Source organism: Bubalus kerabau, chromosome 23 (genome assembly GCF_029407905.1).
Source record: "Bubalus kerabau isolate K-KA32 ecotype Philippines breed swamp buffalo chromosome 23, PCC_UOA_SB_1v2, whole genome shotgun sequence".
Lineage (NCBI taxonomy): Eukaryota > Metazoa > Chordata > Mammalia > Artiodactyla > Bovidae > Bubalus > Bubalus kerabau.
Window position 1 is genome coordinate 41561749 of NC_073646.1, and position 118025 is coordinate 41679773.

At 54.5% G+C, this 118025-nt stretch overlaps 2 protein-coding genes and 1 long non-coding RNA gene across 5 annotated transcripts; 2 read left to right on the forward strand and 1 right to left on the reverse strand.

Annotated features, from left to right (window-relative positions):
• The first annotated feature begins 17911 nt into the window (after positions 1-17911).
• On the forward strand, positions 17912-89905 carry GNA12 (G protein subunit alpha 12). 2 transcript variants are annotated; one of them, XM_055562731.1, is made up of 4 exons: positions 17912-18325; positions 58276-58491; positions 86122-86172; positions 87168-89905. In XM_055562731.1, exons 1-4 carry the CDS (start codon positions 18014-18016, stop codon positions 87735-87737), a joined length of 1149 nt encoding a protein of 382 aa, XP_055418706.1. In that variant the 5' UTR covers positions 17912-18013; the 3' UTR covers positions 87738-89905. The 2 variants fall into 2 exon arrangements, with proteins under 2 accessions (XP_055418706.1, XP_055418707.1); XM_055562732.1 differs by lacking the exons at positions 17912-18325; positions 58276-58491 and adding an exon at positions 78279-79079.
• Positions 89906-99518: 9613 nt separating this feature from the next.
• On the reverse strand, positions 99519-107140 carry AMZ1 (archaelysin family metallopeptidase 1). Of its 2 annotated transcripts, XM_055561665.1 has the most exons (6): positions 106662-107140; positions 106308-106475; positions 103077-103205; positions 102652-102821; positions 102071-102247; positions 99519-100812 (listed from the first exon to the last, which is right to left on the reverse strand). In XM_055561665.1, the coding sequence occupies exons 1-6, from the start codon at positions 106993-106995 to the stop codon at positions 100267-100269; spliced, it is 1524 nt and encodes a 507-aa protein (XP_055417640.1). In that variant the 5' UTR covers positions 106996-107140; the 3' UTR covers positions 99519-100266. The 2 variants fall into 2 exon arrangements, with proteins under 2 accessions (XP_055417640.1, XP_055417641.1); XM_055561666.1 differs by lacking the exon at positions 102652-102821 and having other exon boundaries at positions 100694-100812.
• On the forward strand, positions 103518-104914 carry LOC129637494 (uncharacterized). Its single transcript, XR_008707504.1, has 3 exons — positions 103518-103654; positions 103757-103942; positions 104631-104914. It is a non-coding gene; the product is annotated as an uncharacterized LOC129637494 (long non-coding RNA).
• Positions 107141-118025: the final 10885 nt, after the last annotated feature.

Below are 118025 nucleotides of genomic sequence, written 5' to 3' on the forward strand. Positions count from 1 at the left end.
GTGTGTGGCTGTGTGTGTGTGGTTGAGTGTGGTGTGGGTGTGGTTGTGTGTGTGTGGTGTGTGTGGCTGCGTGTGTGTGGTTGAGTGTGGTGTGTGTATGTGTGTGTGTGGCTCTGTGTGTGTGGCTGTGTGTGTGTGGTTGAGTGTGGTGTGGGTGTGGTTGTGTGTGTGTGGTTGAGTGTGGTGTGGGTGTGGTTGAGTGTGTGTGGTGTGTGTGGCTGCGTGTGTGTGGTTGAGTGTGTGTGTGTGTGTGTGGCTGTGTGTGTGTGGCTCTGTGTGTGTGGTTGAGTGTGGTGTGTGTGTGGCTGTGTGTGTGTGGTTGAGTGTGTGTGGCTGTGTGTGTGCACACGTTTGTGTGCATATGGTGGGGTATACGTGTATGTGTGTCCGTGTACACACACGCGCATCTGCTCATGCTGGGTAGGGGGTCAGGTCGGTGGTGGCACACACGTGGGTGGAGACCCCGCCCCAGCTTTGCCCCATCACCCCGGCCCCGTCGGTGGCCCAGCACCCTCCAGGCTGGCTGCCACCTGGCCCCCAATGCCCCTCGCCGTCTTCAATGTCTCCCAAACAGGCAGCTGTCCGCTTGGCAAACCCAGTCCCGGGGACCGTCCCCCAGGCTCGCCGTCAGGGCGACACAAGTCTCCCTGGATCCGCAAGGAAGGGGCTTCACCTGGACAGCCCAGGCTGCAGACCTCCTGCGCGGCTCCTGGAGCGGGAACCAGGGGCCTCCCTCCTGGGCAGCAACGCGGAACAGAAAGGGCGAGCTCGTCCCCCTCCAGCCACCTGGGTCCCCTGCGGCCTCGCACCGCTCGGGAGGCCCGCAGACCCTAAAACCCATCCCGACACATCCCGCACCCGCATCACTGGCCCAGGGTGGCATGTGTGAGAAGGAAGTGCTCTCCAGACGCCCCAGGCTTACTGATGCCCCGGGAGCAGGGTGGCCCTCAGGACCACGGAACTCGAGAGCTGTCTCCGTATTCCCAGCTGTGCCCTGGGCACGGATCTGTGTGAAACACACCGCGTATCTCATACACGGTCACCAACATACACGGTAACAACGTACATTCATGCAACAGGGAGGTAAACGGTCAACGGGGAACGTGGCTCTTTCTTGGGAGGCGGACGGGAAAGGACCAGGGCAGGCATCACAGGGTTGGGGCCACACCCCCCAGGGTCCATCTCTTTCATAAGACCCCAGGGAAGGACCTGCACAGGGAGCAGAGGCCTCCACGGAGCTGGGCAGTGTACCCGGCTCAGGGGCACCAGTCTTGTGGCATCTCCCAGTGGCTTTCTGTGTACTGGAACTCTTCACGAGGAGACAGTACAATGAAGTGGGCTATTAAGACCCCTCCGAGAGCTGCTGGGGGGTGGACGAAGCCCCCAGCCCAGGGCCGGGGTCTCACTCGATGCCCAGCCCACACCATCCCCACTCCTTACGGCCGACACCTCCCCCCGGGCCAGCCCTGACCCGGGCCGCACTCTCCTCCCCAGCCCCAGCAGAGCCAGCGTGGTCAGCAAATCCTCGTGAGTGGGTTTGCTTGCTCTCGAGCTGTGAACGTTTTAGCGACACACAATGACCAGACCCTCGCCTGAAAGAGCTCAGCCACCCACTCAGACAACGGGGTGTTTTCAACACGCAACACATGTGATCTGAGAGGTATGGGGCTTTTTTAAATAATACAAAATATACTATAACATCATATATGTGGTGTATAGAAATAGCATCTATATACACTTGTGCATACATTATATATGTGAGCTACATGATAATACTACACGATGTGTTGGAGACACTTATTTTGTTGAGAAAACAGTGCTGGATTCCCATAAGTCAGGACAACGCAAGACTTCCTTTTCTCATCAATTTGTGTATATTGGGGGGAAAAAAAGATAATTTAAAGAAAGATGCAAGGACTTCCTTGGTGGTCCAGTGGTTAAGAATCTGCCTTGGAATGCAGGGGACACAGGTTCGATCCTGGTGGGAGAACTAAGATCCACATGCCTTGGGACAACTAAGCCTGCTCAGCACTAGTGAGCCTACATGCTCTGGAGCGAAAGACCTCACAAAACAAAATGAAGATCCCGCACGCAGCACTAAGAGCTGAGGCAGCCAAATAAATAAATAAATAAAGTTTTTGTTTTTTTTTTAAAGAAAGATGCAGCTGGGGTCAGGAGGGTGTGTCTGTGTTGATCAAGACCCTTTGCCCCCTGCCAGAGTCCACGTGGGGCTGACATTCCTGTGCCCACTTACCAGGCCACCCTGGCCGGGGTCACCCAGAGGATGGGCATCTTTTTCTGTCTCTGAAGGAACCGTCCAGGCACCAAAAATTGTGAGGGTGGAAGTTGATCTCTGGAAGAGAAAGGGACAGCGGACACGCAGCCTCCTTTCTGCCTGATGACTCAGGAACCACCTACCTTTTTCCCTCCCCTCCTGTCCATGGGGCCCACAGGCCTGAGGATGCCACACCCGGTCCATGCCCAGGTGGCCCGGGCTGGTGCCAACTCTCCTGCTCTCTTGCTGTGTGCTCTCAAGGATCCGCCCCGGGTGGGGATAAGCCCTGCTCCCAGGATGCCCACGGGCCTTCACTTCTGTGTGACGCCCCCCTTCTCACTGGGTCCAAAAAAGACCCTCTTATCATCTCGGCCACAGGGGTGGGTGCTGGGGTCACTCGCCCTCCAGCCCCAGCTCCCCACCCCAGTGAGACCTGAGCAGCGTCTAGGGAGGCTCCGTGAGGAAGCGGCCTCCACGGCGAGCCAGACACTTAGGAACACGACCTGTGGAGCCCCTGACGCCCCTGGGGGGAGGAGCTCTCATCGCCTCCGGCTGAGGACGGGGGCTGGCGGCCGGCCTGCGCTCAGCGGGCCGTGATGACCCAGGCTGGAAAGTGCAGGCTGGGGTGTTCAGGCACGCCAGCCTCACTGCATGCATGTGACCTGTGCACCCCGCAGAGAGGCCAAAGCCTCTCGGAACTCAGGTGCCCACGGGGCAGGCGCCCCATGCTCGGCAGGCCTTCCAAAATACTGCGTCAATGTGGCAACCAGCAGCAGCAGTTGGAAAGTGTCATCTTTGGACATGCAGGACAGGTGAGTTGGAGACCTCCAAAGAGCTCCCTGAATCTTGAACTCTCCTCTCCCCCCAAATCTCATCCCCACCTGGTCTGAGCACCTCATGTGGCTTCCAGCACCCATGAAGGGCAGGAAAGGACCCTCTATCACTGAGCCTGCTGGAGGTGGGCACCTGAGCTGGGCAGGTATGCCCAGATGGGAGGAAGCTCAGGGAGGTCCCACAACTTTCCAAAGCGCCCCAGGTGGCAGGTCAGATGCCACCACGGATGCCCATCATCCCCTCCTGGAGGATTTGGCTGCAGCCCACCACCCCTTGTAAAGGAGCCCCCCCACCCTGGGGCTGAGCCCACTTCTGCCAGGCACGCCCCCCCACCCCCATCAAGGGCTGGGATATAAATTAAAATTCAATTTCATTAAGCCAGTGAGTAATCAATCCCTGGCTCTGGCTAACAATGCCGGGCAGGGGGCCTCGCTTCCTCGGCGGCCGTAATTCACCCGGCCTCCCCCGCTCTTGTTCGCAAACTGCTAGAGCTGCACTTTCTGCCCAAATTTATGGCGCTGGCAGCGTCTGGGCCTGAGTTACAGCTGCAGGTTTGATCGGGGACTGCATTATTCTGCATCTAATCCTCACGCCCTGACAGCCAGGGAACGGCCTGCTGCTCCCCCAGCACTGGGCACTGTTCTCCGGCCGGCCCAGAGCCGAGGGCGGCCCGGATGCTGGGCCCAGGTCCGAGCCGCCCACGCCCAGGCAGAGACCTGAAATCAGAGAGCCCAACCCACGTGGGAGCAAACAGCTGCTGAACACTCACCCATGGCGTCCTGTGAAGGAGGGCGGGGAATCCCATTTGTCAGATCAGCAAACCGAGGCACAGAGTTAAGGCACCTGCCCAGGAGATCTGGGCTTCACTCCTCAGCCACCGAAATACCCACCGCAGTGCACACCGCAGTGCAGTGTCCATGGGTGCCCACTGCAGCCTTGCTTGTAAATGCCCCCCAAAAGAAGAATTCAGCAGGCCACAGAGCGCTAAGAGAACCCACGGAATGCCAGGCTTGTAAGTGAGCAAGGCAGTTCTGTGTGTCCAAGGTACACAGATGGCCAAGATGTACTGTCCCGTGGAAGACGCTGTGTGTGATATGTGGGCAAAGCATGCAGACATCCACGTGTGCAGGCTTGCGTGCGCACAGAACGCCCGGGGCTGGAGATGCCACTCGTCAGCAGGGCTCACCTCTGGGTTTAGGGACGGAGGAAGCAGGGCGGGGCTCACCTCCTGCCAGGCACAAATCTGAGTGCTGCCATGGGCACATAACACTTCTGCAAGGTAAACACCATAAAGCTTTCCTCAAGATCCACATTCTTAAAAAAAAAAAAAAATCCACATTCTTGCCCACAGAGCATCTGGCTGCATCTGGAAGTTTGCACACCCCCATCTGGGCGTCAGGTGGTCATGCGGATCCACGGGAGGAGGGCTCAGCAATTCATGCCTCCCACAACACCCCACTGGAACCCCTGGGCACCTCCCACAAGGACTGGGGCACCCAGCCGGCCTCCCTGTCCTCTGACCACCCTGGCTGGCTTTGTGAGGGGGGGAACACCAATTCGGGGACTGTAGAGTCTCAGGGGGACGTGGGATTGGCCAGAGGCAGAAGCCGCTTGTGGGGAGGAGGCAAGTGGGGCCCTGAGGGATCATCTCCTAACCTCTTTCAGAGATGCTGGGAGTCCTTCATCACCATTTCCGCTCCAGCTGCCTCGCCAGGCCTCTGCTTCCACCTACAGCCTCTGAGAAGTGGGCTGATGGCTCCCACCATGTCAGGGAGTTCTCAGAGCATTGCATGCCCAACTTTGGGGGTCCATAGCACGTAGTTCCTTTGCCATTTCCCGTTTTTCTGTTTGGAGGACCTGTATTTAACAAAAGCCTCTTTTGCATCCCTGAGCGCCACAATTTCCAGACAGGATCCCTGCCTCCGGGGACTCAGGGCTCAGAAAAGAAGCAGAACCAAGCAGGTGGAAGGTCATGCCAGGGTGAGCCCATGCCAGCCTGGGCAGAGGTCCAGGGCGAGCCTATGCCAGCCTGGGCAGAGGTCCAGCCATCAGTGTCCCGGGGCAGGAGTGCTCCGAGGAGGGTCTCGTGATGGGGGTGCCACGCCCCGTCCCTCTCTCTCCATTGTGGCCTCTGCCCGCCTGAGTCCAGGCCACCATCACTTCCGGCTGGACACAGCAGGGGTCTCCTGCCCACACCAGCTCCCTCCACCCCACTTTCCTCTCTGACGTCTCCGGGGTCCTGTGTGTCCTTTGGAAGGAGGGGCGAACCTCGTCCTCTCCCCGAGAGCGAAACCCCCGGTAGGGGTCGGGAATGCTCCTCGCTTGCTCACAGGGCTTCTTTGTGAGTTGAAATGTATTTTTCTCGTTCCTAATTAACTCCCTGCCACCCCGCTTGCAGGAAAGCCTGATTTATTCCAGCCTTTCTGTATGCAGGGGACGGGTCATTTAATCTCAGGCAGCGCGGACTCCGACACACCGTCTCCATGAAATGCAGATCCCTCATCCCGTTAGCATCCTGCCAGCTCGCTTCCATCTTCCCAGTGTCCACAAGCCCGGCCGTCCCAGGCCGCCGCTGCTGTAAATCACAGTCTCTCTTTTCTAGTCTCTCTTTTCTAATAGCACCCTCTGCCCTTCGGTGCACCTGTCAGCGGGACTCTGAAAGCAACAGCTGGGTCCTCACGCCCGTGGGGGCCCCGGTGGCTAATTCCCTGGGAAGCCAGGTGTTCTCCCCAGTCTGGCCCCACAGCCACGCCCAGATCACCAGAAGGCACATACCTTCCAGAGCCCTCCGCCTGGGAGCACCAGCCGCCCAACTCCAGGGCTGGCCAGAGGCCAGAGGTGGCTTGGACCCTCAAACAAGGAGCAGCATGAGCAGTGTGGTGAGTTGGGAAGAGAAGGAAAAATATAAGAATCCTGATTTGAAAGGTTCCCCAATTTCTGTAAGGTCACTACTCCTCTCCAAGCTTGGCCTTGGCCAAGCACCATGCTGCTGATGAGTGCAAAGTTGAGAAGAGACACCCACTGAGTCTCAAAGACTGGTCCAAGCTAGTTCCACTGAGTGGGAGGGGGTGGGGGTACAGTTTTGAGGAATGTTCCAAAAGGCTCACGAAGGTCCACCAAGACTGAACCCCAAAGCCCACAGCTGTGAGCCCCTCAGCTGTGAGTTGAATTGTGTCCCCCCAAAAGATAGGCTGACATCCTAATATTTGGAGCCCATGCTTGTGACCTTATTTGGAAATAAGGTGTTTGCAGATGGTAATTAGTTAAGATGAGGTCACTCAGGCATAGGGAGGGCTTGAATCCAATGACTAGCATCTTCATAGGAGGGAGACGGGGGCACACAGAGAGGAAAACACCATGTAAAGACACATTCAATGGCTCATCCAATCCAATGAGTGGCATCTTTACAAGAGAGAAACTGGGGCACACGGAGAAGGGCAAGCCATGTAAAGACACAGTCACTGGCCCAAGTGGGAAGAAGGGGACATTTGGGCTGGGTATGAAAGGGTAAATAGGGCCCTGACAGAAGAGGAGGGGATGGCAGGCTACGTTTCCAGGAGAACGGGGACAAGCCCGGGAGTGCCAGTAACTTCCACAGCAAGTGTTTAGCTTGTTTCAAAAATTGTATGCAGGGCAGGACGGTCTTGACCAACGCATGCCGTTACCATAGCACCCAGAGCAGCATCTGGTGTTGCATGAACACCCTCCCCTGACTGCAAACAGATGGATGGGTTTCTTTTCTGGAAGAATGAGCCTCTGAGCTCTATTTCGTGATGACAACCACCCAGGTGGTTTTTGACAAGTTATAAGTTGGGTCCCCCAGACAAATTTTTTTTTCCTAGACGTGTTGAACTACATTCTTCACAGCCCAAAGGCCCGATACGCTTTCTGGTGCCACTCAGCCACCCTCCAGAAGGTGAACCCAGACCAGGCCTGTGGACATGAGTCCCCACACCTGTGAAATGCAGATGCCGTGGGTCAGTGATGTTTCTCAGACTTGACTGGGCATAAGAATCGCCAGGAGAGCCCAAATAACGCCGATCCCTGGACTCTGTCTCCAGGATTCTGGTTCCACCATGGGACCTGAGATTGTGCATTTCTCCAAAGTGCCCAGGTGATGCTGGTTCTGCTGGGCCACAGATGGCGTTTGGAGTAGCTTAGGACTCCAGTGCTACCCCTGGTTCCTGCCTGGATGTTCTCCAAACCCCACCTGGAAGAGAAGGTTCTTAGACTTCATCAGCGGCTGTGCCACCACACACTCCTGCCAGCAGGGGAGCCCCGCAGCGCTGCCTCCTGGCATCACTCACACTGTTTCGCAGTTTCCACCCTAACAGGCGTGTGTCTCCTGGCATCTCCATCTGCCATTCACTAATGCTTAACGATGACGCGTGCCTTTTCAGGTCCTGACACGACATCCAAACGTCGGTTTTAGGAAAGTGTCTGTTCAAATCTTCCGCCCACTTTTTATGAGGTTGTTTGTTTTCTTTTTCATGAGTGTTGAGAGCTTTTTGTATATTCTGGATACAAGTTCTTTGTCCATTAAATGTTTGGCTGCAACCTCATTTCCTGAGGATGGTTTTTCTAGTAGTCATGTATGGATGTGAGAGTTGGACCATAAAGCAGGCTGAATGCCAAAGAATTGATGCTTTTGAACTGTGGTGCTAGAGAAGACTCCTGAGAGTCCACTGGACTGCAAAAAGATCAAACCAGTCAATCCTAAAGGAAATCAATCCTGAATACTCATTGGAAGGACTGATGCTAAAGCTGAAGCTCCAATACTTTGGCCAACTGATGCAAAGAGCCGACTCACTGGAAAAGACCTGATGCTGGGAAAGAGTGAGGGCAAAAGAAGAGAGTGACAGAGGATGAGACGGTTGGATGGCATCACCGACTCAATGGACGTGAATTTGAGCAAACTCCAGGAGATGGTGAAGCACAGGGAAGCCTGGTGTGCTGCAGTCCACGGGGTTGCAAAGAGTCAGACACAACTTAGTGACTGAACAACATTTTCAGACGAAGGCCCAGGACCCAAGGGTTTGTCTCTGGGTACCTCAAAGTCACAGTCATTTATTTTAAAACAAATCTGCACTGGCGACCACTCAGTGGTGTGGTCAGAGCACTGAGGCTGGGTCTGGGGAAACCGGAAGAGCCAGTAGGGCGGAATCTTGGGCATCTGAGAGGAGCCCATGAGCCCAGTTTAAGAAGAAAAAGAAACAGACGTGCCGGGAGGAGAGGACACGGCAGCCCGCTCTGTCCAGGGCAGCAGTCTCCAGCCCCAGGCGGCCAGTGAGCACACGGCCTGCAGCCTGTGAGGCAGGCGAACCACGCTCTTTATTTCACCCCATTTTAAACTTATACAGGATTCAATTACTGGGCACCTTTTAAGTGTATTTAGTCAACTTGTGCGTGCGAACCTACTTTTCCAACTGTTTTGTCAAGTCTAAACACAAGGCAGATACTGCTGGCTAAAAGTTCAGGTCGAGATGTGTTGCTCTTGTAAAACACACGCCATATTTCAGAGACTTCACAGGAAGAACTTAAGCTAAGTCACCCATAACTTTTAGACTGATTCCATGTTGAAATGATGACATTTTGCACCTACTGGGTTAAAAGAAATACATTTTTAAAATTACTTCCACCTGTTTTTTTAATGAGGCGAGGAGACAGCTTTAGGTTAGCTATGTGGTTCACAGGGCTTCCCTGGTGGCTCAGACGGTAAAGAATCTGCCCACAATGTGGGAGACCCAGGTTCAATCCCTGGGTCAGGAAGATCCCCTGGAGGAGGGCATGGCAACCTACCTCAGTATTCTTGTCTGGAGAATCCCATGGACAGAGGAGCCTGGCGGGCCGCAGTGCGTGGAGATGCAAAGAGTCAGACACGACTGAAGCATCTGGGCACGCACGCACATGGTTCACGCTAGGGTACTCTGAGTCTAAGGTCAGGTCTGCTCTACGAGCCGGAGCAGAAGCCCAGCGTGTGCTCACGGCCTGGCACACACCTGCCCCAGCCTGGGCGTCCAGAGGTTAGGAAGGCGGCCACGCCCAGTCACATGGAACAGGAGCCATTCAGGCAGACTGGGTGGAAAGACTGGGAGCATTAACATATGCGATGCGCATACACACACACACACACACACACATGCACACACCTCCTTCAGACCCTCCCTGTTGGGCAGGCAGCTGTCCCCTCAAGGCAGAGAATGCAAAATCTCGACCATTTTTTTTTAACGTGGTTCTAGAAAGATGTGGGAAGAAAATCAGGTCCTGAGAACACCCCGATTCTCCCCGCTCCCAAATGAGACGGAGCTCCTCCCACGGTGGGTGAGGCGAGGCCCAGCGGAGGATGTGCCCGGGGCTCTGAGAGGGGTCCTGCAGCCCACCCTCCTCGGGCAATAAGGGCACAAGAAGCCCCGAGAGGCTGGACACCTGAGGAGAGATGGAACCCAGGGAGCGGGTATGTGGAGGCTCACGGTGCTAACAGGGAGGAAGCTGGCAGGGGGGCAGAGGTTAGACCATGCCGTGAGCCGACCAACGCAAAGGAAACACTCCCCACGGAGGACGGGCACCTCGGGGACGGGCACCTGGAGGAGAGGGGTCAGGAGTGACAGTTCCCTGCAGGGACACCGGCGTGGGCGTGGGGCAATGAGCACCAGGTGCCTCCCTAGTGCGGTAAGTCTCCACCGTTGTTCAATCACTAAGCCGAGTCCGACTCTTTGCGACCCCGTGGACTGCAGCCCACCAAGCTCCTCTGTCCATGGGATTTCCCAGGCAAGAATACTGGAGTGGGTTGCATTTCCTTCTCCAGGGCATCTTCCTGACACAGGGATCAAACCCCCATCTCCTGCATTGGAAGGTAGGTTCTTCACCATTGAGCCACCAGGGAAGCCTGTAAGTCCCCATAAACCCCTAGAATGTAGCTGCCACTTCAGGTGGAAGGAAGGGCAAAGGGACATCCCCAAACTGTGTGAGTTCAAATGACTGTGTTTACCTGGAATTGGCCAAGATGACATTATCTGCCAGCAGTGAGAATAATGGCTCCGTGGACAGGGCTGAGTTACAGAAACATACAGGCCTGGTTTTCTTCACCTGAGTCTGAGCAGTAGGAAATGCATGCCCATGGCCCGGGTGACCACTTCCTCCCCACAAGGTCGGGAAGCTTCCAGATCTCAGCCGTGAGACTGAAGGCAGGAGTGGCTGGACCCCTGGGGCTTAGAACCCCAAGTTAAGTAAGACCTCACAAAGGGAACAGGGCCAGCTGCCTCGGAGGTGTGTAGGAAGGTTGATATCACTTCTCGGGGCCAGCTGAGTGTCCAGGGAGGGCGGCCTGGGTGGGGGGCATTGGGCGGCTGATGAGAGCCCTTGCACAAGCAGCCTTCCCTGAACGGCCAAGGCTGTGGGCAGGGGTAGTGGGCAGTGGCAGGGCTGCTGGATGAATGGTGCTGGATGAAGTGACGGTCACAGACCTCCCAGGTCTGGCTCCAGCACCCATTCCCCAAGGCCATCCTGCTTCCTCACCTACAGCTGCCCCTAGCTACAGAAGGAGGCCTCTCAGCGCAGCCCTCGACGCTGGGCACAGCTGTCTGGTCCTGGAGGAGGGACCCCGGGCTCTAATGAGGACGAATGGTCGCCTGGAGATCCCGTCTCTGGCTCACCGAGGACATTGCCCCCGCCCTGTGACTGCAGCTCCGGAGCCCCGCGCTGGGTTTCCTGGTGTGGTGTGAGCGACACCTGGTGGTTACAAGTGGGAACTGCCAGTCATGTTCTCTGGCGTACCAGGGACCAACCCCCCAGCGGGGACTCTACGGGCCACTATGAGACCACCCCTGAGCACCTGCCTGAGGACTTCGCACAGAGGCAGCAAGGGGACCACACCTCCCACTCAGGTGGTGTTCATTCACCACCCCCCCAAACCCATATTCAGTGTCCTCTGCATGCCGGGCATCTGGGGTAGAGGTGTGCCTGGCTTCACGGCGCTCACACCACCTTGGGGGAGGTAGAGAAGCATAAAGTCAGGGCTTTTTCACATGCTGTTCCCTCAGCTGCAGTGTCTTTCCCACCTCATCCCCCTGACAAATCCCAGGGACCCTTTACAGCCAAACTCAAGCGTCACCTCTTCCATGAAGCCTACCCGGATACTCCAGGGGCAGAATCGGCCCTCTTGCCCCTGCCCATGTTACCCATGCACTTTGTACGGACTCTTCCAGAAGGAAAGGCGTAGGGTGAGCATGAGCACTAGACCTGGAGCTTGGGAGGCCTCGTGTCCGGCCCCGACTGCCGCTTCCTGACTCTGCCACCTTGAGTGCCTTTCCTACCCTGTTTCCTCGCCACTGAAAGACGGGCCTGTAGTACCACGTGTCTCCTGGACGCGAACATTAATGCTTTCGTGTCAGGAAAGTGCTCAACACCCAAAAACCACGTAAGGTAAGTGTAAGCTGCAGTGGGTACTGATCTCGCTGTTGCTGTTGGTATTGGTATTGATACTGGTATTGCGTCCCGAGGCCAGACAAGCCTCTGCTTACTGTCTGGCTTCCCTGTGAGACTCTGAGAGTCTTACGTGCCTTGTCTCATGGAGAGGGGCCTTTACCTGTTTCCCCCACCAGTTGTGGCCTGAACCTCCAGGCTAGCGGCAGATACCCTCAGGCAGCAGCAAAGGGGGTGAGAAGTCTTCTCAGGGCTGAAGAGGTGGCCAGAATGCTGTCCTGGCCCCCTCCCCCCTCCATCTGCCCTCTCCCTCTACCCCCCCATCCCCCCACCCCTTACCCCTCACCCCCCCACCCCCTACCCCCCACCCCTCCCCCCTCCCCCACCCCTTCATCTACCCACTCCCTCCACCCCCTCCAACCCCCCACCCCTCCAACCCTCCCCCACCCTCTCCCCATCCCCCCTCCTCCCTCCCCCCATCCCTTCCCCCCACCCCCTCCTTGTTCCACAGAGAGGGAGGAGGAGAAGCCCCCCCCCCGCCCCCCCGCCGCCCCCTCCTCCACCGACAAGCACAGGGCAAGGTCTGGCTGCTCTGCAGGGTCAGGATGAGTGTGTGACTGGATTTGAGGCTGACGTTGTGGATTCAATCAAACGGCCCTTTCCATTGCTCAGAAGTACCAGGGAATGACGGAGTCTGCCCTAGGAACGGACAGGAAGGGAGGCTGGAAAGAGCGGGCTGGAGAGGGTGAATCACAGCGGGGAAAGACGGAACCATTTCCTGTGCCTTCCCGACAGGCGGCGAACGCTCGGAGCAAGCTGGTGCCCGACCGGTCTCAGCGGAGGCAGGCCATGCCCCGCCCCGCACCCCTCACCCCGGGCCTCCCCTGAGGCGCTTGGCCGTGGACGCTCCCCACCCCCACCCCCACCCCGCCCCGCCGCGAGCCCCTGCACAGAAGTGCTTGATCTGAACCTCGGCCGTCCCTTTCCCGAGACTCTGAGGCCTTTGCAAACTAGGGCCCCACATTGTCCTGTTGCACTGGACCCTGCAAACCATGCAGCCCTCCGGAGCCGGCTCCGCCTCCGAGGTCACAGCCGGGGAATGAACCCACCCCTCCCGCCCCAGGGCCCCCTGCCCGTCGCTCCCCACAGCACCTTGTGGGGGGTGGTCCCTGAGGCAGCCACAAGCAACCCCAGAATCTTTCTTATTGTGATGCAGTAACAAACAAATTGAACACGCTGGGCTAAGTTTATTTAGAAGGTCCCTGTCTATAAGTTTGGAGTTTTCAGAAGACGTATTTATGTTGCTGCTAAGCTGCTAAGTCGCTTCAGTCGTGTCCGACTCTGTGCGACCCCATAGATGGCAGCCCACCAGGCTCCGCCGTCCCTGGGATTCTCCAGGCAAGAACAGTGGAGTGGGTTGCCATTTCCTTCTCCAATGCAGGAAAGTGAAAAGTGAAAGTGAAGTTGCTCAGTGGTGTTCGACTCTCAGCGACCCCATGGACTGCAGCCCACCAGGCTCCTCTGTCCATGGGATTTTCCAGGCAAGAGTACTGGAGTGGGGGCGCCATTGCCTGCACTACAATCAGAGCATGTAATCTATATGACACCAAGCTTTTAAAACATGCTGAAACTTATTTTATGGCCTACTATGTGATCAGTTTTTTAAAATGTTTCTTGAATTTGAGCATAATATTCTCTAATTATTGGATAGATGGATAGATAGATATAGAAAGAAACTTATATATAGATCTATAGATATAGATGGGAGAAGGCAATGGCACCCCACTCCGGTACTCTTGCCTGGCAAATCCCATGGACGGAGGAGCCTGGTGGGCTGAAGTCCATGAGGTCGCTAGGAGTCGGACACGACTGAGCGACTTCACTTTCGCTTTCATGCATTGGAGAAGGAATGGCAACCCACTCCAGTGTTCTTGCCTGTGATCTCTCCAAGGGCTCTTTCTTCAGGGGCTCATACCAACCCAGGGATTGAATTCGAGTTTGCCTGGAGAATCCCAGGGACGGGGGAGCCTGCTAGGCTGCGGTCTATGGGGTTGCACAGAGTCAGACACGACTGAAACGACTTAGCAGCAGCAGCATAGATATAGATATGCATGCGTGCATGCTAAGTCACTTCAGTAGCGTCCAACTCTTTGCAACCTCACGGACTGTAGCCCACCAGGTTTCTCTGTCCATGGGATTTTCCAGGCAAGAATACTGGAGTGGGTTGCCTTGCCCTCCTCCAGGGGATCTTCTCTGCCAGGGATTGAACCTGCTTCTCTCATGTCTCCTGCATTGGCAGCTGGGTCTTTACCGCTAGTGCCACCTGGGAAGCCCATATGTAGATATCTGTACATATAATTTTTTTAGGTCAGACTTGTTCCTTGTTGCTTCAGTGATCTAATGTGTATAACAAGCCACTTCACAACTTAGAGGACTAACGCATTTTATTTGGTTGTGATTTTGCAGCCTTGTCCTTCCGTGGCTGGGTTGGGCTGTACACTACTGAGGACTTGGCTCGGCTGAGGTGGCAGGGGCTCTTTCCAAGCCACATGGCCTTTATCTTTTTCTGTGGCCTCTGCAGCCACCAGAAACGCAGCTGGGCTTCTAAACTGGCAGCCCAGGACTCCAAAAACACAAAGACAGAAGGCTTTCTTGAGGCTTAAACCTGGAACTGGCGGGATATCACCTCTACCAAACGAGATTCAAGCGGAAGAAGAACCAAGAGAAGTAGTTCATTTAGGGGCTATTAATGTGGTAGACTGGGCTTCCCTGGTGGCTCAGACAGCAAAGGACCTGCCTACAATGCAGGAAACTCGAATTCGATCCCTGAGTTGGGAAGATCCCCTGGAGAAAGGAATGGCAACCCACTCTAGTATTCTTGCCTGGAAAATCCCATGGACAGAGGAGCCTGGCGGGCTAGTCCGTGGGTCACAAAGAGCTGGATACGACTGAGTGACTAACACACACACACACACACACACACACACACTACAATAGATTACCACAACTGTATTCTTCAACTGCATCAACCATTAATTACTAAAAGAGGCCTATCTAACCCACACCTGAATCTCAGCAATCATGGTGGATTCCTCAGTTTCTCCTTGAGATTTGGTCGACTTCTTCCCTTACATATTTGAGGCTATGCATTTCTTTAAAATAATTTTATTTATGTATGCATTTCTTGGGGCTGTGCTGAGTCTTCGTTGCGACGAGCAGGGGCCACTCTCTAGCTGCAGCCCGCGGGCCTCTTGTTGCAGGCTTCTCTTGCTGGGGAGCTCTGGCCCGAGGGTGCTCGGGCTTCAGTAGCTGGGGCTCCGGGCTCTAGAGTGCAGGCTCAGCAGCTGTCTCATACGGGCTTAGCTGCCCTGAGGTGTGTAGGATCCTCCTGGACCAGGGATCGGCAGGTGGATTCTTTATGACTGAGCCACCAGGGAAGAAGCCCCACCGTTTCTTTTCGTATCCCAGTCCTTCTTTTGGGGGTTGTTTTTGCTTCTTCCTGAAGGACATCAGATCACCAGGGCTGCCATAATAAAGTGCCACAGATAAGGGGGCTTGACAACAGAAATGAATTTCCTCAAAATTCTGGCAGCCAGAAGTCTGAAATCAAGGTGTCGGCAGAGCTGGTTTCTTCCGCGGCCTGTCTCCCTGGCTTGTAAATGGCCATCTGCTTCCTGTGTCTTCCGGTGGTCTGCCTCTGTAAGTTTCCTTGTCTTACTATGACCTCAGCCATGTTGGATCAAGGCCCACCCTAAAGACGTCATTGTAACGTAATCACTCTTTAAGGCCCCATCTCCAAGCACAGCCAGCTTCTGAGGCCCTGGGGGTCAGAATCTCAACATGTGTATTTCAGGGAGGAGATACAGTTCAGCCCATAACATACATTTGTAGTATAAAATAATTTTCTATTTTTATTTGTTTGAAATGCCCCTATTGTCTCCACTTTCTCAAAAGGTATTTTTACTGGCTTTGCAATTCTAGGTTAATGGTTATTTTTTTCCCCTCAATGTTTTTAAGGTATTATTTCCCCTGGGACTTGCACTTTGGTCCTGAGGTATCAGCTCTTCATTTACGTTGTTTCTGTGAGGATTCCAAGAGCTAGTCCATGCAAAGTGCTTAGAACAGTGCCTGGCCTCTGGTAACTAGCATATAAATAGTAGCTATTGGAAATTCCCTGGCAGTCCAGTGGATGGGACTCCACACTTTCATTGCTGAGGGACCAGGTTCAATTCTTAGTCCGGGAACTAAGATCCTGCAAGTCACGTGGTGCAGTCCAAAAAAAAAAAGTGGCTGTTATAACTTTCTCTCTGGAAGCCTTCAAGATCTTCTCTTTGTCTCTGATGTCCTTGAATTGAACTCATGGTGGTGTATCTTGGTCTGGATTTCTTTTTATCAAGCTAAGCATTTCATAGCATGTGTCAATTTAAAATTCTCAGCCATTATCACTTTAAATATTGCCTCTTCCTCACTCTCTCTATCCCCTTCCAGGACTCTAGTAGGTACACGTTCAATATTCTTCCTCCATCTTTCCTGTTTCTCTCTTATCCTGTATGTCTTTGTCTGTGTTGGATTCAAGGTAATTTTTTCAGATTTATATTCCAGTTTATTCTTTTCATCTATTTCTTAATCTGCAACATATCTATTAAGTACCTATTTAAGTCATTATATTTTTAATTTTTAGATGTTTTATTTGGTTCTTTTTCACACCCACCCGAATACTTTTAATATTCTTTTATTGTTGCTGTTGTTGTTCAGCCACTAAGTTGTGTCCAGTTCTTTGTGACCCCTTAGACTGCAGCATACCAGGCTCACTTACCTGCCGTGTCTCCCAGAGTTTCGTGAGATTCATGTCCGTTGACTTGGTGATGCTATCGAACCATCTCATCTCGTCAAATCCCCAACTGAGTGTGTGCCTGCTGAGTTGCTTCAGTTGTGTTCGACTCTTTGGGACCCTATGGACTGTAGCCCACCAGGTTCCTCTGTCCGTGGGATTCTTCAGGTGAGAATATGGAGTGGGTTGCCATTTTCTCCTCCAGGGGATCTTCCCCACCCAGGGACCCAACCCACAGTCTCTTATGTCTCCTGCGTTGGAGGGCAGGTTCTGTAATGCTAGTGCTGCCTGGGAAAGTCCACCCCAGCTGGGTACCATAAGCTAAAGACAACCAACCACGAACAGCTAACTAGACTTTAAGCTGTAGCCAATCAAACAATTTCTTTGCTTCCCACTTTCTATGTTTCCCCTGGCTCCCTTCTGCAGAGTGCCCCCCACTGGGTTGACACGGCCCTATTAGAATCGGCTTTTGCTCAGATCCTCTCAATTTTTTAAAAAAATATGCCTTCATTTATCTTTTAATAGATCATGGCTCCCAAAGCCCACCAATCACCTGGAGATCAAGAGATACCTGAGCTCCTTCCTGGAGGTTTGACTCAAAATAGCTCTGGGACTGGTAAGAATTAGTAATAAGATCAGCTAACACTTAGCAAGAACTTGCTTGGGTCCAGGCACGGTGCTAAGTGCTTTACAAGTTCAAGTTCTCAGCTTACATCTTCACAATCACCCGAGATAGTTGCTATTTAAGGGCTCTATTTTATAGAGGAAGAAATTAAAGCTAAAAATGGAGGGAGGAGGCGGGGAAGCTGCCTAAAATGTTATGTAACTAGTAATGGGTCGACAGGAGATTCCATCTCAGACCCAGCAATTCCAGACCCCATCACTGTGCTACATGGCTTTTTTTTTGGGGGGGGGGGAGGGGCGGGGGGGTCCTGGTGATTTTGATTATCAGCTAAAAAGCCGCCCCGAGGCCCACGACACTCTTTAAAAGATGCCATCTGTTTGCAAAGTTTGGCCCATCCCCCAGTGTTTCTGGAAAGCACAGCTTTCTCTCTAAACCTAAGACGAGCAGCTGGACCTCTTATCTACATTCTCCAACGTTCATGCAACGCCGAGTGCGCTTCGCGAGCGTCTGGGTCTCACAGGTTGACCCAGTCTGGGAACCCAAGACACACTCCCTCTGTACACCTGGCACTTCTGGTCCCGCCCCGTTTCGCGACATCGCCAATCCTAAGCCCGTTCTTCGTGATTGACGTGGCCCCAGAGCAGTTCTAATTCGCCATGGCGGGCCGCCGCTCCGCCCCCTCGAAGACCCCGCCTCCCTTTCATTCTGAAAGAAAGAACCTCGGTCCCGGGAGCCCAATGAGAAGCGCCCCCACCCCAAAGGTCCCGCCTCTTTGGGCGCCGGCCCCGCCCCCAGGGCCGGGGAGATGCCCGCCTCTCAGAGCACCGCGGCCCAATCGGAAGGCGTCACCATCCGGACGGACGGCAGCCGGCCCAATCCCCGGGCCTCGGGCCGCGTCGTCCCGCCCCCCCCGCCGGGCCGAGCGGCGGGCGAGAGCGGGCCTCGGGGCGGCGGCGGCGGCGGACGCGGCCTGAGGGAGCGGCCGGCTGCCGCCTCGCCCGCCGCGGGGTCCATGGCCTGAGCGGCCATGTCCGGCGTGGTGCGGACCCTCAGCCGCTGCCTGCTGCCGGCCGAGGCCGGCGGGGCCCGCGAGCGCAGGGCGGGCGGCGGCGGGGCCCGCGATGCGGAGCGCGAGGCGCGGCGGCGCAGCCGGGACATCGACGCGGGGCTGGCCCGCGAGCGGCGCGCCGTGCGGCGCCTCGTCAAGATCCTGCTGTTGGGCGCGGGCGAGAGCGGCAAGTCCACCTTCCTCAAGCAGATGCGCATCATCCACGGCCGCGAGTTCGACCAGAAGGCGCTGCTCGAGTTCCGCGACACCATCTTCGACAACATCCTCAAGGTGCGCGCTCCCCGCCCGCACACCTGCGCCCAGGTGCGCGCCGGCGCGGCCCCCGGGCTTCGGCGCCCCGGCGGGGACCCCGGCCCCGGCCGCCCTCGGCCCCCGGCTTCTGGGGCGCCGGCCGAGGATGCGCGCCGCGTCTCCCCGACGGCCCGGGGGGCCTTCGCCTCTGCTCTCCTGGGGTGGAGGGTTCGGGGGCTCTTGAAGGGGAAAGCCGGACTCCTTGTGGGGCGTCGGAGGGGCGAGGGCTTCAGAAGCTGGGAGGGCCTTTCCTGGGCTTGGGGTGCCATCCTTGCCCCGCCTTCCCAGTGAAGTTCAGAAGAGCGCTGTAGACGGGGCAGGAAACCGGCCGCAAGTCTCTCCTTTTAGACTGTTTACTAGGAAAATTTCCAACATATACAGCATAGAGAAAAATAGTAGGGACAGTGGGTCCCCGGGCCCCCTCCTCAGAGCTTCAGCAATGTCGATGGAGTCAGTGCCCCTCCCGGTTTCACCTGTACCCCTCCCTGTTCCCCCACCCCAGTGATTTTGAAGCAAATCCCAGACATTGTATAGATTCATTAGAAAAGGTTTATTGACAGAGCTCAAAGACAAGCATCCGGTGGCTTGTTTGCTCACTCTTTTTTTTTTAATGGTGTTTTATCAAACTAAAAAGTAAAAACTCCTTAATATGGTCAGATAGCCAGCCTGTGTGCAGATATCCTACGTTACCACAGAACTGCTGTGTTTGTGTGATGATGTAAGTTAAATCCTTGCCTTACAGTTATTAAGGTATGTCTCAGGTGGAGTTCCGTCTCCAGGTGCTTCTGTCCCTTGCTGCATTTTTATGGATTGCTGTCTGTTTGGAGGGGGAGGGGGAGTGTACAGTTGACCGAGTTTCCCCTTTTTGTGTTCTGTGTGAGCTTGTGCTGAAGGGCCCCGAAGGAATTCTGGAGAAAACTGATGACAAGGGGAAAATAGTCTCCCCTGTACCTAGACTAAGGTCATTTCCGGTTTTTTTCCCCTCATAGTGTCTTACTCTACCCTCTTTTTGCCCCTTCACCTACCCGTTCCCTGGCCCATTTTGGGAGAACCAAATCACAGGTATGAGGAAAGTTGTCTCAAAACAGAGGTAGAGGGAGACTTGTCCCAGAATCCTCCCTGGAGACGCTGGGCTCTAAATTTAGCGAAGAACTGTAGAAACCCATTGGCACACATCTTTCACTTCACCCACGAGGACGCCCCGGGCCTTGAGGATGAGGGGCTCCAAGCCGAGCCCTGGAAGCCGGGGCTCCCCGCCTCCAGGCCCGCACCAGTGGTCTCACACCAATGTTCCCACGTGATGGATTTGTTAGTAAAACGTCTCTTGTGGATAGAAATAGCTCTTTTAGGGTCCTGCCGGGAAGAGAGTCATTTGAATGATAAAACATGCCTCTCCTTTTCACCTCTTTCAAAAGCCTCTCTGTGAGTCAGAGCTCTGGCCCAATACTTCATAAACTTTAAAGGCTAGGTGCCCAGTATGATTCAGGGGATTAACTGTGTTTAAAATTCTCCTCATCTTCTGGGGTAAAGTGCACTTGATTGTCTTTGTCACAGAGCTCGATTTTATTTCTGTGGCTTTTCGGACCTCTGAACCAAGTAGGTTATAAGATGTGGCTGATTGACTCCCAGTTTCTCGCGACTCGGGAGGCAGAGAAACTGCTTAGAAACATAGAATCTTACAATCTAAATCAGTGTATTAAGTGTCTTTTAGAAAACTCAGTTTTAGCTTTTCCCAGTACATATAAACACTAACTTTTACAAACTTCCTTATCAACAAGAAACAGAATTTATTAAGCAGCATCCTGTTTTCCTTGTCAGTTTTTTTTTCTTTTCTAATTGTAGTTCCATATTAAACTCACTTCGTCTGTTTTGACCATTTCAGTAAGTAGTTAGCAATTCATCTTTTACTCTAAAACCAGTAATTGCCACTACCATCCCCCCCTTTTTTATTTGGAAAGATCACTTTGCTAAGGGACTTTTTAAATAAATTGCTTTGTAAAGGCTCTAGTAGCAGATATTTGAATGATAACTCTTCAGAATAATATTTGTGTCTACAAATAGCGTTCATGTTAACAGGCTATTTTTAAAGCACTAGCTATGTGCTGTGGAGAAGGCAATGGCACCCCACTCCAGTACTCTTGCCTGGAGAATCCCATGGACGGAGGAGCCTGGTGGGCTGCAGTCCATGGGGTCGCTAAGAGTTGGACACGACTGAGCGACTTCACTTTCACTTTTCACTATCATGCATTGGAGAAGGAAATGGCAACCCACTCCAGTGTTCTTGCCTGGAGAATCCCAGGGACAGAGGAGCCTAGTGGGCTGCTGTCTATGGGGTCGCACAGAGTCGGACACAACTGAAGCAACTTAGCAGCAGCAGCTATGTGCTGGGTCTTCTCATATATGTCTTTTAATTTTCATATGCTGCAATGGCACTGTCCATTTAGCCCGTGAGGAGACTGAAAGCAGAGTTTGAAATCTACATGAGGTTAGGTACCTCATTAACAGGTGGCAGAGCCGGGAACTGAACCCTGTCTTTTTTAAATTCAACTTTTAATCCTGAGATGATTGCAGCATCCTGTCAAGAACAGCCCCTGCATAGCCGTTAACCCGCTCCCCCAAATGGTGAGATTTTGCAGAACCGGTACAATGATAGCACAGCCGAGAAACCGATGTTGAGAAAGTGAAGATGCAGAACATGCCCATCACAGCAAGTCTTCCTCCTGTTGTCTGTTCTAGTCACTGCCGCCCTTCACCCTCTCCCTGACCTGGCAACAACTGGTCTTTTCTCCAATTCTGTGATTTCATTATTTCAAGAATCTGATATAAATGGAATCTTGCAAGACGTGACCTTTTGGAATCATCTTGTATCACTCAGCGTAATTCCCTAGAGTTGATGTGTGTCCCTGCCCTTTGATTGCTGTGAGTAAAGAACCTGCCTGCCAGTGCAGGAGACACAGGAGATGCCGGTTCGATCCCTGGGTCAGAAAGATCCCCCAGAGAAGGAAATGGCAACCCACTCTAGTCTTCTTGCCTGGGAAATCCCATGGGCAGAGGGGCCTGGCGGGCTGCAGTCCACGGAGTCAGACACGACTGAGCACGCCCGCACCCATGGGGAGGGTTTGCCCCATTCACCGTTTGACCGTCTGCCTTTGGAGGGCATCTGGGTTGTTTTCCAGTTTCTGCCTATTGTGAATAAATCTTCTATGAACATCGTGTACGTGTTTTTTGTGAGCATAAATTTTCGTGTATCTGGGATAAATGCCCGAGAGTGCAGCTGCTCAGCCGTGTGGTAGGTGCGTGTTTAGTTTTATAAGAAACTGCCAGACTGTTTCTGAAACGGCGGGATTGCTTTGCACCCGGCTTTTCTGCATCCTGGCCAGCATTTGGTGGTGTTGCTCCTTGTTTCAGCCATTGCGATAGGTGTGTGAGTGCTGTATCACTGCCGTGTAATTTGCGTTTCTCTGATGCCTAATGATGTTGAGCATCTCTCCCGTGCTCATTTGGCCTCTGTATGTTCTCTCTGGTGAAACGTCTCTTCGTGCTTTTTGTTATTGTTGTTTAGTCGCTCGGTTGTGTCCAGCTCTTTTGTGACCAGATGGACTGTAGCCTGCCAGGTTCCTCTGTCCATGGGACTTCCCAGGCAGAAATACTGAAATGGGTTGCCATTTCCTCCTCCGGGGGTCTTTCCAACCCAGCAATCGAACCTGCATTTCTTGCGCTGGTAGGCAGATTCTTTACTGCTGAGCTTCTGTTTTGTAATTAGGTTCCTTGTTTCTTTATGGTTGAGATTTGAGAGTTCTTTATGTATTCTGGATACTACTCCTTTGTGAAATATGCGGTTTGTAAAAAGTTTCTCCCAGTCCGTAGCTTGTCTTTTCATCCTTTTTAACAAAGTCTTTCACAGAGTAAAAGGGATCCCCTGGTGGCTCAGACCGTAAAGAGTCTATCTGCAATGCAGGAGACTTGGGTTCAGTCCCTGGGTTGGGAAGATCCCCTGGAGGAGAAAATGGCAACCCACTCCAGTAGTCTTGTCTGGAGAGTTCCATGGACAGAGGAGCCTGGAGGGCTACAGTCCATGGGGTCTCCAAAAAGTCAGACATGACTGACTGACTAACACTTCCACTTCTCACAGAGTAGAAGCTTTTAATTTTGATGAGGTCCAGCTTATCAGTTTCTTCCCGTTTATGGATCATGCTTTTGGCGTCATCTAAGAACTCTTTGCCTAATAACCCTAGGTCCCAAAGATTTTCTCCTTTTTTAAGTCCCTGATCCATTTTGTGCTAATTTTTGTATAAGGTTGAGGTTTAGATTGAGGTTTTTTTGCTCTCTGTTCTTTTCTCTGTGGATGTCAGTTGTCCTGGGATTGTCTGTTGAGAAGACTGTCTGTCCCTCCTCCACTGAGCTGCTTTTGCTCCCCTGTGAGCAGTCAAGTGGGCATGTTGTGTGGGCCTGTTTCTGGGCTTTCCGTTGTGTTCCGCTGGCCTGTGTGGCGCCTTTCCTCCCAGGGTCGCTGCACGCTGATGGCAGCAGCTGTATAGAGGACGGAACAGCAAAGCGAGTTCTCCCACCCATGTTTCAAGATTGTTTGAGCTATTCTAGGATCTGTGCCTTTCCTATAATTTTAGAGGAAGCTTTCCTATGTCTATTTAAAAAAAAACTTGCTGTGATTTTGATCGCATTTGCATTAAACCATGTATCAGTTCGGGGAGAATTGACATGTCTCTTATACTGAGTTTTCCAATTAATGAACATGTTATGTCCTCATTTATTTACGTTGTCTTTGATTGTTTTCATCAGTGTTTTGCACTTATCGACAGACATGCCCTGTACATGTTTTGTTACCTTTATACTTAAGCATTTCATTTTCTTTAGAGCCGTTGTAAGTGATACTGTGCTTGTATTTTCAGTTTCCACATGCTCATTGTTAGTATATAGAGTAGGATTGATTCTGTGTCTCAATTGTGTGTTCCGTGGACCTTGCTAAATACACTTAGTGGTTCTAAGAGCTTTTCTATAGATTATTTGGGATTTTCCATGTACAGAAACGCTGGGCTGGAAGAAGCACAAGCTGGAATCAAGATTGCTGGGAGAAATATCAATAACCTCAGATATGCAGATGACACCACCCTTATGGCAGAAAGTGAAGAGGAACTAAAAAGCCTCTTGATGAAAGTGAAAGAGGAGAGTGAAAAGTTGGCTTAAAGCTCAACATTGAGAAAACGAAGATCATGGCATCTGGTCCCATCACTTCATGGGAAATAGATGGGGAAACAGTGTCAGACTTTATTTTTTGGGGCACCAAAATCTCTGCAGATGGTGATTGCAGCCATGAAATTAAAAGACGCTTACTCCTTGAAAGGAAAGTTATGACCAACCTAGATAGCATATTCAAAAGCAGAGACATTACTTTGCCAACAAAGGTCCGTGTAGTCAAGGCTATGGTTTTTCCTGTGGTCATGTATGGATGTGAGAGTTGGACTGTGAAGAAGGCTGAGCACTGAAGAATTGATGCTTTTGAAGTGTGGTGCTGGAGAAGACTCTTGAGAGTCCCTTGGACTGCAAGGAGATCCAACCAGTCCATCCTAAAGGAGATCAGTCCTGGGTGTTCCTTGGAAGGAATGATGCTAAAGCTGAAACTCCAGTACTTTGGCCACCTCACGTGAAGAGTTGACTCATTGGAAAAGACCCTGATGCTGGGAGGGATTGGGGGCAGGAGGAGAAGGGGACAACAGAGGATGAGATGGCTAGATGGCATCACTGACTCAATGGACTTGAGTTTGAGTGAACTCTAGGAGTTGATGATGGACAGGGAGGCCTGGCGTACTGCAATTCATGGGGTCGCAAAGAGTCGGACACGACTGAGCGACTGAACTGAACTGCAAGTTACCTGCAAATAGGGGTACTTACTTCTTCTTTCCCTATAGGTATGCCTTTATTTCTTTTTCTTGCCTTACTGCAGTGGCTAGAACTTCAAGAGAGCTGAGGGTAGTCGTAGCTTCCATTTCTTTCCTGATGTTGGCGATCTGTGTCTTCTCTTTGTTTTTGTCAGCCTTCTTTCTAGAGGCTTATCACTTTTACCAATTCGTTTTTCCCTCAAAGAACCAGCTTTTTGTCATTGATTTTCCTTCTGTTTCCAACTTCATTTATTTCTGCTTTTTAGTGTTTTTTCTTCTACTTCCTTTGATTTTATTTTGCTCTTTTTAAAAATTTTCTAGAGGTAGAGATTTATTTGAGACTGCTCCTCTCTGCTAATGTAAACATTTTAAGCGCTGTACATGTCTCCCTCAGCACTGCATTAGCTGTATCCACGTAGTCTGATACATGGTTTTTAATTTTTATTCCGTTTCATGTGTATTTTCACTCTCTTTGAGATAGGTTCTTTGGCCCACAGGTTGTTGAGAAGTGTGTCACAGTTTCTAAGAGTTTGGAGATTTTCCCGTCAGCTTTCTGTCCTTGATTTCTGTGACTCCATGATGGTCAGAGAATGTACCTTGGATGGTTTCAGCTCTTGTACATTTGTTGAGGTTTGTTTTATGACCCAGAATATGGGCTGTCTTGGTGTGTGTTCTGCGGGCTTGTGTCGGTGAATCACCCACGGGTACCTGGGAAAGCAGTGTGTGCTGCTGTTCGGAGTTTTCTGCGTGTGTTGGCTGCTCAGTCGGGTGATGGTGGTGTTGCGCTCTGTATCGTTGCTGATGTTTCTATTTAGTAGTTCTGTCCTTGCAGAGAGTGAGGCGTTCAAGTCACCAACTGGCATTGTCCATTTTTCCTTCCGTTCTGTTGGTTTTGCGTCCTGTGTTTTAAGAGTCTGTTGTGTGGCGGGTAGACACTCAGGGTGACTGTGTCCTCCTGATGGACTGCTCTTCTTATGTGTAAGGTCCCTTTTGGTCTCCAGTAATTTTCTTTGCTCTGCAGTCTGCTTCAGCAGCTGTTTTTACATAGCCACTCTCTTTAATGAATGCTTTCATGGTATGTGTTTGCCATCCTTTGGCTTGTGTTGCTAGATCATGACTGACTCTTTGTGGCCCTGTGGACTGTAGCCCACCAGGCTGCCCTGTCCATGGGATTCTCCAGGCAAGAATAGTGGAGTGGGTTGCCATTTCCTGCTCCAGGGCATCTTCCCCACCCAGGGATCGAACCCTCATCTCTTGCATCTCCTGCATTGGCAGGTGGATTCTTTACCACTAACACCACCTGGGAAGCCCTTCCGCCCTTTTAGTGAAAGTGAAAGTCGCTCAGTCATGTCTGACTCTTTGCAACCCCATGGACTATTGAATCTGTGGAATTCTCCAGGCCAGAATACTGGAGTGGCTAGCCTTTCTCTTCTCCAGGGGATCTTCCCAACCCAGGGATGGAACCCAGGTCTCCCGCATCGCAGGTGGATTCTTTACCAGCTGAGCCACAAGGGAAGCCCAAGAATACTGGAGTGGGTAGCCCGTCCCTTCTTCAGGGGATCATCCCAACCCAGGAATTGAACCAGGGTCTCCTGCACTGCAGATGGATTCTTTACCAGCTGAGCTATCAGGGGAGCCCCTACCCTTTTATATTTGGGGTTTTGTTTCTGCTGTTTCTTGCCTTCCTGTGAGTTATTTAAATATGTTTCAGGTTTCCATCTTGATTGGTTTTTGAGCGGGTCAGTTTTGTATTGGTATCACTTTCTTGGTGTTTGCTCTAAGCTTACAGTAGGTATACGTAGCTTACCCTAATCTACTGGACACTGTTCTACAGCTGTAAGTGAAGTGTGGGAACTTCATTCCTGTTTAGATCCCTCTGCCCTCCCACTTGTAGGATATCAGTGTTCTTAAGCGTTTCTTGTACTTTGGGCACCTCATCAGATGGTTTTACTTCAGTCATCAAGTATGATTTAAGAAACTCGCAAGAAGTAGAGTTTGTTATATTTACACTTGTTTTTACCTGTTCTGTGTTCTTTCCTTGCTGAAGTCTCCTAAGCCTTCTCCTGTTACCCCCTCCTTTCTGTTTGGAGAAATTTCCTTTAGCCATTCTGTAAGCGTGGATTTGCCTGCAACAAAGTCTCTCAGCTTTCTTTGTCCAAGAATGTCTTTATTTCACCTTTAATCTTGAAGAATGTTTTTGCTAGCAATTGGATTCACAGCTGACACTTATTTTCTCTTAGTACTTGAAAAATGTGCCACATTCTTCCGGCTTCCATGGTTTCAGACGAGAAGTCAAGCCTTTCGGGTTACTGTTCCCCTGTCAGTACACGCCTCACGACTCTCCAGACGATTTTAAGATTTTTTCTTTGTCTCTGGTTTCCAGAAGTTTAACTATGATTTGTCTGGACATAGGTTTCTTTCAGCTTATTGTATTTAGGGTATGCTCAGCTTCTTAGGGCTTCCCTGGTGGCTCAGTAGGTAAATAATCTGCCTGCAATGCAGGAGACCCGGGTTTGATCCCTGGGCCAGGAAGATCCTCTGAGGAAGGAAATGGCACCCCACTCCAGTATTCTTGCCTGGAGAATCCCATGAACACAGGAGCCTAGCGGGCTACAGTCCATGGGATGGCGAAGAGTTGGACACAACTGAGCGACTGACGCTTCCAGCTGCTTGAATCTGTATATTTACGTCTTTTGCCAAAATTGGGTTGTTTCTCATCATTATTTCTTCAAATACTTTTGCAGTCTTGCTGTTTTTTCCCTTTCCTCTGGGACTCTGGGGATAGGTGTGTTAGCCCTCATGCCTGACGACCAGGACCCTGAGGCCCTTCTGCCTTGTGGAGTGGGGTTCTGACCTCAGCTCTCCCTAGACCTGGCTGACACCAGGGAAGCGGGAGTCGGTAATGGCCATCGGCCCAGCTCCCCACGGGGCCTGGTTGGGGTGGAAGCTTAGCTCCCCGCCAGCACTGCCCTGCGCGGGCGGGTGTCAGAGCACCTCCTGGGTGTCTCGGCAGGGCCAGGGGTGAGGTCCCCCTTTGGCCCCACCAGCAGCTCTTCCTGGTGGCTGCCTGGAATGTTCACGTGGTTCCCAGGAACTGGAAGGGGATGTGGAAGGTCGCTTCCCTCTCAACCCCACTGAAACCCCCGAGGAGGACGTATGCCGTTTTTCTGTTGGTTTCTGCCTGGAGTCGAGTGGGTGTCTTCTGCTTAAGGCCACCTTTTTCCTGGCCCTTTGGCTGGGGACACTGGCTGCCCGCCTACCTCTTGGCTTTTCCAGATTGGGGGTGCCTGCAGCTCCCTGACCTGGGTGGGCGGGGACAGTTGGGACACCTGGGGGCTCCCTGCCGCATCCCTCCTCAAGTCTGGGGCCCCAGGCAGCCTGCCGCCTCCTTCCCACCCCCTTTCCTGTGTCGCATCTAGAGCGTTTTTTGCATGTAGTGGAGAGGGCCCGAGGGGAGCAGAGCACCTGTGTCTCGGCCGACCTGGAGTCCGCATCCTCCTGGTCTTTCTGTGCCGGGTTCGGGGCTCTTCCTTGGCGATCACAGCTGTGCCTGAATCTGATCCCTGTTCCCATGCTGTGGGGCAGTGGATGATCTGAACCTACTAGTTGCTTTGACTTCTGTAAATACTACACGTAAGACTTCCTCATCTCTCTTGTTATTTTTATAATCTTTAAGATGCTAATCTGTCACTTCCCGAGCGGGCTGCCCTAAAAGTTCGGGTCATTAGTGCTTCAGAGCCTGCACAGGCACGCCTCTGGTGCTGGCGCGCACCTCGGTGGGTGTGTGGACGCCCCAGACCAGCGTGGCTTTATCTCACCCTGCTCTCCACCCCCGCATCTGTGACTTCAGGAGCCATTTTTAATTGCCGGATTTCACGTCCAGTTAGACGTGAATACCGTGGGTTAGCTGTGTGAAGATCCTTTGTTCCATGGGACTGGGAATTGTACACAGAATCTCATGGGTATATCATTTAACTGCACAAAGGTGGACCTTCCTTGTATATTTACATATTGATAGTTTTAAAACCTTCTGAAAAACGGGATTATTAGAACCTGTGGCCTTTTGTTGGCACTGATACAGAAGAATTCAGTGCAGCCGGTGGTTTGGGCTGTGTGCCCGAGGGTTTGTGCTCCATGCTGGTGGGAAGGGAATGTTTAGTGACGGGCCCTGTGCGGGCCTCACCGTGCAGGCGCTCTTGAGAGCCGGGGAGACGGTGCTCTCATGACTGGCGTGGAGTGTGAGGGACTCGTGGGAGGCGGCCCCGCAGTGAACAGGGCAGGTGAACGCCGGCTGAGGTGTCGGGAAAGCCTGCCACGGAGGCGTGATGTGAGCTGGCCCCTGAGAGCCCTGGAGGATCCCAGCAGGTGGAGAGCTCACCGCTGAGACTGTCCGCGTGCGCTCTGTGGGTCTGTCAGTTAAGACGGAGTTCTGGTAAGCTGAGCTGTTAAAGCACGAGTGTGGCATCGAGACAGAACCATCTAGTGCCAAGGACTGGTCACGATGTCAGCCCGCTGCATACCGCGATAGCTGAATGCTAACCCTTCTTGCTAGAGAATTCCTTTGTGTGCATACAGCTTCAAGGAGCCCCTAGGACGTGGTAGGTCCCAATTGTGGGTCGACGTACGCTCTGTGGACTCCAGTTCAAGAACTTCTGTTGAGGAATGAATGCCAAGCTTGCATCGCATTTTGTGAACCTCTTACTTTCATCATTAGAGGCTCGCTGTGTTGTGTTTGCCTTTCTGTCGGGGCCATTGGGGCTCTGGAGAAGCCTCCCCTGCTGTCCTGGATTTTTAAGCTCCTCGAGACTCCGGGCCTGCAGTCTCTGCCTCTTGGCTTCAGAAGCACCGGTCGGGCTTGAAGCTGCAGTGGGTCTGCTTGAGAGCAGGAACCCAGATGTGGTTCTGGGCTCTGGAGGAACAGTTGGGTTTTTTTGCTTTGTTGGCAAATTGCACTTAAATAAGGAAGTTTACTTTTGTATGTGGACACACATGGTTGGTCCTTTAGCGATGTCAAAAAAACAAAAACAGCAACATCATCCTCCATTAGTTAAAAAAAATCCAGAGATGCCCCTCTGGCCATTGTCGGAGGCTTCAGAGCACATGGACAGTGGATTTTCCCTGCCTGTTTTCAGGATGCAGTGTCTGAGCTTCAGCCGCCGGACACGTGTGGTTTGGGAGACAGCCGTTGCTTGTGCCAGATCGCGTTCTGTCGGCAGCTTATGATTTTTTGATGTTGTAGTTGAGAGCGGGGACGTGGATCTTATCAGTTTTAAATGGAACTGAAGATCTAAACTGAAGCCTTAGCTGGAGATCTAATTATAGGGTGATCTTCAAAGACGCTAATGTTGTGTAATGGACGTGATGCCTCACTCACGTTACCTGAAGGGCGGTGCCATCCCTTAAAGACAGGCTGGTTTAGTTCATGTTGTAACTACTATAGTTTGTAGTTAAACAAAAGCAACCCAGTCCTCTTCGCATCTTGTCAAGTGTGCTGGAGAAGGGGGACGCAGAGGATGAGATGGATGGTGTTACCGACTCAATGGACGAGAATCTGAGCAAACTCCCGGAAAGAGTGAAGGACAAGGAAGCCTGGCGTGCCGCAGTCCATGGGGTCGCAAAGAATCGGACACGACTTAGTGACTGAACGATGACCACAGAGTGCTGGACAAATAGCTGCCTGGTTTGAATGCGTTACCCTCTTAGACGACCAGGATATGAAGAACAGTTGCTGGCATGGGACAGATGCGTCTTTTTGAGTCTATCTTTTGTGCAGTAAGATATCTGTCTCACATGGGGACACATGTTCGGGTAGGTCCAGCTACTTTGGTTCATGGAATGGAAGACAATTTGCATGCTGCCTTAGCGTATCAGGTAGAAAAGCCGCTGCTTCTGTGTTGGCGTGGTGAACAGAATCGTTGGAACGCGTGCTTTGGACGTGCGGCATCAGAGGGCCGTAAAGGAACAGTTATCCGTCCTGAGAGTGTTCGCAGGTGGACAGAAGGGAGCAGGGGAGCAGCCCTGCCCTGTCCCTGGCGCCAAGGGCAGGGAAGTGTTCCCGGCCCCACTTTGTTCAGGAAGTGCAGGCCTAGCAGACAGCCCCTCTCTCCACACCCGGGCATCTGCTTTACTGTCCAGTCTGAAAGCCACTGGCCACTGCCCCAGCTTTGTCAAATGGCCCTGTTAGACTCAGCAGTGAAGACGGGCCTCGATGAGTAGTCAGCACACCAGGCCAATCGTGGTCAGATGACTGGCTAACCCTGAGTGGAAGCTGTAAGCCACGGGAACACGCAGACTCACGGGAACACGCAGACTCACGGGAACACGCAGATGACTGGCTAACCCTGAGTGGAAGCTGTAAGCCACGGGAACGCGCAGACTCACGGGAACACGCAGACTCACGGGAACACGCAGGTGACTGGCTAACCCTGAGTGGAAGCTGTAAGCCACGGGAACACGCAGACTCACGGGAACACGCAGGTGACTGGCTAACCCTGAGTGGAAGCTGTAAGCCACGGGAACACGCAGACTCACGGGAACACGCAGGTGACTGGCTAACCCTGAGTGGAAGCTGTAAGCCACGGGAACACGCAGACTCACGGGAACACGCAGGTGACTGGCTAACCCTGAGTGGAAGCTGTAAGCCACGGGAACACGCAGACTCACGGGAACACGCAGGTGACTGGCTAACCCTGAGTGGAAGCTGTAAGCCACGGGAACACGCAGACTCGAGAGTCTGTGCTAATATTGTCATTACTGGAGTGGCGTGGTGATCGTGCGTGGCGTGGATTCCGCCGAGCCCTCGAGTGCTGTCTCGGGCCGTCAGTGGAGGTGCCTGCTGTGTCTGGGAAGGTGAGGTTAGAGGTGTGGGCCACGGGAAGCCTGCACCCGTCACTCCAGGCCGAGCCCTTTGTGCCGCATGCCTCACAGCAAGTCCTCCGTTCATGGTGTCTCTCTACTTGGTTGGCATCTGGGGAGATGGGAAGCCCAGGGGAGGGCAGGGCAGGGCAGGAGAGGGGACATCACTACTCAAGTCACCGGAAGGACCCGGAGCCCCAGCCCGGGTGGAGGAGGCTGCCGGGACCAGCCACAGGTCGTGTGATGAGATTCGTCTGCACGAGTGTGGTGGGAAGCATCCTGACGCCACTCAGGTGACTTAGACCACAGAGACGCTGTAGCGAGCCCCCGCCCTGGTCACCCATGCACGCCTGTGATCAGATTGCATTCATTTCCAAGGTAAATTTTTGTGCATCTCTGTACAGTTTTACAAGCAAAAGACTTGACATTTACCAAGAAAGGAAACGGAGTGATTATTTAAAGCCTCACCTGACTGCTGGCTTCCGTTACAGGTGACAGAGGACAGCTGCTTCAGGGCTTCGTTTTTGGAATTTTTATAATGCCGATCAGCAGGATTTTTAATCTGTGTTTTCCACTGACAGTCAGTTCTCCATCTACGGTTGTTGGCACCCACGCGATGACCCCAGAACTGTTTATACTTTTTGTGGCCACTTAATGTGTTGCTGCTGTTGTTTCTTCTTCAAGGAAATGAAGTTCCCTAATTTTAAGCTGGGGAAAGGAAATGTTTTCCCCAGGAGTCTGATGACGCGATTAGACTGATGGAGTTTGAAAGCTGTGTTAGAAGTGCGCAGTGACGTGGCGCCCCGGGTGGGGGGCTGGGGAGACTCCCGAGGTGAGCCGATGAGAACGGCGCGGTGGCAGGCTGGCCGTCCTGCTCCCTATCAGTACATATCTGATGCAGCTATAAAGTGATGGGGATGTGTTTTTAAACAAACACGCCGACGCTCCCGGGACATACTAGTTAAGGCTGATGTCTCATTAACAGCGGTCGTCTAGGGCAGCCACGTCAACAAATCCTGAGCGTGCGTTTGGGTGCCGGGTGCTGTCTCCGCCGGAGGCTTCTCCGTGTCGGGAGCATCTGTCCTGTGTTTGCGGTGCTGGCGCTGTGACCTCACCGAACTCTCAGTAGCCTCGCTGGGCTTCCTCTCTGATGGGAGGGACTTCCATTTTCCTGCCGGAGTCGTCCCCTTCTTGCTCCTCTCGTCATCCCCTGCGCCTCCGAGGAGGAGAGGACGTCAGCTTGAGCCTGCTGCCCCCGGCGGGCCGGACTCTGGGCTGCGGGCGTGGTCCCGCCTGTGTTTGTCCAGCTGTGCCAGGGAGCAGAACCTACTTGGCTGCAAATCGCAAGCCAGACTCTCCCATCTGGCTTTTATTAGTAACAGAGCCGGTGTTTTTGATCTCCACCTATCTATCTGACTCCTGTTTTGATCTCCACGCTGATTCTAGACTTGGGAGCGGAAGAGAGACAGGCTCACTGAGTGTGCGCGTGCCTGGGGTCACCCACTGGGCTGAACCTCCCTGGTCAGTGTGTCCATTTGGGTCTGTTTCTGCCAAGAGGAAACAGCAAAGTGATCATCATTTTAGGAAGAAATATCGCTGCACCAGAAGGACACCATCACTTTCTGTTTTCTGGTAGGAGCTCGCCGGGCTCCCTGGCTTATGTGAGGTGTCAGAGTTGGACAGACCGAGGAGAGGCTGCGTTTCTAACCTCCCACACTTCACGTCAGGGATCTTGCCTCCCAGAAGATGCTTCGGTGGCTCAGACATTTAGGACGGACCCCCTGGGACCCCCTTGACACCACGGTCTATGGGGCAGCATGAAGTACAGACCCTCCTCCTGCGGGGATTAATCCACCTTCCTTGAGTGAGTTTACTAAGTCGGCAGGCACCGATACGGTGAGGAGTCCTTACGCCCGCAGGGAGAGCTGCCCTCAGTCCCTGTTGCGTCCTGGGGGGCGATCTGTAACCTGCAGGTGAGAGCTTCCAGAATCCTGAAAGGGTGTGAGGGCGCATCCCGGAGGGGAGAAGGATGGGGGGGGAGCTGGGACGGGAGCCTGGTCAGGCCTGGGCGCCGTCCAGCCCCAGGTGACTCCAGTGGCAGCGGGAGACAGGACTGAAGGGCTTCCCGCAGGGGCTTGCCCTGATCTGCGTTCCCCAGAGCCATCTGGGGAAATACGTCAGAGCAGGGTCAGAGGGCCGTCTCCCATCCCCTTGTGGGATAGTGAATACACATAAACAGCCGTGTATGTGTTTTAAAGATGACCTTACACGTGAGTATAAAAACGTTCAGCAGCAGTCATCAGGGAAGGAGAAAGAGCACTGGTCCACGTGTAGGTTGAGTTGTGTGAAGTTCTGATATTTGTCCCTTTTTGACTAACAAAAATGGCAGGTATTAATTATATGTCCCCCACCCCCAACATTTCAGAAACACTGCAGCCAGGAACAAAAAGAGAAGATTCTAGGGCTCCTCCTCGCCACGTGTAGCCATAGTGACTGCTTCCTGGGAGGGTGGGTCACAGTTTTCAAACCCCCTTTCACGTAATCATCTGGCGAGTTACCTGTGGCAGCCTTACAGTAAGGAGAAAGGCGGGGCGGGGGCTCCGGCTGCTGAGAAAACAGGCGGCCCGCCGCCGTGACAGCGCCTCTGCCTGCCGGGTGTGGGGTCCGGGGACCAGGGCCGGGTGCTCAGGCCCACACTCTCAAGAGATGGGAGTATTCCTTACGGGGTGGGGACGTTCCCAGTCTTCCTGTGCTGCGACGTCAGCAGTAGACGTGGGAACTTGGCCAGCAGAGCGGTGACTGGTACAGGAGAGCCCTACCACGTGGGACGTGGTGCAGAGCTCGCAGGGAGGCAGGCTCACACTCTCGCACCGTCGAACAGTACCTTAAAAGTACATCAGCAGCATGACAAAATAAGTGTTTATTTCTGTGAAACACGAACTTTTTAAAAAAAATACACTTTCTACAGTAAATGTTATTTTAGAGGCCGGCTTGGTAATAGTTATTTTATGAGTCCTTAGGAATATGATTTAACAGTGCAGGAGTGACGGTTTAATGCCTTCTTACGTACTTTCCTGCAATTACCAGGACGTTTTCATTTTGAATTGTAGATATTTTTTTTTAACTTAATTTGTGGTTTGCATCTTGCTTTAGAATTTTTGTAATCTTGAATATTTACAGAATGCGTAAATATTTGCTGAGGAGACCACAGCATCTGTAGCATTTTAAGTGGGAATTTGTTTCCTAATTCTTGGTAAATTTAGGAAAAGAGCCACCAGGTTGCCTGAGCGCTCTTTTATCTAGTACAAATTAAAACTCTTCTGACAGTAAATTGCCCTTTCCTAGTCTTTCACACGGAGAAGGCAATGGCACCCCACTCCAGTGTTCTTGCCTGGAGAATCCCAGGGACAGGGGAGCCTGGTGGGCTGCCGTCTATGGGGTCGCACAGAGTCGGACACGACTGAAGTGACTTAGCAGCATCAGTCTTTCACAAATTTTAAAATAATAACATTTCTAAAAATAAAGTATTGGAAATAAGGAGAATGTTGTAAATGTAGGCGTTTTTGAAGGAGATTAAAAGACAGATTTTTATTTTGTTGACATATAGAGTTGATTTACAATGTGTTAATTTCTGGTGCTCAGCAAATGATTCTGTGTGTGTGTGTGTGTGTGTGTGTGTGTGTGTATTCCTTTCCCTATTCGTTTCCACTGTGGTTTATCAGAGGATGCTGAATGGCCCTCCCTGTGCTACACAGCAGAGCCTCGGTGCTCACCCGTCCTGTGTATGACAGTCTGCGTCTGCTCATCCCAGCCTCCCGCCCCATCCCTCCCCGCCTCACCCCACCCCCGCCGTGGCAACTGCATGTCTGTTCTCTGTTCCTGTGAGTCCGTCTGTTCCACAGATAAGTTCATGTGTGTCGTATTTTACATTCCTCATATAAGGGATATCATAGGTATTAACATTGTCTTTCTCCTTCTGACTGACTTCCCTTGGTGTGACAGTCTCTAGGTCCATCTCCATACCTGTAAATGGCATGTCATTCTTTCTCGTGGCTGAGGAATATTCCACTGTATGTACGTAACACATCTTTAAAGACTGAAATCTTGAACCTTCTAAAACAACTTCGTCCAATGTTGAAAGTTAGTGATATAATAAATATACCTAAATCATTTTCTTTTGTGTTGTTTTTACAATTACTACTCAGGCAGCCATTTCCTTGAATGTCACCTTTTTTCCCCCAAATGGTTTTGACATTGATCCTGTCATCTGACTATATAAATGACATGAAGAGGACGTCATTTAGTGCTCTGTTGTAGATAACAAGATGAATCCCTAGCAGTTAGAGTGCCTAAAGTTGTCTGGGGGACTGAGGAAGAGTTATCCTCTGCGAAGAGACATTCTAATTTCAGACTAGATTGAGCCGAGACTGCCAGCAACTAATCTAATAACTCAGCGATGTTCTGGAGATTCTAGTCAGTTAAAAGACAAAAGAAATTAGGTGTATCTACTGAAAAGGAAGGAACAAAATTAACATTATAAATAGTAGATCTAAAAGATCATCCAAAAAGTTACTAGAATTAAAAATAGTTACAGGAGTCGCTGGACACAACGTAAGTGTCCGTAGGTGAACTGTGTGTGCGCCTGTGTGCTTTCCTGTAATAGAAAAATATCCATTTCTAACGCCAGCGAAAAGGATGACATACCCAGGAATAAGCAAGATGTGCTCACATACGGTCTATACCATTACTGAAGAACGTAAAAATCCTGGAAAAGCTGCTGCTTTTGGTGGGGAGGGGAGGGTAGGAATTGTTGCTGTTGTAAAAATGCCAATTTAGGAATTGAACACAACCAGTCAAATCCCTATTTATTTTTCTTGGAACTTGACAGAGCCATGCTGAGGTTTGTGTGATGAGTAAATGTGTGATGATAAGTAACACAATTCTGAGAACATGCATTGTTTGGGATAGTTATCATGAGAAGCACTGTGTTCCCACCAGCAGCCTTGAGGGTTCCAGCTTCTCCACACCCTCACCGGCTCTTGCTGTTGCCTTTTTGTCTCTTTCATAGCCACCCTGGTTTGAATGTGCAAGTCCTGATGGCCTGAAGATCTTTTCATGTGTTTATTAGTTGCTATTCTGTTTGGTGAAGCTCTTTCTTTTGACTTCTTGACTTTCACTTCTTCCTGTTTATAATCAAACCTATGTGAGGATTCATCTTAGTTTTTATAGTGATCCTATGAGGGCGAATGACCGTTTTTGCCACGCAGATGTCAGAGAATTGGAAATACCCAGTGATTTTTAAAACGTTTTCAAGAGCATGTTGGGAATGTGGAATTGGAATGGCAGCGCCTCGGAAGTCCGGTTCCTCTCGCTGTCGTCAGCAGCTCCTGTGCTGGTTTATCCGCCTGTCATGCTTCCTCCCCTGTGTCCTACACGTGACTCCAGCTGAAGGTTTCTTAGCCGGTTTTCCATAAGATGTTTTTCATCATCCAGCTTTCCTTAATCTCCCCTCCGGATCAAATGATTTCCAAGCCAGGAGTGACCACCACGGCTGTGTGTTGGCCCAGAGCCCTCCCGCTGCTGCTGAGGGGGGTACCTTAAGTCGTGTTTTACGTTCCTCCCCACTCGCATCTCAATACCATCTCACAGAATGAAAACACCGCCCTCGCTGCCCCCTCCTCGCTCCGCCCTCTGGCCCCTCCTCGCCCCGCCCTCTGACCGCACGGCTGGGCAGGTTTGTGCCCTGGCCTCTGCTGGGCCCTAGTGGGAAGGGCCCGAGATGAAGCCGTTTGTGCTCCTGACGCGTGTCCTTGCCACGCCACACCCCTCCTTGGTCCTCACCCTTGACCGAGGGGGGCCTACATATGTTTCCTTTCGGGAACAGGGTGACTTAGGGCGTGGATGGGCATGCTCTCTCTGCTGAGGGCTGTCCGATGACTGAAGGTGGTCATGAGAGCCCATGCCCCCTGCAGGGGGCAAGCACGGCTCCGGTGCCCCAAGGTTGGGGGAGCCTCCTGGGCGTGTGCTGGGCTCACTGACCGCAGCCTTCCGATCCAGGCCCCCATGTGTGCCGGAGCGCCTGGCTGCTGTGGGATGCAGATGCCAGCTCAGTAGGCCAGAGGGGGCCTGGGATTCTGCATTTCTGATCAGGCTCAGGTCAGGCTCTGAATAGTGAGGGCAGGCATCGGTGTGGTTCGTGGTGTTGCCAACACCCCGTCGGCCTGCAGGTGAGTGGCAGCGGTGGTAGGCAGCTCACGGCCAGGATCGGCTGAGGTTCTGGAGCCCACCCTCCTGCATGCAGCTGCTCAGAGAACCTCAGCAATGCCCAGCAAAGCCCTGTCCTGCCAGAGGCGGCCTTCTGTGTGGGAAACAGACAGGTGGGGTGGCTTCTCCAAAACATCAGAGGGTGCGCAGTGCCGGTGGGAAGGAAAAGGGGCAGAGGGGAGGGAGGAGACACCTGGCTGTCAGGTGGCGTCTGAGTGGAGGAGGGGGCCGCTCGGGCCAGCACTTCCCAGGGAGGGGTGCCGGGAACCAGGGCTCTGCGTGAGGTTAGAAGCTGGGACTCAGGCTCCACCTGGGGCTGCAGTGACCCCACCTACCTGGACACTTGGGGTTACTGGTGCCCCTGCTGGAGGGAGACCAGGGTGTCCGGGTCTGGAAAGGCTCGGAGGGTTCTCATGTTGAAAGTAATATTTCTGAGACCTGGAAACATGGTTGTCCTGTGTTTAATTGAAAAAAAAAGTGAGTTTGATTTTGGTTTTAGATCCAAATTTTGAGTATAAAAAAATAAATGGGGTCAGGGGCACGGTAATGATTTTCACCAACATGTAATAAGCACTTATCTCTAATTAAAGGGGATTTATTTTTAATTTTCCTACTTATGTAAACATGTACATGACTTATATAAAATAAAAGCTTTTCCCTGTTTCTCTGTGTAGTTTCACTGCATGTCCTTTATTCCATCAAGACCATCCATTTGCACTGCATTTTATAGGTAATAATTTGCAGTTTGTACTTTACTGTGTCCACGAAATGCCCCTTCAGTGTGTCTTTTTAGTTAATTGTATGTCCAGTCAATGAGAACACAAGGTCCTTTGAAGTCCAGCATTCATTTTGGTTTTCGCTCTGCTCTATCTTGTAGCAGCTGCTTCCTGACTCTTACTGAGTAAGTTGTTCTGATTTTTTCGAGCAGTGACTGGGCCTCCTCCAGCAGTTTCCCTGCGCTGAGTCTGCAGAGATGTGTCATTAGCGCGGCCGAAAGGCCAGGAACGTCTGTCTGTCAGGTTCCGGGTCGTCGTCTTCTGTTTCTGTCCCCTTCCCAGATACGGTCCCTCTTGGACCATCAGGAAGTCCCCAGTGTGAGCTTGTAGAAGCTGCCATCGCAGAACTCACTTTTGGCCTTACAGCTGCCAGTGTTTCAGTTAGATAAGTAGTAGCCTTGTGCGTAAACGGCTCCCTCTTGTCTCTGCATAGCTGTAGGAAGGCCGGTCCCTTGGGGTTGATTGTGTGTTGTATGTGGTTGGGGGAGGGGGAGGACCCGTCCACGTGTGGGGCTGCCTCTGGGCTGTGTGGACCAGGAGGTGTGGGAGAAGCCCCTCCAACAAAGCCTGCCGTGGATGCCTCCGACCCGAGTTGTTAGAAGTATGTATGAGTAGTCCATAAGAATTAGTTAGAGTTGGAGAAGGAAATGGCAACCCACTCCAGTATTCTTGCCTGGAGAATCCCAGGGACAGGGGAGCCTGGTGGGCTGCCGTCTATGGGATCGCACAGAGTCGGACACGACTGAAATGACTTAGCAGCAGCAGCAGCAGCAGCATAGCAATGATTTGTAATGGCAGTGTTCCTAAAAGACATGTTGTTTATAATCTCTAAACCACATTAAATTCAGGTAAATATGAGGTCAGGAAACGGACATTAGGAGCCCTGATGATAAATTCCTATAGTATCGTTTAAGTCCATGCCTTCAGGAATATCTTTAGCAGACCACCTTGGAGGTGAAGAGGGTTGAGAACTTTAGTTTTGTTCCGCTCCTTGGCACGACTCCGTCTCTGATCTTCTCTAAGGCCCGAGAAAGGGGCACCAGGCCTCAGGCCCCGTGACTCAGAATTACACTGTTGGTTCCTGGACACTGCAGATGCTGGTTGGGCAGGTGGATTGCCTGAATTCTGAGGATGTTGTCCCAGTGGAATCTGGGAAGGGAGACAAGCCCACAAAGGAGAACATCTCGAAGGAGAAGTAACTTCAGAATTTGTCATTTGAGTACAGCGTCCTCAGAGCAGAGAACAAGAAAGCTGAGTAGACGCATTCTAATCTTTTTAAACTGAGTTGGGAAATCTTGGTGTCAGTGTGAACCTTCCTGTGTGTGCTTCATTTGTACAAGGTTCTGGTGGGTGCACCTGGACAGGCGTGCAGGGACCCAGGCGCTCGTGTGCTCGTCTCTCTCAGGCCTGGCATAGCGCCGGCGCATAGTAGGCTTTCAGATATTTGTTGGATGTGTGAATAGGCACTTTAACAGGAAAAACGTCTAAAAGAACTTGGAAACCAAACATTAATTTTGATGATCTTGTAAAACAAAAGGTTTTTCATGTATAAGAACAGGAAGGTCAGGATTCTCCTGAGCAGGAAGGTAATCTAACCCTGTGTTTCCTGGCAACCATCCCTGGGCCGGGAGGCTTGCCAGGGGAAGACAGACAGGCTACCTGGTGCCAAGGTGGAACAGAGGGCTCAGGAAGTAGCGTAACTGGAGGACTCGCCATTATCCCGGGTGGTGGGGCCTCCCAGTGAGTCAGTCAGGAGTTGCAGCTCTCTCTCCTTGTGTGGAGTCGTTCACACAGTCTGGGAGTTCCGAGGGCAGCAGGTCTCCAGGCATTCTTCTCTGTAACTGAAAACACGTGCTCTGACTTCTCCCTGCGCTCAGCTGGGTCCTGACACCCATTTTCTCACACTGGAGTGTTTACGGCTCTGAGCCGGTTGGTTGGTTGGTTGGTTGGTTCATTCACGTGATTGTCGTGCCTGGAGGCGGTGCGCGCGCGAGCACACACACACACACACTCACATGATTGTCCTGCCTGGAGGCGGCGCGCGCGCACACACACACACACACACACACACACACACACACACACTCACGTGATTGTCCTGCCTGGAGGCGGCGCACACACACACACTCACATGATTGTCCTGCCTGGAGGCGGCGCACGCGTGCGCGCACACACACACACACACACTCACGTGATTGTCCTGCCTGGAGGCAACACACACACACACACACACACACGCCTCTCCCTGGACAGAAACACACAGTCACATGATTGTCCTGCCTCGAGGCGGCACACACACATATACACACCCCTCCCAACACACATACACACACCTCCACACACACATAGACCTCCACACACACACACACCCCTCCCCGGACACACACACATACACACACACCCCTCCCCAGACACACACATATACACACACCTCTCCCAACACACATACACACACTCCTCCCCGGACACACACACACACACACCCCTCCCAGGACACACACACACACCCCTCTCCCCGGACACACACACACACCCCTCCCCGGGGACACACACACACACACACACACACCTCTCCCCGGACACACACACACACACCCCCCTCCCCGGAAGCAGAGGGTTTCCCACTGTCAAAGGGAGTCTCTTCTCTGAGACACAGTCGGAGTGATCAGAGTCATTTTATTTTTCAGCCTGTCCTTGCAGAACTTCTGTAATCTAAGAATCTTCACAAAAATTCTCAAGCCTACCATAAACTCAGAAAGTCGATCAGCATCTTTCACTTACATGATGTTTCTGTAGAATGCGAATGAGCCCCATGGGGTTTTGTCTGTGTGAATTAAAATGTACCTACGACTCGCTCTTTATAAAGTTGTAAGCAAGAGGCCGTGGTGGCCCCCCACACCGGGAGATCACAACTAAGCGTGGGAGCAGGCCTGGACATGAAGCAGCTGGCAGAGACCCCCAGAGGAAGCGCGCCACCCACCCGCCATCCGGGGAGAGAGCGCTCCAGGCAGAGGGAACCGGGCCTGGGAGGCCCTGAGCCTGGGGTGTGCCCGGGGTCAGCGTGGGGGGGGGGGAGATGTCACAGGGTCCTGTCGGCTGTGCTGAAGGTGTGCAGTGAGAAGCAAGACCGCCTGACTCGAGGTTTTAGGAGGATGGCTCTGGTGCTGAGTGGGAACACGGTCAGGGCTGGGGTGGTGGGGGATGGGCTGGAGTGGGGCAGGGGGTCCCCGGGAGGACCGCGGGCATCCAGCACGTTCTGTCGGATGTTTGGTGAGGTGGACGTGGTCCTTTGTCATCCGACCAGCCTCGGCTCTCACCGCCGTGAAGGGGAGGTGGTTGTCCCAGCTCGCAGCTGTCTTAGGACCTGGAGGCTTGGTGCCCACCAGGTTTGTGCCCAACGTGTGAGGTTCAGTTCACACTCACCCCGTTTTTATTTCAACTGCTGTTGCTGCCTTTCTCCCCAGGGGCACCGCTCTCGTGAATTCCGTATGTGTTTAATCTGTGGTTTTATAGTTTTACTACCTGTGTTTATATCCATAATGAGTATACAGAGTTCATGTGTTTTTTAAAGAGTTTTTTTAAACGGTGCCATCTTTGGGTGTATCGTTTAAAACACTGGCTTGCTCAGCAGTGTGTTTTTGTGTTCTGTGAGTGTTGGTACCTACACGTCCAGCTGGTTCATTGCAACCCTCGCAGTCATTACCGGGGTTTGTAACCCACTCCCTACGAACCCACGCTGGGTTCCTTTTTGTTTTCACTGCAACTGCCAGTGCCTGTCTGGTCTGTGTCTGCAGTGCCCAGCAGCCGGAGTGTGTGCTTGGGTGTGGACTTGGTGGGTCACTCGTATGCTTCCCTACTGGATATCGTTTATCCCAGCGTTACTGGAGCGATGCTTCTCAAATGTGTCCAGTACTGCTTCTCGCGGAAGTCTTACTGAGCCGGGAAACTGTGGTCCTTACTTCAAATATTGACAAATTGCCATGTGTGTGTCCGAGTAGACAGGTTAGTGGGACCCGCTGAGTGCGTGCTGCAGATGGGAGCAGAGGCAGAGGCACACGCCCAGGCTCTGCTTTAATCAGGAATTTAGAGGCTCCCAGACGGAACGACAGCTGTGAAGGAAGACGGCTGTCCTGACAGACCCCCAGGAGCAGGAGGCTCTGCCTGGGGTCCGGGGAGCACCGGGGTCCATCTGGAGGGGGAGAGAGCAGGAGAAGCCTGGTGGAGCTTCTTCAGGGTCCATCTGAAAGGGGAGAGAGCAGGAGAAGCCTGGTGGAGCTTCTCCAGGGTCCATCCAGAAGGGGAGAGGGCAGAAGCCTGGTGGAGCCTCTCCGGGGTGCTGCGGGCAGGAGACGGTGAGGCAGGGCAGCAGCCTGGGCCAGAGGGTATGCTGGGTGCCTGCTGTGGGCCGTCCTGCTCGGGACCAGTCCAGACCCGAGGGCTCCTGCCGCCTGGAAGGTAGGAGCGGAGGTGGAGCTGGTTCTGGGCTGCTGGGTTTGACCGGGAGGGGGACTGGGTTCAACCAGGAGGGGCGGTCTCTCCAGGATCAGCACGGCTCCCGAGATGTCAGAGCACCGCCTTGCAGAAGGTAGAAGACGTGGGTGACATGAGAAGTCACCCAGCAAGGACTGTGCCCTGGGCTGGCGTGCCGAGATGGCGCACCCGGGCGCCCCTCCCCGCTCAGGCCAGCAGCAGGGCCTTCAGAAGTGCCACGTCGGGCTCCTCCCCGGAGGCCCTGCGTGCAGGGGTGCGATCAGCCTGGGCATCAGGACGTGCGTGGACCCCGGGTGACGGACAGCAGCCCAGCCCGAGAAGCAGTGATGTGGGAGCCAGACTCGGATCCCCGCTCGGTTCTCAGCGTCAGACGCAGGGCCTTGGAGGGGGGCACCAAAGCCGGAGGAGTCGGCCAGAGACTGGAGCTCCAGGGTCACAGCCAGGGACGCCATGTAGGTACCCGCACAGCAAGAGAACTGACGTCCACCAATCAATTTCGTTGATAATTTCACAATACTAGAACACTGACAGTTGAGTAAAATTTTTTACAGTGCAGCTAACTGTTGAAAAGAATGGGATTCCTTTGTGGGGGATAACGTTTCACTTAATAGAGTTGTGTTCTCACCATTGAATCAAATGCATGTACTCATCTCTGAGAGCCACCCTTAGCTCACAAGCCACACGCAATCAGACGGGACAGATCTGGCCTGCCCCCACACTCCCCCAGCGCTGATACACAGGCCGGGTGTCCGCCTAGGCCTGCTCCAGGGCCAGCGGTCTGCACTCAGGCCGGGCAGCAGTGCCTCCCCCAGTGGCTCCCAGACGCGGGAGGGACTGTGACCCTTGGTCCTGTGGCGTGCAGGCTGCCCTCCAGAGTGCATCCTCACCAGAACATGGGTCCCGGGGACCTCGGGCGAAGGTGAATGCCGGAGCACTCAGTTTGCCAGCAGATGGGAACGGTTTTCTGAAGTCTGTTTGCTCTCTGCTGTGTGATGAGACGCGTGTCAGCAGAGTCCTCCGGGCCGTTTGCTTCTTGACCGACTGTGGAAGAGCCTCACCTTTAAGCATGGGTGAACTAACCACCCAGAAAGCTACCGTTCCAGACGGGCCATTTCTGAGTTGACCCTGGCAGATTTTCAAAGATCGTTTGATAAAAAATGACACTCTGTCATTGAATTTCTCCTGCCTCTGAACTACATTTTATAATCAAACTGCAGTCAAAGAGGAAACCCAAGCAACCCCCGTGAAGCCTCCCTGCCCCGCTCACCACTGACCTGACGCCCTCGGCCTCACCCTGCCCCTCGCTCACCACGCTCCACGAACCTCTGATGTCAAGTTTCTCAAAACTGCGAAGCTCAGGGCCCCCGCGTCCTGTCCACTCGGATCACTCACCCTGCTGCTTAGTGAGTGGCTGGCCCATCCCTGTGGTCAAGTCAGCATACGTGGCTCCTCAGCAGCCTTCCCCATCGACCCTGCTGACACAGCCTCCTTCACTTTCTCTCCACAGAGTATTTCTTTCCCTTAGAGCCCAGAGTGCAGGGCTTTTTCACTTCTCTTTGTGTGGGAAGCATTTTAGGATAGTCCTTGGCTCACAGGCGGCTTCACGCAGGCAGGGGCCCAGCCATCCCATCTCTGCCCTGTCCTCGGTCACCCCCACGGGTGCGGGCACCGGGTGTCTTGGGATGAACGGAATGGGCTGACGGGCCTGCAGCAGGGTAGAAACGGTTTCCTGGCAGAGGGCAGGGTGTTCACCGTCTGCTCCGCTCCAGAAGTAAAAAGTCACGGCCTGTTCTTGGCCTCCCAGGGCCACCTGAGGTGCGGGTGAGCCCCTTCAGGGATATGGGAAGGGTGAGTCGGGGACTCCTCCCGAAAGTGTATCACACAGCCTGACGATCACGTGGGGCTGGAAGGCTGTTCATCACAAGGACACCACTGGAGGGTGCCCGATGCAGCCCCCTGAGTTTGTTCAAGCTCCAGCTCTGAAATTCGGGACCGTGAAAGCACTAGGAAGAGGAATTGAGTTTTGCGGTGGGTGCTGTGCTTCCCAGCAGGGTGGTCAAGGGAGGCCTCGCTGGGAAGGTGACCCTTGGGTATTAAAGACTTTCTGTTTGCAGAAGAAGTCCCCTGGAAGCTTCAGGGTGTAACTTCTGAAGCTTCTTACCTGTGAACCTGCACACAGTTGTGAGGGGTCTTCTGCACCACGGATCGTCTTGAACACAGGTATGCGGGGCTCCCGAACACGAGCGCTGGCTCACGCTCCGTGCAGCAGAGGGGAGCTGCCGGTCCCTGCGTTCTGAGCGCAGGCTCGCCGCCAGCCTGGGTACGGGGTGCCCCCCTCAGGCCTGTGGATGGGCGGGTGCAGCGGGGGCCTCGCCCCTGGATGGGAGACTCCCCTCAGTGTCTAGCTCTCCAGCTCTGCGCTGCCCCGCCCGCAAGGCTCCACCCGCCCGGTCCCGCCCACCTGTGCCTCCCCCATCTCTCCATCCAGCCAGGTTCTCCAGGCGCAGCAGGCCCATTGGTCTCTGTGACCCGTGTGCTCCGCGTGCACCAGACTGGGGGCTACTTGGTGCCTGTGACTATCAGCACGCTTCGCTGACTGGGGCGGCCGTGTCCTCTGCGATATAAAGCGTCATCCTGTTGCACAAGGGCGTTCTCTTTCACCACAGCTGATAAATCTTGGTAGTTTTAAAACCTCGTTTCTTCTTAGAGCTGTGCCTTCTTCTTACTTGGGACAAAGCAGTTACACATTTTTGTTGTTTTTGGTTTTTAATTGGAGTGTAATCACTCAACAGAGTTGCGTTGGTCTCCGTGTCCACCAGCGTGAATGGGTCACAACTGTGTCCTCCCCTCGCGCCTCCACCCCGCCCCGTCCCGCCTGCCCCACCCCGATCGGTCCTCACGGGGCGGCAGACCGGGCTCCCCGCTAGCTAGCCGTTTTATACACAGTCTGCACAGATGTCACCGTGGCTCTCAGCGCCCCCGTCCCCTTCCCCTGCATCTCTTCGCTGTAAATAGGTTCATGAGTCCTGTTTTTCTAGATTCCGTATAGATGCGCTAATATACAGTGTTTATCTTTCTCTTTCTGACTTATTTTACTGTGTATAACAGGCTCTAGGTTCACCCACCTCACTACAGCTGACTCAGATGTGTTCCTTGTACGGCTGAGTACTGTTCCGTCGTATGTACGTTGCACGCCTGCGTTCATCTGTCGATGGACGTCTAGGTTGCTTCCGTGTCCTAGCTGTTGTGAATGGTGCTGCAGTGAGCGCTGGGGTGTGTGTGTCTGTCTGGATTGTGGTGTTCTCGGGTATGTGCCAAGTACTGGGACTGCTGGGTCATGGGACAGGTTTATTCTGAGTTTGTTAAAGAATCCCCATACTCTTCTCCACAGTGGCGTACCAAGCTTGCATCCCTACCAACAGTGCTGGAGGATTCCCTTTGCTCCACACCTCGTCCAGCATTTATTGTTCATAGCTTTTTTTAAATCTTTATTTATTTGGCTGCTTTGGGTCAGAGTTGTGGCAGGAGGGACATCTGTGGCCTCACATGGGACCTTCCCTCATGGGGCAGGGACTCTCCAGTTATGGTGATGGGCTCAGCCGGCAGCACTTGGGCTGTGTTGCTCCGAGGCGTGTGGGAGGGATCTTAGTCCCCACCAGGGATGGAACCCGCGTTACAAGGCAGCTTCTTAACCACTGGACCGCCAGGGAAGTCTCGCTTGTTTTTCGATGATGGCCATTCTGGTTGGTGTGAGGTGGTACCTCACTAGTTTTGATTGTAACGAGCAACGCTGATCATCTTTCATGGGTTTTTTCGCCATCACAGTTATACTTTAAGGATACTAAGTTCTTTTGATTTTTATGCGTGTTATTTATCTTTAAACCCACCTAAAAATGTTGAGTAACTACTTAATTTGCCAACTTTACCATTAGTTACGAGGAGAGGTTTTGTGGGCATTTACCTTTTTCTGTAGTCCCCCCGCATGATCAGGGTGGAGCTGGACACTCCTGATAAATGACTGTGCATTCATGTGACTTCAGTGGGGGTCGTCGGCCCTGGGAGTGACTGATCGGGGGCGTGAGGTCCCCTGGTCTTAGCCAGTTACCAAGGTTGGAAGACTCTCTTGTAGTATCTAAGCAGCTTTACACGAAAAAGAAAGTAAGCTAAGAAAAACACCGTCTGAATGATTTATCATAATTCTGAGGAAAAGCAGATGTGGGTCCTTAAGGAAGTATTCTTCCTTGAAAACCGAGAGTCGTTTTTTCCCAGAATTAGTAACAGAGGGGTTATTGGCTCCGCTTGCAGGTTCCTGGCAAAGAACGCTCCGGAGCGCCGGTCCTCCTGGGTGCTGGGGAGCGCGTTGTTTCCCCGCGACGTGGGGGTGCCGCATTGCTGGCGGAACTCCAGGAGGCTGTGTCCCACCCTAAGCAGCCGGTGCTCTAGGGGTTAAAGGTCAGATCCCCTTCGCTTTTTCATGTGGAAGCAAAATGTGACCTCACCTGGTTCTGCATGGAAGGCGCTTTTTAGGAAGTGGGCCCTGGTGTCGGGTGTGACCTGCAGGACTGTCCTTGAACCATCAGCAGAGTCCACGTGACGGAGCATCTGTTTTGTGCCTGTACTTTGTTGACCAGAGTTAGACGCCTGCATGGCAGCCCTCGGTGAGGGCTGGCGGAACAGAATCGAATCAAGTGTGGCTCCTTGGGAGCCCATCGAAAGAAGTGAGGTCTCAGTTTACAGTCTGTTTGCTTCTTTAGAGCTTGTGGCGTGTGGGCGGCGCACGTTCAGGTACATGCATTGTAGGTGGAGGTCTTGCCTCAAATGCCGTTTTAAGAAGTCTGTTAGTGAACAGAAGTTTGGTAATAGTCACTGTTCACAGTCGTCTGTAAAGTCTGAGCGCTGTGAAGCTGCCCTTGAGTGCTGAATGGGGCCCATGCTGCATCCCTGAAGGGTGTGTGACTCACCTCCGAACGCAGGCCTGGCACCATGAGGCCAGGGGACGGAAAAAAGCGCCAGCGGGAGCTGGGCCTCCCTTTCTGGGTCTGTCGGTACTGCCGGCCCGGGGACTCGGGCTGCGCCCTCCTCCAGTTCTAGCTTCCCGCGGCTGTGGAGGGGGGAGCCCTCACCCGCCTGCACTAGAAGCCCCTCTTCCCGTTCTGCACCTGCTGTTGACGCAGGCTGGGCTGCTGCCCCGTCCCCGTGCGTGGCAGCCTCCAGGCCCACTGCCTCAGTTTTGTTTTTTCCTTACTGTCTTTCTAGCGATCGCTGGGATCTGTCGTGTCAGATGCAGATTCTTCTTATTCTCCATAGGATCCTGAGCCAGGTTCCTCCTAAAGGAGGTGACGTGGTTATTATTGTTACGTCTACCGTTTGACCTTCGCAGCAAACCCTGAAATTGTGAGCTCCATGTTTCCTGAGGGATCCCCTCCGCTTCGGGGGTTGATTCCTTTCTGAGGTTAGAACGTCTCCCTGCAAGGACGGGACGCTGTTTGTCATGCCTGCTGAGGGAGCTGGCCTCGTGCTGGAGGCTGCTCCACATCCAGTGAACTTTCAAAGACTTGCTCTTGCCTTATAGCAGCGCCCGTGCGCTTTAAGAAAGCGGCACACACGGGTGAGACATGTGCTTCTGTTTAAACTGTCGCTCTGCAGGATTCAGCGGCTCCTTACAGTCATTTAGGCTGTTGCTTTGGTTGAAATTTTCCTCTAAACAGGCTTTTCTTTTTATCTTTGACGTACCAAAATGAGATAGTTTTAAAAGGAACTTTCCAGACCCATTTTGTAGCTAAATTGCTTTCAAATAAAGAATGGGCCAATATTAATTTATTAACCTCAATGTTGATTGCTCACGTGTGAGATTTCCAGTGAGAAAGGACGTGGAATGACTAGTGACGTTAGGTTGTGGCTATTAATTCATTAACCTCAATAATGGTTCCTCACGTGTGAGATTTCCCGTGAGAAGGGACTTGGAATGACTAGTGATGTTCAGTTTGCGTCTTTTTTTAGACCAGTTTTGGCACAAGGCGAATCTGATTGTTGGCATCCAGTATCTATTGCCTCAGGTACTCCTTGCTGCAGCGTGAGACGTAGGAAGGGTTGCTCATCCTGGCTTAGCAGGAGAGGAACCCGAGACCGCTGAGCTTATAGATCTGTGTGCAGCCCTGGGGGTTCAGGGTGAGCAAACCAGACAGAGGAGCCTGTCCTCAGGGGCCGCTCATTCCAGTGGGGGAGAAACAGAGCAACCCAGGCGGGTGAGTAACTTTCGGGCCCATTCGCTGGGCAGCAGTAAATGCTCGCGAAAGAGAAAGCAGGGGAGGGTGGGAAGGGCAGGTGCCGGGTGGCCGCAGGCGGTGGTTAAGGTAGAGGCTCAGAGGAGACAGGATCGGGCCCTGTGCATGTCTGGGGCAGGAGGGTCTCGGGCGTCGAGACCCAGAGGTGCTCAGGCCTCGGCGTGGAACAGGAGGAAGAGGGGTCGGGCTTTCTGGGCTTTTCCTGTAATAAGAAAGGGCCCTGTTGGGTTGGGCAGAGGGCACCATGACCTCATTTTGAGAAGAGACCGATGGGGACACATGTAGATGTGCAGGCCGATCGGAAGGCTTGCCGTGACCCGGGTGAGAGCTGCTGGTGGCTGGACCATCGCCGAGGGAGCGGCAGGAAGCGGTGGGCTGTGGGCCTGTTTTGAAGGCAGCACCAGGGCGCCTGCTGACAGCGGGGTGGATGGTGGTTATTCCTCCCAGTGGAGGCCGGTGGCCAGGCGTCCAGCGCTGTCCAGCGCACCCCCTCTGGGCCCCTTGTGAATGTGAGCCTACCAGGGCGGGTGCCAGCCTGCAGGGGAGGCGTGGGCTCCTGGGGCAGGCCAGTGTCTTGAGGAACTGAAGCCACTTTTCACAGGCACTGAGGTGGCAGAGCCCGCATCCTGCCAAGGCTGCTGCTGAGCTGTGCCGCTGCGCGTGGCCTCTGCACCCGTGTCGGAGGCCACGGCGTGTCCTGTCCACGTTGTATGAGTGGGAAGGAGATGCATGAGTGTGGGGTGCGCAGTGCAGTGCAGTTTAGTTCTAGCGTGCGCATACAAGCAGTGCTATCCAACAGAACTATGATGCGAGCCACTGTGCACTTCAGATTAGCCACATTAAGGAAAGGAGAAGACACATGAAAGCGACTTTATAGTTACACTTTAAGGACTTGAACTACCCAAAATGTTATCATTTCAGGAGGTTCGTAACTCCCAGCTGTATAATTTCAACCTGTGATCAGTATTAAAAGACAACATACATGGATCGTTTGTAGTGAGTTTCTGAAGTCCAGTCTCTGAACTAATACACCTCAGTTCAGACTAGCCACAGCCTTCTGCTCGGTGGCCACGGGTGGCTGGGGGCACCTGCATCGGGCAGGATGGCCACGGGCTGTCCCGCGTCTGTGCTGCCCGGACGGTGTTTGAGGATTTCCACTGTTTAGAGATTAAAGGAGAAGCTGAACTTACTCAGTGTCCTCTGATTTAGCCAGGCATGTGGCATATCCCATGCTTCTAGCTTAATTGTGGCTTTAAAAAAAACAACAACAAAATTCTGGAGAGCACCAGAAATGCTGGGTCATGGAAGGTCAATTCAGACGGTTCTGGCCTCGGCACCTGCTGTCAGCTGCGTGAAAACAGGCAGCGAACAGAGACAACTTCTCCCTCGTGCCTCTCTGTGCCCTTATCTCCCCAGACAAACCCATAGAGGAAGCGAATGGAGGTGGAAAAACACGCTTCAGAGTCCCGGAGTCACGCTCGACGGCTGAGTGGTCAGCTTCCGTTCTCTCATCTGTAAAGTGGGCACAGTCCTGCACACCTCACACTGTCACGAAGATGAAATGAGCTCATACGCACACCCATCCGTGGGTATCTCTCCGTATAAATGCATATCTGTCTTAACTGAAATGGGGATTCTCTGAGGCATTTACCCTTCCTGTTTACAATTCATTCAGGTATTTACCACTATATTTTTATTTTAAAAATTCTCACTAAATCATTCCATCTGCAGTGCTGAGTCCCAGCTTGACTCTGGATAACCCTGAACACAGCATATTAAGCCACGTTACCTGTTTGTAGTGTTTACAGGCCTTTTTCCTCTTGGAATGACATTTAGTATTTATTTAGTCTTAAGTTTATTTAATATTTTCTGCCCTCAGCAAGAAGGCTTCACTCCCCGCTGCGCCCCGCCGCTCACCTCTGTTTATCTGTGTAACCTTTAGTGAGACGTTTAGTCGAGTAGCTTCTGGCTCACACGCCTGGACGAGTGGACGACGCACAGTGGCTGGTGGTCAGCGTGTGGCTGCAGGAGTCGATTTCACAACCCCTTACGTCCTGAGGTCTGAAATTTAGTGTGGCTTTTCACGTTCCAGTTTAGAAGATCCGAGGAATTCTACACTGCTGTGGAATTCCTTTCTTTGTCTTTTCTTTTTTTTTTTTTTTTAACTTATAGGGGAACCAGCCTTTCCTAGGCAGCCAAAAAAAAAAAAAAAGCTGATGGTGCTAATTTACTTCTCTGTGCTAATTTACTTCCACTTTTACTGTGCTAATTTACTTCTACTTCCTACACCTGGAGTTTTCCTTATAATTCGTCTGTTTCCTGAAAACTTGGCCTTGGATATCCCATTGCCCTGTTAAATTTAATTTGCCTTAAACTTATCCAAGCCTTGCCCCCTGCTAAGCCGTCCCATGCTCTCTGCCTTTGGAACTCCTCTCGCTGTGTGTCAAACGCACACAGGAGAGCCTGGCCGCCTCTCCTGACCGCCCTCCCCACCTGCACTTGCTCCTTCCCATCTCTGGAGTCTGGAGTCTGGAGGCAGAGCCCTGCCCTTGTCCCGCTCCTTCCCAGAGCCTTGCTTGCTCCCAGTGTCTCCCAGAGTAAATTCCAGACGTCTTAACTCGCTGCAGTCTGGCTTAACCTGCTCCCCTCGCTGATGTGACGCTTCCCACTGTCCCGTGGCCCTTCTACCCACTCCCCGACGGTGGTGGTGATCTCCGGCAGGCACTAAAGATGCTCTGGCCGCTTCTGTGACAGTGCTGCGAGCTTGGAGCAGGCGCCATGCGGAGTGCCCTTCTGGCCTGTCCCTGTTCCCTGGCACGACCCTCTGCCAGGCAGCCCTCCTGAAGTAGGAGCATGGTGAGGGACAGGCTATGCCGTGAGGGCAGAGGTTCGTTCCCAGAGCTCACGGGAGGACGGGCGTGGTGGGCACGGGGCCCCTGAGGCCCGCCAGCTCTGTCTGGGGCTGACGGCGCTCTGATGGGCTGCTTCCTGCACGCCCCTCCCCACTTGGCTTCTTCTCCGACCTCTAAATGAGAAGGTAGCCTCCATTCCAGCCTCAGAGATGGCAAAGAGCAGCCATCTGCCTCTGCTCGCTGGGCTCATTAACTTAAAGAAGTGCATCCTGTTTACGTTGCTGGCAGCGTTTCTTTTATTTGGATGCTGGCCAGAGGCAAACAACTCTGCCCATGGGTTTAAAACAGCAGCAGGAACACAAAAGCAGAGCTTTGCAGGCACTTAGGCTGCTTTCTAGTTGGGTGAGCGCGCAAACCTCGACATTCTCTTCAAGTGGCTTGATTCTAGAGAGAAAGCTCATTCGATCTAGAGCTTAATGTCCTTCCAAGCTTTAGTATTTATTGTGGGAAGATTTTAGTAAGGAATGACTGATCTAAAAAGATTTGGTTTGATTAGGGGCTAAACTAACAAAATCTATTTTGAAACAAGATAACAGGATTTGCGATTTTTGGTCTTCTTCCAGTAAAACTGAACCCCCCCCACCACCACCACCAAATCTACATCTCCAGCAGACAGGGGAGCTGTTCTTTGACTAGAAGCTGAAATTGCTGGATTTATAAGTTGTTTTAAAAATGTGTTCTTCGAATAGTTTAAAGTGTCATACAGTATTGAGATGAAGTCATCAATCTGCTTAGGACTTTAACTGTTTATATTTGGGTGAGTGAATAAAATGCATGGTTACTGAACAAGTTAATACTTGAGTAACATTGTTACCGAAAGAAGAACTCCTGAAGTGGCCGTTAATGAGACTCAAGTAAATTGCCTTCCACCTTGATTTTCGCTTGTGAGTGTGCATGGGTTTTAGAATTGTCCTAGCCTTTGTGTTTTAGGAAACTGGCCTTTGACTGGACAAGGTTAGGGCAAGATATTTTATTATTCGGTTATGCCTGCTAAGAACTTAGCAACTCTATGTCATGACAGGGAGATACATATATATATATATGTATAATTATCATTTCTGCAAAATAGAGTGTATGTAACATTTCCAAAGGCCCTAAGGTCTTGCTAAAAAGGAAGGAAAACTGGACTTAGATTTTAAGCAGATGTCCCACAGTAGAAAACTTCCCTGGAGCTTGGTTTTGCAGATTCAGAACAAAGTTAGTAGAGAGTGGTTTTTGACTGGAATAATTCACAATAAGGGCAAAATAAAGTGGTCCTTTTTGTTTCCCCGCTTGCTGTCTTTCCCTCCAAACGAAGTGACTAAGACACAGAAAGTGGCTACGGCTGCTGGTGTAGCGTTCTAAGTCTGTCGGCAGTTTTGCCAGTTTCCCTGGATTTCTAAAAAGAGAAATAAGGGGCCTTTCTTCGAGTTTGGGTGAAGTTAATCTGGACCGGTTCCAGCTTGCCTGGGTGGCAGCACGCAGTGGGAACACAGGCTGCTTTTGGATACACCGGGTTTTTTTTTAAAGCCAAACCTATGCTCACCCCGATAATTAGGGCAGGCCTGGTCTGCGCAGCGTTGAAAGCAGTCTTGGTAAACGAGCACTCGGGCCTCTGAGGCCTGTCTGGTTCCCTGCCTCCGCCTCCAACATCAGCTCCCGAGGGAGCTCAGTTGAACCCGCGAGTGGGGCCGTGCTCCTCGGGGAGTTGGAGCCCCGAGCAGACGCCTCGTGGTCAGAGCGCATGTGCCACGTGGGAGTCGTGTGGGCAGGGCCATCAAAGGTGGTGGGTGGCGTGGCCGCCTGGCTTGGGGCATGTGGGGGCCTGGGGGAGGCTTTCTCTGACTCGCCCCGAGGAGCCTGACCCTTTGCCTGGAATCTCACCAGTGAAATCCCTGCTCCCGGCATGGGTCAGGTGCTTGCTGAAGCGTCTGTGTCTCTGCAGGCGGTGGGGAGTTTGGGGCGATGTCTCAGAGAGTGCAGGGACGGGGGAGGCAGGGAGGAAGGCCAACGGGGGCCTGGTCTGTGTCCTGTTCCCCGCCCTCCAGGTGAGTGGGCTCTGATGAGCTGTGGGCACTTGTTGAAACGAACCGGGGCTTCAAAAACTCCTCTCAGGGTAGTGTTTTCCAGCCTCAGCTCTTCCTACCAGTCTCTCTTCCTATGGCCTCTAGTAACCTTCCCTTCCTACAGCGTGTGATTGGAACATGTGTAATTGCTAGTTAACTGTTTTTTCTTTTTACTTGAAATACAGATTCGCAGGAAATTGTGACCGCACAAAGCGGTATCTCCGAGTTTCCCGCAGTGGTTACGTTTTGTTTAACTGTAGTGCAGCATCAAGCCCAGGAGACCGAGGTCGGTTCAGTGTGTGTGAGACGCTGACACGTAGCATCACCGGTGTCCTCGGGACACAGACCTGCCCCAAACCCCAGGGAGCTCCTCCAGCCGCGCGGCCACAGCCGCCCCCTCCTGCCAGTACCCCCCGCCCAGGAGCCGCTAGGGTGCTTTCCACCCTGTGATTTTATCATGGCGAGAGCATGATATGAGCGGAAGCACACGGTATGCTTCTCTGAGATCCGTCTAGGTTGCACACATCAGTGCTCGTTCTCATCCTGAAATCGTGCTCCGTGGTACGAGGTGCCGCAGCCGGGCGCTTGGTGTATTACAGCGCCACCGCGCCTCGGTTGTTGCTGGTTTGTGGCTGCTGTGAACATTGCTGCCCGGGCTTTTGTGGGGTGTAAATTTTCACTTGTCTGGCATAAATGTGAGATTGTATGGTATGCTGCATTGTATGTGAAGTGTAGGCTTAATTTTTCTTTTTTTTTTTAAAGAAACTGAAAACCTGTGTTCTAGAGCAGCTGCCTTGCTTCACATCCCCACCAGGAGTGTGTCAGAGCTCGTGTGTCTCGGCCTCCTCACCGCCGTTCGGCGTTGTCGCTCATGTTTTGGTTTGGGCTGTTTTCATAGATGTGTAGTGACATCTTCTTATCAGAGCCTTGGTCTGCTTCTCCCTGGTGGCCAGTGAACTTGGACGTCTTGTCTTCTGCTTATTTGCTGTCTGCGTGCTTGCTGGTGAAACAGCGCTCCGTGTCTCTGCCCACTTCCCAACTGGATTGTTTTGTGTCTTTAAATTGTTGAGTTTTGAGCATTTTTTTGTATATTCTAAATACGAGTCATTTGTCAGATATGTGGTTGGCAAATATTTTCTACCAGTCCCAAGCTTGTCTTTTTATTCTCTTAAAGTGTTTTGGAGAGCAAAAGCTTTAATTTCCATGAAATCCAGTTTATCCACGTATGCTGTGTGTGTGAGTTGCTCAGCCATGTCCGACTCTGCGTCCCCACAGACCGCAGCCCACCAGGCTCTGTCCATGGGGATTCTCCAGGCAAGAATACTGGAGTGGGATGACATGCCCCCCTCCAGGGGATCTTCCCAACCCAGGGTGCACACCAAGGTCTCCTGCACCGCAGGCAGGTTCTCCACCATCTGAGCCGCCAGGGAAGCCATTTTTCTTTTATGAACCATGCATTTTGTCCTGTCTAAGGCCTGTTCGCCAAGTTGTGGACTTTGAAGATTTTCTACTCTGCTGTAGTTTTATGCTTTGAGTCAGTTCTGTATGAGGTGTGAGGTTTAGATCAAGGTTTGGTTTTGATTTTGTTTTTCCTTTGCCTATGGATGTCCAGTTGCTTCAATATCATTTATTAAAAAGGCTATTCTTCCTCTACTTACTTGCTTTTGGATCTTCAAAAAAAAAAAAAGCAGTTGACCATAGTACTTGTGTCTGGGTTTTCTGTTGTGTCCCATTGATCTGTGTGTCTAGTCCATCACTGGTACCACAGAGTCTTGCTTACGGTAGCAATGTAATAATACGTCTGGAAATTAGATTCCTCCCGCTCAATTTTTCTGTTTCAAAATTGTTTTAATATAGTGCCTTTCCATATAAATTTTATAATAGTTCTATCTACATCCATAAAAGATCTTGCTGGGACTTTATAGAAATTGTTCAACCTGTGCATCAGTTTAGAGAGTGTATCATCACTATGTTGATGCTTCCAATCCATGAACATGGTGTGCCCCGCCATTTATTAGATCTTTGATTTCTTTCATCAGCATTTTATAGTTTGCAGCATACAAGTCCTGTGTATGTTTTGTTAGATTTATACCTAAGTGTTTCATCTTTGTGCTTGTGATTGCTAATAGTACTGCATTTTAAGTTTCAGCTTCTGGGACTTCCCTGACAGTCCAGGGCCTGAGACGCCGTGCTTCCACCGCAGGGGGAGCCGATTTGACCCCCGGTCACGGAACTGAGGTCCTGCACACTGCGTGGCACATCTAAAGATTTTACAATTTTAAATTTCCGTTTCCACGTGTAAATTTCTAGTGTATAGAAAGACATCTTCCTTTTGTCAGTTTTCACACCCAGCAGCCTTGCTGAATTCACTTGGATTCTAGGAGGTTTTCTGGAATCAATTCCTTGGGATTTTGTACATAGACCCTTGTTTCACCTGCAAACAGGCTTAGTTTTATTTTCTTCTCTCTAATCCGTGTACCTTACATTTCTTTCCCCCACCTTGCCGTGGAGCCATGTTGAATAGCAGTGGTGAAAGGGGGTGTTCTGGTCTCGTTCCCGTTCTTGCCTGAAGCGCTCAGTCTTCTACCATGGATTTTTGGTGTTCGCTGCAGAGAGTTTTGTCGGTGTTCCTTATCAAGTTAAAGAATTCTCTCTTCATAGTTTTCTGACAGTTTTTATTATTGGTAATTGCTCAGTCATGTCCAACTCTTTGCAGCCCCATGGACTGTAGCCCGCCAGGTCCCTCTGTCCATGGCATCCTCCAGGAAATAATACAGGAGTGGCTTGCCATTCCCTTCTTCCAGGGATCTCCCCCTGACCCAGGAATCAAACCCAGGTCTCCTGCATTGCAGACAGATTCTTTACCATCTGAACCACCAGAGAAGCCCTCTTTTTCTTATTAATGGGTGTTAATCATTTACATCCACGTCTGTGTCTCCCGGGCCAGGCTCTGAGTTTCAGGAGCTCGGTCACTGCTTCGGCAGCCCTTTGTTTTCCTGCAGTGTGTATCTCAGTGCTCTGCCCCCAGGAAGCATTAAACGCGTTTGTGGATCAGAGGGACTGGGCATGGACCCCGAGGCAGGAGCTCACAGGGGCACTTCTAACCCGGCAGTGCTGGGCACCGGGTCTGGAGGGGAGGCCGCAGCTGCGCTCTGGGTCACCGTTCCCCTTCGCCTTCCACCTCACCTTTGGTTGCCTTTCGGCAGATGCTCCAGCAGAGATCTGCAGGGGGCAGAACTGGTTGTTTCCTTTGCCCCAGGTTTTTAGAATAACTGCCAACTGAAAGCCACTGAGCTCTACACAGTCAATGGGGGGATTGTATGTTCTGTGACTGGTGCTCCAATAAAGCTGTTCTTTTTCTCAGAAAAGTAAGTGCCAGCTGAGCAGTGATGTCCTGATGTCCTCTGTGCTGGGGGACAGGGGACTGCTCTCCATGTCCTGGGTTCCCCAGACTGCTCTGAGCCAGCCAAGGCCTTTCCAGATGGCGGGGTGGGGGTGGCCGTGCTGCAGCCCGGGGCTCACCCAGTGCTGGTGTGCAGGGAGCATTCAGCAGGTCCCCAGCAGAGCCCAGAAGCTTCTGTAGACAGCGCGCTGATCATGCTCGAGCACGGAGCCAAGGGTGATGGACCGGGCCTGCTGCCTGCCCAGGGAGGCGTTGTCCCCGCAGCAGCATGTCCGCAGTTTGGCCGCCTGCCCGCATCCTGTTTTAGTTGAGGCCGCTTCTGCACCTCTGACTCTGTCAGCGAGGTGAGGAAAAGGCGGGAAATCCCGACTTTATTTTTAACCGGGAGGAAATCAGCACAACAATGAGACGGGTTCCCCATCCTCCCAGGCACGTCTGAAACGTGCCGCTCCTCTGCTCCCCATTCAGTCTCCCGCTCTGACCGCTGTGTGTTTACTCCCGCGGGCGGGTGTCCTCCGCGGCGGCGGGGCTGCCAGGGCGGCGGGGCCGCAGCTGCACTTGTCCTCAAACACGGGCCTCCCAGCGCCATGGTTCGCGCTCTGTTTTCACACGTCACTTGGCGCGTTTGTGGCCACTTCTTCCCCGACCTGGCGTCTCCCTCTCGGGACCTTTTCAAATGAGCAACGACACAGGGCAGACCTGCCATGTGGTCTGTGCGAGCCTCCACCTTGATAGTCACGTCCCCGGGAGCGCAGCGCTCGTGCCGGGACAGAGCAAACCCAGAGACAGATGCTGGCTGCAGGCTTGGCAGCTCCTGAGCGTCCCGCTTCTACGACTGTCCGAGCCCACGCCACGTTCTCCACTGTGACTCAGCCTTCGCAGCGCCATGAAACCCTCTGCCTTCTTTCTTTCCTTTCCCAGGCCTCGAGGGTTCTGGCTGATACACGAGACCAGCTCGGTATCCCATGGCAGTACTCTGAACGTCTTCTTTCTTTTCTTTCCCAGGGCTCGAGGGTTCTGGTCGATGCACGAGACAAGCTCGGTATCCCCTGGCAGTACTCTGAAAATGAGAAGCACGGGATGTTCCTCATGGCTTTCGAGAACAAGGCAGGGCTGCCCGTGGACCCCGCCACCTTCCAGCTGTACGTGCCCGCCCTGAGCGCGCTCTGGGGGGACTCCGGCATCAGGGAGGCTTTCAGCCGCAGGAGCGAGTTCCAGCTGGTGAGTGAGCCCACGTCTCGGCACCACGGCCTTAGACCTCATGGGATTCCCCTTTACAAACTCTGAAAGCACAGGCGAACCGTAAATTGCTCTAAATCCTGATACTGAAGATCAGAAATACCCATTGCTAATTAAGCCATGTAAATGGTTCGAGAAGGAACGATATTAATTCATTCGGGCTAGATAAATGTTTCCGTTCAAGGAATATGAAGGATTCTTAAAATACTAAGCGTTGGCGTAACTCAAGGAGCTCGAACTTTCTAAGTATCGTTCTTCGTAGGAAATCGACGTATCCTTAAGAGAACGTCCCAGCTGTGACGTATGGGTCCTGCCCAGCAGACCATGAGTGGCCTCAGATCTGTGCCTGGGAAGCGCACAGGAGCTCTTCCAAGCTGTTCGCCTAGGTTCTTCCCTTTCATTTTAAAGCCTAAAAGTTTCAGAAGGCCTAGTCATCATCGTCACTTAGCTTCATCTAGGATATGAGTCTGTAAACAGAAAGTTTGGGGCGTTTACCCTGTCTGCATTCCCATTTTTTTCCTAAGTATCCTTCAACATTAACTATCTGCAGGGATGGGTCTGGGGTTTCTCCTGTAACTGGAATGCACGTGCCCGGCTGCTGTGAATGCCCCCTCCCTGGGATGTGCAGAAGGCTCACTGCCCTCCACACCCCTCTGCCCGCTGAGAACCGGGATCCCGAGTTTCACATCACCGGTCCTTTGCCTGTCTCTATGGTGTTGCCATAATAGGTATTTATCTTTTAAAAACAGAGTCTTGAGTTTTCCCTGTTTCCACGCTTCACATAAGCAGTTTCTCGCTGTATGTATTTTTCTGACTCCTGCAGTGCTGTGACGTGTATTCAGGCGGTGTGCGTGGCTGCGGTTCTTGCTCATTCACGGCCGTCTGCCCTTCTGCCATGTGGGTGTACCGGATGCACCTGTTCTCTCGTGGGTGTACCTTGGGGTCGTTTTCCATGTTTTGCTGTTAGAAACGAATGCCCCTCGACCTCTCCCGTGAGTCCCCAGGTGCCCGTGTCCGGGGGTCTCTGGGACATACACCAAGGAGGGGAACTGGCCAGTTGTAGGGCGTCTGCACCTGCAGACAGACAGACAGAATATGTCCAGTCGTCTTCCGGAGCAGCTGCACCTGCCTGTGTCAGCAGCAGAAGCCCCCGTAGCTCTCCCTTAGGTGCCATCCGACTTCAGAGGTGCGTAAGAACCCCCTCTTAGCCGAGGGAGCTGGGGTACACTGTGTTCCCCTGGTGTCTCCTTAGGGCTTAATTGAAATCTCCCTGAATTATTGGCTGTATGTGTTTCCTCTTCTGGGAAATGCCCATTTATGTCTCTTGCTAATTTTTTACTAGTGAGTTCTGTGCATTTTCCTCCTGTATTTGAGGTGTTCTGCACAGTCTGCCGGATAATCCTTTCAGTTCAGCTACCGCGTACTTTTCATCTGATCCCCCACCCTCTCATCTTACACAGTCATCTTGGCACAGCCAGAAAATTGATAGGGGCACACTGCTCTGAATTAAACTGGGGACCCCATTCAGACTCAACTGCTTTTCCTCGAATGTCCTCCTCATGAGCCGGGATCGGACTCAGGAGCCCACCCTGCACGTGGCCCTCACGTCTCCTGGGTCTCCATCAGGGACAGCCCCTCAGTCTCTCCTGGGTCTTCGTGACCTTGACACTTTGAAAGAGCCCTAGTTAGTCACTTTGTAGAACGTCCGCCTTTGGGTCTGTCTGGGTGTTTTCTCACCATTAGGATGAGCAAGAAAACCTCTTCTTTTTTGGCAAGAAAACCACTGAAGTGACACTGTGTCCTCTGAGCATCCCTTCGGAGGTATGAGCTACTGATGTGTCTAGTTCCTGGTGGCGGGGGCCTTGATTACTCGGTTAACGTGCTGTGTGCCACGTGTCTCCACTGTGAGGTTACTACTGTCCTCTGTTATTCATAAATATTGGGGGGAGGTGCTTTGCGACTCTGCAGATATCCTGTTTCCCTTCAAGCTTTCACCCACGGATTTTAAAATCCATCGGTGGATCTGAGGGATGACATTTTTAGAACTTTCATTTTCACATTCATTCTCAAGTTTAAAGTGAAACAGTCAAATGAACTAGGAGATATAGTTACTGCAGAAAAGAACTGTTAATATTCTAAAGGGCATGACTATCAGACACAGCTGGAGAACACACAGACTCTTACGTGTGAAATTGGGGTTTAGGTCCCCCTACCACACATGTGTGCTGAGTCGTGCCCAACTCTCTGCAGCCCCGTGGACTGCAGCCCGCCAGGCTCCTCTGTCCATGGAATTCTCCAGGCAAGAGTACTGGAGTGAGTTGCCACTTCCTTCTCCAGGGTATCTTCCTGACCCAGAGGTCGAACCTGCGTCTCTTACATCTCCTGCATTGGCAAGTGGGTTCTTGACCACTGTGCCCCCTGGCAAGCCCTGAGGCTCCGCCCCCCCACATAAACCCACAAACTGAAATGGTCTGGGAAAGAATAGTCTCTTCAGAGCGTGGGTGGAAATTGCCGTTATAAGTTGAGAGTGTACCCCGGAAGGAAACGTATGCTGCAGAGCTGAGTGTTACAAGCCGCGTTTAATGAGTGCTGCGTCTAGGGTGTGAGTGTGCTGGGCGGCCTGTCAGGCCCTTGTCCGTTCTCCTCGCTGGGCACAGTGTTGGGTGCTCTTTCACTGAGCCTCGCCTGTGAGCCGGGCACTCTGCTGAGGTCAAGTTCGGCTTCCTCAAAAAGCTAGTAAGACAGATACCCAAGCAAATAACCGCCATAAAATATCCTGAGAAGTGTGATTGAGGAGTATCCAGCTACGCCGTGCATAAAGGGAGAAGGTAAGCGATTCCGCCTGACAGGAGGGGTGGGGAGATGTTTGGGGGCCGACTGTCTCAGGATGAGGTGGGGATGAACTGGGCCCTGTTAGGCGTGGGGGGGGTCTCTGCAAGAGTGTGGGCCTGCGCGGGCGGGTGGAGGGGGCCAGAGAGACGCCGCCCGGCTCGGCAGGCTCTGTGTGCAGGTCCCGCCTCCAGTTGCCGCACTTGGTAAAGGAACTTGGTTGGCTCAGAACGAAGTTCGGGGGATGGAGGATGGGTGGGAGCTCTGTGTGTGGCTGGCACTGCTTCTCGGGCCTGCCCCTCCTTGGTTCTGGGTCAGTTCTGGCCTGGCTTCCCCGGCACAAGGCTGCACCACCGCCTCCCGGAGCCGGGGACGCTGTGAAGGCAGATACCCCGTGGGGCACCCGCGGCCTGGGTGCACGTCCAGCCCTCGCACTCCGCTGTGGGACCGGGGGCAGTGAGCGCGACTCCCAAGATCGCAGGCCTTGAGCTGCGTTTGGTGACTTCCTGTTCCGATGAGTTCGGTGCACCTGTTCTTAGAGGACTGGGAGGCTGTGGGGCACTTTGGTGCCTCTGCCGGAGTCCTCACCGAAATCCTCTTGACCGACTCTGACCCGGACGCTACTCGTTCCGATGTTTGGGGTCCAGCACACACGGAGACCATGGGCCCTTCTCTCTGATGCTTTTTGCTTCACACTCTTGAATGTTTAAAAAAAACAAAGTTCACTGTATCATGAATCATCTTTTTCCTTCCTCCAGTTCCTGTTTCCCAGTGGCAGGGCACGGTGCTTCCTTGAAAATGTCTTCATCTCTTCGGCTTTGGAAGACAGAATTGGAGATTCAGTTCAGAGGAGGGAAGTCTGTTTCTTGATTTCTGAAAGTCAAGCGATTCTGCTAATTACAGAGACTTTTTTCTTTTCTTTTCTGTCATGCTTAGAAGAATTGAGCGTGTGTAACGTTATCAGACAGCGCTGGATCTCTAGACGAGGCTCGCTCTGGGGCTGAGTTGTAGAACGAGAGCAGAGCAGAGCTGTGCACCTCCGTGGTGTGTGAGGATGCTGCTGCTGCCTTAGAAGTGGACGGGTGTGAGGTTTTAAGAGGAAAATTACTCTGTGGCTGAGTGAGTAACATGCTGAGTATAAGAAGAACCGAATCTCCCGTCTCACTCCTGACATAAACTCCACATGTGTTGTGCTCAGGCTTTGTGACATCTGGGGCTTCCATTACCCCCGGGGTCACCGCATCAGCTCACAGGGTCCCCATGGTCCTCGCCCACCCCTCACCGGATGGATGTACTCTGCAAGGGCCAGAGAAACACGATTTGAAGTTCTCAGGCTTGGAACGCTTCTTCAGTGAGGCTCTGGGATAGAGTAGTCCCCAAATTCTCCTTTGCATTCCTGAAACAGATGTCAGCTTGTGCTCTGTGGTGGTTACATCTTTTTAGAAAAAAAAAAGAACAAACCAGCCACTTTGCAGAAGGGCTTGACCCCACAGGTTACTGCTACCTTGGAAAGCTGCCTGTGCTTTTGCTCAGGTCAGTCGCTCAAGTCGTGTCCGACTCTTTGTGACCCCATGGACTGCTGCACACCAGACTTCCCTGTCCATCACCAATTCCTGGAGCATGCTCAAACTCATGTGCACTGAGGCGGTGATGCCATCCAACCACCTCATCCTGTCGTCACCTTCTCCACCCGCCTTCAGTCTTTCCCAGCATCAGGATCTTTTCAAATGAGTCAGTTCTTCGCATCAGGTAGCCCAAGTATTGGAGTTTCAGCCTCAGCATCAGTCCTTCCAATGAATATTCAGGACTGATTTCCTTTAGGATTGACTGGTTGGATCTCCTTGCAGTTCGAGGGACACAAGAGTCTTCTCCAACACCACAGTTCAAAAGCATCAGTTCTTCGGCACTTAGCTTTCGTTATGCTCCAACTCTCATATCCATACATGACTACTGGAAAAACCATAGCTTTGACTAGATGGACCTTTGTTGGCAAAGTAACGTCTCTGCTTTTTAATATGCTGTCTAGGTTGGTCATAGCTTTTCTTCCAAGGATCCAAGCATCTTTTAATTTCATGGCTGCAGTCACCATCTGCAGTGATTTTGGAGCCCAAGAAAATAAAGTCTCACTATTTCCATTGTTTCCCCATCTATTTCCTATGGGGTGATGGGACCGGATGCCATAATCTTAGTTTTCTGAATGTTGAGTTTTAAGCCAGCTTTTTCACTCTCTTCTTTCAGTTTGATCAAGAGGCTCCTCAGTTCCTCTTTGCTTTCGGCCATAAGAGTGGTGTCATTCGCATATCTAAAGTTATTGATATTTTTCCCAGAAATCTTGATTCTAGCTTGTGTTTCATCCAGCCTAGCATTTTGCGTGATGTATTCTGCATATAAGTTAAATAAGCAGGGTAACAATATACAGCCTTGATGGACTCCTTTCCCGATTTGGAACCAGTCTGTTGTTCCATGTCCAGTTCTAACTGTTGGTTCTTGACCTGCATACAGATTCTCAGGAGGCAGGAAAGGTGGTCTGGTATTCCCTTCTCTTTAAGAATTTCCCACAGTTTGTTGTGATCCACACAGTCAAAGGCTTTGGTGTAGTCAATGAAGCAGAAGTAGATGTTTTTCTGAAACTCTCTTGCTTTTTCTTTGATCCAGTGGATCACTACTCTACACATGGACATCACCAGATGGTCAATACCGAAATCAGATTGATTATATTCTTTGCAGTCAAAGATGGAGAAGCTATATACAGTCAGCAAAAATAAGATTGGAAGCTGACTGTGGCTCAGATCATGAACTCCTTATTGCCAACTTCAGACTTAAACTGAAGAAAGTAGGGAAAACCACTAGACCTTTCAGGTATGACCTAAATCAAATCCCTTACGGTTATACGGTAGAAGTGGCAAATAGAGTCAAAGGATTAAATCTGATAGAGTGCCTGAAGAACTATGGACGGAGGCTCGTGACATTGTACAGGAGGCAGGGATCAAGACGATCCTCAAGAAAAAGAAGTACAGAAAGGTGAATGTTTGTCTTTGTGAGGAGGCTTTACAAATAGCTGAGAAAAGAAGAGACTCTAAAGACAGAGGAGAAAGGGAAAGATACACCCATCTGAATGCAGATTTCCGAACAATAACAAGAGGAGATAAGAAAGCCTTCCTCAGTGATCAGTGCAAAGAAATAGAGGAAAACAATAGAATGGGAAAGACTAGAGATCTCTTCAAGAAAATTAGAGCGATCAAGGGAACATTTCATGCAAAGATGGGCACAATAAAGGACAGAAATGGTATGGACCTTACAGAAGCAGAAGATATTAAGAAGAGGTGGCAAGACCACACGGAAGAACTATACAAAAAAAGATCTCAGTGACCCAGATAACCATAAGGGTGTGATCACTCACCTAGAGCCAGACATCCTGGAGTCCGAAGTCAAGTGGGCCTTAGGAAGCATCACTATGAACAAAGCTAGTGGAGGTGATGGAATCCCAGTGAGCTGTTTGAAATCCTAAAAGATGATGCTGTTAAAGTGCCGCACTCAACATGCTTTTGCTGGTGTGATTTTAATTGGGTTTCAGAATTCTTTCCCTGAGCTTTCTTAGGAAGCAGGCTGTGAGGCACTCGAGGGTGAGAGTAAATGGAAGATGAGGTGATTTGATTTGTAGCCCTGATAACTTCTGTGACTTTGAGGCCACATGAAACAAAGTGACAGATGGTGCACGGGTGGTTTGGAGCATTTCCTGCCGCAGCTCCTTGTCCTTCTAAGAGAGCAATCCACTCTCAGGGTTCGGCGGTTAATTTCAAGCGCTGGAGGAACAGTGTCATGGTCGCTGGTTGATTGGGAATGAGTCCTGGGAACCGGAGGTCCAGTGGTTAAGACTTAGCCTTCCAATGGGGGGCGGGGTGGTATGGGTTTGATCGTGGTCTGGGAGCTGAGATTCCCACACGCCCCGGGCCAAGAAAACAGAGAACAGAAGCAATGTTGTAATCAATTCAATAAAGACAAAAAAGAAAGAACTCCTGAAGTCACAGCTTGTTTGAATGGCAAGCGATGCCTGCAGGCCGTTCAGGGCTGTTTCCCGGCTCCTCTGAAGGGTTGGAGTCCAGGGGTCTCTCTGCCAGACTCAACCGTCCCCCGGGCCCACCTTTGCTTCCTCCTCTTTTCTCCGCTGTCAAGATACCTACCCACTTGATGTTTATTTTAATGCTGTAGTCTAAGGTTTATATCAAAGGAAGACAAGAGAACCCCCAGAAAGTGCCGTGGGGGGGCCGTGCCTTTTCCGTGGAGTTGCCCATGGTACCTTCCGGGATGTCTCAAAGAATCTTTCCCACTTTGGAACGGTGGTGGCCCCTGCTGTTCGTGGCAGGCCCAAGACTCCTGGGTGTCTGTACTGTTCCCCGGAAGCCAGAACAGCAGGGACACTCCCTTTGTCTGTCACCCGAAGGAAGGGCTGGCAGGGCGGGTGTCTGTCCAGACCCTTGCCCTGTCCTGCTGTGTGGCTCCTGTCTTAAGACATGGCCGCCAGGCAGGAGCGGGAGGAGGGGGCGGAAGGGGAGCCCACCTTCTCTTTCGGGAGACTTGACGCAGGCACCGTCCAGCCTGTCCCCCTCCTCTCAGAGGCCACCGCTTGGGGAGGTGGCCGAGCGTGGCTCTCGGCTGGCGGAGCCCCTTGGGGACCTTCTCCCTCTGGGATGCTGGCGGCGGGGGCCTGGTGCGTAGTGTGGACCCCAGGGAAGGCCGAGTCGGGGTGCTGTTCTCACGGTGCTACACGTGGGCCGTGCCTCGCAGCTGTGCCTCCAGTCTTGCGCATCTATTTTAGTTTCGTGGAATTCATTCATTCAGCACAGTTTTGTGGAGCAGCACCATGTGTCAGGCACTCACAAATCCTGGGAAAGCACAGCGAACAAACAGGAAGATCCCAGACCATGTGGAGCTGACACTGACAAGGGAGACAGACAGTGAACACGTCAGTGATGGGCGAGTGTGCGTGTGTGTGCACCACCACGTGTGTTAGCGTGTGCACGCACGCACGAGCTTACGTGTTGCGTGTATTCGGTAAACATAAAGCAGGGAACTGGGTGGAGAATGTGGGGGGGCCTCGAGGGAGAAGCAGGGGTCATGGGGCGCTGCCATCAGGGCTCACCATCCTCCCCACCTTTCGTTTTCCCGTCCTTTGTGCTGGCTGAGCTGAGCGTGTGGCCGCGGCCAGGCTGCAAGTCCTGCTCATCCTGGTTGGATGTCGCCATGGGAACAAGGTCTGAGACTGGCCCTCTGAATGACCTGGCAGTCCGCCCCGGCCTCTCTCCTTCCCACAAGCCGTCAGCGTCGAGCTGGACGGTCAGCATGAACCACAGCATACACTGTGAGGATGCGGCATACCCTGCGTGGCCAGGGGCCCACAGCCGTGTTGTTTAAGCCTCTGTGCTTCGGCTCATGGTCCGAGCTGACGGAGCGCCCCAAGGGGCATGTGAGCATCCTCTGAAGAAGAAGGGAAAGCACGCCCTGGGGTGAGGGGAGTGTTCTAGCCCAGAAGAGGAGGAAGTGCAAAGGCCCTGGGGTGGGAGCCGACGTGTGTCCCAGGGTGCACAGATGGGGTGGGGGCGGGTCTGCAGAGCAGAGGGGCTTATGGAGACCTTGCAGGGGCCGCTGGAAGGACTTGGGGCAGAGGAGTGGGGCGGCTTGATTCCATCTTAGCCAGGTCCCTGTGGCAGCTGTGTGGATGATAGACAGGGAGGCCCGACAGAGGCTTTTGCGGTAATCCCGGTGACGGGCGTGGGGGGTGACGAGTGGTGTCGGGTCTGTGGACCTCAGACCTGAAGAGGAATGTGCAGGTCGCCTAGTCTCACTGTCCACCCAGCTTACCAAGGTCCCCTGCACCTCAGCCTGACGGTCGACGGTGAGGCTCATGGGCCTGGTGCTGTGTGTTCTCTTTCGTGTTCAGGACTCGGGTGGAGAGCGTGTCTCTCGCTGTAGGCAGCTCCCAGGCTCCTCCGCGGGTCTGGACCAGCCCTCCAAGCACAGAGCATGTGCCGCCCCACTCGTCAGGACACGTCAGGCGCCTTCTCGAGGTCCAAGCCCTCCGCCAGGACACAGGTGTTGGACCAAGTGACCCAGTCTTTCTGCAAAGACCAGTTCCTCTTCACCTCCTCAGGCTTTGCCTTGAGGAATGCCAGGCCTGATGGAGCTGAGCAGGGCAGAGTTACAGCAGCTCGGGGGCCCCGCGCCCTCCCCGGGTGGGTCCGCCCCGTCCTGTGGCAGGCGGTGGGGGGCGGATGGAGGACAGGCTGAGTTCTCAGGCTCCGGCTGCTGGTTGGTTGGGGTCTCACTGGTGGCTTCCCGTCCAGCCAGCCGCGCCTTCTGCGTGCCGTGAGAGGATGTGCTTCCACGCCCGCATGCGTATGTTTTATTCTTCAATTTTGACCAACCTGATAAGCGAGAATGCCCATGATCACTAGTTCTTTTCATGTGCTTAGTCACTCAGTCGTGTCCAACTTGGTCGCGACCGCATGGACTATAGCCCGTCAGGCTTCTCCATCCCTGGGATTTCCCAGGCAAGCATGCTGGAGTGGGCTGCCATTCCCTTCTCCAGGGGACCTTCCCCACCCAGGGATCAAACCCAGGTCTCCTGCACTGCAGGCGGGTTCTTTGCCGTCTGAGCCCCAGGGAAGCCAAGTGTTTGTTGGCCGTGTGTGTCTGTCCGCTGGTGAGTTGCTGCCCATCCTTTGCTGCTTTTTCCCTGTCGGACGCAGGTTTCTCTTGGTTTGTACCAGTCTCCCGCTAGATGCTCATTTTTTCTAACACTTTTTTTTTTTTTGGAAGTAGTTACAGATCCACAGGACACGACAAAGCCAGTACACAGGTGCCCCGTCCTTCACCCGGTTTTCCCTAATGGTCCGGTTACCTGTTACGTGACTAGTCTGATATCTGAACAGTGAGTGTGCGTAGCTCTGTCACGCCGCGTGTCACACAGAGGGCTGGCGTAACCACCACCGCGGTCAAGACGCGTCTCCACCGAGAAGGGCTTCCTGCTGCCCCCAGACTCACCTTCCTTCCCCACCGCCCCTCACCCCTGGCAGCCAGCTGTTTGCTGTCTCTAAACAGTTACTATCTGGGGAGTATCGTACAGATGCAGTGGTGCAGAATGTGGCCTTTCGAGGCTGACACTTCTCACTCATCCTAATGCTGCTGAGACACACCCAGGTTGCTCCGGGATCAGTGGACACCTTCTCATTTCTGAGCCACATTCCATGGCGCGGAGGAGCCACAGCTTCTTAATCTAATTAGACTCAGATATACAGACAGAGGGCTTCCCAGGCAGCGCTAGTGGCAGAACCTGCCTGCCAGTGCAGGAGATGTAGGAGACCCGGCTGTGACCCCTGGGTCGGGAAGATCCCCTGGGGGAGGGCATGGCAGCCCACTCCAGTGTCCTAGCCTGGAGAATCCCATGGACAGAGGAGCCTGGTGGGCTGCAGTCCACGGGGTCGCACAGAGTTGGACACGACTGAAGTGACTTAGCGCACACATATATGCATAGACATGAAGAAATGCATCAATGCATCGTTTTTTGTCTTACACTGTCAGAAATGTCAGAAGTTGGTGAATAATTTTTCGAGAAAATGGAATTATCAGAGATTACTTAGTTTTGGTTTGATACTGTGCATGTGTGTGTGTGTGTGTGTGTGTGGCTTCCCTGATAGCTCAGTTGTTAAAGAATCTGCCTGCCATGCAGGAGACCCTGGTTCGATTCCTGGGTCGGAAAGATCCACTGGGGAAGGAGTAGGCTACCCACTCCAGTATCCGGCTGGAGAATCCCATGACTGTGTGGTCCGTGCGGTCGCAGAGTCGGACACGACTGAGCGGCTTTCACTTTCACATGTGTGTGAGTTTTTCCACCTTTCAAACTAAATGACCTTTGCCAGTATGATCTATATGGGGAATCTCAGCCTTCCTAAAACTTACTATTAGAGTCAGAGGGACTTGAGAAATCCTCTCACCAAATCCTGTTTGATATTGCAACAATTCGAGGCCTGGGGGTTGAAGAGATTTGCCTGAAGCTGCTGAATGGCCCAGCTGAGGTTAGGGCGCATCGGTGGTGTGTTCGGGTCCTGGTCCCAGCTCCACAGAGGGTGGCACTCTTATTTTCCCTCTGGGGTGGCTCCAGCCTGAGGGCGCAGAAGCGGAAGCGGGGCATTTGCTGTTCTCGGGTCCCGTGCTGGTGAGAAGCTTCGTGCTCCTGCCTATGATGCTGGCCTTCCCCCCGTCTCATCCATCACAGTGAGTGTTATATACTTACAGGCCTCAGAAACCTCTTCTAATATAGGTCTTTGTGAAAAATGTTGCTGCAAGCCTTATTTCTGGCGGGTCTGTAAGCCAGTGACTGGCCCAGGATGGAAATGCGATCCACATTAGATTTAAAAATGCAAGATGTTGCATGATAACAAGGCCAGAAACCCCAAAGGAAAAGAATAATGGTTTTGACTAAGTAAACATTTTTAACTTTCATATGGGAAAAGTCAGCATAAAGTAAGGCAAAAGGCAAATAACAAATTAGAAGAAACACAATCCTCAACATAAAACAAAGGTGTTTTTTATATGTCAAGTGCATCAAACGGCTTCAGCCTGTGTGAGCAAGCTCTTTTATGTCGACAGAAGACCGAGTGAAGGAAGACAGCATTACCAGCCTTGCTCCTAACCACGGAGATGCAAATAGAAACAGTGACGAGGCAACTTTTGTCAGATCGGAGGTGATTGATACTGTCCTGGGTTGATTGGGGTCTCAGGAAATAGGTCCGTCACTCACTCACACAGGGGACAGGAGCATAAAGTGATTCAGCTTTTAGGTTGAAACGTGAAGTGCTGAATCCTCCAGCGGTAGTGCAGCTCCCGAGGAATTCATCCTAAAGCAGTAATTGCAAGATTTCCGGCTTCTAATTACAGTGGACTAGTCATCTAGAGAATCCTGCTGAAAATAATTTAAAATCCTAGATAAAATGTTAAAAATAACTTTATGAAAGCATATAAGCGCTGACAAGACCGTAAAGAATGACCAGGCCAAACCCTAAGACAGTTGAACCTTGAGAGATAAGCCGCCCCGAGCAGCGGTTTCTCCCTGAGAGAGCTGGTGATCTAAACAGCGAGCCCAAGCTGTGACTTTCTGCAGACTTCTCAGGGTCTCACCATGAGGGAGAAACATTAAGATTGCCAAAGCTGAGGAATCTATAGGAGACTCTTCTGTCATAAGCTGGGACCTCAGAGGGTGAGGCCAGAGTGAGCCCAGAAAAGGAGGGGGAGAGAAGAGAGCTGGGCTTGGCTGCCAAGCCAGAGCAGGAAAGAGGCGAAACAACCCCCCGTGTTCACCCAGAACCCCAATGCTCTGAATTCAGGTTAAAGGGCCTCCAGACAGGTTGTGAGAAGGCAATGGCACCCCACTCCAGTACTTTTGCCTGGAAAATCCCATGGACAGAGGAGCCCGGTAGGCTGCAGTCCATGGGGTCACGAAGAGTTGGACACGACTGAGCGACTTCACTTTCACTTTTCACTTTCATTTTTCACTTTCATGCATTGGAGAAGGAAATGGCAACCCACTCCAGTGTTCTTGCCTGGAGAATCCCAGGGACGGGGGAGCCTGGTGGGCTGCCGTCTATGGGGTTGCACAGAGTCGGACATGACTGAAGCGACTTAGCAGCAGCAGCAGCAGACAGGTTGTGTGCCCAAGGAGCAAGTGGAAGCTCTCTCTGGGAAAGACAGCCTAATCCTAAGCCTTGGAGATTCCCCACAAATGACGCTTTTAAGGACAGCAGGCGTCATGGAGCCAGCCAACAGCCTGCAATTCCTGGAACCAGAAGAGAGGACAGACAGCAGAAGCAGACCCTCCAGCTTCAGGCCTCAAGCTCACCACGCACAGATTGTAACGCAGCTGTCCTTCACACCCCCGATGAGTTGTATGTGTAAAGTATGTGTATAAACAACTACTCTTTCTACACATGTAACTTTATATGTGCAGAAAGAAAGAAAATATCTCCAGGAAAAACTGGAAACTTACTAAAAAGCGGTATAATCTATTTTAAAAGAGCAAATTGGAACTTGTAGAATTGAAAAATACAAAAACCAAAAATAAAAACTTGGCAGTTTGTACCCCATAAAAGAGTATTAATAGTGTAGAAGAAATACTGGAAGAAGGCTTAGGGTTAGAGGATCTTTTCCAGAGTGGATTTCCGTTTACTGCTTAGGCCCAGAAACAGATCAGAATGTAGAAGAGAGAGGCAAGAACAGGGAAAATACGAAAGAGGTTGAGAAGTACGGAGGATGGAGTGAGAAGGTCCAATGTCCATTTAAGCAGGACGTACAGAAAGAAGACTGGGGCAGAGACCGCACTAGAACAGGTAACGGCTGACAAAGTGCCTCAGATCAAAAGGTCAAGAATTCCAGTGAATCCCAAGCAAGATTAATAGTAAAGCCCATAAAGAGATAAATCAGAACTGCAGAAAACCAAAGGCAGAAAAAGCTTAAATTAACTACAGAAAAAGGTAGAGATGAGCTTTCAATGAGTGACATTTTGAAAGCTTTCTTCCTCAAAGTTACAGCAGAAGCCAGAAATAGTAAACGATGCTCTGAGGTGGTACCTATGAGAAAACACAACTCCTAAGCCAGAATTCTATAAAATTGAGGACGGAAAAGGGACACTTTCAGATGAAGTTTATCATCAGCAAATCCTCCCTAAAGGAATTGTAAAGACTACAAGCAAGAACTGTGGTGTTGGAGAAGACTCTTGAGAGTCCCTTGGACTGCACAGAGATCAAACCAGTCCACCCTAAAGGAAATCAGTCCTAAGCATTCACGGGAAGGACTGCTGCTGAAGCTGAAACTCCAGTGCTTTGGCCACCTGATGCGAAGAACTGACACATTGGAAAAGACCCTGATGCTGGGCAAGATTGAAGGTGGAAGGAGAAGGGAACGACAGAGGATGAGATGCTTGGATGGCATCACTGACTCGATGGACATGAGTTTGAGCAAGCTCCGGGAGTTGGTGACGGACAGGGAACCTGGCGTGCCCCAGTCCATGGGGTCGCAAAGAGTCGGACACGACTGAGTGACTGAACTGAACGGAACAAGCAAGAGGAAAGGGATCCCAGATGGAGGGTTGGAAGCCTAAGAAAGAACGGAGACTGACTTGTCTGGTTTTTCCTGTTTTTGGTCATGTTTTTGGCATCAGATCCAAGAACTCACTGCCAAATCCAAGATCTGGAGGGTTTACCTGTGTTTGCTTCCTGTGTTTAGGTTGCTGGACACGCTGTGGGCTCGGTGCATTCCAGGCGAGTGTCTGCATGTGGAGTAAGGCATGAGGCCAGCCTCCCCCTGCACGTGGACACTCCTCGTTCCAACACCGTGTTCTGAACGTCTGCTCTTTCCCCACTGGGGGTCTTGGCACCCTTGACGAACGTCAGTTGGTAGGCGTGTCTGGGTTCATTTCTGGTTTCTCGGTTCTGTCCCATCGGCCTGTGTATCTGTCCTTATGCCAGTAACACACTGTTTTGATTGCTGTAGCTTTGCAGCGAGTTTTGAAATCCGGAAGCACGAGTCCCCCAGCCTTGCTTCATTTTTCTGACTGTGGTTTTGGTTTGCATTCTCCTGAGGACGGATGACGTCAAACAGTTCTGGAAGAAGAGTAAAATGGGAGGGACTTGTTCTTCATGGAGATCAGCAAGCTACTGCCTGCAGGCTAACTTTCTTTTGTCTTGTTTTTATTTGAACCCCTAGTTTAAATTTTGTTTGTTTGTGGGGTTTTTTTGCATTTAAAAAAAGAATACGCAGTAAAGATGACTATATGAAGTCCCTATAACCTAAAACATTTACCACCTGAATCTTTACAGAAAAAGTCTGTTAACCCCTTTTCTAATAAAAGGGGCTTCCCTGGGGGCTCAGATGGTAAAGAATCCACCTGCAATGTGGGAGACCTGGATTTGATCCCTGGGTCAGAAATATTCCCCTGAAGAAGGTAATGGCAACCCACTCCACTATTCTTGCCTGGAGAATTCCATGAACAGAGGAGCCTGGCAGGCTATATAGTCCATGAGGTCGCAAAGAGTCGGGAACGACTGAGCAGCTAATACTTTGACTTTCACTAACAAAACAGATACTAAGCTTTATTTTTTAAAACAATTTAATAACCACTACAATGGAGGTACTGGTACAGAATAAGATATTGTGAATTCTTGCAACTGTCAGATGTCTCAGTTTCTGAAATCTGGTGAGCATGTAATATCATTTCCTCTTCTCAGAAAGGCCTTTTCAAACCTTGGGCCCATTTTTCTATTGAATTGTCAAATCCAATAAGATAAGTAAATTGGTGGAACTACACAGAAACCAATGAAGGTGGTCCTTGTACACACCCACCCAGTTTTAACTGGATTAGAGATGTACAGGTGGAAGGCAACGCTGCGTCTCTTCTAGGAGGCAACACAGAAAAATCTTCACGACCTTGGGGGTAGGGGAGAACTGAAGTCATTAACAATGACAAAGGAAAAGATTAAGACTTTGCCGTCAAGTGAAGATTTGTTCATCCAGAGAACATCTCCACCACCTCTAACCTGCAAGAAAAAAATAAATCATGTTCAGAATACTTAAAGAACCTCTACAAACCTGGAAGAAACAGGCAATTCAATAGAAAAGTGGGCCCACGGCTTGAAAAGGCATTTCTGAGAAGAGGAAATGACGTGCGCTCACCAGATTTCGGAACCTGAGACATTTGGCAGTTCCAGGAATCGGCAAGAACGCGGAGTGACCAGAGCTCTCCTACAGCCTGTGCTGGGCACGGGGGTGGTTGTAGATCGGGGCCCCCGATGTAGAAGACAGGCTGAGAAAAAGCAAGAGAATTCCTTCATAGGGTACGTGAATCAGTGTCTCAGTGGTTGTCATCGAGCAGCGTTCTGGTGTGCAAGTTAAGTAAGCATTTCCTTGATCTGTCCACCAGCTTTGTGATTTGGCATTTGAGTTGTTTCCTCTTTGACTCTAAGAATAATGCTCCTGTGAACGTTCTTATGCATCATTCTTCATGCTAGTCGCTCAGTCATGTCTAACTCTTTGCGACCCCATGGACTGTGGCCCGCCAGGCTCCTCTGTCCATGGGGTTTCTCCAGGCAGGAATACTGGAGTGAGTTGCCATTCCCTTCTCCCGGGGTACCTTCTTGACCCAGGGATCAAACCTGGGTCCCCTGCATTGAAGTCTTAAAGGAAATATAAATATACCAGTGGTACTTACAAGAGGGAGGAAATTTGGCTGTCTTGGGGCGATTTTCACAGTAAGTGATATTTCATTTTTTTCCCATCTTTCCTTCTTACCCAGCATTATTAAGACGATAGGAGGATCTCTTAATGATGGTGAGTTTGACAATTCCTCTGGTGGAAGGACAGAGCGAGTCTGTCCAGGTAAACCCTGAGCAGCACTGTGCGTCAGCGGTGTGACCCCGTGGGGGAAACGTCCCCCTTGCTGTCATCGCTGCTTGCTGTGGCCCGCGGAGGCTAGAACACCTCTTAGTCCCCGGGTTGCGGGCGGGCCGTGCAGATCTCTCCTTTGGTTCCTCAATAAATATTGCCTTCAAAAGGCACTAGGTCTGCTCAGCCTCAGTGCTGAGCATGATAAAATGTCATGTCTTCCCAGGTTCCAAGAAGCAAGGTTTTGAAATAACCTACAATTCACCCTCTTATTTACTGAGCTTAAATTTTTTTTTTTTTTTCCGGAAATATCAAGCAAAATTCCCCATTGGAGACGCTGGAAAACATGTTGTTTTGAGAAGCAATTTATTGACATCTTTCAAATGTCCCCTTTGTCCAGGAGGTCCCCGCTGCCCAGGCTGCGGGTGGCTTACGTCTCGTTTGGCTGTGCTCCTGAGCAAATCCCCGATGTTGTTCTAAGGAGGAACCCCGAGAGCCGCCGGGACTGGGGTTTCCACACCTTCATGGCCGCCCCACGGCAGCGCCCTCTGGGACGTGGCACTTGGCTCACAAGGGGCCCCGGGTCGAAGTCCTCTCTGGCCAGCTCCGGTTCTTGAGGGAAGAGAGCCAACTGGATGTCTGCTTCACATCCCAGTTTCCACCGCAGGGGAAAGAGGCAGGGAGCTGACCAGGAAGCAACCGACAACCGACCGCTGTCAGGCACTGACCGAGGGTGGGTCTCCAGAGCGCCCAGTAAATCCGTTTCACAGAGGAATGTCTTAAGACTCATCCTCTGTCCTGAACTGCACGTCACCTTCATAGGTGGTTTTGACAGGCTGATCTGGGACTGAAACATCCTCTCCTTTGAATCATTCACCAGAACCTGAATAAACAAGATCATTGATTCAGCCTGATTTGTTCTGTAGCATAACCTTTTTAGCGTCAGAGGTTTACCGATGCAATTTTTTTGTTTTTTAGGTTAAGAGCAGTTGGTGAAAGTGCTGGATTTTGCAGTAGCACAACATGACCCAGTAATAAATACATCATAGGTAGCCGTCAGTGCCTGCTTCCAGAATCTTGTTTACGACACTTCTCACTGGGAAACGCACATGTTTTTGTGGCAGCTGTCTCCAGGTGTCTGGGAGAAGTTCTCTTTCGTCTTCAGCTAGCTTTAGATCACAGGTCCATGTAGGGTTGAAGAGAAAGTCAGCGTACGTCTGCAGAGCATCACCCCACTCCGCGGTCGAGGGAGCGTGGAGAAGCTTTTCCAGACGAGGCGTTTGCTCAGACAGTTGGCACGGCCAAAGGAAGAAGCCCTCTGTGGGCTCCCTGTGCTGGACTCCATGTGTTCTCTGCCAGATGAAGCAAATAAACGTCGGTGCTGAGCGCACGCTGGCCAGCCCGCCGCCATCCAGCCAGTGCACACCCCACTCGGCTCCGTCTCGCGTCGCGGGCCCGCGTCTCTCCCGTGAGCCTCCTTGGTGAGCGCACGCTGGCCGGCCCGCCGCCATCCAGCCGGCGCACACCCCACTCGGCTCCGTCTCGCGTCGCGGGCCCGCGTCTTTCCCGTGAGCCTCCTTGGTGAGCACATGCTGGCCGGCCCGCCGCCATCCAGCCGTCCGGGGCAGACCCCGCTCGGCTCCGTCTCGCGTCGCGGGCCCGCGTCTCTCCTGTGAGCCTCCTTGGGCGCTTGTGCTGCCCCATGTGCTCAGATGGGGCATCTCTCCCGAGATGCTGCTCGCTTCTGCTCAGCAGAAAGCTAGAGGCTGGGCTGAGGGCAGAGAGGCGGCCCCCAGGAGCTCTGGTCCAGATGACCTGCATAGTTGGGGTCCCAGGGCCAGACCTGCCAGCCACCGACGTGGCACATTGGCCCCTTGTGAGGAGCTGGGCGGCCCAGGAGCATCCGGGGCTCCCCTCCTCTGGCCTCCCTGCCGGCCGCAGCCCCGGCTCCCTGTGCAGAGCTTGCCTTTTCCTGCTTCCCAGGGCCAAGCGGCGAGCCCGTGGGTGAGTCAGGCTTTGGCAGACAGAAGGCTGCTTTGAGCCCTTCTCTTCCCCTTTTGTTCCACCGAGGAGGGGGAGGATGCGAGCATCCAGCTGCAGGCGCCCTGACCCCGGCACGGGGGCCGGGGCGTCCACATGACGTCGTCCCCTCTGTCCTGCCGCCGGTTCCCAAGCCTTCATGTCGGGAGTGGGATTCCCATCCCTGTGTTAACTTGATTTGTGGGAAGTGCACTTGAGCTCAGCCCCGCAGGCTGGTCAGTTACAGCACAGCCTTGTGCAGGACGCGGAGCCTGGCCTGGGGGATGAGCGGCTGCTTTGACCTCGAGCAAGTTAACTTCTGAGCTTTGGTTTCTTCACCTGGAGAATGGGAATAATCCTTCTGTTTTGCATCAGATAATAGGCAGCAATATGCATGGGCTCTGAGGGCCTGTTATTGGCCTCGAGGTCCAGCTGAGTGAGCAGTTTGTGCCGATCCAGCCACCTGCCCATCTGCGATGGCTGGCACACCAAACAGCCGTGAGCCATGTTAGCCAGCACTGTGCGGCCCGGGACTCCTCCCAGGAACGGAAGCTCTGTTCAGACCACAGCTCTGTGGTGCCCGAATCCGTTTTTTGGCGTGTGTTGATTTCATGGGTTTCTCCACTGCTTTACCTTTGTCGTTAGGGGCGGGGGTGGGGCCGGGAGTTGTGGAGGGGTGAGCACAGGCTCCGCACTTCGCAGGAAGGTGAGGTCGTCCGTGACGCGGGCTCCGGGGGCGGCTACGCTGCCGGGCAGCTGGATGGCCTCTGTTGCTCTCACACCCGGCATTTTGTCGGCTGACAGATGGGACAAGGTGGACTGAGCTGGAGCTGAATTTTAAATGGTCGTCCGGACACAACTGAGCAACTGAACCGAACTGAAGAGCTGGTTGGTACCAACCACCCCAAGAAATGTGCATGCGGTCCTCCCAGCCGCTGTCTGTTCCCATCTTTATCACAGCCGTGCTGGCGGTTTGTTTTCCAGAAGGCCATTTTGGCAACTATCCATGATATTTTTTTTTTAAGCAAATTCATGTAAACAGGAAAGAAGAACCAATAGTATCCAGATTGTAAATCAAGTGAAATTTGATTTGGGTTTCGGATCGACAGGCTTGTTTCAGAAGCATGAGCGCTGTAAAGCGGGGTCGTCTGTCCTTAGGAGCTAGATGATTCCGGGAGTCACAGGGTCACTTCCATTAGCTGAGGGGGCCACGCAGCCCTTTAAGCCCCCTCTTTCTCTGCAGCCTGAACACCATCAGGTAGAAAGAAAAGCTCCCTGGGTTCTCTCCTTTGCTTTCACTCCTGTGAAGTCTCACCTGTCACCAGCTCAGCTGTTCTGCAGCACTCGGGGGGCGGGGGGCTGGGCTCAGCCAGGGGACCACTCCTGGTGCAGAGCCGGGGCCTGAACTTCACATGAACTCGTGAGCAGAGCTCGGAAAGGATTCCCACGGTCGATATCCAGGTGATGGGGGAAACCAGTTGGGTCTCGTGAGGCTTGTGCCCCACTGTGACTCCGTCTGAATTTTATAGCTTTGAGTCGAAACTGACAAGCTGTCCCAAGATGAGACGTGGACCGTGAGGACTGCCCGGGCTGAGCCTGCGGAGACCGTGGACAGAGTAGGACGAGCCGGAGTGAGGGGCAGTTTGGGCATCTATGCCCCCTTCCTACCAGGACCTGGCGGCCGCTGCCCTTTGATTCTTGTGAAGCTAGTGCAGTGCTGCCAGGGCAGCCCCTCCTGCAAAGACACGGGCTGTCCCTGGAGGGAAGATCAGCATTCGGGAGCTAAACTTAGCTCCCCGGATAAGCTGCCTGTAGAAGGAAGTGCAGATGGATTTGGAGGAGGGGGTTGGGAAGACTTAAAGGGACAGCGTCGGGCTTTGAAGATGATTCCGGGGGACTCGTGGGACACGTGTGCTGGGATGGCCTCTCCCAGACTCTCAGGTGGCGTCTGTGAGTGCGGTCACCCACCTGCCGTCATGGCAGAGGGGTGTCTCTGGAGTAGAGAAGTAAGGAAAACCAGTGTGGACTTGTGGGTGGAGAAGCTCTTGTGCTTCCCATCATGTCTGGGAAAGACCGATAGGATTGATTACTTAGATTTATCAGTGAACAGTGCTGATAAGCACTCTGAGTCCCAGTGTGTGCCAGAGGAGCCGGGCTTGACTAGGACGTTTCAGTTCAGTCCAGTCTCTCGGTCGTGTCCGACTCTTTGCGACCCCGTGGACTGCAGCACGCCAGGCCTCCCCAGCATTCAGCGAGTGAGACACGTGGGCTTCAGAAAAGGCAGCGCTACTCGGGTAAACCTGGATGATTTGGGGTAAAAGTGACGTCTCTTTTACTAGGAAATCCTGAATACTTCATCATTTACTGTCGTCTGAGTCAGCCCTCAAGGGTTCTTGAAGCAAAACACGGGTGATAGGGAGGAGCAGAGACAGCGTCTCAGGAAGCACAGGGGCCTCATCACCCCGTGCTTGTTTCCCAGCCGCGTGCTTCTGCTGCTGTGACTGTCGGGCAGTGTTGAGTGACGCCTATTTTTCAACTTCACGTGAGCAGTGTAAACCTCTCACGCTGACTTGTCTCCTCACCCCCGTTTTGTTTGGAGACTCATCGTGTTGAGGCCCATGGTGGTGGTCCTTTCCCGCCGATTCTCCCGGGATTTTCTGTCTTACACGATGCTGCAGTTTGCGTGTGCAGCCTGGGGTCGTCTCCAGCATTGGCGACTGTGCCACTCGGGCATCGTGGCGGGTACACCGCGCCAGAGCTTTCTAGGGCGGGGCATCGTGGCGGGTACACCGCGCCAGAGCTTTCTAGGGCGGTGGCTGTCAGTGTGGGCCACGGGTCCTTCCAAGGGCTCCACAAGGTCAAAACCACCGTCATGGTGATACTGAGACGTGAGTCGCCCTTCTCACCCCTCTTCTCCCAGGGTGTGGGGCAGGGTTCTCCAGAGGCCGGTGACACCATGACTCTCGTCACGGCAGCTCACTGGGTGGATGCTCGTATGTCTTTGTATTTTTAAGTTCTCTCAGGTTTAATTTCTAATATGGTAAATATTGGTAGTTTGGGAGCTGTTGTGTTTTGGAGGCTTTTTTCCTTTGGGTTATTTGAATAAGTTAGTGAAAATACAGGGCTTTCCATAAAAAGCCTGAAGAAACCAGATTCTGACTCATCCCATTTGTTTCGAGTTTAGCTAAGGACTACTGCCTAAGCAAGAGGTTTTTCAGACATTTATTAGGCTTTTAATGCTTCTATTTTATGTTGATGTGGCCGCCCCATTGTGAAGAGGAGGAGGAAGCATTTCTTAGCGCCAGGATGGCGGGGGAGGGAGGAGCCGATTTTTCTGTAGGCCCTCCATAGTAGACAGAGGTCGGGAACGCACTGAATTTTTAAAGGAAATAACGTTTAAGCTCACGTTAAGTTTCAGCTTTGAAAAAATGCACGTCTTCATTCACCAGCAGGCATTCAGTACCTGCTAACGCAGGCAGACCCACTGGGGACGTGGCCTTCCCTCTGATGGCTCACGGGGCTTTGCTCAAACAAATGAATTATTAATGGTTTACCTGCTGGGTGACAAGTGGTTACACTGCAGCAGCTTCAGACAACAGCACCAATGCGGTGCCTCACGTGTGCGCTTCAGGACCCCTGCCTCCCGGAGCGCACGGGGCCCCGGAGCACCGCCGCCAGGGGCGCGCGGGGCCCCGGAGCACCGCCCGGAGCACACCGGGCCTCTGCTCGGGTCTTACCAGGCTGAGCTCAGAAGTTGTTGGGGCCGCAGCCTCCTCTGAGCTCCTCAGCTGTTCCAGCTCCTCCATCTTCTGCTGCTGCTGCTGCTAAGTCACTTCAGTCGTGTCCGACTCTGTGCAACCCCATAGACGGCAGCCCACCAGGCTCCCCTGTCCCTGGGATTCTCCAGGGAAGAACACTGGAGTGGGTTGCCATTTCCTTCTCCAAAGCATGAAAGGAAAAGTGAAAGTGAAGTCGCTCAGTCGTGCCTGACTCTTAGCGACTCCATGGACTGCAGCCCACCAGGCTCCTCCGTCCATGGGATTTTCCAGGCAAGAGTACTGGAGTGGGGTGCCATTGCCTTCTCCCACCCCCACCCCGTCTCTGGCAGGATGCATTTCCTCACAGCCGCTGGACTGTGATCTTTTTTTTGCTAGCTGTTGGCCAGGGGCCGCGCCTGGCTCCCAGGACTGCCCTCAGCTCCCACCGCACAGCCCTCCTCTCACAGCATGGCCGCATGCTCCTCTGGCCGAGTGGCGCGAATGCGGAATGTCTCTCCGCGTGCCTGCCTGCTACCTGCACGTCCCCTTGGACAGATCCTGTTGGTTGTCATAGATACGACGCCACAGTCAATTCTGGTTTTATAACAATCCAGAACTTTTGCTTTGCAAAAGGCCCTCTTACGAGGACGGAAAGACACACTACAGATGAGAGAAGGTCCTCACGACCGCTTATCTAATGGAGGGCTTGCATCTGGAGTGTCTAAGGAGCGCTTGCAACTAATAGTAATACAACAGTCCCAGGAGAAGATGGACAAAGGCACAGAGAGGTTTCACCTGAGAGGACACGCAGATGGCAGACAAGCACACGAAGAGACGGTCGGCATCGTGACCCGCTGGGTCACCGCAGAGCAAGGGACATGCGCACTCCCGACAAAACCTTGTTACGGTAGTTCTCAGAAGAGGAACACGAGCATCAGCACCGAGCACTGGCGAGAGCCTGGAGGAGCTGGATGCCTGTACATCACTGGAGGGAGCGTGCAGTGACACAGCCGTGCTGGGAAAGCGCTTCAGAGCTTCTTTAAAAAAAGACACAACTATACTTACTGAACATATACTTACTGCAAAACCCAGAGATCCCGATCCTGGGCATTCATCCCAGAGAAGCGAGAACTGTGTCCACACATCTGCGCACGAATGTCAATAGCGTCTTCATTTGTAATTCCCAAAATGTGGAAACCACCGAAATGTCTCCAGATCAGTGAGTGTAAATAAGCCATGGCTCATCCGTACCAGACGCCACTGCTCAGGAGTAACGAGACAGACTGTCGGTACACACAGCAGCTGGTTTCTCCAGGCATTTTGCTGAGTTTGAAAAAAAAAAAATTTCAAAAGGTCAGTTGCTGCCTGATTCCACTTAAAGTACATTCTAGAAAAGGCAAAACTACACAGAAAACAAGCCAATGACTGTAAACCGTAGAGATGACCTGAGATGAGTGTCTGCCAGAGATGAGGGCTGGCAGAGGTGGGGAGGGGCACCTCTGTGTTGACGGATCAGATCTCTGTCTGGATTGTGGGGAGCAGGGCGAGGTGGTTGGGGGCATCACGGGAATCCACAGGTGTGCCCAGAGCCACACGCACACGCAGACCAGCGTCAGTCCCCTGACTGTGGTGTGTTGTAATTACATGAGCTGGAGCCGCTGGGAAATGGGGTGACGGGGGCACTAGGCCTCTCTCTGCCATCTCTGCAACTTTCTGTGCAGCTACGGTTATTTCAAAATACAAAACATACCCTGCGAAACAGCGCAAAAATTTTTCCTAAATGTTTTATGTTACTACCAAATGAAATTTTTTCCAAATTTTAAATTGCATTTATTTAAGGCTCGCATATAAAATACTCTTGGTTTTGTATACTGACCTTGTATCTTGTGAATTTTCTGAACTCACTTCTTGACTCAATTGTTAGCTTTTTTTATAGATTCTTGAGTATTTTGTATGCAGTTCTATGATCTGCAAATTCAAACAGTCCTATGACTTTGCTAATAGCAAACCTTGAGAAATACAAGCATCTGTGAGTCCATGTGGATAACAGATAAACAGGGGAGAAGGGAGGACTCTCGTTTACAGTAGAGAAGGTCCACCGCAGACCAGTGGTTGCTGTACTGATTGGAAAACCATTTTGGTAAAGATTGGAAACGTCACAAAAGCTGCCAGCTGGGGGGAGCCGCGGCGTTCTTCAGAAAGATCAGTGTTTCAGATTAAAGGAGGCAGCAGAGCGCGGACAGCTACATGCAGCCCTCGATTCCAGGCGGAAGCCGGTGCTGAGGAGGCCGTGCTGCTGGTGAGAGCACCACGCCCGCATCACCTCTCCCAGGGTCGCCATGGGCATGGACGCAGGAGGCCCGGGGCCTGGGGCCTGTCCGCTGAAGCTTTCAGGGGTAAATGGACAACTTCCTCTCAAGTGGTTTTTAAAAAGAAGTATATGCAATTAACCCTTGAACAGCTTGGGGTTTGGGGCGCTGACCCCACGAAGTCGAAGATCCAAGCGTAACTTTACAGTCGGCTGACCTCAGAGCATGCGGTATGTGTTTATTTAAAAGAAAAAAAAGTGCGTGTCGGTGGACCTGTGCCGTTCAAACCCACGTTGTTTGAGGGTCAGCCCTGAACTGGAAGGAGGAGCGCAAGGCGCACCGCGGCTGGCAGAGCGCAGGTGACGGGCGTCTGGGTGTTCTTCCTGCTCTGCTCGCATCTGCTTCACATGCATGTCTCGTGGCCCCAGTGAGACTCGGAATTTGGGTTCTGGCTGCTGCGTTGCAGAGACTACAATCCTGATGTGAATTCCCCAAAATGTAGAAAGGCGATAGCCAGCCGTGTTCCAGTAAATGGAAGTTAAGTCTTAAGTTCAGTGTCTGTTAAGTAACAGGAATGAAACTCTGACCTTGAGAATAGTTGATTTTATGGTTCATCCCCAGGCGGCTCAGTGGTAAAGAACCCGCCTGCCAGTGCAGGAGCCATGAGATGCAGGTTCCATCCCTCGGTCAGGAAGATCCCCTGGAAGAGGGCATGGCCACCCACTCCAGCATTTTGGCCTGGAGAGCCCCGTGGACAGAGGAGCCTGGCAGGCTGCAGTCACATGGAGTTGTTTTTTAAATATTCAGCTGTTTTAAAATTTTGTCTTTCCAATTTATATCTAAATGAATGAACTAGATTTTCAAGTCCTCTCACTCGCCATTGACAAGCCCTGTGTTAAGAATTTAAAAATTAATTCCGTTGAGTACAGGAACATAGGGACAACTCGCATGTGGACAGAGGACTGGGAACTGGAGAGCTGCCTGGCCCAGAGTGGATGTTAGAGGCTGTTTCCTAGGTAACCACTCCCACCGCCTCTGCCTCCACGCCTGTGCCCCGCCTAACCCACCCCACCCGGCCTTGCCCTGTGCCCTGCACAGCCTCTGCCAGCAGTTCTTGACCCCAGTGGGCCCTCCTCCAGGCACACACCTCCCCTGTGGCACTGACAGAAAAGACCAGAACTCAGCCAAGCGTGGGAGACTGGATCAGATCACGGCAGACAGAGGGGTTGTAGAAAGCCCATTTTCCATGTATTCCTTTCTGTTAGCTCACATTACTCCAGCAGCCATCCGCAGAAGACCTGGTGTCTCCCTGCCTCATGTAACACTGTGTTCCCATCAAGGCGCTCATCCTGGTCCGTTCCGGCCGCGGTAATAAAGATACCACAGACGTGAACAGCCACCCGCTTTGAGGCAGTGAGACAAGCCACCAAGATGATCAAGCCGACCATCCTGGTGGAGAAGGAAGCCGTAAGGTCCTTTTATATTAGCGTTTGTTGTGTCATAAGGTGCATCGAGATGACCCTGATTTCAAGCTCAGTAGTTGGAAATGTTCAAAGTCAGACTAGGGGAGTGATTCCCTTCCTTGCTTAGTACATGCTTACTCATGAGCGCGGGGCATTTCCACATCGCACCCCTGTGTTGGGGTTCCGCCCTTGCACCCACATCACAGCATCCCCGGGGCATCGGTGTAGCCAGGACGCTTTGTGGCCAGGCAGGCCGAGACACCCCCACCCCAGCCTGACTCAAGCAGGAGCGGCTGCACTATGAGCCGCCCTGCCTGCCTCCCCCGGCGGATGCGGGTCGGGTCGGGGAGCTCTCGTCGCGCCCCGAAGGCCCCAGGTGAGCAGTGGCAGGAGGAGAGAGATGGGGGTTTCGGGGAGGAAGGAGCCCTGGACCAGGTGCGCTGGCCGGCCGCTGTCACTCCCGGGCTGTTTCCTGTCGGCCCGGGAGCAGGCGGGACGTGCTGACGGAACAGGAGCTCGCTTGGCAGAAGGGGTGGCGGGGCGGGGCTGGCGCGTGGGTGCCCACCCTGGCTTCCGGGCAGAGCCCGCCTGTGCCCCGGCAGCCGTGATGCCAGGGGCTGAGTGTGCCTCGAGCTCCGGTCTGTGGTGTCCCGGGAGAAGCGTCCATCCCTTAAACCCGTGCTCTCCTCCACGGTGGCCACAGGCCTCCTCGAAACCAGAGGTGGGTTCTTCACTAGAGGAAGTCCACCCCCACTCCTTCCTTTCACGTCGGAGACCCGTAGCGGGGAGGGCCCAGGGGCGTCCACATACGAGCCCACGCTCTCATCTGGAACCTTTCCGAAGAGCTTCCTCCTTCCGGGTCCAGGACGTCCCTGCTGTGCACGTGTGCGCGCGCATGCGCAGCCACTTTCCACTGTCGTGAGTGCGCGGCTGGCGTGGCTTCCCCGGGAGGGCCCCCCGCCCCCGCCATCCTCGCTGGGCCCTGTCTGCACAGTGGGGCTTAGACTGAGTCCTGCAGGAAGTTGAGTCCTCTGGGCACACGGGGTGTAATTAAGTGTCAACGTCCCCCTTTATAAGGGGAGCTTTGCCCGTTCACTCACCACTTCCTCTGTTTGCTTCATTTAATCGACACTGAAGATCCTCTAAACCTTTCTTAGGCTCCATGATAGCCGCTGTGTCAGCTGACTCACTCCTCTGAGAACAGGACAGTGACCGATTGGCATGGTCACTTCTAGCTAGCGATCTGTTTGTGTCGACGTGCAGTCCAGAGAATGTCCAGGGGCTGGAGAAAGACTGGCCATCAGTCCACGGAAGTCCAGGCCAGAGTCTCCTGGTCCTGCACCGTAAGTCAGGTCGTGCTAACGTGACGTCATGACAGAGCTTCTGCTTGTTTCCAGAAGCTGGAACTTGTTCTGTCGTGTCTGCTTCTCAAATAACAGATGAGCCTGGAGCGCAGCAGCCGGCCCTGCCGGGAGCGAAACCACCCACAGGAGCCGAGTCTCACAGCCGGCTCCCCGGCTGCAAAGGGAGGGACCCACCTGGTCAGAGTCCACGTTCTCACCGTTGCTTTGAAAAGCACAGTCTGAATTTAAACCTGGGCGTCAAAGCTAGAGAAACTGCATTTTTAAAAAGCTTTTAATTTCTTTTTTATTTTGAAAAACACATACCCCCATTAGCCTTTTCACTTGGCCTTCCTGTTTACACGCAGGCAGGACAGCTCTCACGCCACCGGATTGAGTTCTCCCATTTACCACCTCAGGGTCCTCAGTCCAGACTGAGTCGTGACTTTTTTTTTCTCCATGACAGGGCGAATCAGTGAAGTACTTCCTGGATAACTTGGACCGGATTGGCCAGCTGGTGAGTGAGTCCCCCACGCCCAGAGCCTGTGACGCGTGCATGCGCCCCAGGGCAGCCCCCGCAGCAAGGGCTCCCACTGCCCTCCCAAGCCCTGCCTCGTGTCCAGAGACCAGCACCTTGCCGCACTCATCCCTGAGCATCAGCAGCGTCCGGTCGGTTTTGAGACTCCCCGTCGTCCCACTAAGGTTCTCTTGCGGGTGCTGCTGTCCCTCAGCAGTCTCGAGTCCACCCCGCGAAGTCGGTCCACGGCACTTGGCCTTCTTCAGCCCAGAGCTTTCTCCTTCCATCTGTTTCCTTCAGTCTGTCCGTTGGGGTGGTTGGAGCAGCTCCCCCGTGGGGCTTCTCCCATCTCCAGCGCTGTTGGAGACGTTCCCCTCTCCCCCGTTTACCTCATGGGTGGGTCGTTGGGCTGAGAGGCTTCCTCCCTGCTGGGGTTTCTGGCAAAGGTGCTGCCAGAGTGCTGGTGTGCAGGAGTCACTGGAGGACTGTAACAGGGCAGGATCAAAGGGCTTCGAGTGACCGCAGTTGCCGTGTGCTGCTGAAGACTTTAAAGGTTTCTCTAAGAATAACATACTAAATATACTGCAGGCTAAATTTAGGCAGCATTGCAAAACCTGAGTTAAGTCAGTTCAGAGTCAGGGTTTGGAATGCATGTGCCCTGGAAGTTGGACAAATAGAAAGGCGGCTAAGATGCAGGAGGAAAGTGGTGGGCGTTTCACGTGGAGAAGAGAGGAGACGAGGCCTCAGGCTGGGGCCTGGCCTGAGGGTCCTGCTTGTCGTTCCTCAGTCTGGTGAGCCCCCTCTTCATTCTGAAGCAAGCCACCTGGTTCTTTCACTCTCTGCGTCATGGTGAATTTATATTCTTGTAAATGAAAGTTGCATCTAGTATCTGGTTCAGCTTCTCACAGAAGTCCCTGTAACTTTCCTTCCCCCGCGTCTGTTCGTCCCGCCTTCTTACGCCCTCCTCCCCAACGCCTCCTTACCTACTCTTACAGAACTACTTCCCGAGCAAACAGGACATCCTGCTGGCAAGGAAGGCCACCAAGGGCATCGTGGAGCACGACTTTGTCATCAAGAAGATCCCCTTCAAGATGGTGGACGTGGGCGGCCAGCGGTCCCAGCGCCAGAAGTGGTTCCAGTGCTTCGACGGGATCACATCCATCCTGTTCATGGTCTCGTCCAGTGAGTATGACCAGGTGCTCATGGAGGACAGGCACACCAACCGCCTGGTGGAATCCATGAACATCTTCGAGACCATCGTCAACAACAAGCTCTTCTTCAACGTCTCCATCATCCTGTTCCTCAACAAGATGGACCTGCTGGTGGAGAAGGTGAAGACCGTCAGCATCAAGAAGCACTTCCCAGACTTCAAGGGCGACCCCCACAGGCTGGAGGACGTCCAGCGCTTCCTGGTCCAGTGTTTCGACCGGAAGAGACGGAACCGCAGCAAGCCTCTGTTCCACCACTTCACCACCGCCATCGACACCGAGAACATCCGCTTCGTGTTCCACGCCGTGAAGGACACCATCCTGCAGGAGAACCTGAAGGACATCATGCTGCAGTGACGCGGCCGCCCTTGCGCCCGCCGCGGGCCGGGCCTGCCGGGCTGTGCGCGGTCCCGACCCCGAGCCCTGGACACGCAGCTTGGGATGCGAGGCCCGCGCTCGGCTGCAGGGGGGACACGCGGACGTAGCTACTGAACCCCGGGGACTCTTGACACTACTGAAAGTCCAGCGGTCACTTTGATGTTAACGTGTGACGCCCGATAACACGCTTTCTCTTGTTACAGAAACTGTTCCTTTTCTGACACAGTTCAATTGGGGACCGCGTGTGTGTGCACGCACGCTCTGTCTTTAGTGACGGAGACGCAAACACTGTCGTCTCTGCGGGTGGCTCTTCTCTCCAACTAGTGAGTCCTTGGTAGGGGCATTGCCTGGCGGGGTCCTGGGGGTTTGGAGGAGGGGAAGTGTGGGCTGAGCTCGGGGAGCCCACCACCACCTGCCCGAGGGAGCACGTTGCCTTTTCAGTCTCTGGTGCCAGTTTCCCGAGAGGGGGTTGGAGGGTGGGAGTGAGAGCCCGCGGGGGACTTGCCTTAACGCCCCAACACCTGTGCCTTCCTCCCGCCCGTCCCATCGGCCACGGCCTGCGGGGTGGGTGTGGGCCGGGCGCTGCCTTGAATCCCCCTCCCTTCCGCACGGGGCAGGGGGTGGTGCCTGCTCGCTCTGTGCCCACCCCCGCCCCTCAGCAGCGCCCTCACGCCAGCTGGCCTTGCGGACTGCCCTCCATCTCCCGGTCGTCTCACACATGCGGTCGGCTTGGGGAGCCCGCCGTCTCTGGGGGAAGCCGCGTGCCTCCTCCTCTCGGGGCCCTCTGAGAGCTGGCAGCGGGGCCGCAGCGCCTGCCTTAACACCCCAGGCTCCGCTGCCTCCCTAGACGGCAGGTTCTCATCACAGTCCCTCGCTTCCACTCACACGCACGCAGCAGAAGCACGTTGGCCGCGGCCTCCTCTGGGGGCCGCTGCGGAGGCTGAAGTGGTGACGTGCACCGTGAGCCCAACCCTCGGGGAATGTGTCCGGCTGCCCTACCCAGGTGTCTCTCACTGTGTTTAAAAATACATTGCATTCCAAACCAGTCCCTGCCGTGTGTGACTCTGCTCGACAGTGTCCGGCGCGCTGAGGCCTCGTCCCGCGTTTAAACGAGGAAAAGGCTTCCTCCGCCAGCAGCCCGGCCGGTGCCTGTGGCTCAGGGCTGCGCTGCTCCCCGCCCGCGTCCCAGCGGGGGTCCTGCTCCCCTTCACCAGCAGAGAAACTGATTAAGCTTGTAGCAGATGCGGGCCCAGGAGGAAAGGGAGGGGCAGACCTGCTCCTGAGTCATCCTTGTTGTCCAGCGTTTAATGAGGAGACAGCCTGAAATCCTGTTTCTCTCTGGGCCCTCAAGACTTCCTGTCCATGTTTGCCGGGGTTTGGGCTCTTTTTGGCTGGAGAAAAGTTGCTGTTTTTGTACTGCTTCCTGTGGCTCTTCGTAAACCGAAAGGACATGCCTGGGATCAGGGCCAGTGACCGAGGTTTAAAGGAGAAAGAACCCTCTGGATGGACTGCGTCCGGACGTCCTGAGACCCCACCATCCTCGGGCCTCGAGCGCCCTTCGCCCGTGGGTTCCCATTGCACACGTGTGTGCGGATCCACGCTCTTCCCGCCAACCTGGAAACCCCCCCTCGCACTGGCAGAGGCCCCGACGTGGGTGTGGCCGGCTTGTGAACGGCTTGCTGGTGAGTTGGCGTCCGCCTGGTCAGCGAGCACGGTTTGTCCTTCAGACAGTCAGTCGTGGCTGCCGGCTCACTCTCAGACCCAGGAGCGAGCTCGTATTGAGTGGCCATAACTGTGTTGAGTGGCCAGGGAGCCAGGGCATGGCCCGGCCCAGACCTGACCCACTTCCTCCCCTGTGGCCAGGAGCCGTCCTCGCGCTGAGCTGAGCGGGCATGATGGCACTCAGCCCTCCGCTCCAGGATCCGTGCTCGCCAGAGATAGGGATGGCTCCGCAGGCGCCACTGAAACCGTCCGCAGCCTTTCCACACGTAGGTTATAGTCACTCCTCTCCCAGCCTTAGGCCTTTGTATTTTAATCTCACTGTTAGCCGCGATTTGCTGTCTTTTATATTGAGATGTTGGAGCAGCAGGGGATGGTCTGCCTCATCTGTTATTGCAAAAATGTAACAATAAACTTCCTCGAACTAAGCCTTCCTCCTCGCAGTCACACTTCACACATAACGACACATGTGCGTTTTTTTAACTATGTTTTTTTAACTTCAGTTTGTAGAGAAATTGTCTCAAAGATATTGCATTATAGCTTTGTAATTTATAGAGATCTCTAGACTCCTTATTCTTGTAATTTTTTTACTTTTTTGATAAAAATGAGTCAGGTTATTTCAACTCTTAGGATCAGGAAATCATCTTGAAACAAGATCCTTAGTTCTGACCGACTCACTCAGGCATCCTGGGAACAGACGCTCCCTGACTCGACACCACGAGCAAAAGCAGTGTCGGGACGAGAGTCATCGGAGCGAATTGCTCACGGCTTGCGGTGTGCACAGCATTTCAGCATCAGCAGGGGGGGCTGGTTTGATGATCTGACCACCTTTGATCTCTGGATATTTATTAAAATAAATCCTTAGTTTTTCTTAATGAAAAATATCACTCAGCATTCAAAGCCAACATGAAATTTTTCAATCCCCGCATTCAGAGCCCTTGGAGAACTCGAGCCCTGATGGTCCTTGGAGGTTCGCTACTTGTTGATCACAGTTCTCGTTTCCGTGCTTGGGACTCAAGGCGGCCAGGAGAGCTGCCACCAACACGGTTCTGTGTGGACGTCTCTGGAGCACGACTTCAGGACAGGGAGGGGTAGCAGGAGCACAGACATGCGTGTGTGCGAGGGAGACCCTGAGCCCACCTGCCAGCGGAGACCTGGGACGTGTCCAGAGACGGGAGGCTGGGGGAGCCCTCTGCAACCCTGTGGGGTCAGCGTGCCATCAGAAAACGGAAAACCAGTGACGCAGAGCGAGAGCGACTCCCAGTCACCAGAGCTTGCGGCACCCGATTCTTTTCCAGAAAAGGAACGTGCGCAGTGTCTGTGGCCGTTGCCCGGCGAGGCACTGCGTGCATCCGTGTGCGGGGCCTCAGCGGCCCGCGGTAGGCAAGGCAGCCCCCTGCCCACCCCAGAGCAGAGCAGAGATGCTGCCCGCCCCTGCAGAGAAGCGTGCGCTCCTCACCCACATGCCTGGGGGCCCAGCTCTTTGGGTTCCGGTTTCCCTGTGTAGAGGTTGGACCGCAGCGTGATACGGGCACCCTGGGTCCACACCCCTGGATTCCTGGGTGGTTTCTCTGCAGCTGGGGTCACGAGCCATGGAGCAGAGCTGTGGAGGCCCCCCAGGCCCAAGGTCGTGGAGGCCCCCCCAGGCCCAAGGTCGTGGCCCGAGTCCCCGCCTCACTGTGCCCATCAGGCCGCCTCGGGAGGACGGCGCCGCAGGCGTTCCATGTGTTTCAGGGAGTCAGGGGCAGGGTTCCCGCTGGCCTCTGACAGCTCACCCCATCTTTTTGGCACCAGCTTCTCCCTAAGGTCCATCAGGTGCGCTTCGCAGCCTCGCTCTTGAGTGACGCCTGGAAGCTCGGGGAGCTCCATCTGAAGGAAAAGACAGGGCCTGCTGCGAGGTTGGTGCCGGGCCTGCCGGGGGCTGGGTGTTCGCTGAGGCTCCACGTGGCCCTGGTGTCCACGCTGTGCTGGTGTCTCCCGGGTGCAAACCTGCTTCGAAGGACAGCAGGTTGCGTACTGCCCGAAGCACCCATGGTGCCCGCCTGTCCCTGCTGACCCTGATGGTTGCGCTGAGCCTGGACACCCTGCAACCCTGCTCCACGTGGGGGCTCCCCGTGTGAAGGCTTCTGGCCCCACGATAGCAGGAGGAGCAGGGTGTCACCAGAACCCAGGAGTCCTCGGGTATCCTGGCAGGAGGGCCCTTCCGAGGAATCCGTGTCTGAGTGTAGCAGGGGCAGGAAGCGGGGTGACTCAGACCACAAGATTCCTGCCTCAAAACAGCCCCCGCGGGGCAGCAGGGCCCTCCCCAGCTGATTGGGGTGTGGGGCTCTTCCTACAGGGACCCAAAGGCTCTGGGTGTGGGGCGGCTCGTGGCTCGCCTCAGAAACACACGCCTGGCTCCACCTGGGAACTGGGGTCCCCACTTTGGAGCTGGTTAGGAAGGTGGGGGTTTTCTTCTGTGGGGGGCTGGGTACGGTAACACCAACCCGAGTGAAACGCTGGGGCCGCTTCCAGGCTCCTGGGCCAGCCCGCATCTCCTCTGGGCCGGCAGCGAGCGGCCGGGCTGAGCCGCGAGAAGTCCCCATCGTCCCGGTCTGTCCCTTAGTTCCAGGCTTGTCACTCGGGCACCTTTTTATCAGCGGTGGATGCCCTTTCTCTTGTGCTTTCAAAAGCTGATCCCTGCAGCGAGCACGGCCCAGCTCTTCAGTCTGGGAGGCGACCTTCAGGACCGAGGGCGTGTGGGCCGCGTGTGCCCCCGGGAGCCAACAGGAGTCCACGCTGGGGCAGGGTAAACAGGCCCTCTCCTCCCTGCCCTGGTGCTCCCGGGGCCCGTTCAGGGGCTCATCCCTCCAGCTGGTTCCAGAATCCCTCTGCTCGGGCAGAGACTAGGAGCGCGGTGCCTGTTCCATGGTGTGCAGCCTCAACCCTGACTGGTGACGGGTTGGGGACAGGCCAGTGGGGACCCACGGCAGCCTGAGCACTTCAAGGCAGCGTCAGGGGTGAACCACACGGGTGAACCCTCTGGCCTGGGGGTCCCACCCACTTCGTTCAGTGCCTGGCCCCCGGGGAAGCCTCCCGCAGCCAGGAGGTTTCCCCACCACCAGCTGTCAAGGTGCCCTGGAAGAGGTTGGCACCCGCAGTGGGCAGAGGACTGTCACCCAGGTAGAATTCAGATCACAGGCTTGACCCGACAGCCAGGCTGACCAAGCCCGTCCTCCATGGCTTCCCCCCCTGCCGCAGCCGCCTGCGGAGCCTGGGCGCCTTTTCCAGGTTCAGCTGCAGCAGGTAGCTGGAACCTGTGGAGGGTCTGGAAGCTGGGGGTGAGGGCATGCGGGCAGCCTGTGACACCAGGCCACTCTCCCCATCTCGTCAGTTGTCAGACTCTTCAACCAGCTTCAGTATTGAGAAATTTGAAATAGATTTCTGTTGAGTCTGTCGTCTCTGAAATCTTACAGCATTACCTTTCGACCTGTTAACGCAAGTCACAAAACATTCCAAATGTCTTTTCTCTCGGTCCATTCGAACCAGCTGAAAACGGGCCAGTGTGGTGTTCTCTGTTGACGCGAGAGCAGCCAGGGGGTTCTTGTCGTGCACCCGCCCCCCGTCCCACCCTCGGCTCAGCCTCCATGGTGGACCCCACAGGGGCCCGGGGCCAGGACAGCGCCCGGTTCAGTGTCCCCCGGGGACAGAGCCCCAAGCTCTTCCAGGGTCTTTACACTCGGAAAGGAAATTCCTGGGGGTCGGGGGCCCTCCCCAGGCTGTGGCTGCAGCTCATGCCAGCCGCGCCCCCACCCCCAGCACCGGTGGTGGGGACAGGCCTCTGTGCTCCACCCGTGTCCCAGCTTGAGAGACGTGCGACGCAGTGTACCAAGTGTGCTGTACAGCCGCGGTGGTTCGTTGAACGTGTTTTGTATATATGACTTTTATAAAACGATTAAAATTCGCCTTAAACGACCTTCTCCTGGTGTGTCGCGTCTCTGCCGCGGTTGGCAAGGCCCCGGGTCCTTGGTCTGAGTGCAGAGTCTCGCCTGCGGGCCTCCTGGATGCAGCCCTGCCCCAGCTCGGCGGGGGCCCCGGTGGGCGGCATGTGCGGGGCACCAAGCGGGAGAGGGGTGTGGGGTCCGGGCCTCAGGCTCTGCTCCCCCGTCCCATCCCTGGCGTGCCCTCCACCCGCTCGATGCCCCTCCCGGGCGGGGACCCACACACCCTGCAGCGTGGGCGCAGCCGTGTCGGAACTGCCGTCATGGCAGGGAGAACGTCTAGGTCGTATTAGTACAAATAGAAATAATGACCCCCCCAAAAAAAACCTTTCATTATATGACAGCAGAAGCATGAACCTTGACCCTGGGAAGTGCAGACACAGGGAACAAGCATCTGTGAGGTGGCCCAGGTGCTGGATAGGGTTTCTCTTAACTCCGGGCAGAGCAACAGAACAGCAGGCATCTAGCGGGTATGTGTTGCGTGGATGTGTCGTGGATGAGTAAATAAAGATTCTTGCGGTCTGTCCTCATCAACGATGGTCCAGGTCTCCAAGAGGAAGCCCTTCCGAGGACAGTAGGATGTCCCCTTTCTAGAAAGCACTGGCAACCCCACAAGTAGATCCCCACAGGCGCTGAGCATCATTCCCAGGGGGAAGGAACTTCTTATCACATTCAAGCGACAGATTCTTTTCAGTTAGACTTCTGGAACTGCATCCTCTCTCCTGGAGATTCAGCTTGTATAGTGTTAATTTGGAGACTGAAAATGTGATGTCTAAGCATTAAAAACATGAATGACACAGAACTCACTCTGCACATCAAGGCCGTCTAATCCCTGAAAAAAGTGAGAGTGGCTCAGTCGTGTCCGACTCTCTGTGATTCCACGGAATTCTCCAGGCCAGAATACTGGGGTGGGTAGCCATTCCCCTCTCCAGGGGATCTTCCCAACCCAGGGGTTGAACCCAGGTCTCCTGCATTGTAGACAGACTCTTTACCAACTGAGCCACAAGGGAAGCCCCAGTGAAGATGCCTACGTGTAGCTCTATTTTCACTTGGCCTCTGTACTTCTAAATGTAAGGACAAGGCCGATCGAGTTGTGGCTAAAGCTCACAGAGACGCACTGTCCCCGCCGTCCACTGAAAGGGACGCTCCCCAAATGGAGGTTCAAGGGAACGGCCCTGGTCCTTCCCACGGGGCAGGAAAGGACGACGGCTCGGTACCTTCTCCGGCTGGCGGGGCCCCTCCCTGCCCGGGTTGCTGCTGGCCCTTGTGGACGCACCTCCCTGCTTCCTGCCTGTGTCTCGAGTGCTAACCTCGGAGGAGCTCCTTCCCGCACCCGCGGCCCCACAGGGCTCCCCCTCTCCTTCAAGGATCCCCTTTGCCACCAGCCCTGTCCCCCCTTTAACCACGAGGGCAGGAGGGCTGTCCCAGCGGCAGAGCTGCCCCAGGGGCGCCCGCATCCCTGCTGACTGCGGAGACGGACAGGAGGACAGGGCAGACACAGCCCCGCGCTCCCTGCCCACCCCCCACCCCCGGCTTCAGCTGCAGCGGCTCGAGATGAAAGGCCATCCAGTGTAGACGGTCAGTGACCCCCATTTGAAATCCATTCTTACTGTGGACAGGTGTTGGGAGACACAGGGTAAAGAAACCTCCTTTTGTGGCTCAGAGGCTGCAGGAGGGAAAGAGACGGGGCTCTGGCCACCCTGGGGGCCTCCCACCAGGCCCCTGCCCCGTCCATGCTGCCGGTGAGTGCAGGCCTGACTGGTGCCCCACGGGCCACAGGCCAGTGAGAGGCCCTCACCCGTCCCCGTGGTGACTGCAGAGAGCCACAAAGAACAGCACGGTAAATGTCGCTGGACTATCAGGGGCCCCTGGGGAACCACAGGGGCCTGAGGGGCCTTCCAGCTGTGCTGCGGCTGGCAGCTGGGCGGGGCGGGGCGAGGTGGGCAGCTGTGCGGGGCAGGGGCGGGGAGGAGGGGGGCAGGCAGCTGTGCAGGGTGGGGCGGGGTGGGCAGCTGTGCGGGGCAGGGGCGGGGCGGGCAGCTGTGCAGGGCAGGGAAGGGCAGGGGCGGGCAGCTGTGTGGGGCGGGCAGCCCCAGGCGGCCCAGGCCAGGCACACAGAGAGCCCTGATGGAGGCGCGGGCTCGCAGCATCTGCAGAGGCTTCACGTGGAGCCTGGCTTCGATTCTGGCCACTCTGTTGAGAGCCGGGGTCGTCCGGGAGGCCGTGCAAGGTGGGCCGGCCCTGAGGGTCCTCTCTGGCGGCCCAGGGGGTGGGGGGCTGCTGTGTCCCCTCGCCTCTTTGCCCAGCGTGTCCTCGGTTGCCCTGAGTCACTGAGGTGGGGGGACTGGACCGAATACGCCGTGGCCCCAGGACGCTTCTTGGAAATATCTTTTTAAAATAAACCCCCAACATAAGCTTGTTTTCGTTTGCCTCTTGACCCAAGAAGCCGAGTTCAAAAATAAATCTCGGTTATTCTGGGTTCTCCCCGATGACGAAGATGCTGAGAAGGCAAGGTTCTGGGGGGGCTCCCCGCTGGGGCTCCTCCCCACAGCAGCACGCGTGTTCACAGCCTATTGTTCTGGGGCCCTAAACTCACTGTTTCCTGGGGTTCCCGGGGTCCTCTGTGCAGTCACCCCATAGCCGTCAGGATGGGGCCAGCCCCGCTGGAGACCCTGGGAGCGGGCAGGGGTCCCCGGTGCCTGCTGCCCTTTGCAGCCTGGCAGGAGCCGGCCTGGACGAGGCCTCAGTCCACCCCCTGGCACACAGGCTCCAGCTCAGGTCAGGAGTGGCCCGGAGGAGCCCCGGTCCTCCCGGCCTTCACCAGGGTAAAAATACTCCTGCAGGGCCTTGCCCGCTCTGTACAAACAAGTCAGCGAGGCCCCGGGACTCTGGGCTTTGTTTAAGTTGGCATCTTCGCCCAAGAGAGCCGGCCACCCACCCAGGCCGCTCCCCGCCCCAAAGGGCTGCGGCTGTTGGACAGCCTCCGGGTCGTCTTAGAATTCCGGGCGGCAGGGCAAGGGCTGCCACCGCGTGGGTAGGAGTCCGGGTACTGTGCCCCTGCAGACTTCCCTGAGAATGCCCCGGAACATGGAGGATCAGGTCAGAGCGGACCTGGTCAGGATTTCAGCCCCAGCTTTGAGGCCTCAGGCAGTGACCACACACACCTCTCCGCTCCCTAAACCTTCAGATGCAATCAGAGTATCTGCCTCACAGGGACGAAGGAATCCCCTCGTGCCCACAAGGGCCGGCTCAAAGAGAGGGTTATCTGCAGGGACAAGTTGCCTGTCTTTCCCCAAAGGGGTGTGGGTCTGCCCGGCCCTGCCCAGCAGGTCTACAGAGCAGCTCCTTGTGGCCCCGCTGGTGGGATGTGTGTGTGTGTGTGTGTCAGAGATCAGCTTCTTGTGGCCCTGCCAGTAGTGTGTGTGTGCGTGTGTGTGCGCGCGCGCACCCCTGGAATGCTATAGCCACTCCTTTGAACTTGGTGGGATCTAAATTTGGAGTCTTTGCTTTAATATTAGCTGCTGGCTAAGCTATTGTGTGTTTATTTTCTTAAGCCCTTTCGGAGATTGTCTCCCTCCCAGAAAGGTCTGAATCAGACGTCCCGCAGGACGATATTAACACACTCTGGAAATGCGGGGGCCGAGGAGGGGCTCGTGGAGCGGGGAGGAGGGAGGTCAGGACGACCCTCATCAGGTCCCTCACCTGATGACGAGCCCGAGCTTCCACAAGGACGAGGGGCCAGCCACCGCTTAGATGGGACGCTGCCTCTCGTCGCCCTCCACTAGGACAGGGTGTCTGCGTGAGCTGAGGCTGCTTCTGAGGCAAGTGTGGGCATCCGACCCCGTGCCCCACGGGAGCAGCGACACGCACACAACGTCACGGCCCCATGTATCTTCAGCTCCATCGAGCCCCTCCAGCTGGGCCCACGAGAGAGAGGGGGGCTCGGAGAGGGTCCGTGGGAAAGCTCAGACCCTCTCCTCTGACTCACAGGGCCTTTGACAGATAAGGAGATGACACTGACTTCATGCATCAGCAGAAATAAAAGCCAGGGCCCTCGTTTCTCGGAAACCATTATCTGCAGCTGTTTCAACTCAGCCCGTTAAGGTGCCCAGCGTCCGGCGTCTCGAGCCTGGACTCGGCGATCCGAGACACTGATTCAAGAGATGGGGCTGGTTATGCCCCTGCCCCGCCAAAGCCATTCCCTGGGGGCCGTCCCCAGCTGCTCCCCACTCCCCACAGGGGCAGGACCTGGGCTGATACTGGAGCAGAGGAAGGAAGCTGTAATCTCTGCTCCTAGCAGTTTTTTATTTTAGAAACGTCCCTCCCAGCAGCTATCTTCAAAGTATACTCTGCAGCTGGTGCAGGCCAAGGAGGAAGTGGCTTGTCCCTCCTCGTTTTAGGATGCTTTCTGGGGACACTCGGCACGGCTGGGAGCCAGAGGCCACGGGCACGGGTAGATGGTGCTGAGAACTTGGTAATGGCCCCCCTGAGCCCCTGAGCCCCCGGCCCCAGTCTGAGCCAGGGTTCAGCTGAGCACATGTTGTTACATCACTCAAGTCCTTATTTGTGTGTGCTGGGGGGCTTCGTCGGGACTTTGCTGCAGCACACCGGGCCTGTGTTGCATCATGGGGGAGTTTTCATCACAGCACTCAGACTCTAGTTGTGGGTTGTGGGCTCTAGAGCACTAGAGCTTAATTGCCCTGTGGCAGGTGGGATCTTAGTCCCCCAACCAGGGATCGAACCCACGTCCCCTGCACTGCAAAGAGTGAAAGTGAAGTAGTTCAGTCATTTCCGAGTCTTTGTGACCCCATGAACTATAGCCTACTAGGCTCCTCCATCCCCGGGATTCTCCAGGCAAGAATGCTGGAGTGGGTTGCCATTTCCTTCTCCAGGGGATCTTCCCGACCCAGAGATTGAACCCAGGTCTCCCTCATTGTAGGCAGACGCTTTACCATCTGAGCCACCAGGGAAGACATTCCATTGCAAGGCGGATTCTTAACCACTGGAAGACCAGGGAAGTCTCTCCAGTCATTAATTCCCTGCAGAAGGAAAGCAGGTGAGATTGTGTGGCAGGTGTGATGGCCAAGTCGGCAGTGTGTGCTCACAGGGACAGGCTTCCACAAGTGTTTTCCCACCGCCCATGCTCCTCCAGAACCTCACCACTCCCCCGTGAAGAGGCGTGAGCCCTACTGGAACCGGCTGTCCTGAGAGGCCACACCTCTCCCACGGGACTCCAGGAAGTCCCGCCTTTGGCCGCCAGGGACCCCAGCCCTGGTCCTCAGCAGCCACGAGACAGCTCCCCCCACCGCCACCCCTCCCCAACTGGGCCGTCCCACAAGCCAGACTCTACAGCCCAGGACCGGGGCACACCTTCCCAGCTCCCTGACCATACCGAGCCTCCTGAGTGGATAGCTGTTGGGGCTTTACGCCCCCAGGTGTGAATGGTCTGCTCAGAGATACCCAGGCCGCCTCCTGTTCTTGCGCCTTGCTCTCTGGGGGGCTCCGCCCCAGCACACTTCCTGCGAGCCCGGCTCGTCCTGTCTCCCCATCAGGTACCTCCAGGTCCTCGTGCAAAACAGAATGGAGGTCTGAAGAGCTGCGGTATTGCTGCTGTGTTTCCAGGGTGGAAACACCTCTTTTATGTCTCCCTGGTCTGGGACTTGCCTGGTCAGGTTACAAAGAGGCTTTGGGCTTCCGTGCTTGTGGGACCACCCTCCTGATTATGTGTATTTTGTATCGTTGTTCTTAGAAGGCCTCCCCAAACTAAGCTCTGTGCAAAATGTAGGAGCTGGCCCGTTCTTGTCTCTCCCCAGACGGGAAGATAGCTGCCCCGGCCTCCCGGGCCCCCCAGCCCTCCCCGCTACCCATCACACCACGGGAGCCCTGCTGTTGGGACCAGAAGCATCTCCGCAGGACTCGTGAGCCACAGCCCAGGGCAGGTGAGAAGGAAAACAGGGTCAATCTGTCACGAAAACATATCAGATGTGTGTGTACAAGAAGGAGCCTTGGAGAACCGGGAGCAAAATGTGACAGAATTGAAAGCAAACAGATGCCTCTACTGGCACGGTGGGCGTTTTAACATCTAAATCGCTTGTTCTCTCAGCAACTGGCAGAACTAGACCAAAAAACAGACACGCATGTTCTGAACAAAACCCTAACCCCCCTGCCCTCGCAGATGTGGGGTCCAGGCCTCCTGTGTCCAGCTGTCCCGAGGACGGAGCTACGGTCTGCTCTCACCTCTGCAGGCCCCAGCGGGGCCACACCATCCCGCCACACCTGGGACCTTCCCCACCCAAGAGTCGGCAAAGGAAACAGCAGGTCTGTGGGCACAGGGTCCCGTAGAGGTGGTGACCACCCCGAGCTTCAGGGAGACGCCCACGGCAAGTGTCAAGGGTCAGGATGCAGTTAGACCGCAGCAGAGGACCCTTTCTATGGGCTCGTGGCAGGGGGTGGTGGGGGGTGGTCAGTGTAGAGAGAAACGCAACGGCCCTGACTTCCCCTCTGAGTGGAGACCCCGCGTGCGGGCTCTGGAAGCTGAGTTTGCAGTAGCGGAGACCCGGGCTGCATGAGAAGTGAGTACCTGCCGCTCCACCCACGTCGGGTGGGCCCGAGGATGGCCCTCCAGGTGCCCAGGACGCCCTCCCTGCCGGCCACGTCGTGAGGCCACGTTCGGGATTGCGGATGCAGCTGCATCACCCTCTGCTTCCCGAGCCACCGTCCCTCTTGCCCCTGCCAGGCCTGCGGCGCCCTGGCGGCCGGGCAGCGGTGTCTGGGGACAGGTAGGCGCTGGACAAGCCACACTGGCCGTGCTAGTCGTCCTCCGCCTTCTGGCGCCGGGGGGACGACTCGGCCCTGGACGGCCTGCGAGCGCTCAGCCTCCTCCGGAGGGAGGAGAACGTGTCCCCCAGGACCCTGCGCAGCCCCGCACCATCGCGGCCACAGGGCGGGTCCTGCCGGGGGGCCGGGAGCCGCCCCGTGAACAGGTCCCAGGGGGCCAGCGCGTCCACGGCGCCGTCCACCCGCTCCAGCTCCCTCTCGCTCACTTCCCTCTCCAGGGCCTGGATGCAGGCGGCTAGCCAGCGCCCGTGCTCTGCCAGGGCCTCCCCCAGACCCTCCGCGGCTGCCAGGGAGCCCAGCCCGTCCTCGGCATCCAGCTCGAGGCCCGCGGGGAAGGCCTGGCTCCAGGCATCGGGAGACAGGGGCTCCGACAGGCTGCTGCCCGGCTCCGAGTCGCTCTCACAACACAGCCCCGAGTCTGCACTGCAGGGAAGGGTGTCCTCCGACACAGACGGTTCCCCCACCGCCGCTGGGCTCGGCTGCGTCCCTGCTGCCGCTTGTGTCCAGGCGTAGAGTCTCTACGAGGGAGAGACACAGGCTGAGCTGGCCTGACCGGCCATGTCCCTCGCCAGGGAGCTGCCAGGAGACCCACTCGAGGAGACCCTACCATGCCCGTGACCCCGGGCAGATGTCAGACTAGAACTTCTAAAGACAGAAAACTTGCAGGAGCTTTGCAAGCCTGACATATTATTCACGGTTTTCATGATGAATGGATAAGGATGTGTCACATATATACAATGGACTGTTACTCGTACAATGGAATATTACTCAGCCATTAAAAAAAGAATGCCATTTGTAGCAACATGGATGCAATTAGATTATCATACTAAGTGAAGTCAGTCAGAAAGAGAAAGGACGGATGCCATATGAGATCACGTATATGTGGACTCTGACTCACAGAGAAGATTTTCCATTGCCAAGGGGTAAAGGGTGGGGGAGGGAAGTAATGGGAGTTTTGGATTAGCATATGCAATTATATATAGGATGGATAAGCAAGGTCCTGCTGTATAGCCCAGGAAACTCTAGTCAGTGTCTTGGGATAAAGCATCATGGAAAAGAATATGAAAAAGTGTACATATGTATATAACTGAATCACTCTGTGACTCAGAAATTAACATTGTAAATAAACTATACTTCCAATAAAAGAAGAGAAAAAGAAAAGGAATCACCACCTGCCTGTGACCTGTGAACTCAGAGCCCCGTCCCCGGGTCTGCAATGGGGCCGATGACCCTGGCTCCCTGGGCCCTTCCGGGCCCCGCTCCCCGCGGCTCCTCGCGCCGGCAGCAGAGGGCAGCACCGCCCGCCGGCCCGGCCCCTGCCCGGGTGGGCGGGATTACTCGCTGCCCGCCCCTCCACGGCCGCTCTGGCTTCCTCCGCTCCCGTCTCCGCCCAAGCAGGGAGAAAGCGATGCTGCGCGGCCCCTCGGTGAGGCCGGCGCCGCCCGCGAACAGCCGCGCAAAGACGGGTCTAGCATGCGGTCAGTGCCCGGTAGAGACCGGCTGTAATCAGGGTTGCTGGGAAACAGAGGAGCCGGGCGCCCCCGATACCCCTCCGCCGCGGGACAGCCACCAGCACCCGGCCAGGCGCCCGGCCGAGGACTCAGCCGGATCCCGAAAGTTCCCGGAGTGACAGCGCCGGCGTCCACACCGCGCCTTGCCCACTCACCGCGTACCGTCCCCGGCCCCGCCCCCTCACTTTGTACCCCGGCCCCGCCCCCTCACTTCGTTCCCGCCCCGGCCCCGCCCCCTCACCGCGTTTCCGCCCCGCCCACTCACCTTGTACCTGTCCACCAGCCTGAAGCCCAGCAGGTGCTGCAGCTTGCGCAGGCAGATGGGGCAGAGGTCCAGGGGCCGGCGCAGGGCCTCGTCCACGCGCAGCGCGCCCTGCATGAGGCACCGGAGCCAGCGGCAGTTCCCCAGGCCCAGGAGGTGACACAGCTCGTGGCACGTGACCTGAGGGAGACGGGGCCACCGCCTTGCAGCCTGGAGCCCGCCGCCCACCAGAACCCCGGGACCCCTGGGGAGGGGCACACGCTGGCAGAAAGGCCAACTCTGGGGGCCTGGCAGCATGGAGGTTTGGACATCAAAGAGGCAAGGGCTCAAATCCCAGCCCTGCCTCTTGAGAGCCGTGTGACTGGACAGAGCGCTTGGCGTCTCTGAGCCTTAGTGTCCATACTCCCTAAAGTGACGGGTGGTCAGCACATCGTGACGACTGGCTGTCCATGCACGTCCTTCTGTCCGACTCCACCTCCCAGCCTCTCCCGGAAGCTTGCCCGAGCCCCCAGCCCTTCCCCCTTCCTGTCCCCCGTCCTCTCCCACCACCTCAGCAGCACCCGGCCCCCGGCCTCCACACCCACCTTGCAGCACTGGACCATCCCCAGGGCGCTGAAGCACACGGCCTGGCCTCCATCCTGCAGGGGCACCTCGGGGCCATCTGCGGCCGCCTCCACCTCCGCCAGGTCAGGTGTGCTGGGCCCTCGCGGCAGGAACTCCCCCGAGAACCGGGCAAAGCTGCAGACGCCCACCTCTGGGGGAAGGCAGAGAGGCAGGGGTGCCAGGCGTGGTCTCAGGTCAGGGAGCCCAGGGGCAAAGCTCCCCGCCAAGGAGCACAGGTCCTGAAGGCCCCGCCCTGCCAGGTGTCCCCATGAAGGCAGCCTGGGGCAGACACCTCCTCCCCTGGGGAGGGGCCCTGGGAGCCGCAGCAAGGGGCCAACGTTCCCGGGAGCTCCAGGCCTGTGCCCAAGCCCCAGGGTGGAGGCAGGGGCCCCGGGCGCTGGCTCACCGTGCCCCGGAAGGAACGTGCCGAAGGTGAAGGTCCAGGCCTCGTGCGGGTACAGGTCGGACAGCGTGAGGCCCAGCACACACAGAGCGTCCCCCGGCTTGCTGCTCTTCAGGAAGGACAGGATGCCGTCTGTGGAGACAGGGCCAGAGGGCACAGTGAGGTGGCAACTGGGCACCCCCGCCCTCGGGCCATTCCCTTCTTGCCCTGCCTGGCACCACCAGCTCATCCCAAAGTCAGACACGCCAGTGACATCCCGTGAGGAACGGTCAGAGCTCAGAGCAGCCAAGGTGCACGGCGTGAAGGGGGCCAGGGGCCTGGCCTCCTCGGGGACAAGAGAGCGCTCAGGGTCTCTGTTCCCAAAAGTGCTTCACAGGAAGAGCCGCGGCAGCCCTGCACAGCTGATGGACGGCCCCGGAGACGCTGCCTCTCGCCCCCGGGACCCGTGCCTGTGGTCCTTTCGTGGCAGAAGGGATTTGGCAGATGTGATTAAATGAAAGGTCTCCCAGAGGGACGGTGATCCTAGATTATCCAGCTGGACCCACTGGAAGCACCAGGGTCCTCCTGGGAGCAGCAGGAAGGTCAGAGACCTGGAGGGGCTGCAGGGCAACGAAGCTGACCTTGATTTTAATTCAGGGAGACTCTGATCCTCGGAGCTGTTAAGAGAATGCGTGTCATTTAAGGTGTTAAGTTACTGCTGAGTAACTACCCATAGCGGGCGTAGACAGACGAGACGCCAGAGATGGAGCCGGGACTGGTGGGGACGTGGAGGAGCGCAGAGACACTGAGCAGAGCCGTGGCAAGTCTACAACCAGGAGAGGGTCTCGGAGTGATCAGAGTGAGAGGGAGCGAAAGATCCTTTCCAAGAGGTGTGGCTATAAAAAGGGGCAGAGAAGGGGGCAGAGGTGTGTCAAGAAGTAGCAGCAAGCTCCTCTCCGGGAGGGGGCGGAGGGCTCGGTCAGGGCCGTGATGTGGAGCTGGGCGTCCACCCGTGGACAGGGGGCTCGGGGCCGCAGGCGAGCAGCTGTGCCAAGGGGCGTGGAAGTTCCCCTCTGCCTGCATTTCCTCCGCTGGAAAAGCAAGGCCAGAAATAAGAGGAAGGCGGAGACGTGAGGGCCCCAGGCTCACAGTCCCACGTTACGAGGGGACCACACAGGCAGGAGGGGGATCTCGACAGCCAGAGTGGGCATGGAGCCATGGGCTGGGCCTGACAACCTGGGACCCGTTAGCCACACAACAGGGCACGTGGAGCGGGAAACCCCGGGGGAGGTGTTGCGAGGGAGCGGCTTGAAGCCCCAGCTACAGAGACGACCCGGCTGTTGGCACTGACGAGGCCTAGCCCGGCGCTGTCCATAGGAACACAGTGTGAGCTGAACATGTAGCTAAGACTTGCTGCTGCTGCTGCTAAGTCACTTCAGTCGTGTCCAACTCTGTGCGACCCCAGAGATGGCAGCCCACCAGGCTCCCCCGTCCCTGGGATTCTCCAGGCAAGAACACTGGAGTGGGGTGCCATTGCCTTCTCCAATAGATAAGACTTACGTTTTACTAATTTTAAAGTTGATCAGGGCTTCCCTGGTGGTCCAGAGGTTAAGAATCCACCTTGCAATACAAGGGACGCCAATTCGATCCCTGATCCAGCAAGATCCAGCATGCTTCAGCACAACAAAGCCTGTGTGCCCCAACTGCCAAGCCCACACACTGCAAGTACTGAAGCCCACACACCCAGAGCCCGTGCTCCCACGGAGAGAGTAGCCCCCACTCGACAGGACTAGAGAAAGCCTGCATGTGGCAGTGAAGACTCAACAATGCCGAAAAAAATAAAATCTTTAAAAAATAAAAGATCAAATGGATTTTAGCATATGCATTTTAACCTAACATATCCAAAAATTTAATATATCAAATACTAAAAAGTTAGATCATTTACATTGTTGTTCATGCTGAGTCGTCAACGCAGGTGTGCGTCTGTGTGCTCAGCAGCCACGCGTGGCCGGCGGCCACTGTCCGGACAGCCCAGGTCCAGGTGTGACCTGAGGCGAGTGGCCGAGGCCTTGGAGGAGAGACCAAGAGGTGTCAAAATCTTGGGGTGGTGCCGACGGTGATGCCTGTTAGAGGTTGAGCTGTGACCCCCAGAACATGATGTGGAAGTCCTGACGCCCGGTACCTGAAACCTGACCTTATCTGGGCCCTGGGTTTGCAGACATGATTGCTTCCCTGGTGGCTCAGAGGTTAAAGCGTCCGCCTCTAATGCGGGAGACCCGGGTTCAGTCCCTGGGTCAGGAAGATCCCCTGGAGAAGGAAATGGCACCCCACTCCAGTACTCTTGCCTGGAGAATCCCATGGACGGAGGAGCCTGGTGGGCTACAGTCCACGGGGTCACCGAGAGTCGGACACGACCGAGCAACTTAACTTTCAACTTTCAAGTTAAGAAGTCGGCGAGGTGGGTCTGATGCAGTTTGCCCAGGGTCATTATTAGACAAGGATAGACACACACAGGCCATGAGGCAGCTTCAGGAGAGGGATATCGAGGACCGCGGCCACCACCGGGGGTGACCAGGAGGGGGCGGGGGGTCCTGGAGCCATCAGAGGGAGCAGGACCTGCTGACCCGGGCCAGGATTCTGGCCTCCAGGCCGTGAGAGGATGCAGTGCTGCTGTTCTAAGCCCCCTGGTGCTGTGCTTCATCACAGTGTCCCCAGGAAACGAACGCAGCCGCGAAACCATGGAATCTGACCACCGGAGTTCAGCCCGTCACAAGCTCTGCGCCCCACCTGCCCTGAGCCTTCCTGGGTCCCCTTCCTTCCCTGCAGTCTGTGCAGTGTGGGACTGGGGGCGGTCTATTCACCAAGCAGAGGGCGGACTTCTGGACCCCTGCATCTCGGTGCTGGGATCTCCAAGGCCCCTGGGGCGGGTGAGCAGATGCTGGGTTCCTCCCAAGTGGGGCAGAAGCAGCCACAGGCGTGAAGACATCGTGCAGGGCAGGGAGGGGCTGGGCCAAGCCGGTCAGTGCTCAGGCCCCACTCAGACCCTGGGGGGTGGGGGCGGGAGGGCTGTGCCCAGGAAGGGGCTGAAGCTACAGCCAGAACACAGAAAGGAACACGCCCCCTTGGGGTGACACCCGCCCTGGATGCCCTGCAGCGACCGCCCCCCCCGACCCCGCCCCCTGGCCCCGGCCACTAGAAGACGCTGAACAAGCCTGGCGGTGGGGCCTTACCTGTGCACACACCACACGCACTCACCGGTGTGGAGCTGGAGCCTGTCAGGGTCCTGACCAGGGCGGGACGAGCAGTGGATGGAGGCGGCCGCCACCGAGGGCAGGCATCTGACCTGCAGGCCCAGGAAGAAGGCCTCTGTGCAGCTTCGCAGCTGGTCCAGAAGCGCGCTGCCCGCTGGACCCTCGCTCAGACCTGGGGGCAGAGCAGCACCATCAGCCCTGCCCAGCCCCTTGTCCCCTCCTCGGAGCCCCCATCCGGGACACCGACCCAGGGTGGGAGCCAGGAGACCTGTGAGAAAGCGGCCGCAGGTACCCAGGGGCTGCAGGTTCCCATGGGCTGCAGGTACCCACGGGCGCAGGTACCCACGGGCGCAGGTACCTATGGGCTGCAGGTAAATGTGCTTTCGAGCGAGGCTCTGCTTCCGGGGCGGCAGGGCGGCATGGAAGGTCTGGAAGTCCTCAGGGGCCTCGGGGCGGCTAAGGAGCCAGTCGAAGGCCGTGCGGATGAGCAGCGTGCCGAAGAGCGTCCTCTGGGGGTTGTAGGCCTCAGCCAGGAAGAGCCTCTCGGCCGGGGAGAAGGCAGCTGCGTAGAGCTGCTGCAGGGCGGGGTCAGTAGACAGCAGCGCGTCCTTCAGGGCCCGGGGCCCAAAGCTGAACTCCTCGGCCGGCCGGCACTGCAGCATGATGGGCCTGGCCTCGCCAGGGCAGCTCATGCACCGCCCAGGGCCTGGCCACCGGCTCGTCTGCAGCCTTCCTGGGTGCCACGCGTGGTGGCCACGCGGGCTCCCCGCTCACAGACCGGGAGTTGAGGACCCACGAGGCCCGGCTCCACCTGGCGCTGGGCCTCCGGGCCTGCCGGCGCCTGCAGGGACAGGGATGTGCTCCACTGAGCCCCCGGAAGTTCCCCAGCACCGTGCCAGTAGGGGAGCCACCAGCAGGGAGAGGGGAGGCCCTGAGCCCCTGGGGAGGCCGGGGGGGACGGACGGCGGGGAGGCTGGTGACCGGTCACTGCACCGAGAGGGCTTCCCCCAGACCAGAGGTGCGGGCTGGCGCCTTCGTGTGGATCGGAACACCGCCCCCTCCCACCGCACACCCTGCAGAGCATCCAGGAAGGGCCCAGCTGCCTGCGCTTGACTGAGTCTCCCCAAAGACACAGGGGTGGGGCGGGGGGAGCCTCGCCAACAGAGATGGAGGGGGAGGCGACAGAGAGAACGAGCTGGAGGAGCCGTGCAGAGAACAGATCGGGACTGAGGCCAGAACGGCAGAGTCCTGATTTAGAAACTCAGGCAGCGACGCAAACCCGTAAACCCTTCTCTACAGAGCAGAGTGGCGAGGCCTCCCAGCCCGCGCTGGAGAGACAGCAACAGCCTTGCTTTTGTGGGAAGAAAGAAGAAAGGAGCCCACACTCCTCTATGCGTGTACACTCAGTCGAGCCCCACTCTGTGCGACCCCACGGACTGTGGCCCGCCAGGCCCGGTGTCCGTGGGATTCTCCAGGCAGGAATCCTGGAGGGGTTGCCATTTCCTCCTCCAGGGGACCTCCCCGCCCAGGGGGCGTCCCCTCCACCTCCTGCACTGGCAGGTGGATTCTTCATCACGCAGCCCACCCACCTTGTTAACCCCGGTTTAAAGGGTTGATCCAGAAAAGAAACTCACACGTACCCACTCATATATGTACAAATAAATATATATACATGTATTCATATAAAGAAGAAAACTAGGTGTATGTATAATTTATAAATCTTCCTCTGGAAAATTATATATGATTTTTTCCAGGGATGTTATACACATGTGTGCATATATACACACATACTCACACATACGGGTGTATTCTCTTCAGAGTTACTTGCTGGCTTAGATGAGGGGAAGGGAGCCAGGACTGAAGGCTTACTGAGATTCCTGCCAGTGGACAGCGTTGCGTATTTCTCTCTGCACATACATTTTACAAATGTAACATCCAATTGTGTGTGAAATCTTACATCCTCTTGACTTAGTGTATGATGAGTGCTTTCCCAAACAGCCTATTTTTTTTAAATGTCATTTCAATGGCTGGCTAAAACCCCTGCAATTTGTACATGGGTGTGTGTTTCCATCTCCTCAGGAGACGTTCCTGGAAGATGCTGTGTGTGGATGTTTAAGGGCTCTCCGTTTGTGTCGCCAAACTGTTTTCCAGAAAGGTCACGCCAGTTTGCAGCCCCATCACCTGCCAAATTTCTAAGTGCTCAGCAGCAAATAAAAATCATCACCAACAGCACTAAATCCCCCACTCCGCTCCAGACAGGGGGCTGGGGACAGTTACCCTCGTTTTCAAGAGGGTGAAACTGAGGCAGAATAAGGTTAAAACTAGCAACCGAGGCCACGGGCTCCACAGGCGGTGCCCTGGTGAAGAATCCATCTGCCAGTGCAAGAGACATGGGTTTGATCCCTGGGTCGGGAAGATCCATGGAGGAGGAAATGGCAACCCACTCCAGTTTTCTTGCCTGGAGAACCCCATGGACAGAGGAGCCTGGAGGGCTACAGCCCATCAGGCTGCAAAGAGCTGGACACTGAGTAACTGAGCATGAGCAAGCAAGCGAAGCCACACTGCTCACAAGAATCAGAGATGAGGCCAGGATGCACCCGTCTTCAAGGGCCACGGCTCCCGTTACCCGAAGCTGCAGAGCGCCACCTTCTCCAGACCCCTGCCCTGACCCCGCTCCGTGCCGCCAGACACCAGGGCGACACTGACGGTCTGTAACGGGGTGGACAGCCTGCTCCTGGGCTGTGGGGGAAACGCCAGGCACCTGAGGACCACAGCGCCACAGCGGCGAGTTCTCCCAGGCGTGGACAGCATGTGAGGAGGACCCCGTGAGGACGGACCGTGTGAGCAGGAGGACGTGGTCAGCATCCCCGGGGGGCCGGGCAGGCTCCGGGGTGGAGCCCCTGTGGCACCCTCCCTCCACCTGACCGTCACTGAGTGGGGCTTGGCCTACACCCGTGGACAGAGCAGAGGGCCCTGGCTGGGGGGCTTAAACTCTAGAGATCCAGGGCAGACAGGAAGAGAAGATAAAAATTAAGGATTGTCTGGTGTGTTGGAAGGTGATAAATGCTACTGGCGAGGAGAGGCTGGCCGGGGCTGGGGCTCAGATGGCCATGGCTGTGTTGCCTTTGCAAGAGGGTGACCAGTGTGGGTGTCCCTGAGGAGGCAGGGCCTGAGCAGACTGGAGGGAGGAGCCGCACAGAGGGGGGCCTGGGAGAGGTCCCAAGTGGAGGGGCATGTGCAAGGGTCCTGTGGCACACGCCTGCGTGTGCACACACAGACACACAGGGGGCTCGGGGCTCTAGGAAGCCCTCCTCCCCTGTGTCCTGGGGGTGGAGAATGGCCCTCCAGGAAGCTTTAGGCATGGTCAGCGGGCTCCGGGCTCCTGGCTGTCCGGGACTCGGGGCCGCAGGCAAGAGGGGCACTCGGGAAACCCTGAGGAGGGAGCGCTCTGAAGGCCACCAGGGCTCTGGCCTGAACATGACCCTCTGAGCTTCAGCGCCACTGGGGCTCATTTCCTCGCAGGCACACAGGCCTGGTCCCACTGGCCTCCCTTGCCCAGAGCGAGGCTGGACCGGGCAGAGAGGAGGCAGTGCCAGCTCGCATCCAGGGCCAGCCTGGAGCATCTGACACCACGCGCTCCTCACCGACCTGCTCTGGCTTCTGGACGCAGGTCGTGGGCCCTGCTCAACTGCCCCGGGCGCTCCCAGACCCTCCGCTCACCAGTACCCGCCCCGCGCGAGCTACAGCGGGCGGGAGGCTTCGCCGCCGACTGTTCCGGCTACCCCTCTGCCTGGTGTCACAGGCTGTTCAGAACTACGCTTCTGTAACTGCGTGACTATAAACTCCTCCTGTGGGGCCGCGGGAACCTTCCGGACGCCCAGAGGGTCTGCGTCTCAGCCTCCCCCACGGAGGTGAAAGCGGGGCCGAGGCCCCCAACAGAGGACACCCCTCCTCACAGCTCCACTGTCCCGCGAACCCCAAGGTCACTTCTGGACCCAACACCTCCTCTGAACCCACCGCCTCCTGAAACGGAGTTCTTAGTAGTCACACGTCTTACAGGCAAGGGTATGGAGGCTCAGAGAGGGGAGGCCACTTACCCAGGGCTGCACAGCTCATAAGACACGGTGCTCCAGACTCCGACAGAGGTGTAAGGCAGACAGCAAATGGCAATAAATATTGTCCGTGTCACTCAGGGCCTCCCTGGCAGGACCTTCTCCCCCAAAGGGTCTTTCCTGTGGCGCCCACTGCCCGTCACCACCCACAGACCCTGCTTGGGGACTTTGGTGCCAGAGAGCTCTGCAAAACCTCAGGAAGTGAAAACCACCTGCTTTTCACCAAAAGTTCAAGGGCCAGGGGTGACTTGGGCCCACACTGTAAACCCCAGGCTCCTCCCAGGTGTGCAGAGAGGGCCAGGTCGTGTGGCCCACAGCGACCCAAGGCACAAGCAGAGTTTCCACCCCAGGAACAGGCTATAGCATCACACCCTGTGGGGGATCCTGAGAACGTTGGCTCATGCGGTTACATCAACCATCTCCTGCGTCTGAACTTAAAACCAGGAACCGTGTCAAATGCAGGAACACAGAGTCCTGCCTCCGTAGGCAGCGCACACCTGACACGCACATCTGCGCCGTCGTGAAGGCGGTTTTGACCTGAGGGTCCCCTGCAGGGTCCCTAGAACAGACTGTGAGGACCACTGTTGCACTGAATTCTCTACCTGGGACAGCTGATCACAACCCACGAGAACCACGTGGGCACGCCTGTGCCTGGAGCATCCACATGGGAAAACCAGGCCTGGCATGAGCCAGAGACACCCCACGACACCCCTGGGGCAGAGCCGCTGCCCTGCCAGCCACGTAGAAGAGCCTGGAAGAAACGGGCCTTAGCTGCAGACTAGTGCGGGCTGGGGGTCCAGGGGACAGGAGGCTCCAGGTCGCGCCCCAGGGTGTGTGAGATCCTGTCCACTCACTTGGGTCCCACTCTCTCTGGGGTCCGGCCACCCATCTGCCCATACAGCATTTCCTCTCAAGAGCCCCGGGCGGCCACATTCCCTTCCTGGGTCACTAAGGGAAACCCTCGTGGGACTCTTCAGTCCTGCCAGATCATCTCTGCACAAGACCACCCCTCGTGCAGAGGCAGAAGCTGAGCATGGGCAGAGATGCAGCCGCAGAGCGCTGACGGAGGGAGCCGCCACCAGAGCAGGTGCTTCCCCGCCCTCCCCGCTACCTGCACCCCGTTAATCTTGGCAACAGAGAACGTTCCGGAAGGGAGACCTCCAGAAGCACCGGCTGTCTTTCCTGCTCTACGACATCCATGGCTCTCCTCTGTATACACTGTCGCACGGGACCCCAGCCACATGCCTGAGCCCCGCCCACACTGCCTCACTCAAGCTGCACAACACGGAGCCGCTGGGGGTGCTGATACGGTGCCCACGTCTCAGATGGGGAAACTGAGGCCAGGCCCCATTTCAGAGCCTTGCTTCACAATGGAGCTGGAACTCTTTTTTTAAACCCCAAATCAATGACCTTTAATTTTAAAAAGTAACATGCTCAAATCAGCAAACTTAGGAAAGAGCCAGAACTCTTAACTATCAAGAGTTAACCTGGTTAACTCTTAACTATCAAGAGTTAACCTGGTTAACTCTTAACCAGGTGGGATCTCTCTGCCCTGCCACTGTTAACACTGGGACTGTGGCCACACCTCTCAGCCCGCCTCCCCTCTCCCTGAGGCACCCACGTCCCCCTCACCTGTCCACCGTCCTGCTTAGAGGCCAGGGAAGGACATGTGTTGATTCCACTCCCAGAGGAGGGTCTGCTCCAAAGCCTTCGGCCAGGCACCCACTCCCCTGCCCCCAACCGGGCAATGCCTTCGAGTCAGAGGCAAGAAAGCACGCTCTGGTTCTTGCTATTCTGAATACGCTTTGCAAAACATCCCGGCAGCTGCAGCGAGCTATTCATCACCACCTGCCTTCCGAGCAGCCCCGCGCTGGAGCCATGTAAAGGCTTTGGGGTTTCACACTTCTCAGGCTCCCGCCTGCTCACAGGGGCACCGAGGGCTTTGACTGCAGGGGCCCGGCTGGGCGGCAGACCCCTGCTTCCTGCAGCTGCACCCACCTCCCGGCCACCCCGCCACCAGGCGGATGGCTTCCTCCCTGTGATGGGCAGGCAGGACCTATCCTCCCCAGCCCAGCCCGGGGCATTCCCCAGTTCTGCATCTCCGCGGAACCCCATGCCCGGCTTTTCTGGCTGGAGGTGTTGCCTGTTTTCCTGGGGAGCAGCAACTAAGCCTCCTCCCCACCAACACTGAGCCAGTCAGGGGGCCCCTCCCCACCCCCAGGCTCGGGGGGAGGCACTCCATGCCCACCTGGGCCGGCCAGGCAGTGCCCTCTTCCCGTGCCTGGCCCTGGGCTCTCCCACAGCCTGTGAGCCCCCATCACCAGGATGGAAGACAGCCCGCGGGTCGCCCTCCCCTGGGGAGCCGAAGGCCGGGAGGGCTACTCCAAGCCCCCTCTTTCCACCGGCTCCCCTCTGCCAGGACCAGGCCGGAAAGTTCCCAGGCGGGAGCGGAGCACAGAGCGCAGCACTGCACCAAACCCTCCTGGGCGCCCCGGTCCGCGCCTCACCTCCCGCGGGCCCCGCGGACCCCGCGCAGGGGCGCGCCCGCCGCCGCCAGGCCGTCCTCGGGGCTTGCGCGGCTGCACCCGGCGCTGCGCGTTCCCGCCCGCCCGGGCGGTCTCTTCTAGGTCTTCGGGCTCCCCGCCGCGCCCCGACCTCGCTGCCGGCCGGGCCGAGGGCGCGTGGGCCACCGGAATGGGGAGGGAGGCCTCGTGACGTCAGCACCGAGGGGCCGCCCGTGGGTGCCGCCCCCTCCCGCCGCTCTGGGGCATCACGCGCGGGCCACAGTGGGCAGGGTGCTGGCAGGGGTCCCTGGGCCTCAGACGTGGGCTTACAGGCGCTGACCTCTGCTGATCCCCGTACAGCCGGCCAGGGACGCCCCTGCCACTCGCAGAAACACCGGGGGAGGGGCAGGGCCTGAGATCTTAGGGCCACACAGATGAGAGGGGTAAACCAGAGCCACCCAGAATGGCCCCTGGTGAGACAGGTAAACCGGATCTGCCCAGGGAAGGTCCCCAGGTGAGACAGGTAAACCAGACCTGCGGAAGTAAGGTGCTGGCATCAGGGTTACCCAGCACTGCACAGCCATAGCTCCAACCAATGCCTCACAGCCTAGCCCGGCCATCACTGCCCCCACCCCACCCTGGGAACCTTGTCTGGTGGCCTCCCTATTAAAATGTAATGATTTCTTTTTTTTAGTATATATATGCCAGGCATAATATATACACTAAATACTTTAAATGTGTTATCTCAGGTCTGTGAGATAACTATCCTTTTTGTCTCCATTTTATAGATGAAAAACTGAGAAAAAAAAAAAACAGGAGAGGGCAGGGGAAGAGACAGGCCCAGCCAGAGGCAGAGCAGCAGGGCTGAGCACTCCCGGGGGGGCACAGGCGGGGACCCACTCAGCAGCCTGGGCTCCGTGTTCGGCGCCCCTTTACAGCGTGAACGCCGTGGGCCCCCGACATTGTCCACGGGGTGTGTGTCCTGGGGGCTGAGAGGCAGGGCACCCCGTGTCATCCCCAGGGTCACCTGGGTGACCGGGAAGAGCCTCCCACCTCCTAGAGAAGCTTCCCCCTGCATTTTGGGAGGCGAGGAGCCGCCTGCCCGGCTTCCATAAAGTCTCTCCCCACAAGGGTCCTGTCTGCGGGGGCGGGCCCCCCGAGGGAGGGGCTTGGTCCTCAGGACACACACCTTGAGTGAGGGCTGCCATCTGTCCCGTCTTCGGCTCATTGTGGCTGGTCAGCTGCCTCCTGCCCGGTCCCCAGAGCTGCCCGGGGCCACCACCCCAAGGTGGGAGGGGACCCCCAGGACAGGGAGGAGCCTGGCCGTGAAGGCCGGCATCATCGCCCTGGCCCCAAGGGGGAGACGCTCCCTCCAGCTGCCCTTTATCTCTTTGGAAACCTTTACGATAAGGGCTTCCTTTGAGGCGCATGTTGTCCCGGCTCTGGACTGCCAGCTCCCAGGCCTTCCCGGCAGCCCGCCCACCCCCGCCCGCCTGGCCTCATTCTGGAGAAATGCCCCACGCGTGGCTGAGGGCTGTGTCACTGTCGTCCCCAGCATTGCTGGGGAATTTTGTTTAAGCCCTAAGAAACGATCCTGTAACAATAGACATCCATTGTAGAAGATGTGAAAAGTTCTAACAAATTTAAGAAACAAAAAAGACCCCATAATCCAACCATCAAGAGGTTACTTCTCTTAACTTCCTATTAGACGTGCTTCAGATAATTTTTCTCTCAGCATTTACACAGAATTTTTAAGGAATGCACTCTGCATATTTTGCTCTGCTGGAGGCTTTATCACATGATACCTTTCCCTGTAAACTGCCAGAAATCGGAGGTTCCTCAAAAAACTAAAGATGGCTCAGATGGTAAAGAATCTGCCTGCAATGCAGGAGACCAGGATTCAGTCCCTGGGTCAGGAAGATCTCCTGGAGAAGGAAATGGCAACCCACTCCAGTATTTGTGCCTGGAAAATCCCATGGACAGAGGAACCTGGCAGGCTACTGTTGATGGGATTGCAAAGAGTCGGACACGACTGAGCAGCTAAAACTTTCACTTTTTTCCCCCCAAAAACGAAAAGTTGCCATATGATCCATCAGTCCCACTCCTGGACATAGACCCAGACCAAACTCTAATCCAAAAAAATACACACAGCCCCACATTCATTGCAGCAGATTCACAACAGACAGAACAGGGAGACAACCTAAGCGCCCGTCGACAGAGGAGTGGACGCAGAAGATGCGGCCCACGTGCACAGTGGAGCGCCACTCGGGCGCGAGAAAGAATGGAATAGTGCCATCTCCAGCAACAGGGGCCAACCAGAGACGGTCGCACTAAGTGAAGTGAGTCAGAAAGAGAAGGGCAGACACCGTAGGGTACCACTCACATGTGGACTCTAAAATATGGCCCAAATGAACTTACCTACGAAACGAAAACAGACTCACAAACATAGAGACTAGGCTTGGGGTGCCAAGTGGGAGCGGGGAGGGAGGGATTGGGAGCTCGGGGCTAGCGGGTGCAGACTGATATACAGGATGGTAGACAAGGTCTTCTTGTATAGCCCGGGGAACTCTATTCAATATTCTGATAAACCATGATGGGAAAGAATGTGAAAAAGAATCTATATGTATGACTGACTCACTCTGCTGCACAGCGAAAATTAGAACACTGTACATCAACTACACGCCAATAAAGTTGTTTTAAAAGATACAAGTTTAAAAATACGAAAGTAAATACATAAACCCAGTGGCAGGAATCCTCCTAAGAGACAGAAGAGGAGAGGCACAGAGGGAAGACCAATGACACCAGAGGCAGAGGTGAAGGGTGAGGCCGTGAGCTGAGGGACCCCTGAACCTGGCAGAGCCAGGAAGGACCCCCCACCCAGAGCCTCTGGAAGGAGGCCCTACCCCGGCCTTGACTTTGGACTCCATTTAAGAAAATTAATTTCTGTTATTTTTCAAACATGTGTGTGGCTGCACTGGGTCTTCGCCGCTTCCCGTGGGCTCTTATTGTAATGCATGGACTCTCTAGTTGTGGCATGCTGGCTTAGCTGCCCCATGACACGTGCGCTCTTAGTTCCCTGACCAATGATCGAACCCCTTCCTCTGCACTGCAAGGCAGATTCTTAACCACGGGACCCCCAGGGAAGCCCCCACGCTGCCCTGTTTATGGTCGTTTGTTACAGTAGCCTCAGGAAAGGAATGTGTGTGTGTGCGCACTCAGTCATGTCCGACTCTGCAGCCCCATAGACGGTAGCCCGCCAGGCTACTCTGTCCACAGGATTCTCTGGGCAAGAACACTGGAGTGGGTTGCCATTCCCTCCTCCAGGGGATCTTCCCGACCCAGGGATGGAACCCGTGTCTCTGACATTGGCAGGAGGATTCTTTACCACCACGCTGTAGGAAACGAATGGAGTTGGAAAATAAGAAGATGCTTCCTATGGTTGTCCTAGGGTCAGGAAAATATCCAGAATGCTCTCGGCACTCAGTGGCTCCTTACAGCACTCATCTGGCCGAGGCTTGGACACCCGCTGTGCTTTGGGGAGTGGGGACCGGCCGCTTCCCTTCTGTCCATGGGCAGCACACAAGGGCGAAGACGGACGCCCTGTGGGCACAGACAGGGACAGAGGGGCTCATGCCATGTGTGATGGGCAAGATGAGCTGAGCAGGGTCTCTGGGCAGAGATGGGGTCCTGCCGGCCAGAGGGACAGCACAGCCAAAGGCCTGGACGTCAGGATGGCAGGGCCTTCAGGGAGTGGGATCTCGGTGGTTTGGAGTAAAGCAGGCAGGGATCCAGGGGGTGGGGCTACGTGGGGAGGTGAGAGCCGGGAGGTGAGGGGCAGGGACCTGGAATAAGGATCTCACTAGGGCTCCAGGAGCAGTGGGTTGGGGAGGGGTAGGCAGGTGATGTCCAGGTGGGCAGCAATGGGGGCTGAGTCAGGGTCCAGGCAGGGGGATGTGGGAGCACCTCGGGCCTGGGGGACTTGGGGCCCGCCTGAATGGGGAGCAGGGGTGTGGTACCAATCTCCTCCGGGTCGTGGGCGCCCTACTCAGGCCTCAGTTTCCCCAGGCCTCCTGGGGAAGTGCCCAATGGCCATGCTAAAGTGACCGTTTCCTGAGTCCCCACTCCATGCCAGTGCACATGGGGCACCCTGTGACCTCCCCCGGAGCTCAGAGCTGGCTGGGGCTCCCCGCAGCCTGGGGGACGCAGAGGTCCCCCGCATCAGAGGCAGGATGAGTGGGCCTGACATGCAGCCCAGGCCAAGAAGGGCCCCCTATGGGTGTGGCGGGCAGAGCAGGAAGGGCCTCCAGCTCCCGCACCCTGCTTGTGAGGACGCCTTCGGAGCTCCAGGTCAGCATTCACTCGGGCGCCCAGGTCTGGAATCCCGTGTCCCTCAGGGAGCAGCCAGGCCAGCTGGGCTGCGGGCGTGTGCTCACCTCAGGTACCCCCAACACACACATACACCATATACACACTCACACACATACACACTTGCACACACACACACACATACACATTCACACTTGTACCTAGATACACACTCACACAGACATATACACACATACACATACACACTCACACACACATACACACTCACACACAGAGACATATACACACAGACATATACACACGCGTACACACATGTATACACACAGACATATACACACTCACATACACATACACACATACACATACACACACACACATACACATTCGCACTTATACATACACACACTCTCACACATAGACATATACACACACACATACACACACTCACACATGCATGCATACATACAGATACACACACAGACATATACACACATGCATGCACACATACACACACTCACACACATACACACACATACACACATGCATACACACATATACACTACACACACACTCACACACACATACAGATACACACACATATACACATACACACATGCATAGAAACATATACACACTCACACATACACACATGCATACACACACACATAGACATATACACATGTATATACATTCACACACATGCACACATACATACACACTCACACACACATACAGATACACACACATATACACATACACACATGCATAGAAACATATACA

What these genes read in the sequence shown, in the direction of transcription:
- GNA12 (XM_055562731.1), top strand. Translation starts at nt 18,014, where the DNA reads ATGTCCGGCGTGGTGCGGACCCTCAGCCGCTGCCTGCTGCCGGCCGAG. An exon ending in GCAGGAGCGAGTTCCAGCTG is followed by an intron (nt 58,492 to 86,121) that starts GTGAGTGAGCCC and finishes TCTCCATGACAG; the next exon opens with GGCGAATCAGTGAAGTACTT. An exon ending in TGGACCGGATTGGCCAGCTG is followed by an intron (nt 86,173 to 87,167) that starts GTGAGTGAGTCC and finishes CTACTCTTACAG; the next exon opens with AACTACTTCCCGAGCAAACA.
- AMZ1 (XM_055561665.1), bottom strand. Translation starts at nt 106,995, where the DNA reads ATGAGCTGCCCTGGCGAGGCCAGGCCCATCATGCTGCAGTGCCGGCCG. An exon ending in CACGTTCCTTCCGGGGCACG is followed by an intron (nt 102,822 to 103,076) that starts GTGAGCCAGCGC and finishes GCCTTCCCCCAG; the next exon opens with AGGTGGGCGTCTGCAGCTTT. An exon ending in GGATGGTCCAGTGCTGCAAG is followed by an intron (nt 102,248 to 102,651) that starts GTGGGTGTGGAG and finishes CGTCTCCCTCAG; the next exon opens with GTCACGTGCCACGAGCTGTG.